Here is a 144,179-nt window from a genome sequence, read left to right as displayed (position 1 = left end):
TTTGGTTAATACAGCATGCTCCAGCAGGAAGAAGGGAATTGTTAAGAATTTCAATGAGCTGACAGCAGAGTACCTGCTGGATACAGAGGCCTGTTACAGCAGTGTGTACATATAACGTTGAAGTAACGATCTCTGATTCCAAAGTGGTCTTGCTGTGACAGTGATTTATGGAGCAGCAGAGAAGCAGCCCTTTCAGAAAGTCTTTGTATTCAGATTCCTGGAAGGATAGGCTATCACTTTTGGTATTTATCGAGAATGACGTGCAGAGGACACATTCTAAAGGACGCCAAAGTCGGAGTAGTTTTTTTTTCATGTACGACGCTCTGAACGAGAAAGTGGAAACCAAGAAATCAGACCGCCATTCCCAAACAAGGGCCGACAAAGCCCTTGCACACATCCTACAGTTTGACATTCCTTCCACACAATTTGTTAACTATTCTCTACAGGTGAATAGTGAAACCTGATATTCCTACTCGCAGCTCAGAAATGCCCAGCCACAATGCAGCCAAGGAAAGCATTAATTAGCATTGCTTAAAGTGTCAAGACCCCTTAATCCCTCTATGCATTCACGCTAGAGCTTTCCTAAATCCCTTCTTTGTTCCCGGAGCTTAGCAGAAACAGATTCTCCTACCTCTGAATGGGGAGATGAATAAGAGACCGGTATTAAAGTATGCCAGAGGGGGCATGCTGCTTTGTTTGCCATCTTTGTAACAGCAGTCACGCGCAAGGGACTAAGCATCAATCCTATATAATTACTAAAAACCTGACTTTTTCCTTCTGAGCCGGATAATATCAACCTAATGTTTGTGTTGACAGTTGAAAAAGAGAATCCTTCACCAAGATCACTTCCCCTTCCACATTTCAAACTAAAACATATACTGATAGCCTACAAAGCAGGAAGACCGATACCTAGCCCTGCAATAAACAGAAACATGCACAAATAGCAGAGTGTGCCATAAGTGACATATACAGGGTCACCAGTGCCATGGGATTTCCATACCAACTGTCCTATTCCTATATGCTGTGACAGGAAAGACTATCGGTGTCGCAGGCATGCCCCGACTTCCAAACAACTATGTGGCAGTGTTGGAGCTCAAAAGGTGAGTTGGGAACTTGTTCTGTCAATGCATAAGTGAGTAGAAAAAATGTGGAATGCAGTGCCACAACTGCGGTAGAACGATCCTGTGGCAACACAAATAGGCGAAGTCATTGAATGTGAACACTGGATTTGCATGCAAACGGATTGTCAATGTATCACCTTGCTCAGTAGATCTTGCGAGTGGGAATTTTAACTTTGTGTTTTTTTTGCAAGCATATGCATTAAGCAAAAAAAAAAAAGCAAACATTTTAAAATTAAAATAAGTAACAAAGTGGTCCGCAGCCCAGCAACACCTGCTCTAGTATTGAAGTACAGTCATTGTTCGGAAGTTGTGCACATGTAATCAAAATTCTATCACTAACAGGTCAAGACAGCAAATATATGAAGTGGGCTGATCCATTGTCACAAGCGGTATACTCTGATAGGTGGTAGCAAAATGTGAAGGGCACTTGAACGAACCAGTGGATGAAGGGACATGATTAAGTCTATGTATGTATACTTGTGTGTACTTTTATTACTTTTTATGGAAAGCATGTGGCTGAAGCGACAATTAAGTTGTCCCAACGCCAGAACTCAAATAAAATTACAACAAAAACATCCACAGAGACACATTCACACTATCAGGGCGTGTGAAATGTTATCTGTGTAGGAAAAATAAACTAGGTAGGTTCTGTGAACATACACAGAGCTCTAAACACATAAAGATATTCACATCATAGTCCCTCATTCAGACATTAAAACACACACACACACACACAAAGGATTTCTGTCTGCAAGTGCATCTGTTTTGATGGATGATATTGGTGTATGCCTAACTGAAAAATCTGGATAAACACTCATACACACAAATGCCTTCATAATATAGTTTCATAATAACCCCTACAATTGAAACAAAACATCAATTAATTAGGTGCAGCTTAAATTTGTGGAAGGCTACATAGTAATTTGTTGTCAGCTTCGCACATACAGTAAATAATACAATTGCACAAAATGACAAACATGTGGTTGTGTGTGTCTGGGTGTATGTAGGAAGAGAATGTACATCACTGCTAATTTTTGATTGAGGCAGATTCAAGCACCTCAAAATATAAAGATGCACATAGTCTGAATCATGCCTTTAAATAAATTATGGTGAGGTGGCTCTTAGGTTCCCACCACCCATAGCTTAACTGACGAATCATACCTAAGCAATAACCCTGCTGAAACTCCTCAATGGCAATGACAGAGGCAGTACTCTGGATATCCAGTTATAATAATCTTGAGGTTCTGGTTCTTACATGGCCGATATCCGATGACACAGACATTGACTGTCCTTTCAGGGCTGTGTGAGAAAGGTGTCTGCCTGCATTCTGAAAGCTGCAGGTGTGTGCGTATTGTGCCCCTGAAACACAATACACAAACACACACAGTCCAACCTATCCAAACAAGGTTAACCGATAACCACACCGCACAGATCTGTTTCAGTGGGCCCATCTTTTTGGGAGACATTTGGGAGAGGTGCTTGTATTTAATTCTCAAATGCACAGGGACATCTTTTATAAACACACGTAATCTGTTCCGTAATAATCAGCTCCTTAAACATTTCCAAAAAATCAACATATTGAGCTACTCTCAAAATAGTAAACAAAAATAAACATGCATGCATGTAGCGACACATATACACACACAAAAAAATGAAGTACTGCAGTACTTTATAGGCAGTAAAGCAGTAATCCGCAAACTTTTTCCCAAATATATATAGTAATAAAAGAACATTTACCAACCTTTACACACATATATAATTTGACCCATCTCTTCCTAGCCACCTATAAAACAATAATACAATGTATTTAGAATTAAAACCCAGAACATATGCTGCCTTGTCAATTGCAAATACTGTGGTAGAATGCGAAATTACCGCAGTATACACAAGCCCAATACATCAGTAAGTTTTTGTACCTTATATTTTTAAAACTACTTTACCAAATTACATACCAATCAATGGTCACCAAAGAAAAAAAAAGGATGGGAGGGTTGAATGTTTCATTCCTCCCGCGGAATTGGAGGAATTTGGTGATTCCGCATTACTCCTGTAATGCAGACTTCCAGTTTTGTTTTTTTCTTGAAATTGGTACTTTATTTGATTAAAAATAATCATAAAAGTAGAACATACATACAATACATATATACTAAACTGAGAGATTAAGATGACCAAAATGTAATAAGACTACAAAATTTAAGAATCACATTGTCTTTCTCCATGTCAAGGCAGATTTTAAAAGGAACTTGCAGCAAAACAAACAACATCCCCTTCAGTAAAGTTAAAAAGCAAAGAACTGTTCTGTGCTAAACAAAGTTGTATCTTTTCCATGTGGGAATTAAAAAGCATTTAAAATAAATACAGTACAATTTGATGAGAGATTCAAAATGTATAAATGCCTGGACAGAGACCCCATCACAGTGACAGACACGCGAAGTGGTGATACCATCTCAATGGGAAACAGATTTAGAAATGAGTAATACCAATCTGACAACAAGTAGGGAGTGTCCTATTCACACACCCAGCCACCTTTGTTGAATCCTTGATAGCAGGTTGATTAAAAGTAACAAGAGAATTGGATCAAACTGGGATCGATTGAAGGTAACAAGAAGATTGGACCGAACAGCGAGCCTGGATGATAATGGGGCTTATTTAATGAAGTCTTTTATTAAGGAAAACGAAGCTCCCCATGGCATATAGAAGTGGAAGACACAACACAAAGATTGGTTATCTTCGAAATGTATAGTGTTTGATGTGAAGTTTCTTCTAATGCAAAATAACCATCACGTACATAAAACCACATGGCAGCATAAAGTCATTAAAAACTGTTAATAATATAAGAAGAAAATAAAGTTGCTGCTAAAAACTACAGATAAGACGCTATGGGGTATATTCACAAGAACGCGTGATAACTACTGCAAGAGAAGCTTAATGCAACTTTCAACATCGCAGCCCATCGCTGGAAAATAACCCTATGTCAACGTGGAATTCACAACATGGCGGTAGCATGCAATAGTCTGAGGCCAATGTCCATGATACAACCACCTCGATGGAGACAAAAATACAAACCACAACACCAAAAAACCTGCGATGGGCAAAAGCGCGATGAGGAAAACAGCGATAAGCAGCGCCAGGCCTGCAACACACACCTGGCAAAAATCACCATAAAAGTAGAAAATACACCCAAACATAAACTGACCAACACCCAAGCACCATGTAGGCTGCCGTAGCAGGCGCAGAGGACAAGCGCAACCCCACAATCACCCCGGACAACCAGCCCGGGACCTCGGGGACAGGGAAGAGCAAGGACAAGAAGAGGAAGACAAAGTTCAGTCCGCAGGCGAATAGTTACGGAGGTGATGGAACACCATTAACAACTGTTTGTCACCTCCAGCTTGTCATTGGGCATCAAAAACGGAATATGGCGGGACATCGCGGACATGGTGAATGCCATCGGGGAGCACAAGAGGACAATGGACGAGGTCAAGAGGTGATGGAATGACATCAAGCGTCGGACCAAGGAGAAACTCTCCGCCAACCGGAAGGCAGCATCGCAGACTGGAGTTGGGGGCACAGCGCTACAGCTCAAGCTGGATGACATGGAGGAGCTGATGTCGACAGTCATCTGTGTGGAGACTGTGGCCACCAGGTATTGTGGGGACGGGTGGATATGGGCGCAATGGCACACATGCACAATCAAGCAGAGCACAGTGCACACCCACAATGACTCTGGGTTCTCGCCCAGATCTACAGACTGTCACAATGCACAATGCCATGCTGTCTGAATGTCAACATGTGCCATGCAGCTACATACATGTGGGCACATTGTAATACACCATCTCCCCTTCACATCGTAGGGGCACCGTCAACACCTCCTGCAGAGCAGTCCCAGCCACTCTTCACTGATGATGAGGAGGAACACACCAGCATTGACACCCAAGCCATCCAAGACATCATGGCCCTCATTCGCACCTCACCTCCAATATCAGGGCAGCCCAGCTGCATCGAGGAGACCCCACCCATTAACCAAAGCACCCAGCAGGAGGCATCCACAGCCCGGCACCCCCTCAAGACTCCCAGGATCAACACATGGCCTTCCAACTCTGCGTGCTTCCGTTGCCTGAGGGAGACCCCTGAACAGGTGCGGTTGGGTTTCGGCAACATGGCAACCAAACCTGACTCTATCCTTGGGTGTGTAGCCTCGCTCCATGGTCTCCACCGAGCCCTGACTGACATCGCTGGAGTCATGACGCGGAGAGAAGAACACCTGTTTTCTCAGAGTGGCTCCAGTGATACCAGCCATGAGCTTGCACTCATGGAGGACATGGTTCAGATGAAGGCAGAAAGGATGGCAGCCTCTGCTGATCATCAGCGGAATGTAGCTGGGATCTACCATGCCCTGCAGATCCTCATCACGGCATTGCCGCCACAAGGCGTGGCGATGTTGAATGCTGCTGCCCCCGCACCATCCACATCTCCACCCCCTGGTGTGGCCATGCCTCCCTGTGCAGCAGGCCTAACCACTCGAGCACCTGAGGTGTCAGTGCCACACAGTCTGGCAGACAGACTACCTCTGGCACCTGAGGTATCAGTGACACACAGTGTGGCAGATAGACCACCTCCGGCACCTGAGATGTCAGTGACACACTGTGTGGCAGATAGTCCACCTCCAGCACCTGAGGTGTCAGTTCCTCCCTGTGCCGCTGCCGGTACAGCATCACCCCCAGATTGGGCAGAACACATATCCGGGGGCGAGGACGTGGATGGGCTTGTGATCAGAAGGGCTCAGTAGCATTCATTCCTGCCACCTGTCCTCTTCCTGGTTGGTCCCGCATGTGGCTTCATGACCTTCCACTGACCCCCGATTCACTCAGATGCACTCACCTTGGACAGCGACATGGACCGCCACATCCTGTTTGATGACCAACGATCCGGCAACCAGACTGCTGACTGCACCCCTCCTCTTCTGCAGTACTTTTCTTCCACGGATGGACTCTGGCTGACCCTCCACGGGCCCAGGTAGTGGGGTGTATTTGGCAGTGCCATGTACCGCTCCAGCTACGGAAAAGCACTGGATGTGCAATAAACATCCAGTAACGCACTGCTGTGTATTGTCTTTCCTCATTCATGTATGTATGTATGGATGAATGTAGGGACAGTGATTTCCCTTGTGTCACTGATGCACATCCTGTTGGATGGCAGTCAGAGGGTGCAACATGGCAATTTGTGTCATTAGTCCCATGGACACCACAACAGGGGCACAGGCATCAGCCACTTTCTTGTCCAGATACGGACTGAACCACGCCTAGTGACCACTAGTCACTTTTTCACTGTTTCGCAGTACAGCAGGACAGACCACTCCACCTATGCTCCCAGGGGGGCCTTGTTGCTGACCGTCGCAGGCGTACTTGCTGGTGGTGTGCAGGTCCCTGGTCTAGTTGTCAGCAAGTCACATCCATATCCTGAGGGCAGGTCTGCACACATACCACACCCACCCGGCACAGGCGTCACTGGCCATGTGACCCCGGAAATATAAGGGGCGACAACGTCACATACCCCTCTGCCGGTGGTGACTGGGTGGCGGGCCTGAGGCCATGAGGCCGGCACAGGCCTGCCACCACGTGGCACTGACTGGGTTTGCACAGGGTTTATGGCAGTCGCTGCATTGCGGCCTGCACAGGCCTACCACCATGTGGCGCAAACTGGGGTTGGACAGGGTTTGTGGCAGGCGCTGCATAGCGGCCTGCACAGGCACTCCGCCACGGGATGCTGATTGGGATTGAACAGAGTTTGTGGCAGACGCTGCATTGCGTCCGGCACAGGCACCCTGCCACGGGACGGTGACTTATGGTGCACTGAGTCATTGGCACCTTGAGCTGCTGAGCGGGTGTGCAGCCTGCGATGATGGCCCGTCCTGGCGGTCCGGACTGCCCAGGATTTGTGTGCCTTGCTGGACCGCAGTGTAGGCTGTGCCGGCGTCCTGCGCGTTCCTACTGCAACGTGGCCCCGCTTCCGGGGTCACAGAGTTAGTGGCACCCATTGGGCTGATCGGCTGTGCAGGCTGCGATGTTGCCAGGTGCCCTGGTTCATACCATGCCATGGTGTAAAATAGTCCCAGCACCACACGAGTTACCTGGTGGCCAGCGCAGCGTGGATGCATGATGCGGAGGGTGCAAAGACTGTGGGTCCCGGCCTTGTGGCTTGCACCGGCACATGGTGGGACCTGAGGTCTACATGCCGGTGGAGGAAGGTGAGCAGTGTGGCCCGGGTGTGCATGGGCAGGCATGCTCCGATGGGTGGAAGAAGGGGCTGGGATACCTCTGCCTGAGTTTGCATGGGCTGGCGGACTCTGTTGTCTTGGGCAAATGTGTGTCCTGTGCCAGTCATGTCTCTGGACTCTGTTCCAGATGATGGCTCTGTCTCAGATGTGGGACCTGGTGTGCTGCTATATGTACTGGCAAGTGGTTGGAGACACACCGGTGGTAGCAGGTGAGCTGTATGACCAGGGTGTGCAGGGTCGGCTCTCTCTCTTTCCCCCTCTCTTCAACACTCTCTCTCCCCCTCTCTTATTCTCTCGCTCTCTCTCTCTCTCCTACTCTCTTCTCTCTCTCTCTATCTCTCTCTCCCCCTCTCTTCTACTCTCTTCCCCTCTTTTCTACTCTCCCTCTCTCCCCCTCTCTTCTTCTCTCTCTCTCTATCCCCCACTCTTCTACTCTCTCAATCTCTCTCCCCCTCTCTGCTACTCTCTTTCTCTCTCCCCCTCTCTTCTAGTGCCTCCCTCTCTCCCCCTCTCGTCTTCTCCCTCTCTCCTTCGCTCTCTCTCTGTTCTTTGATGTGCGCAGGACACTCCTTCTCGTCATGATTTTTGTCTTGCAGGCTGTGACCTACGGAATGTGTTGAGGGGAGCCGCCATGTGTCTTACTTTGATTTCTGTGTTGTTTCAATAAAGTTTAATTGTTTGCTTCGATAGTGAATGTGTGATGGTCATTTCTGTGCCGACACATGCATGTCACCAGTTGTGACTGTGCGACATCAGGCGGAATATTTGGTACATGTTTGGGTGTAGCTGATGTGGCATGTCTTTGACTGGGGGATCCAGAGGGGGTCCCGGGGGTGGTGGCGGTGGGTGTTGTGGCCCTCTTGGGTGTCTGTGCTGCATGTTCAGTTGCTCCATAGCATCTGTTGCCCTTCCGATGATGCCCTGGGCTGGGCTCCCTATTTTGGTGCAGGCTTCTGTTCTACTTTACACCAGGTCAGAACATGTGTAAAATTCCTGCTGCTAATGCGCCTTATCGCATGTTTCCATGTTCTTATTGCCGATCTGTCTGGTCGTTGTTTATGTTTTGGTTTAGTGTTGTCGCGGGTTTTGTCACGGAAACGCCTACTCTGCATCTTATTAGCGATAGTTGCGGGGTTCCTCTGTGGCGAGGTTTTTTCCGGCTGCTATCACCGGAAAAGTGGTGCTAGGGGCTGTTAGCACCTGCTTGTGAATGGTGGGGTACATTTATCATGACTTTGGCTGCGCAGAAGTGCAGTAAATTCGGCGATAGCTTCTTGTGAATATGCCCCTAAGTTGTAAAGTGTCCCAAACAATAGGTACAGTTCGGTGTGGCAGCTGTCAATTGTCGATGGTCGATGGTGGGTCATCAGGGTCGTGTTCCATATTATTGCAAGGGCAGAGTACACAGGTTTTGCTGGAATAGTGTTTCATGGATGTACCGTTGTTTTAGTCACCTTTGAACGTTCCTCGAGGTTGGTACAGGGTCTGGAATTTGCTGGTTAAGCTTGCGATCTGCACGTGAATAAAGATTGTGAAGCTTATATTTAGAGTAGTGCTCTCTGGGTTCAATGCTACGATGGTTGACTGCCTACAAGACTGAACTCCCAATCTGTTCGACTTTGGCATCAGGTTTAGTCTGCGCTGGGCCAGCAAAGCTAAGCAGAGGCATACAACGTGCTCCAAAGACTCCGCAAAGTCCCCGCAGCCCCTGCACTGTAGCTTATCTGATGGGAGACGCCAAAGTGGTAAATGTTTCAGGAAATAACGTTCCCCCAATCTAAGTGCCATAAACCGCAATTTTAAGTACAGAGGATATGTGCAGGGCAGGTATGGTGAAAGAGAAGCCAACTGGTAAGAGTTGATTATTGCCCATGCATGCTTGCGTTTGGCGAAGAGTACTTTGTCAGGGGTATGTGACCACATACGGATGCGCTTCTTGATACTTGTTTTAAAAACTGTATTACTAGGGTTAAGGTTCCAGAGATCGCTTGCTGATAATTGCTGTACGCATTTGTGAAAGAACCGACTGTAGGACCCACCAGGATTACTAAAGCTAATATTAGACCATAACAGTGCATCAAGGGAATCAACTCCTGCTTGTCTTAACTTGTGGCACAGTTTTAAATAGGCACCTGCGCTTAGCATTTCGTGATTTAGAAGGCTCACTTCTAGCCGGATCTGTGAAGCAGATGCGGATTTTGGCATATGAAAGACTCTTTTGTAGATCTTAGTCACATGTTGGTATAATATTGTGCTCAGTTTGCCCCGAGAAAATTCAATGCCATACGACAATGTGGGGCCTATTTTGGCTCTCATGACTTCCAACATTGGGGTTAAACTCAGGCCTGACAATTTTTTGGAAAGTTTTAAAAGATTCACTTGGAGAGCCATAGCTTTCATTGAGATTTTGCTGCCATGTTTGGCAAAGGTGCCCCTAGAGTCGAAGTTAATCCCCAGGTATTTGTAAGATTTTCCTACCATTAGTCCAGAGTTGTTATACGTCCAACCACCACCTGCATAGTGCTTTCTGCCGAATATGACCACTTGGGTTTTCTTTAGGTTTACCTCTAATTTGTTCGTAGCGGTATAACTATGTAGTTTGTTTAACAGTCATTGCAGCCCTACTCGAGTGAGACTGAAGAGGGCAAGATCGTAGGCATACAGAAGGTTGCTTAACTGGACCCCACCAATCATAGGGGGATGGTTGTTTATTGCATCTAGTTCTGCTGAAAGATCGGCGATGAACAAGTTAAAAAGTAATGGAGCTAGCACACATCCCTGTTTAACTCCCCTTGTCATCTTGATTTTTCGAGACAGATGTGAGCCTGTGTCAAGCTTGACTTGTATCCAGGTGTTAGTATGTAGTTGGACTATGGGCTCCAAAAGTTTGACTGGGATTCCCCATTTCGTTAACTTCGCCCAAAGTGCTGTCATACGGACCCAATCAAAGGCAGCTTTAAAGTCAACAAAACAACAATAAATCCCCTTAGATGAAATTAGTGCTTTATCGATGAGTATTGGTAATGCCACTAAGTTGGACATGGTGACAGAGTTTGCAATGAAAACGGTTTGATTTTTTTGGGATCAGACCTTTCAGGTGAGCCTAAGAGCTCAATTCTTTGAGTAGGATACTCGCAAAGTACTTTGCCTCATTGTCCAGTAAGGATATCAACCTATAATTGTTTGGGGACGAGTGGGAGCCAGACTTTTGGATTGGGTGGATTATTGCACCTCACCAGGAGTCAGGTTTGGTTGAGCTCCTCAGTGTAACATTGAAGAGAGTTATTAGTTGTTTTGACCAGAAAGGATTATTTGATTTAAACAAGACCTGTGGCAGGCCATTTCAACCTGGCACTGCTTCTGATCTTGCTTTTGATAGTATTTTAGCCAGCCTTACTTGGGTGATGGAAATTTTCTCGCATTGATATTGTATCGACACATATGAACAGCCTTGGCACTCCATAGGGTCATTTTTAAACAGTGTGGAATTGTTCATTGCTGAGGGGTCCACTCCTCCATTTACCCTAAAGAGGCCAGTCAGAAATATGACCCATTCTGCCTCTGCGATGTTTGCACCTGGCTGGTTTTTCCGTTGATTTGTCTATTTATTAGCACCCAGAATTTTCTTCAGTTCCGGTTTTTGCTTTCTCAGAGAAGCTTAAACCAGAATTGTTCAAGGTGGGATTGTTTGTCCTTTTGGTGGGCCTGTCTGTAATTTGTTTGTGCAGTTTTGTAATCGTACAGTCGATCGTTAGAGTCCGGGTGCTTCCTAATTGCCCGTAGGGAGGTGTTTCTGATCTTCTTTAGCACCATGGTTTGGTTTGAAATAGGGAACTGAGGGCCAGATGTAGGTAGGCAAATACCGGTCGGTAACGGTCGATTTCTGCCAATACCGACCGGTATTTGGAGTTTGAGATGTAGGGGCTTTAAAAATTACAGATTTGGTAAATTTACCGATTCGGTAAATTACCGAATCCGTAAATTTACCGAATCTGTAATTTGAGATGTAGGTGGCACTGTCAACAGTGCCACAGGGCCTTAAGGATTCGTTATTTACCACCAACTATTAGTTGGTGGTAAATAACGAATACCTGTGTATATGGAAATCTGTGCATGTACAACTGTGCCATGTGGCACACATACATGCCCTAAGGGCATGTATGTGTGCCACAAGGCACACAAGCACTAATCAGGGGTGCAACAGAGTGTCAAAGTGACACCCTGCCAGCCTTGACTATTCGGTAATTTTACCGAATCGGTCTTTACGGATTCAGTAATTGCCATTGATTCCTATGGGCCTCAAGGCCCATAGGAATCAATGGCAATTACCGAATCGGTAAATACCGATTCGGTAATTACCGAATCTTAATGATTTGGTGATTTTTACCGAATATTTACCTACATAGCATTTACCGATTTGTAAATACCGAATCGGTAAAATTCGGTATTTACGAATCGGTAAATACCGTTTACCTACATCTAGCCCTGAGTGCTGCGAAAATCCGCATGGTAGTGCGAATGTTATGGAAAGAGGCTAACAATTGAGAACAGAAGTTTGAACAATCAGCGGGGGGAGAGGCTGTCGAGGGGAAACCACCAAATGTGAATAAAAGGCATTCCTTCATGCAGTTAATACTGATGTCACCATTCCATTTTAAACGTTTTAAGTTTTCGGAGTGAACTCCATTGTGAGTAGTTGGAGCAGGATCGTGGTGAGCTGGGTTTAAGGTGACGGTGACGACTTGTGGGCGGTGGTCGCTCTCAGATCGCGCTATGATGCTATAGTTTCCCAGGTATGAGAACAAGGCTGAGTCACAGATGGTGTAGTCTAGGTAAGAGTACTTTCAAACATTTGTCGATGTACAATTTGGGGGGAATGTCCTGTGTGAACCTACCATTCATTACGATGAAACCAGCGCTATAAAATTGCAACACACAGAGCTCCCCTAAACCAAAATGTGGTTGATTTGGGGGTTTAAGCTGATCCTTCCGGGCCGGCGGAAGGAGTGGTGAAAGTCCTGAAAAAGGTTAGTGTTAAAGTTCCCAGTGACCAAATAGTCTGCATGAGGAAAATAACCAGTCAGATCACACATAGTTTTAGGCAGACGGTTTAGGTGAGCCCTTTTTGTTCGTGTACCTGGATTGATATAAACATTAGGAAGCAGCACAAGTTGATTTTACCTCCAAGCAGCCAGTCCTGATCGAAGTTCAATGATTCAATTGAACCCTTTAGACTGCTTGAGATGTAAACGGACAGACCTCCCTTGGGGAGTCCATACCCCTTACAGCTGGTTTCCAATATATGATGAATCCGACATTAGGGCAGTCATGAGTCGCCCATGTTTCCTGAAGGACAGTTAAGCTCTCTCTAAAGATGAAATTTCAGGTCTCCAATGAGGCCATTTTATGATGAAGACCACTAATATTCCACAAACACAGAGATAAGCGAGGCTGGAGTGGGGGGATTGGTGAGGTTTATAGGTTGAAACTGAGATCGCTAGGTTTAACAGCCTCCAGTAATTTCGATTGTAGTGAATGTAGGCCAAGTCGTCAGGCTGACGATTTATGGGACAAAGCTGTGGCAACCACCTCCAGTCTTGTACTTTAGAAAGATTCGAAGGTATGGTCCAAGGACTTTCTGTTGAGGATAAGTCGCCTACAGCATTTTTTAAGACTGAGTACGGCTTATTTCTGTCACCATTCAGGGTCCGATGAGCACTTGTCTGGGTAACTAGTTGCTTGGCTAGCGATATGGGATAGCCTGGTTTATGATGTGGGTCAATTTTGATTCCACATGATCGAAAAATGTCTTTGCAGGCTAGAAGGGTTCCAGACCTAGTAGTAGATTTGAATGTTACCAATGTTTCTTCAGAGGGTTGAGACCCTCTTGGAGGGAGAAATTCGATGTATTCGATGTCTTCAGATGGCAATGTGTCCAATCCGGTGCTCCTTTCAATAGTTTGATGATGTTAGCTCTGTTCAGGACATCATGAAGTCCTTTTGATTTGTATTCAGGGGCAAGGAGAATTTTGGAGTACTGAGGGTCACTGGCAGCACTCTGTTGGCGACAACCCAAGTCAGGTGGTGCGCATTTTTCAGGTGATAAGCCAGAAACTGATCCTAATTTAGGCAGAGGATTTTCTTGAGACTCTTGCTGACCTATCAAAGGATCCTCAGATGACTTTGGTACGTGCTTGAAGGTTGCATTTAAGTAATTATCTCCAGCACTTGGTAGAGCAATCTGAGGGCATAAGTGAGGGGAAGATTGAGTTGGAATGGTCAATTTTGTTGGCAAGTTTATTTTCACTACTTGTAGTGGACCAGTTGCTTTGCCCATGCCAGTTAAAGGCTCTATTGCTTTGTCAACAATTGCAACTTCGCGAGTATTTATTAGAGGTCTTCTTAAGCAAGAGGAGGAAGGGTGTTGAACCTGGTGGTGTACAGAAGTAAGCTGTTGAGCATTTAATGTTAGGTGAGCAGTAATAATCTGTTGATCCTATTTTAGTGGGGTAAAACTTGGAACTTGTTTGTTGTCCAAGGTTTTGAACAATGGGAATAGTTTAAGAGGTTCAACTGTAGATTTGATTGATAACTTATTTCTTTCTTTACTTTGGCGTTTTCTCTCTCTCTCAGAGGGTGGAGTGATTTATCTTTGGGTGAAGTAGGACAGGTATGTGTGCCTTGGGGTCTGGCTCTAAATAAGCAGAGTCAACTGAGGGTGTTGCATCGCTCCCAATTTGAAGGCTCAGCAGCAGGGGCGAAATTGTCTTGGCCGGCGGTGTCAGACCTTGATCATTATGATGCAAATTTAATTCTGCAGAGGGATTTACCTCTGTACTCTCTGGCATCCTGTAAACCACTGATGCCGGAGTGTGTTGTTTATTTTGACGGAGCATATATCTGTACACTTTAAATGGTCTTGGTCCTGCACTTGCTGACACTACCTCCTGACAGTTGTTTGACTACATCTAAGACACAAATTTAAGAAAGCTGGAAGTGCTGAAAGATTATCAATAATGGGTGAACAACAGGAAACTGACTGGACCAAATTTGAAGATGATTGAGTCCTTGTTAATAAGTTATTTAAATTCTCTAACTCGTTTTCAATACCTGTTGTAAACAGGGCTTAGGTGTTCAAAAGATCAAATTAGATGTCCAGTTTATCTGAATGGTGGTTTAATGCTGAGACTGTTGTCTGAAACGTTTGCAGCAGTTGTGGCCATACATTCGAGGTAAGTGTGGGGGTGAAGGCCTGTGTATTGCGTTCCGATATCTTATTGGGTAGTTTATCTTCATCTTTAAGAAAGAAAGATAGATTTAATAGTGATTGGTCATTTGGGTCGGTTTCTGTTTGGCACTTTGGAGGAGCTATGACTGATACTGTGGCTGAGTTCGAAGGGGTTTGAGACAGAAGCGGTTTAATATTTCCCTTCTGTGATCTGTCCCATTGGGCTGCAGAAGGGCTGAATACGTCAAAGCTTGTTGATTGATTTTTTTGTGTGAGTGAGAAACTTGGAGACAAATGTTGGTGTGACGTGATCATAGGGGTATCTATTTGTTGTGGCAGAAGATTACATTTTGGCTCAGTGGTTTTGGTCCAGGAATGATCATTTGAAGCGTGTGATACATGACTTTCCTGGGAGTGAAATTTTAGCAAGCAGGAGAATTCTGGGAAACCGAGAGAGCCCCCAGAGGGTAGGCCAAGGGCATTTTCTGATCGTCCACAGTTGCTCTTACACTGGGGATGTCCACCGGTGCCAATGTTTAATTAGTTGGCAACATGTAGACAATTTCCTTTTTTGTTGTAAATTGCTATAGCCTTAGGCGCCTCCAGAACTTGGAAAGGAGGGGAAAGGTTGCCCCCTCCTGGTGGTTTTGTGTACTAGTCTAGGATAGAAAGAGGGTGCGAGCGCTTAGAGCTAGACAGAGGAAGGCGATCCCTATTACTGTCAGGGTCTGGCCCATGGAAGTGTGGACTCAATAAATCCGGCGGGGACGTGGGCACAGATTGTATAGTAATGTGCGAACATTACTATACAATCTGTGCCCACGTCCCCGCCGGCTCCTTCTGCCACTGCTGCCAGCAGTTATTTTTTTTTTGCTGCAATGGAAACGCCCTCCTTGTTTTCCCAGATCTCATCACTCTGCTTTGTTGGACTGTCTTGCCAACAGAGCACTGCTTTGGCCGAGACCTGGGTTCCCACTCAACAGCTGGTAACTACTGGTGCTGTAGCTTGGACACCCCCCGTTCTTCCCCCTCCTCTTCCCTGCCCACAATAACCTGTCTTTTGACCCTTGAGACCCTGCCACCTCAACCACCTCAGCCAAGTTTGAAATGGGGCTGGGGCAGAGTATGGTATGCTGCGTGGGGTATATTCAAGGGCCTCAACAAGAGGTCAGTATGGTCAGTATGAGAATGTGGGCAGGGGTAACAGAGGAGGGAGAGTGCAAAGGGAGAGCGAAACCAGGCGGGGAACGGCAGGTCGACGCTACAGCTGAACTAGGGTGGGGCTGGAGCTGGCCAGGCCAGCAAAAGCTCAATACAAACTAATGCAGCCGAAAACTGGCCTAGGTGCTGTTTGGTGCAAGCGACACAGTCAAGTGAGAACAGGCACAACCAGCACAACAGGATGTGTGAAGGAGGATGGTATTGTGCTGTCGATTTAAAGCATCAACAGAGCATCAGCAGAGGACTACGCCTGCGGAGAAAGATGTTACGAGGGGATCAGAGGGTCAGGACTAACCTCAGCTCACCTCAGCTGGGGTCTCACCGACCACCGCCCCCCTACACGGGAATCCAGGGGAATCCACAACGTCTCTGCGCCACACTACTCCTCCATACCTCATCATCACAGCCACCGCAAACTGTGATCGCAACTGCAACCGCTACCGGCCGGACCCCCGCTGCTGACTGAGGCTCTGCCCCCACCCCCTACACTCTACGCACAACACTGCTCTCTGCTTCCGGCTCGCGTGTCAGCGACAGACCGTCACAGTGACTCACTTTCATGACTGAACATACAGTGAGAAGGAACAAGTCAAAAAACTCCCATCAAATTCCGCCAATCACCGCATGGTGTAATTTTTTCAGGCAACACTCTAGAAATGTGAACAGGATTTGGTATCTCCCAGTGCCATTTTCTAATGCAGACAGTCGCAAGTGGTAGATTTGCTGATGCTCAGCTATATTTTCTACTCGATCTACAGCAAAATCAACTCGAATTGGAGTGCGATTTTGTGCACCGGATAGTGCTGCTTGTGTTAATTTTTCAGCAGTGCTCCTGCTACAGGTGCAAAATTGCAGTGCGAGCAGGACACCATGCATATTTACACCAATTGGTGGAACTCCACAGAATTCCACAAAGTAAAACTCCATGTGTTCACCCACCACTGTAGAAAAGCTATGCTAAACATGCAACACACTTAATGAGCCCACTCCACTCCCACCCCATCAGACTCACTAGAGAAGTTAGTAATAAGTGGGCAAAGAACCAAATCCAAATCAAAGTGGAGTAAAAGAAAACTATATAATTTTGAAGCTGTCCAATTTGTCCAATAGACTAGTAGATGGCCATGTTTATGTGATGCCACGACAGACATGGCAAGCATCCAATAAGCATGAGTCGAAGGAGAATGTTGTTTACACTGCTGAAGGGTCAAATTAGCCACTGCCATTACTGGGCCTATCCAGCATTTGATGTGATTGGTAATGTCTGGGATGGACTGGGTATCATATAGTCATATAGGATGAGGAGCTCGATCATTAGCTGTTAGTCCAAAGCCATGTGTTGTTCATAGTGCTAAGAACTCTGAGCTAGAAGGAATGCAGAGAAGCACAAGAATAGACAAGGCACTTGATATTGCTGTACTGATGATTGCATCTCCAACAGGCACCCGTTGGGCAAGGTTTGCTATGTATAATTTCTGTGGTGACTAGTGCCAGTCATTTAGAAGTTTCAAAAATTTGAGTTTGAGCAGAGCATCATGGAGTCCCCTGTCATGTGATTCTAGAAGTTTGGTACAATCACAGTTAGAGTATTTTGTTCCTGTCCTGGCGGCCCACTTCTCATTCAAGGAGAGGCCAAGATGGCGGGAGTGAATTTCCTTTAGGAGAGTTTCATAAAGTTCTAAGACCACTGCAACTCTTGGATCTCTAAATGAGGAAGACGCTGCAGCATTGGTCTGAAGTCCTGCAAAATGCAATTGGGTATACTTTCAATATTGTTATTCGTCAAGTCCAAATTCCTCCTGCAGCTGTTCTATGGATTTCATGTCCCGGTCTACTATGATATGATCTAAGGTACATACACCAGTAGATCGTCCCACTATCAATTTGTGGAACTTAGTTATTACAAATCGGGTTATGGTCATGTATTTAGACATCAAAATGTAGTTGTTTATGTGCTTTCTCCCACATCTCTAATGTCATGCAAAGCAGTGGATGATGCTTAGCCTCACCAGAGATAGCGGTTCTGTAAATCAGAACAGAATTGGATGGGCCCCCCTGGAGGGTCTGGTTAATGTGCATCCAGTCTAGTCTCTCCAAGGTAGATGAAACAAAATACACCAAAAGTGCCAAGTTGTAGGTTTGGTAGTAGACTGACTGAGAGGCGGTAGTCACCCGACGTTGTGCCCGCCTGGAGCTTGGATATCTTGAGGCATGGCCGTTGAGAGTCCCAGATAAAATCTTTGAACATTGTGATCGATTTGCTTATCAAGTAGGCCAGGAAGCCTTTCAGGATCATACCAAGCAGATAGATGAAACGGGGAGCTGTAACCATTTTCACAGTTTGGAATCGGCCCCACAGAGAAAGATGCAAATTAGACCATTTCTAAAAGTCCAGTGGCATCCTTGTTGTCAGGATATTCATATTCCTGAGATCCACTGCTTGTATGTCAGAGACTAACAGGATACCCGAGTATTTAATGATAGTTTGTGGTAACTGGTCCTGGGAGACCGTCAGGATGTAGAGTTGGGTTAAACTGTTAAGGGGCATAGCTTCACTTTTCTCACAATTTATTTTGTAGCCAGAACACTGTTCCAATGCTTCTTTTATCTCCAGGGCAGCTGGAAAGGAAATTTACCCGTGAGCCAGGAGCTTTAGAATTTCATCAGTGTACAATAGTCATTTCATTTCCTCAGCAGTTGTAGGGATACCAGTCATGCCCTCAGTGAACCTGATCTTAACAGTTAACGGTTCCAGAGTGAAAAGGAAAAGTAAGGGTTAGTCGACTGCACCCTTTGCATGTTCCTGTGTAATGATGACTTGGTCAGAGAGAAAGCTGTTGCTGTCATTGACTGCTGTAGGGGATCTGTACAGCAGTTTAACCAGAGGCCATTCTAAACAGTCGAATGGCTTTTCAACCCGAAGTGAGAGTGCCACTTCGCATTTTTGGTTTTTGTTCATTGCCATCGGGAAGGTGCCAGAAGTACACTTGTCAGGCTTGTAACATGGTTGACAGACAGCATCAGCAGGTCAACTGTTCCCAGTGTCCCAAATAGGAAAATTACTCTGTGAAAGATGGAATAAACACTGTAGGTAAGATCTTGTTGATGTCTCCTTCCTCAAGTCCTATCATGTGCTCATCAATGTAAGCTCTTGGGTCACCTTGCAGAGATGCATGTTTGCTTTCTCTTGTCTCACAATGACCTTTGGAGACAATGTTGTATAAATTGCTAGTACCAAGAGAGGTCTGAATTTCATAAGTGTGACAAAAAAATTCAGAACCCAAGGATAATCTCCAGTGTTTACACATAACAGTGACTAATACAGAGTTCAACAACGCAGATACTAAAGATCACAGGATTATGATCAATGGGAACATATTTATCCTTGTTTTTTTAACTTGTTTCTATTAGGAGAAATGCACTAGGTAGTCTGAAGTGAAGAACTGGATAATACAGTAAACATTATATTAAATTAATATAAGGTCCTGTCCGAAGTGATAATAAAACAAATTGGTAGCTAACATTCATCAAATGTTTTGAAGACAGTTGGTAAAAGAAAGCTAGTAGGTGGTAGAGTAAATGGTTTTGCATTGCTTACAGCCAAGGGAATGTTAAAGTAATACCCATTCACTATTGATAAAAGTATGAATTAGAAAAATACATCTTGCCAAGCTAATTTTAGATTCAGATTACATAGATCGAAAGCAGCATTTATTTTGCACTCTATTTAGGAACACTTTTCTATGTACCCTTATGGCCTCTGTCTAGAGTTTGGCGAATGCATGATATCCGCAAAGGATGTCTCGCTTGTGGTATGAAGCATGGATAAATGTCAATGGCATTCTAGATGCGGCATATCAGTATCAGTAATTTTGACCAACTTAGGGCATTGAAATTTAACCTTTAAATAATGATCTAATAGCTTGCCAACTTTTGTTACGACCACCGTCGAATTTAGAATTAATCTTAAGTAAGGTGCCAGAAACTTCCTCTGTCGATTTTTTATTGAAGGACATCTTAGCTTGAATTAGTTTTTGTAGGTTGTCCTCATTATTAGATGTGAAGTAGGCATGGTCTATACGCTTGATAGAGGCTAATCGAGAAGCAGAATCTTTGATGCACTGCTTCATTTTAGTCGCAACATTGTCAATAATGATACCTCTGGCGCAGCCTTAAAGGCATTCCAAATAGTGGAAAAGGGAATATCCAGAGAGGCGTACTTCAGGAAGAAATTTGGCAAGAACTCTTTGAATCGTTCCAGGAATTTAGGGTCCTTGAGTAAGTAATTATTAAAGCGCCATCTACGTGATTTGGGGGATTCAGAGGGGGAGATCTAGATTGATCCACACTGGAGTGTGATCGGAAATAAGAATGGTCCAATATCCACATGAGTTAAATTAGGAAGGAGAGGAGCGCTCAAAACATAAAATCTATTCTAGAGGAAGATTTATGAGTAGGGGAGTAAAAAGAGTATTCTAATGTGTCCGGGTGAGATATTCTCCAAGCGTCAACCAAACCCCTCGATTCAATTGTAGTCATAAGGGATTTTTGCATTTTGTTGGGAATGTATGTAGCATTAGATTACCTATCTGTAAAGGGATCCATGACTTGATTACAGTCCCCACCTACTAGAGGATTGAGATCAGGACCGGAGTGGAAGGTATATGACATATTCTTCCAAAATTGTGCGTCAACACCAGTAGGGCCATAGATATTAAGAAGGGAAATGGGGGAACTGTTTAGAATGAGGTGTAAAAGAAGACATCTACCATCTACACCCCTCTCTTCCTTTTCCACAGCAAGGGAAAGTGAGTTATGAATCAAAGTAATCACTCCATTTTTTCTATCCTTGGACAGGGTACAAAAGACATATCCAACCCATTGTTTTTTAAGAGAGTTAATCTCATTGTCTGTAAGATGAGTCTCTTGAAGCGTTGCTATTTTACACCGCAACCTAGACAAACGGGGGGAGAACCCTCTGTTCTTTACCCGGATTGCATAATCCCTTAACATTCCATGAAACAATAGGAACATTATAAGTCATGATAACAAGAAAAAAGCTAAATTAATCCACAGGATAAGCAATATATAGCATTTAGAGATAACATTTGATAAAACTGAAAAAAAGAGTAAACCTACGATTAAAAACAGAAATGCATGTATTACATAACATCAAGGAATACATTTGAAGAGCAGGGAGAACATGTATAGTTAAATACAGAAGAGGAAAGTGAATAGAATGGAGATAAATAAGCGTAACAGGTAAGGAAGAAATGTTGTCAGAGGACAGTAGGAAGAGAGTAAGGAGGTAGAAAAGTTAGAAAAGGTAAATGATTGACAATGAAAAGCTGACAAGAAGCCCAAAGACTTCAGTCAAGAAAAACAGGATAAATAACCAGAATAAAGAAAATAATATGTGGGAGCGGGAAGCCGCAAAGGAAAGAAAGACGGCCACACGAATTAGGATAACTGAGAGCAACTAGAGCCAAATACAAGCGAAATAGATCAGAAAATACGGAACCAAGTGTGACAACAAAATAATGAAAGAGATTAAGTACATATCAGACCTGAATCAATAAATGTTAAGCAGGCATACAATAATAACCAGAATATGAGAAGAAATACTCAACACTTACCATATGTGAGGGTATTCAAGAACATTAAGATTAAAATGGAGAGGCAGGGAAGAGGGAAACATCTGGGGAATTGGTCTGAACATGAGGAAAGAACATCTGTGGAAAAAGACAGAAACAAAACAATAACAGTTAAAACCGACCAACATAACAAACAAACTACCATAAACTATAAAAAGAACTGGAAAAATCTGAGACCAACAACATTGGGAGAATTGCAACGATAAGACATAATATAGACAGCAAGTTGATCAGGACCCTCCAAAGTCCATCTCATCCCCTTCATGACGTGAAATAAAGTGTCTTAGATCTTCAGATGGTTGAAAGAGTAGGACCTCTCTTTGTAAGTGACTTTAAAGTAGCAAGGATGTACCAAATTGTATCTGGCATTCATGGAACGAAGCGCTGGGCGGAGAGAGAGAAATTCCTTGGGACGAATTGCAGCAGCACGGGCAACATCTTGAGAGAAGAACACCTTCTGACCAGACCATAACATCTGTTTTTTTTGTTTGGCCGCTGAGAGCATCATTAACAGTTCAGTATATTACAGAAATAAAACGATTATTCCTCTGGGACAATTGGATGACATTGAAAAAGAAGGAAAAGCTCCATATTTAGGACCAATGCAATGAGCACGCTGCAGATTGAGATCAATACCTTCCTTGAGAACAACAATTTTGGGAATATGTACCTTTAAGAAGGCTATCATATCCGACCCTTCCTCCCCCTCAGGAATGCCATAAATTCGAAGAATATTATGCCTATTGCGGTTTTCTAAATCCTCCATTTGCATTCTGAGAAGGGTAATCTCTTTAGCCATGGCAGCAACCTGAGGGATCACTAATTCTCTGATCCATCTCCGATACGCTAGATTCTAGATTAGACCATTTCTCATCCAACCTCTGAAAGGTAGAGTTGGTTCAATCACAAAGAGTTTAATCAGCTTAATCTCCTCCGTGAGATCTTCCAGAGTGATGGGTAGTGGAGACTTGGTAGGCGAACTAGGTTCTTTATTGTGTCGTTTGGGAGGGGCAGCAAGGTTGGAGTCCTTGCGGAGAGAAGACATAGGAGATGCAGTGTTTTCCTGACCAAAAGAAGAAGATGAATCCATATGGCAAGGAGTAAAAATGCAAAAACATGTTCGGGGGATGAGCAAAGAGAAGTAAAAGCAGAATAAGACACTTGAAAAAGGCAGCAAAAGGCAATAATGAAGATAGCTACTCTGAAAATCACCTCACACAGCAGTGGCACAACATCAAAAAACAATAATGGCCAAACAAAAGCCAAAGTCAATAACTGTGACCAGTTGTAATGATGATGACAAGCAAACAATTGAAAGTGACTGTTGGCTGACATAACAGGCTCAGTTTAGTTTAATACAACTCAATATATACCTCAGGAAGGTAGCCAGACATGAGAGCTTTAATGCTCATAAAGGGCATTGTGCAGAGTATTCCGGTGATTGCATACAACATGTTAATCATGAGGAAAAGGACCAGAGAAAACAAGTCTTAAGAGGACGAAATGAAGTATGCAGGGTCCCTTCCTTAAACTGTTGGTTGTCCCCAGCACAGAAAAGAAGAAAATTCACCTGTTTTTTATAAGAGGAGCTAGTTTCAGAAAACCCACGCCACGCTTGCAGCAACACAGGATAATTATTGTTGATGAGAAATAGTGGCAGTGACCCGCCGCAAACAAAATGGCGGGAGCCGCCGGCAGTTATGAGGGAAGCTAGGCGCATGGAGCTAAATGCAAAAGGAAGCACAGAAAATGTCTAGAAACGCAGCTACCTAACCTCCGGCACCTGCTCCCCTAATGCGGCATGTTCGTGAGCCAGAGATAACGATGAAGCGGCTCCAAAAAGCAAAACTGCTTCGGTCACGGAGCGGAGCCTCAGCCGGATGCGGCCATCTTAGAAGCGGCCCAAGCCACACCTCCTTCCAGGAGACGTTAATTTCTGAATTGACTTCTGCCCCTAAGTTAGGAAAGCCTGCAAACAAAGAAGCTAGAGGCTTTCCCTTATTCTCAGGTCCGGGACTTTGTGTTGCAGAGAAAAGGTTTCCATGTGCACTCAGGTAACATGACTTCTCAGCCTACATGTACCATGACAATATCGAATTTGCGCTTTTGATTAAAATGATGTCCCAATTTACAAACAAAAAACATAGAACTATGTGTCGGCTGTCACTGTTTCAAAAAGTCCTCTCTGTACAGGTGTGAAAGGTTTCTCATCTTAATCAGAAACATGGGAGACAAGTCAAAATGTAAGACTCAGTGCTCGAAGTAAACAAAAACGTGTTTTGGGGCAAATCAAACCTCTAGGCTTCCCGTAACTTTGTGGGATTGTTGCACATATAATTCGGAGATCTCTGTAAAGGATGTCTCTTAAAGCAATCGGTTGATGGCAAAATTGGACCCCAAAATATATTTGAAGCAGAATTAAGTGATAGCGCTAGAATGCCAAGTGTATTTTTGGACTGGCCAGTAAAGGCTTATAGAGCAAGCTTTGGCAAAGCCAATAGGTTTTGCTTAGGCAATATCTATCGGCTTTGTCAATGTCAGATGGGTGAACAGTAAGAGACAGAGGACAGGGGCAAGACACAGAGGGGATCAGAAAAGAAAGATTCATGGGAGCAAGATGCAGACTTGTTGGCGGACAGGAGAGAGGGGCCTGGGAGTGGGAGGTAGAGGGTAAGAGACAGAGGAGTAGAATAGGGCGCAAGAGAGATGCAGATGGAGGGAGCAAGAGACAGAAGGGCAGGGAACAGGAGAGATGGTAGAAACAGAGCTAGACTTGACAGAGATGGGGATGAGACCCATGAGTGAGAGAGAACTGTTAGACATGGAAGTGGAGCACCAGGGGACAGAAAGAATGTGGAGGAAGCACAATGGGTTAGAGTGGGGGAATTGGAGGAATTGTTTTGAGGGTGAGTGCAGTATCAGGGACAGCACTAAGCACACAGTGGGCAGAGGAACTCCTCGAAAGAGCACCCGGCACATGTGGATTCCACACAGATGTCCAAGGTGCTGGTGTACTCCTGGGGGGTGGCACATACATGCCTACCGGAGTACCCTGTGCAGAAAGGCTGCTTTACTAAAATCTGGTGTGCACCTGAATGGTGGCGTGAGCATGCGAAGAGAGCAAAAAGAGTTCCTACAGGATCCTGCAGTGGAAGGACACTGGCAACAGGAAACACTACTTGATCCAGTCTCCACTGCATCACAGAGACTTGAAGGCCAGGTGGAAGGATGAGGCGGGTGGGAGGCACTGCCATGAGAGCCACGTGGGAGCCAGCCAACAGTAAGAAAAGGTGATGCTGAGCCAGGCAATGGAAAGTAATGTAAGTAATGGGCATGCTCTGAACCCCTTTTAACATTATTTTTTTTAGGTGAAACCTTAAAAAGCTGGTCACAAAGGAAGCATGAGGAAGTGTTACTAGGCTCTGCATCAAAAGAATAGTAAATCCTTTAGTATGTGGTGTGGTTGAGTGGATAAGGTAAAGATTTTAGTCCTAAAGTAGAATCCCCTACAACTGGAGCATTCATTTAGTTAGTTTATTAGTTTATACTATAGGACTAAAGAGTACAATTCAGCAGCTGTGGCCCATCCTAACGGGGTAACGTGGCCACTATATAGAAAGACTGTCAGGCAGAGCAAATGTCAGCCTGACAGACATTCTTTTTTAGGCCAGGGAGCCAGGAGTTCGACATTCGCTAAATGTACAGGCACCTGGCTGCCTGAGCTGAACTTTGCCGAGCTGAAGAAGTCACAGCTCCTGTCTGTGTGACATCTTTAGCCTGGCAAAGCACTTCAAGGCCCGCCCCCTCATGACGACGGGGAGTGTCACTGATTGCCTTGGATCTGGGCCCTTCATTTCTAAGCTCTGAGGTGTCAAGGGCTGAGTGTCAGTCCCTGACACCTCCCCACAGAGTGGGATGGGGTCAGCAGTTTCACTGACCCTATTCCACTCTGTGATGAGTGAGGGACTGCTGCATTCCCTCATTGGCTGATCTAAGACCAGCCAGTGAGGGAAGGCAGCAGTCCCAACCCTTCTGGGACCTCTAAGGCTTGAGGCTGCTAACTTCCCTCATTGGCTGACGAGAGAAAGCAGCAATCTCTACCCTCATGGGATCTCTGAGTTAGAGCTCCGCAGGTATGTATGATTGTATTTTTTGTGTTTCGAGGTGCATGAATATATGGTAGTGAGTGTTGTGAATGGATGTGTGTGTTAGCATTCTTTTGTGTATGCAGCTGTACGCCCCCCTGCTAATACTACAGGCTGCCACTGCAAACCTGAACAAAAGCAGTATTCACAATGTGTGCACCAATACTGTAAAATACTGTAAAAAACTCACCAGTGCCAACTTAGATGATAGTATTTTTTCAAAACATGCAACTGGTGCCAAAATATCCTTACATAATCAAAAAGTAACTTAAAGCAGAGGCGGGATATTATCGAACTCTTTCTCTGCTAGAACGCGATTGCACATTTAAGATTGTGCTGAAATTAGTTTTAAATGGAATCTAAGATTGGACATAGGAAAACTAGATTCTTTCTGCCCGCAGGCTGGGTTAGGAGTTAAGACAGGCGCGGCAGAACTCTACATTAGGCTTCCAAAGACGGCTATAAAGTTTGTCAAGGTCTATAAAATGGCCTTATAGCTTTCATTTGCCGAACTAGAAACAGATTTTAGACTCGGTGAACATGAATACATTATATAAAGCACAAAATAAAGAAGGGCTGGATTTAGCAAATGCAAATGCTTTATTGGGATTGCGCTAAAAGAAGCGTGACATGGACTAAAAAGATAAGAAAATATATGAAATTGAAATGAATAAAGAGTAAGGGGGATGTAATGCAATGCACCTTTCTAATCTACCAATGAATAAGAAGAGACCGGTTTATCAATGCATACTTTGTATGCCCCGAAGGGGGGTAGAATGCAAACGCTCACGTTATACTGTATTGCTATCAACTACAGAGCAGGATACTCAAAAATGTGTATTTTCATGAAATACTGCAGGAGAAACAACGTACCTAAGCAAGCATTGGCTAAGCCAATGGGGCTCGCATATGGTTGAGCTGTTCGTTTTGTCTGTCCAGTAGGAGTGGTGAATGTGAAGGCGGCTAAAACGGTGGAGAGCAGGACAGTAAAAAATAAAGTGCTATGAAGCAGTCAACGGTGGCCGCACCATAATACTTTTTTGGTGTGCTGTGAAAGGGGAGAAGAAAATGGAGGCGGATGGGGGTTTGGTGAAACAGGGACTGGGTGGGTGGTGGTTAGGTGAAACAGGGACTGGGTGGGTGGGCGCTAGAAGAAAGAGGTACAGGCAGATGGCGGAGAAGCAACTGGAAAGGAGGCGAATGGGAGAATGAAAAACAGGGACTTCCTCTGTTATCTCTGCTTTGGGCATTTCAAAAGCCGCCCAGTTGTGAACTGTGATTTACTGAAAGCTGGCAAGTAAACAGGCTTTAAGAGAGTGTCTGTCCTCTTAGAAAATCTCTGGCAATGGGACATACGTGGATTAAGTTGAAAGAAGGAGTTAATAGCTGAATTAGACCATTGCTTCCTTGTTATCAGTGTAATCAGAGCACTGGTCCTAAAAAAAGAAGTGGGGGAACTCTCCAAGTTAGGTGGTGTCGCAGGAAGTGACATCACAACATGAAGTGACATCACAACAGTAACTGACATCACAGAAGGAAGTGACATCACACCAGGAAGTGCCATCACAACAGGAAGAGACATCATGGCAGGGAGTGACATCGCATGTGTAGCAGATCTATCATTTGCACATATTGCAAGATTTAACAATTGAAGCTGCTCAGTACTTAAGCCTGTGACTTAAGGTCCCTGTATGGAGGAATTAACCACCCAAATGTGGAAAAAGTTTGGCGTACAACTACATTAGTCAAGCCATTAAGTGCTGTAAGCGAGGCATACTCCTTCTCGCCCTCTTCCTTTTGTGGTCCCCAAAACTTCAGGGCAAAAATGATGGGAACAAGAGCTAGGAATGACCCTGACACACAAAAGATGGGAAGAGATCTACTACATAGATATACAGCACATAACATCGCAAGCATAGAAACAGCTGTTAAGCTTACAACATATTAGCACCCAACTCCTGCTAGACTTCACAGAGGCAGACATCGTGCGGACTGCTGTATTTGATGTGCATGCTAATAAAATGCACTTGGATGGTGAAGCGCTGAGAGGAAACATACACATTTGCTTGGGTTGTGAAGAATGTGTTGGATTTTTTTTGTATAGTTGGACAATGAAGATTTGGAGCGTAAACAATTGATTGCTAAGATCACCATGTTGCTTTATTTGTTCTCCTGCCATAAAGTGTTGAATGTGCATGTGTTGGACTTGGATAGAAGATCCTTCAACCTGGCCAGGGTGATGGTTACTGCTTCCAGCACCGCAAAGGCCATTAAGCATGTCATTTCATACCCAGCTTGCTCTGAACATCACAGGCTAAGAGGGGTACAATGTCTTCGAGTGAGAACGTGATCAGTGCAATGATAACTAGAGCAGCTTCATGAAAGCTATTTTTGGTAGTCTATTCAACAACCTTATCAAGATGGACGATGCAGGAGGCAGCCCTCCTCAATCGCTTTTGCCACATTGATCGAGGGGAGTGATGGCTGCCTAAGGCTTCTTCTTTATGTGTTCCACAGGAGGACCTTTTAAGGACAACACACTGGTCACTAGAGTCTAGTTTTAAAAAGTTTTATTTTTTGCCGGTGTCAAATTTCACCTCTGTGGCAATTAGTAAGCTTTGAACAATCGCAAATACAGTTCTGCCAAGAAATTTAAAATTCCCTAGCTATTAGAAAAGAAGTTATGATTTACTAGGAACACAGAGGTGAGGATTATTCTAGCTAACATAAATAAAAGTTCATCTTTTTATTGCCGCCTCCGTGGCTGATACAACACTGCATTGTCCAAATGTATTTTATTAATGATGAAGGATTTGAATCTTAAAGCTTGTTCTCAGCTTTGGAGCAGAACAGTCCTAAATGTACACAATGACATATAATCAGAGTTGGATTATGAGATCAGACTTCACGCAAGGCAGATGCATCAGATAAATAAACAACAGCTATGGCTTCGTAGATGCATGAGATGTGGGTATGCAGCGCGATGGACAGAAGTGTGTAGGGAGGTGAAAGAAAGGGGTATGTAGGTGAGAGAGCAGAGCGAAGAGGGCAGAGATGGAGAGAGAAGAGACAGAGAAGAGAACAGTGAAGGGAGGATGGATATTAAACGGGCGTGTGGCTTTAAACAGTGGAAAAGTGAGGGTTGTAAAGGAGAAAGTGAGAGATAACTGGAGGAGGGGGAGATAGGCAACGAGGGACAGGGGAGGGAGACAGGAGGATGCTGATATGGGTATAAGGATGAGGGACAGCGAGGACAGGAGTGTGTCAGTAGGTTCTTTTGATGTAGCGGCAGGTAGCGCGGCTCTCTGCACCCATATGCCAGTGGCCGCATGTTCCCCAGTGTTGGCACTCTGGTGCGTTCAGCATCACGCCGGTGCCAGTGGCTGCATGTGCCCCAGTGTTGCAATTCAGGCAGGTTCCAAGGCGCATTTCCTGGAGAAACTCTAACATAGAGGAGGCACAGCAAGAGATCCATCTCATCACACTTAAATTACAGAGCTCTAGCTGCAGCTGAAACCATCAGTCATGTTGCTAGAATGTAGTATTGAGAATGTGTCCATGTTGCGAAATCATACAAGAAGCTGAAATCTTTCTTCCATGAAAATATAGAACATAGTAAATATGTTTGGGAATAATGTAGACTACTGAACAGAATCCTCAGCTAAACTTGTCTCCTTGGTCGTACCACTGCGTCTGCCCCACTGGGCCTCCACCTGGCACTGAGAAGCATGGCTGTATGTAAGCGTGACACAGGGTGCTGCTGGCGGCCCCGGGCCGTTTGCACCAGGTCCAGTTCTACCTGCCCAAGGACATGGCAAGGCATGATGCATCAAATAAATAAACAGTGGAAATGCTTCAGCACACACGCACCACTATTACTACACTTACCTTGAAAAAGGTCGCCAAGTGTAAAAGGTTTTCCTGGAAGGGAAGTAGAGTTTCGAGCAGATGGCAGGTCAGGCAGCAAGCGAGGCCAGGAAGGGAAGTCTCGAACGGGAGGCAGTTCAGGCAGCAGGCAAGGCCAGGAAGGGAGGGCGAGCCGCGAAACACATCAATATCCGGATCCGGTCACTTCCAGAAAGGAAAGGAGCCAGAGCAGACAAGCACGAAAAACAAGCATTTGCAATGCAATAGGTCTCGCAGTAGGAAAGTTTGAGGTATTGGTATTGTAAATGACCCATATTTTATTTATGTGTTGGTTTTGAAAATAGCGAAATTAATAGTTTTGTCATTTACAATGCCAATAGTTTTAACTTTTCGCAAACGTGACACCTATAGCATTTGTAATGTAATATGTGTTGTATTTACATGACTTAGATGTATTAATATTACAAATAACAATGGCTTTTATTTTTGTTAAATAATGAATACTTAATTAAAACTTTTTGTAATTTATAATGGCAATAGCTTAAACTTTTGTAAATAACTTTTGGGAAGATTATATTCAGTGTATTTTATTGTGATGAAAATCCAAGAACAGAAGTGAAATATTAACATCTTTTTGTGACATTTGAAATAAAGCTTGAAACATTGAGAGAACATATGAGAACCAGTTGTAAACAGGCTTGTAAATACAAACGTTTCGTTTTGTGAAAATGCACTGCCATGCGACATGTGAACACATTTCATGCTGGCTAATTATTCTAATTTGTTTAAATATTTACAACACTTAATTCACCCTAGTAGCCTAACAAAGTCAGTACATGACGAGCCATTTTAGATGATTTCATAGAAGGACAGGGAAGAACTGTAAGATTGCATAATGCGCTGCACTGATGTACACCATAACATAAGTGTTTTTTTGACCTGGTGCATACAACGCGCACGCAGTCACTTTGCATTACGCTTCAATTGGGCATAGGATGCTAAAAGGAATGAAGAAGAAAAAAAACAGGACGACAGAAAGTCTGGTAGAGTGTGAAATGTCAGCTTGAAATGCCAGCTGAGAAACGAAACAGGCAAGATAATTAAGCGTTTGACGATCGCCACTAAAGATAGTAATCTCTTCCTTCCCAGCATCAATGAGATGCAAATAAGTAAACAACTGACGGGAAAGGTCTTTGTTTCATTCGATTTTTTACAAAAAGAAAAGGTGTACGTAAAAGTGAAAACAAAAATCTACAATCACGTTTAAATCACTATAACACAAGCCAAAGTTCCACAGAGAATGCTTTTTTTTAGCAAATGCAAAAAACAGCCTAAAAGGATAATAAAAACAAGTCAGAACAAGGGCATAGTGATAGAATTGTTTTTAGGCACTATTGCAATATGTTACACACGGGACCATGAATGCAGGATGAAGGGACTGCTGGAGGCGGGGTGCTAATAAAGGAGGGCACGACACCACTGGCTCTGCAGCACCGTGGCTTACGTTGCCCGGAAGCGTTGTACTAAAGTACTCCAACCCCAAACCAATTATATATGCGGCGAGCGCCTTCACAGTAATGCTCGTTTTCATAAACGTTGGACAGAGTAGTGGATTGCCTCGTTGACAAAGGCCACATCAATTAGGCAAACGGAAATGCAGGTAAGCACACACGAACACGGGAACTGAACAGAAGAAGAGCTGCTGAGGAAAATGGCGACCATGGAAACACGGGAATAGTATGAGAAACAAGGGAGGAGACAGCGAGGGAAATCCAACTACTGACTGCTGATGAGACAGGGGGAGAAGGTAGAACTGATGAAAAGCGGAGCCTGCCGGGGCGGCGGTGGGGTGAAAATTCGGAGTGCAAAAAAACTGCAGAGGGGTAAAAGCGACGGGTGTCCTAAAGAATTAGGAAGAGCAGAGGATGCCGGCTTTAAGGAAGCTAGATAGGGAAATGGAGGGAGAGAATGAAATACAGAAGTAAAATAGGGACACAGCAAGGCTGAGAACATGCACTTTTAAGAAATGGAGGATGTACAGGGAAAATTGTGAAAGAGCTGAAACTGCAGATGAGAAGGAGCGCAGAGACAGACAGAAGCTGAACAGAGACTGAGGAGAAAGCAAAGAGTAAACAAGGGAAAGCTATACAGAGAGCAACAGGGAGTGCAGGGTTGGGGAGAGAAACACACGAGAGAGAGAAAAGAAAGAGGGAAGAGGAAGGAGGAAGGGGGTGGGGAGGGGGGGGGAGGCCGAAAACGAGAGAATTGGCATTGCTGTGGGGAGGGGGGAGGAGAAATGCGACACGGCCTGTCGAAATTAAAGCCTTTGATGCAGCAGGGGGCGGAGCGGATCCCAAGTGAAGCTGCTGGAGGCAGATGGCTGGCTTTCATGTGCACGCGCTTTTAGGTCAATGCACTTGCGCATTGAGCTTGCTTTTCGCGGGCACAGCATGAAATCGCCAGTTTGGTTAAGCTGTGGATAAGCCCCTATATTCTCGCAAACTCAATGCGCACGCGCATTGACAGGCGAGACCTAATAAAGGGCATGGAGCACGAGGGCGGGACTGCCGAGTTGCAGACACACCCATCCAGTGACGTATGTTACGACCACTGATTGATCGCCGATAACAGTGTCTACTGGTAGGTGCCCCGGTAAGGTTATGATGTGATGGGGGCAGGTTCACAGACTCTCACTTACGCAAGTAGGTGCAGGGGCGTGGTTACCAGAAGTGAGGGAAATTTCTGGATTCAACCTCAATCACCCAGAAATGCGTGGTTGGTCCGCGCTCTTATCACGCTTTTGATGAGCAGGGCAGGGTGAACGGGGTTTTGGTGAGCAGGGTGGACAGCGTCCACCCTGAAAAATAAAAGGGGATGCCGGCCACCCGCATGGTGCCCTGACTCGTGCCCTGAGTGTAAATACACAAAGTAACTGTTGAACACCTCCACCACGACTGCCCTGTTGTGTACCCTTCCTGCACCATGTATGCCCTGTGGTGTACGCAGTCTAGTTCCTGCAAACTTTGCTAGTGAAGAGATTAGATGGGCAGTTTCGATAAACTCTTGTTACAGATTTATAGTAGAGAAAGTAGGTTCTGCTTCACAAAACCCAAAAAACTTGGGGGCAGATTTATGTTGGGAATGCGCCACGTTTGCGTCACGCAACTGTGGCGTAAACGTGGCGCATCCCTACGACCCATTTACAACGTGACGCATCTAGGCAGATGCATCACGTTGTAAAGCCCTGCGCCACTTGTGGGCGTTCCGGCGCAGGGTGGGCGTTCCGGGGCAGGTGCGCCTCGCAAAAGTGGCTGAGTGAAATCTATAAGATTTCACTCAGTCACTTTCAGGCCAATGCTGCGTCAAAACCCTGCGCCTGCTTGAAGCAGGCGTAGGTCTTGACGCAGCATTGTAAAGATGGGGCACCCCCGAGCCTTGCTGGAGCTGCGTCGCGCTTGCGACGCAACTCCAGCAATGCGCCACCTTTACAGCACAGATGCGTCACGCATCTGTGCCGTTTTTGCCCCATGGTGCGCCGCATTGTAAATGCGGCGCACCATGGGTGGCGGAGCAGCGGCGCAAAATAACTGGCGCATCCCTGGGGATCCGCCAGTTATCATAAATCTGCCCCTTGGACTTTTCCTCTCCTGGGAGAGATGTAATTTGCTACCTTTCTGCTTTAATCATTTTGTAATGTTTGATATCTCTAGTATCCGTTTTTCATTGTGCACTTAAAAGAACGTTCTCTGCGGCGTGTAAATGATTGCCGAGGTATAACATAAAAAAAATTATGTTGCAATGCTCCTGTCTCTTCTATGCCAAACAGCTGTCTGGCAAATGTTGCTTTCACCATGGCAAAGGGTAATAAACACAAGAAAACATGCACCCAGACGTAATTCTGGAAATTAGGACAAAGCTTCTCAACACAGCAGAAAATTATTGTTTTTGTATGTGCCATATTGGTGCAGCTCAAACGAATGAAAGCACACCAAGCGTATGCCAAAGGACACAGTAAAGTTCCACAAAAAAAATACAATAAATGGTTCTGTGTCAAGGTCACATTGTTTTTATTTAGTTAGAAATGCCAGTTTCTAACTAAATGCCAGTTTATGCAAAGTCGACACAAATTATTTGGTACATCATCATCTACATGTATGCCACCCTAATCGATACACATGCACAGTGACATAAATGGTATGCTGCTCTCATGAAGTGTGTCTGATTTGGTCTGTTTTTTCTTCTAATTTCTAGTTTGTTTTGGAGTTCCTGATGGCGTGTGTTGAATGTATTAAAAGGAAGTACTGCCAATTTGTACTTTCAGATTAAAAGGCTATGCAGAGTGAAACAATTAAAAAGGCTCTTGAAGCAGAAATGCTGCAGCAGCTGCACGTTCGCTGGGGACAAGGTGTAATTCAAGCGTCTACATCTGGCCCCAGATGTTCTTCCCACAGCAAGCACCAACGCCAATAAGAAGGATAAGGCCAGTGCACAAGTCTTAAAAAAAAAAGTTAGGTGACTAACCAAGTTAGGCAGTAGGCAAGTGACATCATAACGTGTGACATCGTGGCTCGTGACTACACGTGGCTTCACAGGACGTGTCCTCACAGGAAGTGACATCTCAAGAAGAGAAATCAGATATTACGACCTTACGCATTTTTAGCAGGTCTATCATGAATTTAAACGCATTATGAGATTTAACAAATTAGATTTTGCGATGAGGTTGTGCCAAAGAAATGGTGCTACCCTGATGCAGAATCTGGGCCTCAACTAATATAAATGTATGTTTTTTTTTAAGTCTACCACAAAGAAATTGCCAACAAGGAGACATGTTTTGCTTAATTTGTTGCAAAGTTCGCATTTTAAAATATTTTATGGGCTTAAAGCACCTGTTGCAGAGATCTTTGTGTGACCAGTAAATCTCAGGGAATAATAATAATGGTTTATTAAGTCTGGAGGTAACACATTTGCTGGAGAGATTTGTGTTTTGTCTGGTCCCAGATTTTAATGAAAGTAGTATAGAAGGTTAATGCATCTCCTGCAAAGCACATAATGTAACATGCGGTGACATATTTTTAATTTATGTTAATAGGTGACTGGGATATTGCTTTTCACACAAAGTTCCTTTTGTTAGTTGCAGTTCATTAATTGTAATCCTTTTTTAACATAGTACAGTGAGCTATGAAGGGCATGTGACTACTACACCTTGTAACCCTTACTGTCTTATGCAACACATCTTGTACACTGATTTACACACTGATACTATTTATTATTAATGTATTATGTGTATGTTACGTACATCGATCTGACACCTGCATTGGGATGAGTAGCGCTATAATAGAAATAAAATAGTGGTATTTAAATTGATATGTGTGTAAATACTGGGACAGGCAACACATCTAACATTCTTAAAGTGCATGCATATTTCATATATACAGAAACTAAGCAAAGTAAAAGCCATGCCTCTCTTAAGTACCTGTGAAGTAATAAGCCATGAGACTTTGTTTCCACTCCATTGCATTTGCGTGTAAGTGTGAGGCTCCAGACCTCACCGAGGCAGGATCAAATTGGAGTAAACTGAGGCCTGATGGCCCCCTAACTTCGGCCTTTATCTTTGGTCAGCTGGAGATGAAATGAAAAAGCCCCCTTCCCTCCTGCATGTTGCTGCTCGGAATGAAAGAAGTCAATGTGCAGGCTGAACGTGTCCCAGTTTCCTGAAAATTACACCGAGACCAGTTCAGCATATTTCAGTGGGACCCAACTTTTTGGCAGGGTGGACGGCGTCTACCCAGTGAAAATAGTGGGTGGATGCTGTCTACTTGTGTGTACACCCAACTTGTGCCGTGGATGTGACGCTGTAGGCATTGTAAGCAGACGGGATGCCAGTTTCGGCACTGAGGAACCAGGCTCTAGTCTCAGCCTTTCCTCAACATCCTGTGATTTTGAGCAAATCACTTATGTGCTCATTATGATGTCAGGTGGAATTACTTCTGCCCGACACCGATAAGGTCCTGGGACCGACGCACACCCGGTCGGCGGTCCCAACCGCCTCATTAGCATGTGAGCAAACACTGTTCAGTCACACTCCTATATTTCACTAATGGAGCATGCATTATGGCTGTAAACCGGCCGTAATGCATGCTCCCATTGTGAAATGGGAGGTGCGGTTCATCCCTGCACCCCGTGGCAGGCACCTCAAGTAGCCTGACACAAGGTGCATGGATCAACAGGGGGGCATCCTAGGTGCCCCCTCTGCATCTAATCAGAGGCTGTGCACCAAAGGGGGGCCTGCTGTGGGCTCCAAAATACACTATCTAACATGGTTTCAAAGTCGAACAGACAGGCATGGAAACCATGTCAAAAACCATGATCGTTATCTCAAGGGTGGAAAGACTCGCCCGTGAGATTACTTGCTGGCTTCCGAATGGCGCATGGGCTCTCAAAGCCCATTGAGAACCAGCTAGAATGGCCAGTCAGTTTCCTTTCTAACCGCTACCAACATAATGAGGTGGTCGGAAAGGAAACCATCGTCCCTAAAGGCTCAGACAACAGGTCAGAGCCTTAAAGGGCCATATCGTAATCAGCCCCATATTCTCCAATGATTTAAAATAAAAATTCATCTGAACTTGATTAGTGTAACTGGTACTGATATGTAAATTGCTTCAACAAACTAAAGGAGGAAATATCTTGAATGTCATAAATTGCATGTATATGGTCTATCCGAGACCGGTGAGTAACGGCACCCAGGTAAATCAGTGCTCACCTTACATTTGTCTCGGACTTGTGGGAGATTAAAGAAGAGTTTTTATGAATACATACCTGGGCGTATGTATATATATATATATATTAACTATATATATATGTCATTTGAGATGTCATCAGTGATGTCACTGACCATGTCATGAATTATCTAATATGTGACATCATCAGCAGTGGATTGCGCGTGCGCAAAATATAGTTAGTACAACTAACTATATAGGAGCAATTTCATTGGTTTTGTATGAGTAAAATGTCCAGCTAACTATACCACTAAAACTTATAGTTTTTTGAGTGAATTTCAAAGGTTTTTTAAAAACTAATTCCTAACTATATAACTCCTGAAACCTATGGTTTTTTCAGTGAATTTCAAAGGTTTTTTTAAATGCTAATTCCTAACTATATACGGCCTGAAACCTATGGTTTTTTTCAGTGAATTTCAAAGGTTTTTTAAATGCGGATTCCTAACTATATAAGGCCTGAAACCTATGGTTTTTTCAGTGAATTTCAAAGGTTTTTTAAATGCTAATTCCTAACTATATAAGGCCTGAAACCTATGGTTTTTTCAGTGAATTTCAAAGGTTTTTTAAATGCTAATTCCTAACTATATAAGGCCTGAAACCTATGGTTTTTTTTAGTGCTTTTTAAAAAAAAATTGATTGGTTAACTGGCTTATTAAGTGTATCTTAGTGAATACATATATTAGCGAGTAATGTTTAAATATTTAAATATATGCATGAGTGATGTAATATGTGACGTCATCAGCAGTGCATTGCAGACGTGCAAGTTATAGTGAGTCCAACTAACTATAACGTGGGAATATCAATGGTTTTATGCGTGTAAAATTTCCAGCTAACTATAACTGGTGTGAAACCTATGGTTTTTTCAGTGAATTTCAAAGGTTTTTTAAATGCTAATTCCTAACTATAACTGGTGTGTAACCTATGGTTTTTTCAGTGAATATATATATATTACCTACTGGCGGTCGCCAGTAGGTATATATAGTTAGGATTTTTTCTCTATGGGATTTTTGAAAATTCTATGTCTAATAACTTTGCCGTTTGTGGACGGAATTGGCTGAAATTTTCAGGAAAATGGCACATTTTGTTTCTGAGCAGCCTTTGAAAATTTGGGGGGGGTTCGTCAAGGGGGGGCCGAGAAAAAAGGGGGGTCCCAAAACGCGTTTTTCCCATGTTAATTTCCATAGGGCGGTTGGCCTCACTTTTAGCCCGAACGGCTGAATGGATTTGCACGAAACTTGGCAAAATTGTAGGGACTGGTAGCCCGATGTGCCTTTTGTAGGTCTCAATATATGTGCTCCAGTGGATTTTGAGAAATTAACGTTTAAAAAAAGATATATATCTGTAAGCGCGGACCGGGCAGCGGCCTAGGACGCGTACTTTTCGCGCAACGGAGCTTTGTGAAGCGAAGCTGATTGGTTCTCCGGCGTCTGTCAACATTCCAAACAGTCCGTAGTGGCCGCAAACAGTCCGTAGTGGCCGCCATCTTGTCTCTCGGTAGGATCGAGAGACAAGAGGAGGCCAAAGCGAAGGGGTAAATGACCATAAGGGGGAATAGTAGATCCTCGCTGACCCCCTAGGTTTGATGTGGAGGTTTTAAAAGGGCCCCGCGGGGCAAAAAAAAAAAATTATAATAATAATCTTACGGCTGAATGGATTTGCACGAAACTTGGCAAAATTGTAGGGACTGGTAGCCCGATGTGCCTTTGCTAGGTCTCAATATATGTGCTTCAGTGGATTTTGAGAAATTAACATTCAAAAAAAGATATATATCTGTAACAGCGCACCGCTTCGCGTACTTTTCGCGTTACGGAGCTTTGCGAAGCGAAGCTGATTGGCTCTCCGGTGTCTGTAAACATTCCAAACAGTCCGTAGCGGCCGCCATCTTGTCTCTCGGTATAATAATAATCTTACGGCTGAATGGATTTGCACGAAACTTGGCAAAATTGTAGGGACTGGTAGCCCGATGTGCCTTTGCTAGGTCTCAATATATGTGCTTCAGTGGATTTTGAGAAATTAACGTTCAAAAAAAGATATATATCTGTAACAGCGCACCGCTTCGCGTACTTTTCGCGTTACGGAGCTTTGCGAAGCGAAGCTGATTGGCTCTCCGGTGTCTGTAAACATTCCAAACAGTCCGTAGCGGCCGCCATCTTGTCTCTCGGTAGGATCGAGAGACAAGAGGAGGCCAAAGCGAAGGGGCAAATGACCATAAGGGGGCATAGTAGATCCTCGCTGATCCCCTAGGTTTGATGTGGAGGTTTTAAAAGGGCCCCGCGGGGCAAAAAAAATAAATAATAATAATAATCGAACGGCTGAATGGATTTGCACGAAACTTGGTAAAATATTAGGGACTGGTAGCCCGATGTGCCTTTGCTAGGTCTCAATATATGTGCTTCAGTGCATTTTGAGAAATTAACGTTCAAAAACAAGATATATATCTGTAACAGCGCTCCGCTTCGCGGAGATAAAATTATATCTGTATTACCTAGCTGTTGCTAACACCAGTTAGCGACGGCTAGTAGGAGATAGCGACCATCTTGGGCCCCACTTTGCATGTGAGTGATATTTATCACTAATGACATGCAAAGTGGGCATGCCAAGATGTTAGCGACTGGAAACAGTCGCTAACATCGCTATCTCCTATTATCAACTTTTGGAAATATTCGAGATAAGCGCGAATATCTCCAAAAAGTAACAGCTGCCCTGAGCAGTTCTTAGCCATGTTATCCTATGGGAGGTGGATAACATGGCTAAGAGGATTAGCTCGGTAATGCATGAATATCGCTGAGTTTTCAGCGATATTAATGCATTGCGGTCGGTTTTTATCGTATTTGCGATAAACTTTGATAATAGTAAGGTTTATCTGCGATAATTTCTGACGGTAAAAAAATCTTTGCAATGCATCGTTAGGGATAAATATCGCTTAACTTTGGTAATATGCCCCAACGTCTGTTAACGTTCGATTCGAAGGAAATCAGGAAGTGTTGAAAAACATTGTCTGCGCCATCTTGTCTTTTTTCAAATGCCACACTTTTGTCGTGCACGGCAGCCATTTTAGATGCCTTGACCAGACCCACTCTGTGCACGCTGTCGATCCTTAGCATGGCTCCCCACCCTCGCAAGCATCTCCCCCAGGCAGTGGTCACCCCCGCTCTCTGTCTTATGCATGGGTAATAAACCTCCCCCCATCTGCGCTGCTCTTTCCTGAGAATCACACCCTGTGCCCGCCCGACACCTCCCTTTCGCCCTATTCACTACTGCACCCTCTGACACTCCTTTTCCTCTGTGTCCGATTGTCCAGGCTGGTCCTAGGGTATCAGCTAGCCCTGCAGATGTAGTTTATGGCCACAGCTGTAAAGATTCACCCCTCTTCAAAGGAGTTATAGTAGATCAAGGCCCACACTCGATGAGATCCGTCACAGCAGAAGCGTTGCTATTATCTGAAAACCATCCTGTATTGTGATTGGGGAGGGGACCGAGCGTGAAGCGGAAGATTCCAGGGATGACTCTTTGTACATCAAAGTTTTTACAATTATGTGTCACATTAAAAATATATAGCACTCCGACAAAGTAGTAAGATTATAAAACTTTAATAATTTATAAATATATACAAGAAAACAAAAATAGTAATAACATATAAACATTTTTAGGGAAAAACAACGAAGTAGCGGTCGGCTGTGCGAATAGTCCCAACGCAGCACAACGTCCAGATTTCCGGCGTGGGGCGGGTCATCAGTAGCAAACTGTTGTGCGAATAGTTCCAAGGCAGCAGAACGCGCTGAAATCTAGATGACACGAAAGTGATGTCTAGTAAGTTGCCACCCAGCAAATAACGGCGTGGGGCGTCGCGGGGGGTGGGTCTTCAGTAGCAAACTGTTGTGCGAATAGTTCCAAGGCAGCAGAACGATGGCACCAAGGTGATGTCCAGTAAGTTGCCGCACTGGTTTTGGTATCCTACAATGCTGCTCCGAATAACGGCGTGGGGCGCCCCGGGGGAGGCGGCGTGAACGGGCCTCTCCAGGTGGAGTGTCATCTGTTGTAGTGGGGCGCCCCTTTACCGTTTCAGTTGCCATTCCGTCCGTTTTTGGTCCACTGTGTCAAAAGCCGCAATTCAGCTGAGTTGCGCCCACTCTTGCGGTGCAGCGATAGGCGGCTGTCACAGGACTCTCAAAATGGCGGCAGGCTCTTTCCTTTTTGGGCCTGGTCCACTGAAATGGCCCTGGGACACCTTGGAAATCGGACGCTTGTCTGCTAGGTCTTGGACCCCATTCTCGAAAGCGTCCCCTCCGCCTTGAGAATTCATCAAAAGTTTTGGGGGCCCCGACTCCTGCAGGCTTCTGGTGGGGAGCGGCTGCCATGATTGCTCGCGGAATGACTACGACGGAGCTACGAGATGGTGGTGCTCTCATGCTGACGCCAGCTTCAGTCTGAAACATCCAGAAACAAGGTGGGGCTTTCATCGTTTGGAAAAAAAAAAAGTTTTCATCCAATGAAAAGTGTTGTTTTTAGGTCATATGATCAAGCCTTCCATCATTAGGAAACCAAAAGTAAAATGAACCAATGAAAAGTTTTATAAACAAGTCACATGACCTGTTATGCGGCATAGGGTATAAAATGCGGAGAAAATACGTTGGCACGTGAGGCGGCGTCAGTAGCGGACCGATGTGCGAATAGGCCGAAGGCAGCACAACGCGCCAAGATCCGGATGGCACCGAGGTGGTGTCCAGCAAGTTGCAGCACTGGTGTGGCCATCCTACAATGTTGAAAGTCGGCGTGGGGCGCCCCGTTGGCCTGTGAGTTTGCGTCAGTAGCGGACCGATGTGCGAATAGGCCGAAGGCAGCACAACGCGCCAAGATCCGGATGGCACCGAGGTGGTGTCTAGTAAGTTGCCGCACTGGTGTGGCCATCCTACAATGCTGAAAGTCGGCGTGGGGCGCCCTGTTGGCCTGTGAGATGGTGTCAGTAGCGGACTGATGTGCGAATGGGGCCAAAGGCAGCGCAACAATATTTTCTGACGAGAAGACACCACAAGGCGCTGAGATGCCAAGATCCGGATGGCACCGAGGTGATGTCTAAGTTGCGGACTGATGTGCGAATGGGGCCAAAGGTAGCGTAACAATATTTTCTGTATGGAAGATACCACTAGGCGTTGAGATGCCAAGATTCGGATGGCACCGAGGTGATGTCTAGCAAGTTGGTGTGGTCATCCTACAATGCTGAAACTCGGCGTGGGTCGCCCCATTAGCCTGTGAGATGGCGTCAGTAGCGGACCGATGTGCGAATAGGCCGAAGGCAGCACAACGCGCCAAGATCCGGATGTCACAGTGGTGGTTTCATAGTTGAGAGGCACTTCATCTGCAGTGGGGCGCCGAGATCCGGATGGCACCGAGGTGATGTCTAGCAAGTTGCTGTACTGGTGTGGTCATCCTACAATGCTGAAAGTCGGCGTGGGGCGCCCCATTAGCCTGTGAGATGGCGTCAGTAGCGGACTGATGTGCGAATGGGGCCAAAGGCAGCACAACGCGCCAAGATCCGGATGGCACCGAGGTGGTGTCCAGCAACTTGCCGCACTGGTGTGGCCATCCTACAATGCTGCGCCGAAAGTCGGCGTGGGGCGCCCCGTTGGCCTGTGAGTTCGCGTCAGTCAGTGGGGGCTGTTTGAGGATCTGACTGCATTGGAAAGCAATGTGATGCTGTGCGTCGCCCCCAAGATGGAGGTTCCTCGGCTGCAGTGGGGCGCCCCTTGGTGTTTCACTCGCTATGCAGCTGAGTTGCGTGCGCACTTGTGGCGAATAGGCCGAAGGCAGCACAACGCGCCGAGATCTGGATGGCACCGAGGTGGTGTCCAGCAATTTGCCGCACTGGTGTGGCCATCCTACAATGCTGCGCCGAAAGTCGGCGTGGGGTGCCCCGTTGGCCTGTGAGGTGGCGTCAGTAGCGGACCGATGTGTGAATAGGCCGGAACCAGCACAAGGCGCCAAGATCCGGATGGCCCCGAGGTGGTGTCATAGTTGAGAGTTCTGAGCAGCGCTTGTAACACTGTCTGAAGCTTATTTGCACCTGCTGCAGCTTCACTATTGCCCTGGTGTGGCCTAAGATCGCCCATGACATAGGCGGCCACCTCCCGGGGTCCGGCGGAACTTTTTTCCTTTTCCTTTCTGCATCTTGTCCCAAATTCGTTTGACCTGAAGACACGACCAGGTCCCTGAATGTGTGCAGGGGGACGCTATTGATTGAATCAAAATGGCGGCTTCACACAAAGCTGACTCAAGCGTTTTCTGGTGGTTTCATAGTTGAGAGGCACTTCATCTGCAGTGGGGCGCCGAGATCCGGATGGCACCGAGGTGATGTCTAGCAAGTTGCTGTACTTGTGTGGTCATCCTACAATGCTGAAACTCGGCGTGGGTCGCCCCATTAGCCTGTGAGATAGCTGTTCTTTGGATTTGGGCCTGGTCCACTAAAATGGCCCTGGGACACCTAAGAACTCGAACGCTCGATTTTTTTTTCCTTTCCTGTACATGCAAAAAAAGGTAAATGCCCGGTATGTTACACGCTTCATCTGCCACGATGAACTCTCCAGAGGAACCGAAAAAATATATAGTTGTGGTAACTATACCATGCATCGTCATATGGAGAGGTGGCACCAATTAATTATAGTGCTGCATAAAAGAGAGATTTGGAGGAGAACCCCTGACCTGCTAGTACATTCATCAAAGAAGTGGCACTGAGAGCTTCAGAGGCAAGGGAAACGGTCCCAAATATTTAGAAGAACTTTGGAAAGATTAAAATGACATGTTTAGATTGTGGTAAATTAATTTCATGTGGGCAGATGAGTGTTACTCTAATAAATACAGCATATGAACATCATCATAGTCGATGGTTGGTAGAGACATTTTGACTATATCCTGGACCTGCCCGTCCTCGCCCAAAATGGCGCCGGAATAAATGGGACTCGTAACTCCTTGTTGTGTACTGGTTGCAGAACCTTGAAATCACGAGATACGTATGCAGTTTTGAAGCACATGGCGGGCGGGGACGAGAATTGATTGAATATTTCGACATCCCTATTGATATTAAGTTCTGATGTGTTATTGATTACTGTACTGTTGAAAGTTCGAATTAACGTCACCCATGGTACTTGCCCGCAAATGTATATCTAGATAATTTTATTGTAACTGGCCCTGTCGTATTTTAATTATAAAATGTACGTCCACCGATTCCGTAACTGTTAGACACCTTAGTTCTTGCAACCTAATGGCCCGCCCGTTACGTTCCTCTACAGTGTAAATGTCTACTCATCACATACGATTACAGTTTGCTCCGTGGCCGGCCCACGTGGTTATAGGCTCGTATTTGTATAATGAAATTTTTACAATAAAGGTTTTTAAAAGAAAACATGGTAGTAGTATATACATTGGTAAAGTTTGTAATAATAGTCACTGTTTTAGAATCATTAAAAGGCAAGTGAAATAAAGCAGACCAATTACATGAAGGGTAAAAGGTATAATACGAAGGAACGCAGTAAAGATAAATGGTCAAGGGCTGTTGTGTTTTCTATTCCTGCAACATAAAGTGATCGATAAGAATCTCATATTCAGGCGTATCGGCGACTAAGACAGCAGGTCGACCCTCTTTTGCTCAACGGCTCCATCATGGGACGAAGAAACGCTCTTTTTCTCGAAAAAAGAATATATTTTACTTGCAGGACAGTTGTAAAATTTCCGGGAAAGTACATTAGCCTGGAACATTATAACATATATTTAAGAAAAAATAATGTTCGGAAGTAATGAAAAGCGTAATTTTTAGGTCATATGAGCAAGCCTTTCATCATTACAATAAGAAAAGTAAAATGAACCAATGAAAAGTTTTATTAACAAGTCACATGACTTGTTATGCTTACGTTACGCGCTGCGCGCCCCGGATGACTTCCGGATGCGCTAACGCGGCGCGTCATATGACGCATTACGCGACAACGCAGGTCCAGAATATAGTCAAAATGTCTCCACCAACCAGCGGTCGGAACACAACCCCTTTCAGCAGGCTAAATAGTTCTGTTAAATGAGAACAGAAGGGACAGGCAACAAGAACCATCAGTGAAAGAGGGGAGGGCTAGTTCTTCTCTACCGGGTTACATTGGGGCGCTACCGGAACTGATCGAATTGGTAGTCTACAGTGTTTCTGGATGTTTCAGACTGAAGCTGGGGTTAGCATGAGAGCAGCATCATTTCGTAGCTCCGTCGTGGCCATTCCGCAACCAATCATGGCAGCCGCTCTTTATCGTTATTTTGGGCGGGGTGGGTGGCGGAGCCGAGCTGTTTTGCAGCCATCATTGTGTGGAGTTCAGTTCATCTCACTAGTTTTGTATTTGTCATGAGGTGTTGTTCCTAATGTTTCTATTTTAGCGAGGTCAAAAAGAGATCCCATTAGTGGCCTACTGATTTTGCTCGATTCCTTTTCTTTTTTTTTACACGATTTTTCGTTATCTGCAAAGACTAAACAGAGTATTGCGACTCTGTGTTTGTTTGTAAATAGAGAATGAACCAAAGAGAACTAATTCTAAAACAGTAAATACTTGGATAACAATCAATCAAATGGAGAGAGAAGCAGGCACGACGGATTACAACGGGGGCAAAGGCCTGCGTTAACTACCTTTCACTATCTGCAAAGAGAGAGTACTCCTAATAGAAATGAGGGGGGGGGCACCATTCAAAGCAGATCAGTGTGCATAAACACGAAAATGTTTTCACTTACCACGTACTTGACATTCGACAGCTTATGATATTTGCTATTAAAAAACCATTGAAATTCACTGAAAAAACCATAGGTTATAGACCATATATAGTTAGGAATTAGCATTTACAAAACCTTGAAAATTCACTGAAAAAACCATAGGTTATAGACCATATATAGTTAGGAATTAGCATTTAAAAAACCTTATTTTACTCACACAAAACCATTGAAATTCCATATATAGTTAGTTGCACTAACTATATATCGCGCACCTGCAATCCACTGCTGATCATGTCACATATTACATCATTCATGACATGGTCAGTGACATCACTGATGACATCACTGATGACATCTCAAATGACATCACTGATGACATCACTGATGACAACATCCAGTGACTGTATGTTTCTGTAAAGTTAAAATATATCTTACATATTGAAGAATGAGTGGATGTATAAGTGTCTGGATGAAGGATTTAGTAGGTGCGTGACTGACTGTATGAGTGAGTGATTAAATGTGTCTCACTGAATGCATGGGTTAGTGACTAAACTGTCTTAATTTGTGCATCATTATGTCTGTTGTTCTGTAAACTGCTGCATGTGTTGATCATTAGCTATACGAGAGGCTATATGTGTTATTAATTGCTTGCCCAAGTATTTCTATGGGAGATTGAGTTTGTGTGGGGGTGGCTGGAAGGTGTGTGACTCTATGCATAGATGTGTGAACAGTTTATTCACTAGGTGTATGAGTTCAAGAGTGCATGTGGAAACAGCTACATGGGCAGTTGACTGTGTGCATGAGTGTATTGATGAGTGAATGGATATCTCAATGCTACATGTCATAGTAAGTACATATGTAAAACACAGTACATGTGAGAGTTGGCATATATAAATAACTGTGCATGAGAGCCACCGAATGAGTGAGTGGTTGTATCGATCATTGTGAACTTGTATCAGGGATTGTATAAGAGAGTAAATATGTGTTAGTATATGTTTCAATAAGTAAGGTGTGTTTAACTGTATAGTTGAAGAAATGGAGATGAGATTGTTTCTTTGCATGACTGACTGGGTGTGTGAGTAACTCCATGGATGAGTGGAAGTGTGTGAGTGTCTGTATACACTGAGTGTATCTAAGGTTATATTAGAGTCTGAAGAGGTTTATCGTATTAGCACAAGAATGATGTCAAATGAGATGTCATCAGTGATGTCATCAGTGATGTCATTTGAGATGTCATCAGTGATGTCATCAGTGATGTCACTGACCATGTCATGAATGATGTAATATGTGACATGATCAGCAGTGGATTGCAGGTGCGCGATATATAGTTAGTGCAACTAACTATATATGGAATTTCAATGGTTTTGTGTGAGTAAAATAAGGTTTTTTAAATGCTAATTCCTAACTATATATGGTCTATAACCTATGGTTTTTTCAGTGAATATATATATATATAAAATTTCTATGGCAAAGTGAAACCCCTCATTTTGTTCCTTTTCAAATTAAATGTATTAAGTGTTACCACTTTATTCCAATCAAGATGACTTCTGGAGTGCCATACTTTTGTCATAAGTAAGACTGTTAGCGTTCTAGTTGTTCTTTAGAACACTCTGGGACATTCTGTCATTGGGCTATAGTTGGGCTACATCTGGCTGATATTTGGGCTACATTTGGGCTCTTTTGTCTCTGGTGGCCATCTTGGGAGACTGCATATCAGAATTTTTTTAATGAAATATAAGAGGATTTGAGAAGTCACTCAAAATGTGCCCTAATTTTTCTTTCTTCAGCACTAATCATAATTTCTGTGGCAAAATGAACCCCCTCATTTTGTTCCTTTGCAAATTAAATGTTTTAAGTGTTAACACTTTATTCCAATCAAGATGACTTCAGGTGTGCCATACTTTTGTCATAAGTAAGACTGTTAGCGCTCTAGTTGTTCTTTAGAACACTCTGGGACATTCGGTCATTGGGCTATAGTTGGGCTACATCTGGCTGATATTTGGGCTACATTTGTTTTTTTTTGTCTCTGGTGGCCATCTTTGGGCTATATTGGGCTACATTGGGCTACATTTGGGCTCTAACATATATATAGCCCAATGTAGCCCAATATATATTTTTTCAAAGTTAATTTTCGTAAAAACCACTGGAGCACATATCTTGAGACATAGCAAAGGCACATCGGGCTACCAGTCCCTACAATTTTGCCAAGTTTGGTGGAAAACCATTCAGCCGTTCGGGCTAAAAGTGAGTCCAACCGCCCTATGGAAATTAACATGGGGAAAACACGTTTTGGGACCCCCCTTTTATCTCGGCCCCCGCTTGACAAACCCCCCCCCACACTTTCAGGGAAGGAGCGGAGCGCCGTGAGGCAAATTTAAGGAAAATTTCAGGAAGATTCCTCAACCGGTGCCAAAGTTATTCCCAATAGAATGTTGCGATTTCCCTATGGAAAACAATCCTAACTATCCTAACTATATATACCTACTGGCTATCGCCAGTAGGTAATATATATATACACAGAGTGAGAAAGGCAACAAATCCTGGCTAACAACACCTGGCTTCTGGAAATGCTCTAAATGTAAAGCCTGTGAGCACGGCAAAAACACACTCTCATATGAACTACAAAACAGAAATATAGAAAAAATCACTGATCACATAACGTGTGAATCCAAATTTGCAGTTTATGTCCTACAATGTCCATGCCAAAAACTATACGTGGGAAGTACAATAAATAAATTGAAGCTACGTATAATACAACACCTCAGGGCGATCAAGAATAAGGATCTCGCTTATCCAATGGCCAAACACTTTCAGGAGAAACACTCCAGCAATAACCAAGAACTTAAATTTTTGGGTGCAAAATTGGTAAAGCAGAATGAAAGAGGAGGAGATAGAACCTTAGACCTAAGAAGAGCAGAATCAAGGTTCACCCTGGCATTGGGGACAGAGAATCCCTTTGGACATAACGTGGATGCAGAACTATATGTGCATTTACAAAAAAATAAAAAAATAACATTTCTGGATAACACATATAGATATTGTTGGTCGAATGGGAAGAGAGAGAAAACAATCCAAGGTTTAAGATGAAAAATGAAAAAAGTTTTATATAACTATCCAAAAATTCATCAAGCATATAATGAAATTGACCATATGAGTACTATATAGGTGTTTATATTTAATAACCTAATGTTAGGGTATGGTATATTGAATTATTGAACGAGGTGGATTTACTTTGTTGCTCACTATGCTCTGTTTGTGTAAGTCTACTTTAGCTTGATCAAAACACAGAGAGTGGGTTACTTGGCACCTCCTCGGTTCCTTAATGCATACAGACAGATAGGATAGACCTTAACGAGAAAGGATAAGGGAAAGGTCAAGGATAGGAATGCGACCTTGCACATAAATGCTATTTTGCACATAATATGTTTACATATGATAATTTGCACATTGCACTTGGTACTTTAATGGTAGTATTACTGATTGACCGTCCCAATAGATAACTGTTACCTTTCCCCTCACTTCGTCTATCCTTCTCCTTTACTTTCCCTAATTTTGCTATTGACTACTACTTTGTTCAATTTTGCTATGAATTTTTGAAATTATTTGAGATAGTTATAAGGAATACATTGTACCCCATACCCACACTTCCCTTATTTTATGCAATTCTTGAAAATGTGTTTCTTAATTATGAAGTCATGATGGGAGTGGTGTTGCTCAAATGAGAATTGATTGACCTTTTTTGCTATAGGGTACTTCACCAATATGTTTCTTTGTTCATAGAACTGTGAATATAAATGTAAATTTAAAAATGGCCACTGAAAAACAAGATATTAGCAGGGTTAACAGTCTAGTCTGTTTTTTAAATGAAATGAAGAAGGGACTTTAAGCACTTTTCACTTTAAATGGATTGTTTGGACTGCGGGAATCTATGGTCCAGTCGAAGGCAATCGCCGTAACGCGTTGACCGTCCTCCTTGTCTGCACGATGGTGTTGAAAGAACAATAAAAAAACTTACCTGAAATCGAGTGTTGGACCCTGTTTGTGCTGTGGTGCTTCTGACCTTCTGGCTGCGAACTGGAGCTGGCTGGGTCCGTTCTTCGTTGAAGAATATATATATATATATATATATATCACACATTTCCAGACCCCAAATTGGAAAGACCACTGGGAAGTTAAATAAACACCATGTTTATTTGCAGCATGCTGATGGCAACATAAACCAAGAAACCTCCTCTAATTGTTCAAATCGCCAGACGCGTTTCTGGAAACACAAAATCCCTTCTTCTGTGGCGTGTTGTGTAAAAGAATGGGCTCGCTGCAGTCTCTATTTAATGCTGAACACCTGCCCCTTCAGGGGCGTGGCCGCAAGCACGGCCTCCTGGGCGTTGTAGTGCCTCGGTGATAAATCCCATGTGGGTGCGCCTGAAGGGGCAGGTGTTTATTTAACTTCCCAGTGGTCTTTCCAATTTGGGGTCTGGAAATGTGTGATATATATATATATATAAATATATATATATATATTCACTGAAAAAACCATAGGTTATAGACCATATATAGTTAGGAATTAGCATTTACAAAACCTTGAAAATTCACTGAAAAAACCATAGGTTATAGACCATATATAGTTAGGAATTAGCATTTAAAAAACCTTATTTTACTCACACAAAACCATTGAAATTCCATATATAGTTAGTTGCACTAACTATATATCGCGCACCCGCAATCCACTGCTGATCATGTCACATATTACATCATTCATGACATGGTCAGTGACATCACTGATGACATCACTGATGACATCTCAAATGACATCAATGATGACATCACTGATGACAACATCCAGTGACTGTATGTTTCTGTAAAGTTAAAATATGTCTTACATATTGAAGAGTGAGTGGATGTATAAGTGTCTGGATGAAGGATTTAGTAGGTGCGTGACTGACTGTATGAGTGAGTGATTAAATGTGTCTCACTGAATGCATGGGTTAGTGACTAAACTGTCTTAATTTGTGCATCATTATGTCTGTTGTTCTGTAAACTGCTGCATGTGTTGATCATTAGCTATACGAGAGGCTATATGTGTTATTAATTGGTTGCCCAAGTATTTCTATGGGAGATTGAGTTTGTGTGGGGGTGGCTGGAAGGTGTGTGACTCTATGCATAGATGTGTGAGCAGTTTATTCACTAGGTGTATGAGTTCAAGAGTGCATGTGGAAACAGCTACATGGGCAGTTGACTGTGTGCATGAGTCTATTGATGAGTGAATGGATATCTCAATGCTACATGTCATAGTAAGTACATATGTAAAACACAGTACATGTGAGAGTTGGCATATATAAATAACTGTGCATGAGAGCCACTGAATGAGTGAGTGGTTGTATCGATCATTGTGAACTTGTATCAGGGATTGTATAAGAGAGTAAATATGTGCTAGTATATGTTTCAATAAGTAAGGTGTGTTTAACTGTATAGTTGAAGAAATGGAGGTGAGATTGTTTCTTTGCATGACTGACTGGGTGTGTGAGTAACTCCATGGATGAGTGGCAGTGTGTGAGTGTCTGTATACACTGAGTGTATCTAAGGTTATATTAGAGTCTGAAGAGGTTTATCGTATTAGCACAAGAATGATGTCAAATGAGATGTCATCAGTGATGTCATCAGTGATGTCATTTGAGATGTCATCAGTGATGTCACTGACCATGTCATGAATGATGTAATATGTGACATGATCAGCAGTGGATTGCGGGTGCACAATATATAGTTAGTGCAACTAACTATATATGGAATTTCAATGGTTTTGTGTGAGTAAAATAAGGTTTTTTAAATGCTAATTCCTAACTATATATGGTCTATAACCTATGGTTTTTTCAGTGAATTTTCAAGGTTTTGTAAATGCTAATTCCTAACTATATATGGTCTATAACCTATGGTTTTTTCAGTGAATTTCAATGGTTTTTTAATAGCAAATATCATAAGCTGTCGAATGTCAAGTAGGTGGTAAGTGAAAACATTTTCGTGTTTATGCACACTGATCTGCTTTGAATGGTGCCCCCCCCCCCTCATTTCTATTAGGAGTACTCTCTCTTTGCAGATAGTGAAAGGTAGTTAACGCAGGCCTTTGCCCCCGTTGTAATCCGTCGTGCCTGCTTCTCTCTCCATTTGATTGATTGTTATCCAAGTATTTACTGTTTTAGAATGAGTTCTCTTTGGTTCATTCTCTATTTACAAACAAACGCAGAGTCGCAATACTCTGTTTAGTCTTTGCAGATAACGAAAAATCGTGTAAAAAAAAAGAAAAGGAATCGAGCAAAATGAGTAGGCCACTAATGGGATCTCTTTTTGACCTCGCTAAAATAGAAACATTAGGAACAACCCCTCATGACAAATACAAAACTAGTGAGATGAACTGAACTCCACACAATGATGGCTGCAAAACAGCTCGGCTCCGCCACCCACCCCGCCCAAAATAACGATAAAGAACGGCTGCCATGATTGGTTGCGGAATGACCACGACGGAGCTACGAAATGGTGCTGCTCTCATGCTAACCCCAGCTTCAGTCTGAAACATCCAGAAACACTGTAGACTACCAATTCGATCAGTTCCGGTAGCGCCACAATGTAACCCGGTAGAGAAGAACTAGCCCTCCCCTCTTTGACTGATGGTTCTTGTTGCCTGTCCCTTCTGTTGTCATTTAACAGAACTATTGAGCCTGCTGAAAGGGGTTGTGTTCCGACCGCTGGTTGGTGGAGACATTTTGACTATATTCTGTACCTGCGTTGTCGCGTAATGCGTCATATAACGCGCCGCGTTAGCGCATCCGGAAGTCATCCGGGGCGCGCAGCGCGTAACGTAAGCATAACAAGTCATGTGACTTGTTAATAAAACTTTTCATTGGTTCATTTTACTTTTCTTATTGTAATGATGAAAGGCTTGGTCATATGACCTAAAAATTACGCTTTTCATTACTTCCGAACATTATTTTTTCTTAAATATATGTTATAATGTTCCAGGCTAATGTACTTTCCCGGAAATTTTACAACTGTCCTGCAAGTAAAATATATTCTTTTTTCGAGAAAAAGAGCGTTTCTTCGTCCCATGACGGAGCCGTTGAGCAAAAGAGGGTCGACCTGCTGTCTTAGTCGCCGATACGCCTGAATATGAGATTCTTATCGATCACTTTATGTTGCAGGAATAGAAAACACAACAGCCCTTGACCATTTATCTTTACTGCGTTCCTTCGTATTATACCTTTTACCCTTCATGTAATTGGTCTGCTTTATTTCACTTGCCTTTTAATGATTCTAAAACAGTCACTATTATTAAAAACTTTACCAATGTATATACTACTACCATGTTTTCTTTTAAAAACCTTTATTGTGAAAATTTCATTATACAAATACGAGCCTATAAGCACGTGGGCCTGCCACAGAGCAAACTGTAATTGTATATGATGAATAGACATTTACACTGTAGAGGAACGTAACGGGCGGGCCATTAGGTTGCAAGAACTAAGGTGTCTAACAGTTACGGAATCGGTGGACGTACATTTTATAATTAAAATACGACAGGGCCAGTTACAATAAAATTATCTAGATATACATTTGCGGGCAAGTACCATGGGTGACGTTAATTCGAACTTTCAACAGTACAGTAATCAATAACACATCAGAACTTAATATCAATAGGGATGTCGAAATAGTCAATCAATTCTCGTCCCCGCCCGCCATGTGCTTCAAAACTGCATACGTATCTCGTGATTTCAAGGTTCTGCAACCAGTACACAACAAGGAGTTACGAGTCCCATTTATTCCGGCGCCATTTTGGGCGAGGACGGGCAGGTCCAGGATATAGTCAAAATGTCTCTACCAACCATCGACTATGATGATGTTCATATGCTGTATTTATTAGAGTAACACTCATCTGTCCACATGAAATTAATTTGCCACAATCTAAACATGTCATTTTAATCTTTCCAAAGTTCTTCTAAATATTTGGGACCGTTTCCCTTGCCTCTGAAGCTCTCAGTGCCACTTCTTTGATGAATGTACTAGCAGGTCAGGGGTTCTCCTCCAAATCTCTCTTTTATGCAGCACTATAATTAATTGGTGCCACCTCTCCATATGACGATGCATGGTATAGTTACCACAACTATATTTTTTTTCGGTTCCTCTGGAGAGTTCATCGTGGCAGATGAAGCGTGTAACGTACCGGGCATTTACCTTTTTTTGCATGTACAGGAAAGGAAAAAAAATCGAGCGTCCGAGTTCTAAGGTGTCCCAGGGCCATTTTAGTGGACCAGGCCCAAATCCAAAGAACAGGCCGCCATTTTGAGAGTCCTCTTGCAGCCGCCTGTCGCTGTAGCATCAAGAGCAGCCGAAACTCAGCTGAATGGCAACTGAAACGGTAAAGGGGCGCCCCACTACAGCAGACGAGCCTCCACCTAGGAAGGCCCATTCACGCCGGCTCCCCCCCCCCTTCGGGCACCCCACGCCGTTATTCGGAGCAGTATTGTAGGATGGCCACACCAGTGCGGCAACTTGCTAGACATCACCTCGGTGGTAACCGAATCTCAACGCCTTGTGGTGTCTTCTATTCAAAAAACATTGTTATGCTGCCTTCGACCTATTCGCCGCAAGTGCGCACACAACTCAACTGCATAGCTTGCTAGACACCACCTCGGTGCCATCCGGATCTTGGAATGTCAGCACCTTTTGGTGTCTTCTCTTCAGAAAATATTGTTGCGCTGCCTTTGACCCCATTCGCACATCAGTCCGCTACTGACGCCATCTCACAGGCTAATGGGGCGCCCCACGCCGACTTTCAGCATTGTAGAATGACCACACCAGTACAGCAACTTGCTAGACATCACCTCGGTGCCATCCGGATCTCGGCGCCCCACTGCAGATGAAGTGCCTCTCAACTATGAAACCACCACGGTGACATCCGGATCTTGGCGCGTTGTGCTGCCTTCGGCCTATTCGCACATCGGTCCGCTACTGACGCAAACTCACAGGCCAACGGGGCGCCCCACGCCGACTTTCAGCATTGTAGGATGGCCACACCAGTGCTGCAACTTGCTGGACACCACCTCGGTGCCATCCGGATCTTGGCGCGTTGTATTGCCTTCGGCCTATTCGCACATCGGTCCGCTACTGACGCCGCCTCACGTACCAACGTATTTTCTCCGCATTTTATACCCTATGCCGCATAACAGGTCATGTGACTTGTTTATAAAACCTTTCATTGGTTCATTTTACTTTTGGTTTCCTAATGATGGAAGGCTTGATCATATGACCTAAAAACAACACTTTTCATTGGATGAAAACTTTTTTTTTTTTCCCAAACGATGAAAGCCCCACCTTGTTTCTGGATGTTTCAGACTAAACTGGCGTCAGCATGAGAGCACCACCATCTCGTAGCTCCGTCGTGGTCATTCCGCGAGCAATCATGGCAGCCGCTCCCCACCAGAAGCCTGCAGGAGTCGGGGCCCCCAAAACTTTTGATGAATTCTCAAGGCGGAGGGGACGCTTTCGAGAATGGGGTCCAAGACCTAGCTGACAAGCGTCCGATTTCCAAGGTGTCCCAGGGCCATTTCAGTGGACCAGGCCCAAAAAGGAAAGAGCCTGCCGCCATTTTGAGAGTCCTGTGACAGCCGCCTATCGCTGCACCGCAAGAGTGGGCGCAACTCAGCTGAATTGCGGCTTTTGACACAGTGGACCAAAAACGGACGGAATGGCAACTGAAACGGTAAAGGGGCGCCCCACTACAACAGATGACACTCCTCCTGGAGAGGCCCGTTCACGCCGCCTCCCCCGGGGCGCCCCACGCCGTTATTCGGAGCAGCATTGTAGGATACCAAAACCAGTGCGGCAACTTACTGGACATCACCTTGGTGCCATCGTTCTGCTGCCTTGGAACTATTCGCACAACAGTTTGCTACTGATGACCCACCCCCCGCGACGCCCCACGCCGTTATTTGCTGGGTGGCAACTTACTAGACATCACTTTCGTGTCATCTAGATTTCGGCGCGTTCTGCTGCCTTGGAACTATTCGCACAACAGTTTGCTACTGATGACCCACCCCCCGCGACGCCCCACGCCGGAAATCTGGACGTTGTGCTGCGTTGGGACTATTCGCACAGCCGACCGCTACTTCGTTGTTTTTCCCTAAAAATGTTTATATGTTATTACTATTTTTGTTTTCTTGTATATATTTATAAATTATTAAAGTTTTATAATCTTACTACTTTGTCGGAGTGCTATATATTTTTAATGTGACACATAATTGTAAAAACTTTGATGTACAAAGAGTCATCCCTGGAATCTTCCGCTTCACGCTCGGTCCCCTCCCCAATCACAATACAGGATGGTTTTCAGATAATAGCAACGCTTCTGCTGTGACGGATCTCATCGAGTGTGGGCCTTGATCTACTATAACTCCTTTGAAGAGGGGTGATTCTTTACAGCTGTGGCCATAAACTACATCTGCAGGGCTAGCTGATAGCCTAGGACCGGCCTGGACAATCGGACACAGAGGAAAAGGAGTGTCAGAGGGTGCGGTAGTGAATAGGGCGAAAGGGAGGTGTCGGGCGGGCACAGGGTGTGATTCTCAGGGAAGAGCAGCGCAGATGGGGGGAGGTTTATTACCCATGCATAAGACAGAGAGCGGGGGTGACCACTGCCTGGGTGAGATGCTTGCGAGGGTGGGGAGCCATGCTAAGGATCGACAGCGTGCACAGAGTGGGTCTGGTCAAGGCATCTAAAATGGCTGCCGTGCACGACAAAAGTGTGGCATTTGAAAAAAGACAAGATGGCGCAGACAATGTTTTTCAACACTTCCTGATTTCCTTCGAATCGAACGTTAACAGACGTTGGGGCATGTTACCAAAGTTAAGCGATATTTATCGCTAACGATGCATTGCAAAGATTTTTTTACCGTCAGAAATTATCGCAGATAAACCTTGCTATTATCAAGGTTTATCGCAAATACGATAAAAAACGACCGCAATGCATTAATATCGCTGAAAACTCAGCGATATTCATGCATTACCGAGCTAATGCTCTTAGCCATGTTATCCACCTCCCATTGGATAACATGGCTAAGAACTGCTCAGGGCAGCTGTTACTTTTTGGAGATATTCGCGCTTATCTCGAATATTTCCAAAAGTTGATAATAGGAGATAGCGATGTTAGCGACTGTTTCCAGTCGCTAACATCTTGGCATGCCCACTTTGCATGTCATTAGTGATAAATATCACTCACATGCAAAGTGGGGCCCAAGATGGTCGCTATCTCCTACTAGCCGTCGCTAACTGGTGTTAGCAACAGCTAGGTAATACAGATATAATTTTATCTCCGCGAAGCGGAGCGCTGTTACAGATATATATCTTGTTTTTGAACGTTAATTTCTCAAAATGCACTGAAGCACATATATTGAGACCTAGCAAAGGCACATCGGGCTACCAGTCCCTAATATTTTACCAAGTTTCGTGCAAATCCATTCAGCCGTTCGATTATTATTATTATTTTTTTTTTTTGCCCCGCGGGGCCCTTTTAAAACCTCCACATCAAACCTAGGGGGTCAGCGAGGATCTACTATGCCCCCTTATGGTCATTTGCCCCTTCGCTTTGGCCTCCTCTTGTCTCTCGATCCTACCGAGAGACAAGATGGCGGCCGCTACGTACTGTTTGGAATGTTTACAGACACCGGAGAGCCAATCAGCTTCGCTTCGCAAAGCTCCGTAACGCGAAAAGTACGCGAAGCGGTGCGCTGTTACAGATATATATCTTTTTTTGAACGTTAATTTCTCAAAATCCACTGAAGCACATATATTGAGACCTAGCAAAGGCACATCGGGCTACCAGTCCCTACAATTTTGCCAAGTTTCGTGCAAATCCATTCAGCCGTTCGATTATTATTATTATTTTTTTTTTTTGCCCCGCGGGGCCCTTTTAAAACCTCCACATCAAACCTAGGGGGTCAGCGAGGATCTACTATTCCCCCTTACGGTCATTTGCCCCTTCGCTTTGGCCTCCTCTTGTCTCTCGATCCTACCGAGAGACAAGATGGCGGCCGCTACGGACTGTTTGGAATGTTGACAGACGCCGGAGAACCAATCAGCTTCGCTTTACAAAGCTCCGTTGCGCGAAAAGTACGCGTCCTGGAGCGCTGCCCGGTCCGCTGTTACAGATATATATCATTTTTTAAACGTTAATTTCTCAAAATCCACTGTAGCACATATATTGAGACCTACAAAAGGCACATCGGGCTACCAGTCCCTACAATTTTGCCAAGTTTCGTGCAAATCCATTCAGCCGTTCGGGCTAAAAGTGAGGCCAACCGCCCTATGGAAAACTCAATGTTAAAAACACGTTTTGGGACCCCCCTTTTTTCTCGACCCCCCCTGGACGAACTCCCCCCCCAATTTTCAGGGGCTGCTCAGAAACAAAATGTGCCATTTTCCTGAAAATTTCAGCCAATTCCGTCCACAAACGCCAAAGTTATTAGACATAGAATTTTCAAAAAACCCATAGAGAAAAAATCCTAACTATATATACCTACTGGCGACCGCCAGTAGGTAATATATATATTTATATATGTATATATCTATATATATATATTTATTACGGTCCTCACCGACAGGTACCACCTGTGGCTTACTTCATCATTGGACCCTCACTCACACACATAAGGTGTGCGATTGGATAACTGTGAGTGAAGGCAGGAGATCTTGGTGAGTTTATAATAACCCCCGAAACCTAAAAAGTAGCACTGAGACACAAGAAAACAGTAAAAGAAAGTTGAAAAGTAAGGAAAAGGGGCAGGGTAGAAACATGTTGATCCTCTAGGCCTGCTCAGGGGGTCCCACATGGATGTTTAGGCGCAAACATTTATTTTATCTAAAAAATAAAAAAACACATGATACGCATATTGTACTCGTACGCTGTGGAAAAGGGAAAAAAAACTAAGTTCCTCACGTGTCGCTTTATATTTGGCTTATCCATGGTATCATAATGTTACTTTTTAGACTGTTTAAGTTTGAGGTGTACATGAAATAGTATGCTATAGGCAGACATGGATCTTTAGGCATCGCTTATCTCCATGAAGGTTGGTTATTATCATTTACATATAGGTGCATGAGGGAGGAAAAAGAAGTCTATCTGAATGGCTAGGATTGCACAATAGCACCAGTTTACTCCTTAATTTGTAGACACATACTATTGACTGGCTCTTGTAAACAAGATGCGCCTAATTTGGCCTGAGTTTTGAAAGGCACTCCGACACCTGCTATCATACCAACGTTCAGTTTACTGGAAACGTGAGTTATTTAATTTGAAATAGTGCAGATTGTTGTGCAATTTTAGCAGGCATCGGTTACATGATTACGGTAACTGAGCGTGTGGTTTGCTATAAAAAAGTTGTATTTACTCCTCTGCATGGGAAGCTGGATGTTTCTATCTGGCTGTAGATTCCGACCATGAAAGCAGAGTCAACCAAATGACTCGTATAAGAGGGCTATTGTCTCAAAAAGAGTTCGCTCTTACATCTGGTAGAGAAACATTTGTCCTTCACTTGGCAAATACCCGCACTGAAGTGCATGCATTATTAAATACTGACCTGTCCTTGTATTTTGGGGAGTTAATTTAGACTATCTTTAATGCGTCCTTGACTACGGAGTTACTTTTTTAAAGTTATAAGCAGTGGCATTGTGACTTCTTTTCAAACTATATTTAGTGTCTTGTCGGCATTTTTCCATTCGATTTTTTCCAGCATCATTAGTGGATTCCCCTTAATACTGGCATTAGTTGCCAGTGTGCTTCTATTAATTTGTTTACTTAAATATGGATGCACATCCTGCAGCACACGATATTTCTTGGTTGTTGCTGGTGCGCAACCGAATGCTTACTTATTACGGAGCGCTGCCTCTGGCTACATTGAGTGCAGCTTATGGATTATCGTTTCGATTTTCCTTTTTCACATGCGTTCAACCTGTCTTTCATTGCCTGAGCTGCGATTTTCGACAGGGCCCTGGATTTGTGTCTCTGTAGTACGGTGTCTCCCAACGTGGATTATGACCAGCTGATGAGCCCCTAAGTGGTTCTTGACTTGCTCTGTTCTGGCGGCGGGATTATGGCCTTAGCAGCAATACATGGAATAATGGGACGTTGGAATGTTTTTGCAGCGGCGCATGACTTCTTGGCACGCAGTTACATTGAAGATGACCCGAGTTTTCCTCCGATGGTGATAGAGGCTCCGGTTGTTGAGGAACATGTATGTTCGGATGTGACGTCATCATCAGCAGTGCATTGCGGGTGCGCGAGTTATAGTTAGCTGAACTAACTATAACGGGGGAATTTCAAAGGTTTTGTATGAGTGAAATGTCGAGCTAACTATAACATGTGAGAAACCTATGTTTTTTTAAGTGAATATATATATATATATATCTATATCTATACTATACCCCTGAACTCTACAATATTTTGGAATATACAGGATAACCTATATATACCCAATTGATGGACAATCTTCATGTTTTTTAAGTATTTTACTGTATTTTACAGTGATTTTGTTTCCTGGATGCAATTGTAATGTATAATAACATACACACATTTTTAATTATGAATTTGGCATTTAAGCTGTTATTTACGTGATAACTATGAAACGTCTAGTGTGTTGTATATGTTTATTGCTGCTGCACACTTTTTTGCACTTTATAAGGAGGTAATGCCGCCCATATGCTGTCATGTGTCTCGTCTGGCCGAAACGCGTCATGGCGACATGGTGATTGTCAAATAAATCACTAGAACGAATTGGGTCTTCTCTTGCCTTCTTTTCCACGGACATAAAGATATAAGGACAAGCGTGCTTTATATATATATATTTGGGTGACAAGGGGTCAATAAACCACCTTTGCATTTATCTTAAGCGCTTTTTTGTGGTCTGTACCTGTGTTGAAGTCGGAATTCAGGTCTTTGATTTTCGCGCTTCCTGCCCACTAGGGCACTAACCAAGCGAAAAACAAGAAAACAAAACAGAATTGAATATCTTTATTTACACTGTTACCACTGCAACAGTGTGCGGAAACGTTAACCTGGTTGAACAAGAAAATTTACTTGGAATTCAAGTAATTATTGTTTTTTTCCCGTATAAAAAAAAAATTTGATTAATGGGTTTAATTAACATGCAGAATAAAATTGTAAAAAAACTGTAGTGACACACTCTGACTACCTAGCACAATGTAAGCTCTAAAGGTAGTCTGTTGTTTTTGTTTATGCTTTGCACTTCGATCACATGTTTTGTTTATTTAAGCCAATTAAACATTCACAACTTGACTCGTGACCAAGGGTGTTTCCCGAAACGCGTCGAGTTATTATTTTGTTGCCTTGAAGTCCGCCAAATAAACTTTTCTGGATGCAAATTTGGAGTTCGTGCTTCTCATTCTTACCTTGTGATACAAGGAATTGGAGTGTGGATTGGAGTTTGATATATATATATATATATGCACCAGAGCCGTACTTGAACACAATGTGCCTCAGCACGGCAATCACGGACACAAGTCGGTTTAGAGTGCAGCAGTCGTGGATTTATTTATCAGAAGATGGTCTCTGGCAAAAGAAACACTCACTCGACGCGTTTCGGGATTTTCTCCCTTGGTCACGAGTGTTTGACCATATGTTTTATTGGTTAATATAAACAACATGTGACATAGGTGTAAGTGAAAACAGACTCCTGAAACAAACTGTCGTGTTCAAAACGAACAGAACGTTAGGTTATGTGAGTCTAAAAAATAATCAATGAAATAAAATAAAACAGATGCTTGCATGCTTGAAGGGAAAAGCATAATAAATGCACAAGTGCGCTTTTCTATTGGTGTTTTCTCATCATGTATTCTGAGAAATCTCAGATCATTGTTCTAATCATGTTCACCATAAGGGTGCTGTAACGATTCCATGTTTGCATATACAAAACAATCACTTCTTGCCCAAGTGGGCAATTAAAAGCTCTGGACAATAAACCAAAATTATTTCAGGATTCAAACCCTTTCCTGCCCAAATGGGCAATTGTGACTTGATTCATAAACGATGAAGAACAAATGCGCTAATAATGACTGTAGTAATGCCCAAGTGGGCTTTCACAGTGTTGTGACTTATCCAATATAAATCATTGTGCCAATCTTAATCTGAACCATATCCCTTCTTCAATTTGACATGCATCATCTGAAAAACAATAAACAAAACAAAATATGTGTCACCTAAATGAAAAAATAAAAATAACATACAGTCAAAAACAGTTAAAATCACATACAGCTCTGCGACAATTCAAAGTTGCGGACATCTTATTCAGGACTTACAATTAGAACAGGCTTCACCCCAAATGAACGGCTAGCTCTTCATCATGGTTATGACCTAAAGGGGTGAGGGTCCTGTACTGTATGATGAGCTTTGATTCCAATCTGCGTAGTTCTTTCAATCTGTTCCCCCCTCGCATGTCTGCCTTCACAAAATCCAATACTGCAAAACTCAACAAATTTGTGTTCTGCTCGTGGTGGGTTTGAAAGTGGCGGGCTATGGGGTACGCTTTGTCTAGATTTTTGATCGCACGTAAGTGCTCAAGAATCCGTATTTTGGCTTTATGGATGGTACTGCCAATGTAGGCTAGGCCACAGGGACAGAATAATGCATAAATAGCATACTCTGTATTACATGACGTGTGCTTCTTTATCACATAAGGTTGGCTCTCTACAGATAGAATGCAGTTCTTTCTATTTTTGCTGTTTTTGCAAGCTTTACAGCTTCTGCATGTAAAGAATCCTTCAATTCCTTCTATTCCTGTTTTGGAGGTTTCCACTGCTTTGCAAAGAGTGTCCCTGAGTGATCTTGCTCGTTTAAATGTAATCTGTGGGCTGAGCCAAATGCACTCTATCAGATCTTTATCAGTGCTCAATACCGGCCAGAATTTTTTAAGACATTTGCGTACTGCTTGTGTTTGTTTACTATATGTGGTAACAAATCTTAAAGTTTGATTGTCTTCTTTGCTCAATCTTTCCACCTCCCGCCTCTCTTTGCTCAACAGTGACTCTCTCCAACGTAGACGTACCTCTTTAAGTGCCTTGTTAACAGTTTTATTGTGGTACCCTCATTGCAAAAAACGTTCGGTCATGACTTTACATTCCGCTTCAAAAGTGATTTTAGTGCTACAGTTGCGCTTCGCTCTAAGGAACTCACCGAGTGGTATACTCTGTATGATTGCGGTAGAGTGGCAACTGTCAGCGTGTAGCAGGCTATTTCCTGCTGTACTCTTACGGTAAAGACAGCTCTCAATTTGCTGATTTTCAATGAACACTTTGAGGTCAAGAAATTCTACTGTAGTTTTAGACCAATTAAAAGTGAGATGGAGATTAAAACTGTTGTCATTGAGTATATCAACGAATTCTTTAGCCTCATCTTCTGTCCCCCTCCATATGCAAAAGATATCATCTATGTATCTAGTGTACATGGGAATTTAAACGAGCAAGATCACTCAGGGACACTCTTTGCAAAGCAGTGGAAACCTCCAAAACAGGAATAGAAGGAATTGAAGGATTGTTTACATGCAGAAGCTGTAAAGCTTGCAAAAACAGCAAAAATAGAAAGAACTGCATTCTATCTGTAGAGAGCCAACCTTATGTGATAAAGAAGCACACGTCATGTAATACAGAGTATGCTATTTATGCATTATTCTGTCCCTGCGGCCTAGCCTACATTGGCAGTACCATCCATAAAGCCAAAATACGGATTCTTGAGCACTTACGTGCGATCAAAAATCTAGACAAAGTGTACCCCATAGCCCGCCACTTTCAAACCCACCACGAGCAGAACACAAATTTGTTGAGTTTTGCAGTATTGGATTTTGTGAAGGCAGACATGCGAGGGGGGAACAGATTGAAAGAACTTCGCAGATTGAAATCAAAGCTCATCATACAGTACAGGACCCTCACCCCTTTAGGTCATAACCATGATGAAGAGCTAGCCGTTCATTTGGGGTGAAGCCTGTTCTAATTGTAAGTCCTGAATAAGATGTCCGCAACTTTGAATTGTCGCAGAGCTGTATGTGATCTTAACTGTTTTTGACTGTATGTTATTTTTATTCTTTCATTTAGGTGACACATATTTTGTTTTGTTTATTGTTTTTCAGATGATGCATGTCAAATTGAAGAAGGGATATGGTTCAGATTAAGATTGGCACAATGATTTATATTGGATAAGTCACAACACTGTGAAAGCCCACTTGGGCATTACTACAGTCATTATTAGTGCATTTGTTCTTCATCGTTTATGAATCAAGTCACAATTGCCCATTTGGGCAGGAAAGGGTTTGAATCCTGAAATAATTTTGGTTTATTGTCCAGAGCTTTTAATTGCCCACTTGGGCAAGAAGTGATTGTTTTGTAAATGCAAACATGGAATCGTTACAGCACCCTTATGGTGAACATGATTAGAACAATGATCCGAGATTTCTCAGAATACATGATGAGAAAACGCCAATAGAAAAGCACACTTGTGCATTTATTATGCTTTTCCCTTCAAGCATGCAAGCATCTGTTTTATTTTATTTCATTGATTATTTTTTAGACTCACATAATCTAACGTTCTGTTCGTTTTGAACACAACAGTTTGTTTCAGGAGTCTGTTTTCACTTACACCTATGTCACATGTTGTTTATATTAACCAATGAAACGTATGGTCAAACACTCGTGACCAAGGGAGAAAATCCCGAAACGCGTCGAGTGAGTGTTTCTTTTGCCAGAGACCATCTTCTGATAAATAAATCCACGACTGCTGCACTCTAAACCGACTTGTGTCCGTGATTGCCGTGCTGAGGCACATTGTGTTCAAGCACGGCTCTGGTGCATTTTCGTAGAGGCTGCCTGCCTCATGACGGACCGCCTTCAATAAGAGGCTCGGAGAGGCGCTGCAAACATTTTGTTTGTGATTGGGATTTGTTATATATATATATATATATATATATATATTCCATATGCAAACACTCCAAATTTAAAACGCCACTCTCTGCATGTTGTAATTCTTTTAATTGGCAGACTGCAGATTCACATTTACGGCAGTGTCAGCAAGTTTAAAGCCATAGTGGAAGCCCTATCTCGCCTCTCAAAAGTTTTTTTTACCACAGTGGGCTGCCAAACACTCTGCTGAGAATGTTCTCTGCCTTCTGTATATCTGCCAACACAATGCGCTGCTCCTTCTGCACCACCTTCGTCATCGGTGTAATGGACCCGCTTGGTCCGCGGTGGGGCGTTTCCACGGCCAGAGCTGGCCGCTAAATACTCCATATGCAAACACTCCAAATTGGAAACGCCACACGCTGCATGTTGTAATTCTTTTAATTGGCAGACTGCAGATTCACATTCACGGCAGTGTCAGCAATAAATCCGCTCAATAATGCCATACGCGTTTCTGGGCTGACGTCCCTTGTTCACTGGCTTGGCTGGAAGCGGCTATCAGGTAGGCAATCAGTAGTGCTGCACTCGCAGCGCGTTTTTTAAGTCCTGCCTTTGTGGGCGTGTTCAATTAGTGCATTCTGGTAGTAGAAGTCACCAAGTTTAAAGCCATAGTGGAAGCCCCCATCTCGCCTCTCAAAAGTTTTTTTACCACAGTGGACTGCCGAACACTCTGCTGAGAATGTTCTCTGCCTTCTGTATATCTGCCAACACAACATGCTGCTCAATCTGCACCACCTTCGTCATCGGTGTAATAGACCCGCTTGGTCCGCGGTGGGGCGTTTCCATGACCAGAGCCGGCCGCTAAATACTCCATATGCATGATCCTGATTGTACGTGATCTGCATCGCGTCAGGATTCCTGTTTTCATATATATATATATATATATATATACATATATATATATATATATATTCACTGAAAAAAACATAGGTTATAGACCATATATAGTTAGGAATTAACATTTACAAAACCTTGAAAATTCACAGAAAAAACCATAGGTTATAGACCATATATAGTTAGGAATTAGCATTTACAAAACCTTATTTTACTCACACAAAAGCATTGAAATTCGCATATATAGTTAGTTGCACTAACTATATATCGCGCACCCGCAATCCACTGCTGATCATGTCACATATTACATCATTCATGACATGGTCAGTGACATCACTGATGACATCACTGATGACATCTCAAATGACATCACTGATGACATCACTGATGACATCTCAAATTACATCACTGATGACATCTCAAATGACATCACTGATGACATCACTGATGACATCACTGATGACATCACTGATGACATCTCACATGACATCACTGATGACATCACTGATGACATCTCAAATGACATCACTGATGACATCACGGATGACATCTCATTTGACATTACTGATCACATCACTGATGTCATCATTCATGTGATAATACGATAAACCTCTTCAGACTCTAATATAACCTTAGATACACTCAGTGTAAACAGACACTCACAGACTGTTACTCATCCATGGAGTTACTCACACACCTAGTCAGTCATGCAAAGAATCAATCACACCTCCATTTCCTCAACTATACAGTTATACACACCTTACTTATTCAAACATATACTAACACATATTTACTCTCTTACACAATCCCTGATACAAGTTCACAATGATCCATACAGCCACTCACACATTCACTGGCTCTTATGCACAGTTATTTATATATGTCAACTCTCACATGTACTGTGTTTTACATATGTACTTACTTTGACATGTAGCACTGAGATATCCATTCACTCACCAATACACTCATGCACACAGTCAACCGCCCATACAGCTGTTTCCACATGCACTTTTGAACCCATACATCTAGTGAATCAACTGCTCACACATCTATGCACAGAGTCATACACCTCCCAGCCACCCACACACACACTCAGTCTCCCATACAAATACTTGGGCAACCAATCAATAACCCATATAGTTACTCATATAGCTACTGATCAACACATGCAGCAGTTTACAGAACAACAGACACAATGATGCACAAATTAAGACAGTTTAGTCACTAACCCATGCACTCAGTGAGACACATTTAATCACTCACTCATACAGTCAGTCATGCACCTACTAAATCCTTCATCCAGACACTTATACATCCACTCATTCTTCAATATGTAAGACATATTTTAACTTTACAGAAACATACAGTCACTGGATGTTGTCATCAGTGATGTCATCAGTGATGTCATTTGAGATGTCATCAGTGATGTCACTGACCATGTCATGAATGATGTAATATGTGACATGATCAGCAGTGGATTGCGGGTGCGCGATATATAGTTAGTGCAACTAACTATATATGCAAATTTCAATGGTTTTGTGTGAGTAAAATAAGGTTTTGTAAATGCTAATTCCTAACTATATATGGTCTATAACCTATGGTTTTTTCAGTGAATTTCAATGGTTTTTTAATAGCAAATATCAAAAGCTGTAAAATGTATTCTTCTTTTAAAGGAAAAATATATTTTATATGTATTTAATATAATTTTTTTATGTATATAAATTTTTTGAGGAAACGAATTTATCAACTATCATGCTGAAGAAGAGTGTGGGGGAAAAAAAACAAAGAGGAAAGAACAATCAGTTCAAAAATACAATTGCTTTAAAGCATGAAGTGCTTTTCCACACATTTACATTTAAATAACCCATATTAGAACATACAAAATATCTACAGAGGAGACGGTGTACATTGAATTTTAGACTCTTCATTCGTACCTACATGTTGGTACTTACATCACCCACACAACACAACAACCGGGACGCTGTCACAGATATATATTTTTTTTTGAACGTTAATTTCTCAAAATCCACTGGAGCACATATCTTGAGACCTAGCAAAGGCACATCGGGCAAACAGTCTCTACAATTTTGCCAAGTTTCATAGAAATCCATTCAGCCGTTCGAGCTAAAAGTGAGTCCAACCGCCCTATGGAAAACTCAATGTTAAAAACACGTTTTGGGACCCCCCTTTTTTCTCAGCCCCCGCTTGACGAAACCCCCCCAAACTTTCAGGGGACGCTCAGAAACAAAATGTGCCATTTTCCTGAAAATTTCAGCCAATTCCGTCCATCAACGCCAATGTTATTCAACATAGAATTTTCAGAAATCCCTATTCAAAAAAATCCTAACTCTATATACCTACTGGCGACCGCCAGTAGGTAATATATATATATATATATATATATATATATATATATATATATATATATATATAACCTACTGGCGGTCGCCAGTAGGTATATAGAGTTAGGATTTTTTCTCTATGGGATTTTTGAAAATTCTATGTCTAATAACTTTGGCGTTTGTGGACGGAATTGGCTGAAATTTTCAGGAAAATGGAACATTTTGTTTCTGAGCAGCCACTGAAAATTTGGGGGGGGGTTTGTCAAGGGGGGGCCGAGAAAAAAGGGGGGTCCCAAAACGCGTTTTTCCCTTGTTAATTTCCATAGGGCGGTTGGCCTCACTTTTAGCCCGAACGGCTGAATGGATTTGCACGAAACTTGGCCAAATTGTAGGGACTGTTAGCCCGATGTGCCTTTGCTAGGTCTCAATATATGTGCTCCAGTGGATTTTGAGAAATTAACGTTCAAAAAAAGATATATATCTGTGACAGCGCTCCGGGTAGCGCTCCGGTTCGCGTACTTGACGCGTAACGGAACTTCGCGAAGCGAAGCTGATTGGCTCTCCGGTGTCTGTCAACATTCTAAACAGTCCGGAGCGGCCGCCATCTTGTCTCTCGGTAGGATCGAGAGACAAGAGGAGGCCAAAACAAAGGGGGAAATGACCATAAGGGGGTATAGTAGATCCTCCCTGACCCCCTAGGTTTGATGTGGAGGCTTTAAAAGGGCCCCGCGGGGCAAAACAAAAAAAAAAAAATCGTTTTTTTTCGTGGGGTGCGCCCGGTACGCGTAACGAAAAGCGGACTGGGGAGCGTACTGCAAGGAAACAAGAATGATTGACTTTTAACTTATTGTATGTTTATAGACTTTTTTTTTTTTCTTTTTTTTTTCTGCTGAGTGACGTCTCGGCCTATCTCCACGGGATGCAGTCCCTACCATCTCGGCGTTTAAGCCCAGGGGGACCGGTAGTGTGGGAGAGATAACGTCTGTTAACGTTCGATTCGAAGGAAATCAGGAAGTGTTGATAAACATTGTCTGCGCCATCTTGCCTTTTTTCAAATGCCACACTTTTGTCGTGCACGGCAGCCATTTTAGATTTCTTGACCAGACCCACTCTCTGCACGCTGTCGATCCTTAGCATGGCTCCCCACCCTCGCAAGCATCTCCCCCAGGCACTGGTCACCCCCGCTCTCTGTCTTATGCATGGGCAATAAACCTCCCCCCATCTGCGCTGCTCTTCCTTGAGAATCACACCCTGTGCCCGCCCGACACCTCCCTTTCGCCCTATTCACTACCGCACCTTCTGACACTCCTCTTCCTCTGTGTCCGATTGTCCAGGCCGGTCCCAGGCTATCACCTAGCCCTGCAGATGTAGTTTATGGCCCCAGCTGTAAAGAATCACCCCTCTTCAAAGGAGTTACAGTAGATCAAGGCCCCCACCCGATGAGATCCGTCACACCACACGCGTTCCTACTATCTGAAAACCATCCTGTATTGTGATTGGGGAGGGGACCGAGCCTGAAGCGGAAGATTCCAGGGATGCCTCTTTGTACATCAAAGTTTTTACATTTATGTATCACATTAAAAATATATAGCACTCCAACAAAGTAGTAGGATTATAAAACTTTAATAACTTATAAATATATACAACGCAACAAAAACAGTAAATACATTTAAAAAAAAAAATTTGAAAAAAGAAGCAACAATGGTCAGTAGCTGTGTTTTGTGCGAATAGTCCCAAGGCAGCACAACGTGCTGAGTTCTGAACGGCACCCAGGTGATGTTACCTGGGTGCCGCACTGGTTTTTGGTATCCTACAATGCAGCTCCGAAAAACGGCGTGGGGCGTCCCGGGGGGTGCGGGGGGAGGCCTCGTCAGTAGCGGTCTGTTGTGCGAATAGTCCCAAGGCAGCAGAACGCGCTGAGATGTGGATGGCACCCAGGTGATGTCCAGTAAGTTGCCGCACTGGTTTTGGTATCCTACAATGCTGCTCCGAATAACGGCGTGGGGCGCCCCGGGGGGGGGTGAGGCGGTGTGAACGGGCCTCCCCAGGTGGAGGCTCGTCTGCTGTAGTGGGGCGCCCCTTTGTCCGAAAAACGGCGTGGGGCATCCCAGGGGGTGCGGGGGGAGGCCTCGTCAGTAGCGGTCTGTTGTGCGAATAGTCCCAAGGCAGCAGAACGCTCTGAGATGTGGATGGCACCCAGGTGATGTCCAGTAAGTTGCCGCACTGGTTTTGGTATCCTACAATGCTGCTCCGAATAACGGCGTGGGGCACCCCGGGGGGGGGTGAGGCGGCGTGAACGGGCCTCCCCAGGTGGAGGCTCGTCTGCTGTAGTGGGGCGCCCCTTTACCGTTTCAGTTGCCATTCCGCCCGCTTTTGGTACACTGTGCCAAAATCCGCCATTCAGCTGAGTTGTGCCCACTCTTGCGGTGCAGCGATAGGCGGCTGCCACAGGACTCTCAAAATGGCGGCAGGCTCTTTCCTTTTTGGGCCTGGTCCACTGAAATGGCCCTGGGACACATTTGAACTCGGACGCTTGTCTGCTAGTTCTTGGACCCCATTCTCGAAAGCGTCCCCTCAGCCTTGAAGATTCTACAAAAGTCTTGGGGGCCCCCGACTCCTGCAGGCTTCCGGTGGGGAGCGGCTGCCATGATTGCTCGCGGAATGACCACGACGGAGCCACGAGATGGTGGTGCTTTCATGCTGACGCCAGCTTCAGTCTGAAACATCCAGAAACAAGGTGGGGCTTTCATCGTTTGGGAAAAAACTATGTTCTAATCCAATGAAAAGTGTTATTTTTAGGTCATATGATCAAGCCTTCCATCATTAGGAAACCAAAAGTAAAATGAACCAATGAAAAGTTTTATAAACAAGTCACATGACCTGTTATGCGGTATAGGGCTATAAAAAGCGTAGAAAATCCGTTGGCACGTGAGGCGGCGTCAGTAGCGGACCGATGTGCGAATAGGCCGAAGGCAGCACAACGCGCCAAGATCCGGATGGCACCGAGGTGGTGTCCAGCAAGTTGCCGCAATGGTGTGGCCATCCTACAATGCTGCGCCGAAAGTCGGCGTGGGGCGCCCCGTTGGCCTGTGAGTTCGCGTCAGTCAGTGGGGGCTGTTTGAGGATCTGACTGCATTGGAAAGCAATGTGATGCTGTGCATCGCCCCCAAGATGGAGGTTCCTCGGCTGCAGTGGGGCGCCCCTTGGTGTTTCACTCGCTATGCAGCTGAGTTGCGTGTGAGGCGGCGTTAGTAGCGGACCGATGTGCGAATAGGCCGAAGGCAGCACAACGCGCCAAGATCCGGATGGCACCGAGGTGGTGTCCAGCAAGTTGCCGCACTGGTGTGGCCATCCTACAATGCTGCGCCGAAAGTCGGCATGGGGCGCCCCGTTGGCCTGTGAGTTCGCGTCAGTCAGTGGGGGCTGTTTGAGGATCTGACTGCATTGGAAAGCAATGTGATGCTGTGCGTCGTCCCCAAGATGGAGGTTCCTCGGCTGCAGTGGGGCGCCCCTTGGTGTTTCACTCGCTATGCAGCTGAGTTGCGTGCGCACTTGTGGCGAATAGGCCGAAGGCAGCACAACGCGCCGAGATCTGGATGGCACCGAGGTGGTGTCCAGCAAGTTGCCGCACTGGTGTGGCCATCCTACAATGCTGCGCCGAAAGTCGGCGTGGGGCGCCCCGTTGGCCTGTGAGTTCGCGTCAGTCAGTGGGGGCTGTTTGAGGATCTGACTGGATTGGAAAGCAATGTGATGCTGTGCGTCGCCCCCAAGATGGAGGTTCCTCGGCTGCAGTGGGGCGCCCCTTGGTGTTTCACTCGCTATGCAGCTGAGTTGCGTGCGCACTTGTGGCGAATAGGCCGAAGGCAGCACAACGCGCCGAGATCTGGATGGCACCGAGGTGGTGTCCAGCAAGTTGCCGCACTGGTGTGGCCATCCTACAATGCTGCGCCGAATGTCGGCGTGGGGTGCCCCGTTGGCCTGTGAGGTGGCATCAGTAGCGGACCGATGTGTGAATAGGCCGGAACCAGCACAAGGCGCCAAGATCCGGATGGCACCGAGGTGGTGTCATAGTTGAGAGTTCTGAGCAGCGCTTGTAACACTGTCTGAAGCTTATTTGCACCTGCTGCAGCTTCACTATTGCCCTGGTGTGGCCTAAGATCGCCCATGACATAGGCGGCCGCCTCCCGGGGTCCGGAGGAACTTTTTTCCTTTTCCTCTGTGCATCTTGTCCCACAATCCGTTTGACCTGAAGACACGACCAGGTCCCTGAATGTGTGCAGGGGGACGCTATTGATTGAATCCAAATGGCGGCTTCACACAAAGCTGACTCAAGCGTTGCTGCTGATGCTATACAGACAAAAACTGGTTTTCAGTTTGTACATTCTTCAGGATTTTTCCATACAAGGCTGGTTGAGAGTTTGTAGAACAATGGCTTCAGATTTTCAACATACTACTCTTCAACATTCTTCCTAAATGTAACAATGTGAGACTCACTAGGAGAACGGTGTAGTGAGGGCCACAAACGTCTGTTTATCTTTCCTTTCAAAATGCTGCCAACAATATTTTCGGAATGGAAGACACCACAAGGCGCTGAGATTCGGTTGGCACCGAGGTGGTGTCCAGCAAGTTGCCGCACTGGTGTGGCCATCCTACAAAGCTGCGCCGAAAGTCTGCATGGGGTGCCCGAAGGGGGGGGGGGAGGCGGCGCAAACGAGCCTCTCCCGCTTCTCCATGTGGAGGCACTTCATCTGCAGTGGGGCGCCGAGATCCGGATGGCACCGAGGTGTTGTCTAGCAAGTTGCCGCACTGGTGTGGCCATCCTACAATGCTGCGCCGAAAGACGGCGTGGGGTGCCCGAAGGGGGGGGGGGGAGGCGGCACAAACGAGCCTCTCCCGCCTCTCCAGGTTGAGGCACTTCATCTGCAGTGGAGCGCCGTCTAGCTGAGTTTCGCCCGCTCTTGCTGCTACAGCGACAGGCGGCTGCAACAGGACTCTCAAAATGGCGGCCTGTTCTTTGGATTTGGGCCTGGTCCACTAAAATGGCCCTGGGACACCTTAGAACTCGGACGCTCGAATTTTTCCTTTCCTCTACATGCAAAAAAGGTAAATGCCCGGTACGTTACCTGCCTCATCTGCCACGATGTACTCTCCAGAGGAACCGAAAAAATATATAGTTATGGTAATTATACCATGCATCGTCATATGGAGAGGTGGCACCGATTAATTATAGTGCTGCACAAAAGAGAGATTTGGAGGACAACCCCCGACCTGCCAGTACATTCACCAAAGAAGTGGCACTGGCAGCATCAGAGGCAAGGGAAACGGTCCCAAATATTCAGAAGAACTTTGGAAAGATTAAAATGACATGTTTAGATTGTGGCAAATTAATTTCATGTGGACAGATGAGTGTTACTCTAATAAATACAGCATATGAACATCATCATAGTCGATGGTTGGTGGAGACATTTTGACTATATCCTGGACCTGCCCGTCCTCGCCCAAAATGGCGCCGGAATAAATGGGACTCGTAACTCCTTGTTGTGTACTGGTTGCAGAACCTTGAAATCACGAGATACGTATGCAGTTTTGAAGCACATGGCGGGCGGGGACGAGAATTGATTGAATATTTCGACATCCCTATTGATATTAAGTTCTGATGTGTTATTGATTACTGTACTATTGAAAGTTCGAATTAACGTCACCCATGGTACTTGCCCGCAAATGTATATCTAGATTATTTTATTGTAACTGGCCCTGTCGTATTTTAATTATAAAATGTACGTCCACCGATTCCGCAACTGTTAGACACCTTACTTCTTGCAACCTAATGGCCCGCCCGTTACGTTCCTCTACAGTGTAAATGTCTCCTCATCATATACGATTACAGTTTGCTCCGTGGCCGGCCCACGTGGTTATAGGCCCGTATTTGTATACTGACATTTTCACAATAAAGGTTTTTAAAAGAAAACATGGTAGTAGTATTTACATTGGTAAAGTTTTTAATAATAGTCACTGTTTTCGAATCAGTAAAAGGCAAGTGAAATAAAGCAGTCCAATTACATGAAGGGTAAAAGGTATAATACGCAGGAACGCAGTAAAGATAAATGGTCAAGGGCTGTTGTGTTTTCTACTCCTGCAACATAAAGTGATCGATAAGAATCTGATATTCAGGCGTATCGGCGACTAAGACAGCAGGCCGAGCCTCTTTTGCTCAACGGCTCCGTCATGGGACGAAGAAACGCCCTTTTTCTCGAAAAAGGAATATATTTTACTTGCAGGACAGTTGTAAATTTACCGGGAAAGTACATTAGCCTGGAACATTATAACATATATGTTTAAGAAAAAAATAATGTTCGAAAGTAATAAAAAGTGTAATTTTTAGGTCATATGACCAAGCCTTTCATCATTAGAATAAGAAAAGTAAAATGAACCAATGAAAAGTTTTATTAACAAGTCACATGACCTGTTATGCTTACGTTACGCGCTGCGCGCCGCGCCCCGGATCGCTTCCGGGAAGCTGCGCTTCGCGCACCGGAGCACTTCCGGATGCGCTAACGCGGCGCGTCATATGACGCATTACGCGACAACGCAGGTCCAGAATATAGTCAAAATGTCTCCACCAACCAGCGGTCGGAACACAACCCCTTTCAGCAGGCTAAATAGTTCTGTTAAATGACAACAGAAGGGACAGGCAACAAGAAGCATCAGTCAAAGAGGGGAGGGCAAGTTCTTCTCTACCGGGTCACGTTGGGGCGCTACCGGAACTGATCGAATTGGTAGTCTACAGTGTTTCTGGATGTTTCAGACTGAAGCTGGCGTCAGCATGAGAGCACCACCATCTCGTAGCTCCGTCGTGGCCATTCCACGAGCAATCATGGCAGCCGCTCCCCACCAGAAGCCTGCGGGAGTCGGGGGCCCCCAAGACTTTTGTAGAATCTTCAAGGCTGAGGGGACGCTTTCGAGAATGGAGCCCAAGCCCTAGCAGACAAGCGTCCGAGTTCCAAGGTGTCGCAGGGCCATTTTAGTGGACCACGCCCAAATCTGAAGAGGCGGCCGCCATTTTGAGAGTCCTGTGGCAGCCGCCTATCGCTGCACCGCAAGAGCGGGAGCAACTCAACTACATGGTGAGCGAGACGCTGTAGTCGCAAGAGCGGGCGGTAAACAGCTGAATAGCGGAAGAGGCACAGTGTAGCAAAAGCGGGCGGAATGGCAACTGAAACGGTAAAGGGGCGCCCCACTACAGCGTGTCTTTAGGTCAAACGGATTGTGGGACAAGGTCAAGAATGGAAGAGTCACCAAAAGGCAAAAAGTTCCGCTTACCCCGGGAGCCGGCCACCTATGTCGGGGGCGATCTCAGGCCACACCAGGGCAACACGACTTGGGGAGGGGGCCGGAGCCAAGCGCCCCCTCCGAGTCCGCGCCATCACACCGTCCCTCGGGGGCCTCCGTAAAGCGGTTCAGGGAGGTACCGCATCACATTGTTTTCAAATGCAGTCACGTCCTCAAGCAGCCCCCACTTACATTGAGAATAGTGAAGCTGTAGCAGGTGCAAATAAGCTTCAGACAGTCTAACAAGCACTCCTCAAAACTTTGAACTATCAGAGTGCATGAGTTTCATGCTCGATCGATTGAGCTAGCCGGATCGGGCAACAAAAAGTATAAAATAGTTATGTAAATAGTTATTTAATAAAATGTTTTACCCTGTTACTTTGCTGGTGTGTTGTATATATTTGTAATATTTGCATAGAGTTTATCGTTATTTTGGGCGGGGTGGGTGGCGGAGCCGAGCTGTCTTGCAGCCATCATGGTGTGGAGCTCAGTTCATCTCACTAGTTTCGTATTTCTCATGAGGGGTTGTTCCTAATATTTCTATTTTAGCGAGGTCAAAAAGAGATCCCATTAGTGGCCTACTGATTTTGCTCGATTCCTTTTGTTTTTTTACACGATTTTTCACTATCTGCAAAGACTAAACAGAGTATTGCGACTCTGTGCTTGTTTGTAAATAGAGAATGAACCAAAGAGAACCAATTCTAAAACAGTAAATGCTTGGATAATAATCAATCAAATGGAGGGAGGATCAGGCACGACGGATTACAACGGGGGCAAAGGCCTGCGTTAACTACCCTTCACTATCTGCAAAGAGAGAGTACTCCTAATAGAAATGAGGGGGGGGGGGCAGCATTCAAAGCAGATCAGTGTGCATAAACACGAAAATGTTTTTACTTACCACGTACTTGACATTCGACAGCTTATGATATTTGCTATTAAAAAAACATTGAAATTCACTGAAAAAACCATAGGTTAGAGACCATATATAGTTAGGAATTAGCATTTACAAAACCTTGAAAATTCACTGAAAAAACCATAGGTTATAGACCATATATAGTTAGGAATTAGCATTTAAAAAACCTTTTTTTACTGACACAAAACATTGAAATTCCATATATAGTTAGTTGTACTAACTATATATCGCGCACCCGCAATCCACTGCTGATCATGTCACATATTACATCATTCATGACATGGTCAGTGACATCACTAATGACATCACTGATGACATCTCAAATGACATCACTGATGACATCACTGATGACATCTCATTTGACATTACTGATCACATCACTGATGACATCATTCATGTGATAATACGATGAACCTCTTCAGACTCTAATATAACCTTAGAAACACTCAGTGTAAACAGACACTCACAGACTGTCACTCATCCATGGAGTTACTCACACACCTAGTCAGTCATGCAAAGAATCAATCACACCTCCATTTCCTCAACTATACAGTTATACACACCTTACTTATTCAAACATATACTAACACATATTTACTCTCTTATACAATCCCTGATACAAGTTCACAATGATCAATACAGCCACTCACACATTCACTGGCTCTTATGCACAGTTATTTATATATGTCAACTCTCACATGTACTGTGTTTTACATATGTACTTACTTTGACATGTAGCACTTAGATATCCATTCACTCACCAATACACTCATGCACACAGTCAACCGCCCATACAGGTGTTTCCACATGCACTTTTGAACCCATACATCTAGTGAATCAACTGCTCACACATCTATGCACAGAGTTATACACCTCCCAGCCACCCACACACACACTCAGTCTCCCATACAAATACTTAGGCAATCAACCAATAACCCATATAGTTACTCATATAGCTACTGATCAACACATGCAGCAGTTTACAGAACAACAGACATAATGACGCACAAATTAAGACAGTTTAGTCACTAACCCATGCACTCAGTGAGACACATTTAATCAGTCACTCATACAGTCAGTCATGCACCTAATAAATCCTTCATCCAGACACTTATAAATCCACTCATTCTTCAATATGTAAGACATATTTTAACTTTACAGAAACATACAGTCACTGGATGTTGTCATCAGTGATGTCATCAGTGATGTCATTTGAGATGTCATCAGTGATGTCATCAGTGATGTCACTGACCATGTCATGAATGATGTAATATGTGACATGATCAGCAGTGGATTGCGGGTGCGCGATATATAGTTAGTACAACTAACTATATATGGAATTTCAATGGTTTTGTGTCAGTAAAAAAAGGTTTTTTAAATGCTAATTCCTAACTATATATGGTCTATAACCTATGGTTTTTTCAGTGAATATATATATATATATATATATATATATATATAACTTTTCTATGGCAAAATGAAACCCCTCATTTTGTTCCTTTTCAAATTAAATGTATTAAGTGTTACCACTTTATTCCAATCAAGATGACTTCAGGTATGCCATACTTTTGTCATAAGTAAGACTGTTAGCGTTCTAGTTGTTCTTTAGAACACTCTGGGACATTCTGTCATTGGGCTATAGTTGGGCTACATCTGGCTGATATTTGGGCTACATTTGTTTTTTTTTGTCTCTGGTGGCCATCTTTGGGCTACATTGGGCTACATTGGGCTACATTGGGCTACATTTGGGCTCTAACATATATATATAGCCCAATGTAGCCCAATATATATTTTTCAAAGTTAATTTTCGTAAAAACCACTGGAGCATATATCTTGAGACATAGCAAAGGCACATCGGGCTACCAGTCCCTACAATTTTGCCAAGTGTTGTGGAAATCCATTCAGCCGTTCGAGCTAAAAGTGAGTCCGACCGCCCTATGGAAAACTCAATGTTAAAAACACGTTTTGGGACCCCCCTTTTTTCTCGGCCCCCACTTGACGAAACCCCCCCCAAACTTTAAGGGAACGCTCAGAAACAAAATGTGCCATTTTCCTGAAAATTTCAGCCAATTCCGTCCATCAACGCCAAAGTTATTCAACATAGAATTTTCAGAAATCCCTATTCAAAAAAATCCTAACTATATATACCTACTGGCGACTGCCAGTAGGTAATATATATAAGCCCAGGTATATATCCATAAAAACTCTTCTTTAATCTCACACAAGTCAGAGACAAATGTAAGGTGAGCACTGATTTAGCTGGGTGCTGTTACTTACCAGTTTCGGATACACCATATACATTCGCTTTATGATATTCAAGATATTTCCTCCTTTAGTTTGTTGAAGCATTTTGTTTAGGAAGATGAGGATATATCTTCAGTAAAGACTTCTCACTCCTTCTTAAGTTTTGGTGCTGATGTAAAGTGACCCATAACTTGCAGTCAGGTCGGGTTCCCACTGTATAAAAAAAAAAACACTAAGGACTAGTACCTCAATCGCAGAGGCAGACTGATTAAGTTATAATTATCTACTTGGGCCATGCTCCATATGGAGACAATGAAGTGACGATATTTAATGGGCTGCTGAATTAGAAGTCAGCAAACAAGAGTGATAATGGTGCCAAAAAATGATAAGTAATGAGCTGGCGAAAAGCCAGTTTTTAGAGAGATACAACAGATCATCTGCATATCGACAGGGCATGCACGCTGCCTGCAAGCGCAACCTAAAAGGTATGTAATAAATGTTATCTGAACATTTAAAAAAGAGATTTTTTCCAAAATAAGATATTCAAAAATCCCTGCTTAAACACTTTAACTTAAACCAGTCGGTCATATAAATATCAATCGAAAAGGCATTGATAATGGAACTTTGCAGTACAATAGTCATACCTAAAGAAACAACATTTCTCTATTCACATATATTCCTCCCAAGGAAAATGGAAGGGTTGAAGTAAAGTTGTAATTAGGGTCACCTCCTTAGCAGAGCATATGTTTATCATATTAGTAGTAATGAAACACTAACTCAATTTTCTCAAGTACTATATATTATATAAAGAAAGTAGTTTATACAGATTATCAAGATAATGTATCATCAGCTGCTGCACAGTCAAAAATATTTCAGCTGTTTGGAAAACAAAGACACAATAAGGTGTCATTAATAAAAAATGATCAGAAATGATACAATATGACTGCATGTCATAGATAGGACTTGGCGTAGTTTTGTTTCCAGTGACAATCTTGCAGAATTTCCAATGTTTCGTGTTACAGTTGTTTCATGAGAATATGCCATTAAACCAATTCACATAATTGAGATTTTGTGCAAGTAAAAATCTTATCACTGGAGCACAGAAACACATTTGAGTGGTCAGCTTTCTTCACATCAGAGGAACATTATCAGTTCAAGGTCATGCCCTTCGGTTTAAAGAATGCCAATGCCACCTTTTAATGGTTGATGAACAGGGTCTTGTCTGGGTTGGGGCAGTTCAGTGTAGCTTATCTGGATGATATAGCTGTATACTGTTCTACTTGGGGGTATCACTTAAGTCACCTGATAGAAGTGCTTCAGGCCATGCAGCAAGCAAGCCTGACTATTAAAGCAAGTAAGTGCCAAATAAGGCAGAGTTCTGTGGTGTACCTGGGCCACCTGGTAGGTGGAGGCCAAGTACAGCCTCCCCACGCCAAGATGCAAACTATTTTGGACTGGACAGCTCTTGTTACCCAGACTCAGGTCAGGGTATTCCGTGGACTGACTGGGCACAGTAGAAGGTGTGTTCAAAGTAATGGGACCATTGTGGGGCCCCTAATAGAACTGACTTCTAAGAAGAGGCCCAAGACGGTAGATTGAACCCCAGAGTGTCAGAAGGCTCTTGAAACTCTGATAACTGCCATGTGTTCGGCACCAGTGTTACTGGCCCCTGAATACACAAAGGAATTTGTTGTTGAAGCAGATACTTCAGAACAAGGGATTGGGGCAGTATTATCACAGTTAAAAAAAGAGGGCCTTGATCAGTTGCCTTTATTAGCAGGCAACTACTTTCCAGAGGTAGAGTTGGAGTGCCATTGATAGATGAGCTTTTGCTGTCGTTTGGTCCCTAAAAAAGTTGAGCTCATTTTTGTTTGGGACTCCGTTTTGTGTTCAAACCGACCACCGGCCTCTCAGATGACTCATTTAGATGAGAGGAGAGAATCCCAGCTGTTAAGATGGTCCATTTCCCTACAGGGAATTAACTTTATAGTGGAACACAGACCTGGGTTTGCCCATGGGAATGTTGATGGACCTTCCAGGTTTTTCCACTTAGCTGTTGAGGACTACCAGGGTATAGATTAGTAACCCATCACCCTTCGTTAGTGGGTTGGGGGACGGTGCTGTGTTGCAAAGTCATCCTGTGCCTTGGGCACCCCAATTTTCTTGCTGACTGGCACTGATGGTAACTGACTCTGGCGATCCCTGGGCTCTGCCTAACCAGGTCCAGTGCTATGCAGAAAACACATTTAGAATACAGTGTAATCACCTATATACACTAGGGTACACTATGAGTTAGGATACCCCTATGATTGGCATGACCTCCCCCATAAGACCCTTGTACATAATAAGGCAAGGGGATCAACACTACCTTTAACTGGTTGACCGGGGCATAAGTTCCGCCGCGGTGCAGGTGAATTAATGAGTGGGTGTGTTTCGGAAGGCCCCTGGCCGTCCTCCGCACACGCCCACTGTGACGTCGGACGGCCGGGAGGCGTCTAACACACCCAATGGGTTAAGTCCCTGGTATGAAATGGGACATGGCAATTTAGAGGCCCTCAACCCTTTCTGCACTTGCATGTTTGCACTGTTGAGGACTGAGGTCAGTTTGTAAGCGGCCCTTTGTTGTAGGACTGCTTTTAACATATACATTGTGCCCAAACTCAGCTATGGTATTTGGGGTACTTAAAGATTAAATACAATATTTTGGTATATTAGGTACCCCCAGGGTCTCTCCTTGGTGTTCCAGTGGTGGGGGTCAGGTATTTATAAGGAAGACCCTTATAAAATAGGTTTTACATGCCTTGGGTGTAGTGAAATTGCACATTTCACTGCACATATGGTACTAAAGTGCTTCACAAAATCAAAGTTTGTGCTAGGAGCACTGTGGAGCAAGGATCTGCAATATGTTTGCATCTTCAGAAACCCTAAAGTCTCCCCTAGGTGCTCCAAGGTTGGGTCCTGTAAATATAGGCAGGGTCCTTATAGAAGATGTTTTATGCCCAATGTACCTCAACCACCGCCTCGCATTCTACGCACCAACCAGAGAACTCCGCTCTGCCTAACTGGACTTAGCTACCGTCCCACGTATCCAGAAGCCCACAGCTGGAGGAAAGTCCTTCTCCTACCTCGCAACAGACCTGGAACACCCTGCCTCTCAACCTCAGGCAATCACCATCACTGCCTCAATTCAGGAAGGACCTCAAGACCTGGCTCTTCGGATGAATCACAGTGCCTCGATGGACATGCAGCTCTCCCCCCGCATCCTGAAATTCTTATTGGTGATTAGTCACACTGCACAATCCTGTGATTGATTGATTGATTTTATAAGCCCTGGTGCTGGAGAATATTGCTCTTTTCATTTTCGCCGTTACAGATCCACAGCCATATAGGTTAACATGGCAAGAAATAAAAAAATTATAAATCCCACCAGGAAACCCCCAAAAATATAATTCAATAACTTACTAGAATGGTATTGATAAGTCCAACAAAATACTGTTGTTGAATTAATACTACAATGTAGAGAAAAGAAGTTAAACCTGCTGCTTGAAACTAAAGGAAGGAGACGCAGCCATGCTGAGAAGTTTGATTTGCACCAACCAGGCCCTGCACAATCTGGAACTACAAACCTGTGCATCAAACCTGCTTCAAACGGACTAAAGAGTGGACTCCCTGCAAGCTACAGGTTAACAGAACCCACCTGGTCTATCACCACCAACAATCCCCAGTCTGGAGTAAATCCAGTGGATTTGTAAGGGTTTTGTCCAAGTGGATTGTGGGAATTGAAGTCCCAAACTTTCAAGGGCCATTATGGAGCATTCAGACCCTTGATGTAAGTTTTGGACACTTTGGGACACTCAAAGGAACTTTAGGAAGAAGTTTCAGAAGTTTGGACAACTTTGAACAAATAGCTCTAGAAGTGGAACGAAGCGACCTGGCCAGCCAAACCAGTGACCCTCAACCACAAGCCGGCCTGCCTTCCAGGTTCGTCCCACTGAAACTCAACAGAGGTCCAACTTCCAGAGTTTGAACTGGAGTTGGTCAAAACCCAAGCCTGCAAACAGTCACCGAATCCAGCCTGGTGAAAAGCATTGAGGGACCCCAGGAGAAAAAGCTCTGTAAAGATTTATAAGCCAGAACATAGAAAAGGTGACCAGGACTAGAAGCGAGTGTCAAGCTGCCCACCTTCAACCGTGAGCCAGCTGACTGGATCTCAATCAATCAATCAATGAAAGTACTTGTAAAGTGCGCTACTTACTTATGAGGGTCTCAAGGCGCTGAGGGGAGGGGACTCCCTGCAAGCTACAGGTTAACAGAACCCACCTGGTCTATCACCACCAACAATCCCCAGTCTGGAGTAAATCCAGTGGATTTGTAAGGGTTTTATCCAAGTGGATTGTGGGAATTGAAGTCCCAAACGTTCAAGGGCCATTATGGAGCTTTCAGACTCTTGATGTAAGTTTTGGACACTTTGGGACACTCAAAGGAACTTTAGGAAGAAGTTTCAGAAGTTTGGACAACTTTAGTTATTATTATTAGTTTAGTTTTGTAAAGCGCAAACAGCTGCCCCCGCAACGGGGCGTCCCGGCGCTGGATAGCTCTAGAAGTGGAACGAAGCGACCGGGCCAGCCAAACCAGTGACCCTTAACCACAAGCCGGCCTGCCTTCCAGGTTCGTCCCACTGAAATGCAACACAGGTCCAACTTCCAGAGTTGAACTGGAGTTGGTCGAAACCCAAGCCTGCAAACAGTCACCGAATCCAGCCTGGTGAAAAGCATTGAGGGACCCCAGGAGAAAAAGCTCTGTAAAGGTTTATAAGCCAGAACATAGAAAAGGTGACCAGGACAGAAGCGAGTGTCAAGCTGCCCACCTTCAACCGTAAGCCAGCTGACTGGATCTCAATCAATCAATCAAAGTACTTGTAAAGCGTGCTACTTACCCATGAGGGTCTCAAGACGCTGAGGGGAGGGGTTGCCGCTACTGCTCGAAGAGTCAGGTCTTGAGGAGTCTTTTGAAGGCAAGCAGGTCCTGGGTCTGCCATAGGTGGGTAGGGAGGGTGTTCCAGGTCTTGGTGGTGAGGTAGGAGAAGGATCTGCCACTGGAGGTTGTTTGTGGTATGCGGGGGACAGCGGCGAGGGCGACGCTGGCGGAGTGGAGCTGGCGGGTATGGGTGTAGAAGCTGAGTCTGCTGTTAAGGTAGGCTGGTCCGGCGTTGTGGAGTGCTTTGTGTGTGTGGGTGAGGAGCTTGAAGGTGATCCTCTTGTCGACGGGGAGCCAGTGTAGGTCTCTCAGGTGGGGGGTGATGTGGCTGTGGCAAGGGACGTTGACAATCAGTCGGGCGGAGGCGTTTTGGATGCGTTTTAGTATTCATAGGTGTTTGGCTGGGATTCCTGCGTAGAGTGCGTTGGCATAGTCCAGTCTGCTGCTGACGTGGGCCTGTGTCACCGTTCTTCTTGTTTCAGTCGGGATCCACTTTTAGATCCTGCGGAGCATGCAGAGGGTGTTGTAGCAGGAGGAGGTGACGGTGCCGACCTGTTAGACATGGAGAGGGAGGAGTCGAGGATGAATCCCAGGTTGCGTGCATGGTCGGTGGGTGTCGGTGCTGTTCCCAGTGTGGTCGGCCACCAGGAGTCGTCCCAGGCTGAGAGGGTGGGTCCGAGGATGAGTACCTACATCTTGTCCGAGTTCAGCTTCAGATGGCTGTTCCTCATCCAGTCGGCGACGGCCTTCATTCCCTCGTGAAGGCTGGTTTTGGTGGTGTGATGGTCCTTGGTGAGGGAGAGGATGAGCTGGGTGTCAACGGCATAGGAGATTATGTTGAGGTTGTGCTGCCCGGCCACTTGTGCGAGGGGGGCCATGTAGACATTGAACAGCGTTGGGCTGAGGGATGATCCCTGGAAAGCTTTGGAGTTCTGACTTCCAGGTTTGGCCTGGAGCTCATCGCAAGGCAAGTCGATGAACCCTCACTGAATCTGGACTGGCTAAGAGCTTCGAGGGACGCCTGGAAGAAAAGCTCCAGAAACGTTTCTAAGGCAGAATGTAAAAACTTTGACCGAGACCTACCGAGAGTGGTAGCCATGCAGGGCTCCATCGCGATCACCCTGAAACTTTGACTTTGTCCCAGTCTAGCGCAACCAGATGTCCCAATAGGATCTAGAGGTTTCTATGTGCTATATAGTGCTAATTTCTTTTGAATTCATATCTACGGTTTCCTACATTGTTTTTTTTTCGTTTTGGTGTTATGTTAAAGATAAGAATATGTCCTAGTTTTCTAAATTGATGTTGGATTTTATTGTGTGTTTTGCTTTAATTATTTAGTGAATTGGTGTTTTTAGATTGCTTTACATACATGTTTTTTAGGTTAATCCTGCCTGCTCACAGTCAAGCTACCAAGTGTTCAGCATGGAAATCATTTTCTGAGACCTATTCTGAGCCCTATCTTGTGTTAGAGGATTTTTTGTCAGTGCTACATGCATGTTTTCCTCTACTAATAATCCACTTTCCAACAAAAACATACTGATATCCTATTTAAGATTGCAGTAATACAAATATAGGCAAAAAATTATGGCAATGGAAGTAGTAATGCCTTCGACAATGCAGGTGGTTAAGAATATTTTAGTTTGCATGTTCTAATTGCCCAGGAGGGGAACTTCATTGGTACCCAAAAAAATTCACCGACAGTACAGCATATCAATGACTGCTGTGGCCTGATACTTAAAAGATGATGCAATGTCAATGCTTCAGTTGGGAACTCTGGCCTACAATAATTGCCATAAGGAATTTAGCACAAAGTCATATGCAGATAAATAAAAAATCTCTTTTACTGTTGGAAATGAACAGCAACAGTTGCAACGTTATTAGCAGTGGGCTGCATGTTAGCGCATGTGTCAGACAGTCAGTCAATAATACTTTATTTGGTCATTTAAAACCAAATAAACTCAACAACCATTTAAACCGAGTATGTTAAAAGTAAAAGAAAAAATATAAATTCTATTACAAGCCAACCATAAAAATATAATCTCACAGTACAATTATTGAGACAGCAAAAGTAACAGCTCATTAATTAAGTAGCCCCCTGATCATTAAATAGCTTTTTCCTAAGTCTAAGGGCACCAGAAAAGAAACATGCAACCCCAAAACAGACCAAGGAGGAAGGGAGCATTTGTAAACACAGCAAAGCTGGCTTCATTTGTGCAAATTGATTGTGTCAAAACAAGGGACTAATAAATCTGTGCCTTAGTGTACAATACAAATCACAGAAGAATGTAAAATACATGTTGTCTTGCTCCGAAAAACTGCTGCAAGGACACAGTTTCAAATCTCTTAACCTGTAAAACCCTTTTGAAATAGCTAGGAACTAATGTATTATGTTAAAACTGAACCTTGTAAAAACAAACCAATGAAGTTAATTTTCCTCCGTTTCGCACTGCAACCTAGACAGAAACATATTTTTTAGGTCCAGCAACTCCCTTGGCCATAATGGTCTGGGATTGGTAAATAATTCTGTATGGCCCACACTCTCTTCCATAACCTCAACATAACCAAGCCAAGGGATACGGAGCGCTCCCTCAAGTGATCTACAATCCTCATTCACAAGTTGGTTAGGTGAGAGAATGGGGTGAGACCAGACTCTAAGGCACTGCAGAACGGGGGCTAGGGCAATAAGATCAGTGATGTACCCCAGTCCTACCTCCTTATGATCCATAAATGACTAGGAGCTTGAGGGGGCCGCTAGAAGCCTACACAAAACATTGCATTTCAACCAGCTGGAGCTCTCTGACATCTTTATATTACCACACAACATTCCCATAGCTTGCCATTAGGATGCACTTATCTTGATATACCTTAACTAGGACCTACAATGATTTAGCCCCTTGTCATTTGTTAATATCCATTGTTGCACCTACTGCTCTTAATAACATGTTCTTTTTAAGGGTTTTTTGCTGGATCCAAGAATCTCTATCATTAAAAGTACCCCCAAATTAGGGAAAGAAGATACTTTAGCTAATTCTACCCCTTTAACAAAGAATTTATTCCCAGCAACCTTCTGCTGGGCAATTGTCATTGTGTGTGATTTGGTGAAATTAGTTGAAAGATCTAATGAATCCATAACACCCATGAAAGCATCCAGGAGACGTTGAAGACCCACAGGGTCCATCTGATGAAAGCCGAGTTCACCATGTTAACAAAGTTGGAATTAATTTAGAACTTGCCCTGGGAATGTCCCTGCAGGCAACTGTCAAAACATCCCCCAGGTTATTAATGTATAGGGTGAACAGCAGGGGTGCCAAAATGCACCCCTTCCTTACCCCCTCTCCTGGACCCACAAGAAATAGACAAACTGCCATCCTCATCATACCTCACAAAGGCAGAGAGGTTGGAATGAAGATTATGTAAAAAAGCCACTAACTCAGCCTCTATGCCCGGATCCAGGAGAAGGGGCCAGAGCTTGCTCTATTAACCCGGTCGAAAGCCGAGGTAAGATATGTAAAGGACATATGTAAGCAATCCCCCTTGCTTATCATGTATTTAGTGCATGTGATTTAAACCACACTGATCATTTTGTCAAACTGGGTTAGTGTTTCTGGCCTACTTATTAAGTAGTGATATGTTTGGGGGCATAATTGCCATTTTTAGTTGTTGCAGGACTACCTTATATCTGGTGGATTTACTTCATAGACTATGACTCTAAGAACCTCTTTTCGAGTTGCCTGTAATTATGCTCAGTAATATTGCACAGGGTAAATACTCTTGCAGTAGGGCACTGGGTTTACCAGGAGTAGCATTACTGTATCATTCCAAGTTCCTGTGCTTGTTATAGGGTATTTGCCATTGCTAGATACAAGACTTGGAATAATGTGGATTTTCCTGTTTGAAATTCTCCAGGTTTTACTTATCCAAAATCATGAAGGAAACCAAACTGGTGTGGAAATTACAAGAATGTTATAATCCAAATTCAGAGGCAAAAACTGATTTTCACATGATTTATGAACCAGATCACCCTTATATTGCTTAATAATGACAAACTTGAGTATGTGAATATCATAATTTCTCTTGACTCTTACTATAATGCCAAATTCTGGAATAACAACCATGCTCACCCTGACAACAATGCTTTTTACATTTTGTACATACTGATTTTGCATATGCACCTAACCAAGTGACGTCATAGCAAAGTGGTGTACCTGTTCAAATATACATTCTTCGAAAAGTAAAATATTTCAAAAAAGCATGGTTGGAATGCTTAAATCAATCTCAGCCACTCGTAATTACTTGGTACCAAATCCCAGTCCATTGTTCTTTTGTACACCATTCCACCTCAGTTTGTACCTAAATCAGACTTGACCCTGCTCCAATGGGGAAAGTCCAGCTCAGGCCCTCCCCTAACCAGAATACATGCAACCTAGAACCGGTTTTGCCCTGATTATGGCTCATCTTAATTCCAGTGACACAGTGTGCATGGGACACACGTATGGGCATGCTCGTACCACTTAGGGCGACACACTAAAGTGTACAAAAAAGTGATGGAAGTAGTGCTTGATTAATCCCACCCCTGGTAATTTCTCGAGACCACATCCCAGTCCATCGTTATTTTGGCATCGTTCTTTTTGATCATGTTAAAACGAAATCAATTAGATTATCTTTTGTGCGGCACTTGAAAGTGGCAAGAAAATCTCACGACTGGTTCATTCCCTGGTAATTGCTTACATCAGGAATGGGTACCATTAAGTGATTGAGCAGTGTCAATTCGTGACATCACCCGCAGTTTGCAATCTTGTAACGAAACTCTTACAGCATTGTTCACTGGAACAATGGCACATCTAAGCTGTTTAAGAATTCAGCCTTTGTAGAACATTCCTCCTCCTGTTTAAGAATAACAAGTTTTTTCTCATGAATATATCTGCAAGCATTTTTCACTCAAAGGAAATCAGCTCTGATCATTTTTATCTGAATTGTGAAAACACTGAGGCCACTCTACCTCCACAGGGACCCATCTCTAGTAATTAATTCCTCAAGCACTGTACATTTTCTTAAACCTGCATAGAACAGGTATTATTCTGCAGTCATAAATTACTTTGTATCTCAGATTCAAGCTCAACTTGTATGAAAGTCATTTACAGGGCAAGTTTTCAACTACTTTGTAGAAACTTTGCTCAATCTAACAAACGACTGAAACACAAGGGGCCTCATTTATGAAAAGTGACGCATCGCTGCGTGAAAACAGCGATGCGTCACTTTTCACTGCGCTATCCCTGCGACATGATTGATGCGTCATATTTATAATATGACACATCATGTCGCAAGGAGTAACAGATACGTCAGTATTTCTGACGTATCTGTAGGCGCAAAAGTGACGCATTGCTGGAGTGTGTCGCAAAAGTGACGCAACTCCAGCAATGCTTCCTTTCACATGGGGAAGGCCCCATGTGAAAGGGCTTGCGTCAGTCTTACGCCTGCTGTGAGGCAGGCGCAAGATTTTCACGCAACAGCATACTAAAAGTGACGCAGTGAAATCTCATAGATTTCACTGCGTCACTATTAGGAGGCTTTTTGCGGGTGAACGCCCCCTCTGCATACATTATACCTGACGCAGGTATAATGTAGCGCAGGGGTTTACAAAGTGACGCATCTGCTTAGATGCGTCACTTTGTAAATAGTGCGCATCCGGAGGCATGTTTTACGCCGCCGATGCGTCACAAAAAGTGACGCATCGGAAGCGCAAAACTCACGCAAGGCCTCATAAATGAGGCCCAAGGTTTTCAAAGATCTACTCAGTTCGCAAGCAAAAACATAGCTTTCAACTAATACTAGTCATCTATTTTCTATTTATTGTCTTATGTATTTAGCATGTTGTCTATTTATGCATCTGAACACAATAGAAGACTTTCCCATTGTGGCTAGGTCAGTGCAAGGCAAAATGATGGAGGGCCCCAGCAGAATGTGGTGAGAGGCCACTGAACATTACATAAACCACAGATATTCATACACCTTAGACAGAACTGGGCTTCCCCTAAATGGCGCCCACTGCAAACCATGGGCTGCAGGGGCCTGTATTACGCCCCTGGATCTCAGCCTTCTTTGAACTTTGCAGTTCACGTGCTATGGCAGATATTGTTATTGTATGCTCGGCTATTCCACCATCATGGGTAAGAGAGAATTGTGAGAGCCTTGGACAGTGACCTGGTGTGATAATACAGTAATTCTGAGTCATTTCATTTTCATTCTGTTTGTTGGTATATGTAGCTTTGGAGCTGTGCAGCACGTATTGTTAAATGCTGAGCTATGTGCACCTGTTGGTGGGAGGAGCTGAGGTATGCCGGGAACCCTACAGTCCACTTTGAAACTTGGTAGTTATTTGTATGTGAATGTTCTGCATGCATCTTCATGCTAGGTACTGATGAGCTGCATGCATACCCGCACAAGGATGGGAAGCAAATGAGGAGCCAGTCAAGTGTGTTTGTACTTTGTGTATAGAAAACATAAATGACCCGATTTTTAAACAGGTTTGGATCTCTGTTCTCAGAGGTTACTGGGCCCTGCCGCTGTGCGAATATCTGAATTCTTGCAATTTACCAATGATGGGATGGGAATGTCTCCTGTATGGTAAACAGGTGCTTATCCCTGTCCTGAGTGCCCGACTGCAAGTGAAACTGATAACCTGCCTCTTTGTTTGTCCAGTGCACCTTGCTAATAAACCATGTGAGCATAGGCCTAGGCCTCTTAATAGCAATGCAAGGTCCATAACCTGTTCTGTGACCTGGAAAAGTGCACAAAGCTTTCCCTCATACTGGGCATAGAATTCTATGGCAAGACCGGAGGCTCCTATTATGATTTCTCTTATCTTGCTTTATTCCACCAGCAGCCAAGATAAGTGAGAAACTACAGTTCCTAGGGGCCCAGGCGAACAAACTGGCCAATGGGAACAGAGAAAAAACTATATCAAATGACCAATCACAACAAAGTACAGTAATAAGAGTCACCTCTGACTGTGCAGCTTCCTCTTTTCTTGCTGCTCGCAGTCAGATAAGTGGCTCTTATCTTTTGCTCTCATATAAATGTTATTGTTATTTGCATTTTATTGCCTTATGTTTCCTATTATGTGGTTTTGCCTTATATTGCCTCGTGCTCTGCTTTAAGCGTTTCCCGTCGCTCGCTGCTGCCCGCTCTTCTGCCGCTCGGCGTTTCGCTCTGTATTGTGCCCCTCCCCCCCCGCGGTCTCCGCTTCGGTGGTTCCTTCCTGCAGCGCCCAGCTTGTGCTGCCGTGTTTACCGCTCCGTGCTCACCTTCGACTTCTTTGGTGACGCGAGTGCTTCCTCTGCTGTTTCTGGGTTCTCCATGGCCCGTTTCTATTCGGCAGACTGTATTCTTTCACCAAACGCTCCCGCAGCTCGTTCGTTCAGCCTTCTTCTGTCCCTGGGCTCCGTCTGGCTTCCGGAGCATTGCCTTCCCCGGGACACGCCCCTGGGAGTGGTTTGGCCTGTTTGTTACTCCCTCTGAGCCCTCATTAACCCTTGGTTGCCTTCCTCTTTTGAGTGGGTTTGAGTATGGAAATAGACAGCTCTCCAGAACTGTTACAGGCTAATTAAGAAGGGGAAACCTTCAAAAATGACCTTAATAAATGTATCAATTCTTCTGTGGAAAATGCAGTTAAAATGTCCATGAGAGGCATGTCCAAGAGCATGGAAAATTCAATGTTAAGCCTAGTGTCCAAGACTCTGGCCCAGTCTTCGGGGGAAAGCAGAAAAAGAAAGGTGATTTCCTCTGCTTTGGTACGTGCTTTAAAAACTACGTCTGCAATGACTCGCGAGGTTCCCTTCGTCTGATTGAGGACCAAGTGCCTCCCAGGCCTCCTGTGCTGTAGGTGTTTGTTGGTACAGAGGGCAAACGTAAACAAAAAGTGAAGCATGCAGAGTCGCCAAAAAAGAAATTGGTTATTTCCACCGTCTTGAACACGGATGATGATATGCCTGACGCAGATGACTTATTTGATGTTTTTGATATTTCTGACCACCCCCCTTACAAAAAAGCCAAGTCAGATTCTTTCTCCTTCGAGCCTGTTTTTGACTCTGAAGTGCTCCCAATGTTTGACCCCTCGTCTATTCGGCATCCAAATTCTACTGAATGGTTGCCCACTCATCATGTGGGAGAGTATATTTCTGCCAGACTTCGCCTGCCTTTAGAGGCCGCCGTTAGGTCAAGGCTTAAATCCAAATACCCCAAACCTTCTTTGCCTGATAAAATGTATCTCGTCCCTTCTATTGATCAGCCGCTTCTCACTTTCTTTTCAAAGTTCGGTAAAGACCCTCGTAGAGGTCTATGTGCCAGGGAAAGTTAGTGGATGTGGTGTGTCCACTAGCACGCATTTTTGATATGGCCGAGTCGGCCCGCCTAGATGGTTCTGATCTCTCAGCAGAGGATGTGTCAGTGTGGGCTCAACGTGCCTTTTGCTTACTAGGGAATGCCAACGCTGCTATCAAGCACGAAAGGCGCAAAGACCTTCTCATTAAACTGGATCCCAAACTAGTCAATCTTGCTCCTTTGGACCCAGGCTCCAAGGATAATGGTCTCCTTTTCGGTGACAATCTTGTCCGTGACCTCAGTTCGTTTGTTTCCACTTTTGCTTCATTAGACAAGGCTCAGCAATCTATCAAGAAAGTCTTCGCCCCTTGGGTTTTTGGACGGGCCGGCAGAGGCAGGGGTCGCTCTTCCGGCCGTCCCTACAGCAACCAAGGCTCCAGAGGTTCCTACAACAATTCCCAGCACTACAAACCCCAATTCTACCATCAGTGGTGTAGAGGTTTCAGAGGTAGAGGACAGAAGAACTACCATAACATCAACTCCAATCATCAAGGTAAGCCTTTCTTTTCCTCCTCCTGTAGGGGGACGGTTAAAATTGTTCTTGACAAAATTGCAAACCATCAGCTCAGACCCATGGCTTTTAGACACAGTTCAGGGTTATCTTATAGAGCTCTATTTGCCGCCTTTCCAGACTTCTTTCCCCCTCCTCTAGTTTTCTCCTCAGACATGGCTCTTCCAATCTCAAGCGAGATCCAATCCCTTCTCCAAAAACAAGCCATTCAGATTTCTCCCTTCGACTCCTCAGGCTTTCTCAGCTCCATTTTCTGGTTCAAAAGTAAAACAAAAAACTACGCCCGGTTATAAATTTAAAATGGTTCAATCAATTTGTGGTGTATCGCCACTTCAAAATGGAGACTATTCTCCACTTAAGAGATACTCTTCGTCCCAACGATTGGATGGTTCGGCTGGACTTACAAGATGCTTACCTTACTGTTCCCATCCACCCCTCCCATACGACGTTCCTGGAATTCCAGTGGTCGGGCGTGACTTACAGATTCACTTCTCTTCCTTTCGGTCTTTCTTCAGCACCTTGGTGCTTCACAAAGCACTTGAAACCAGTTGTCACATTTCTCTGTTCCCTCGGAATCAGACTCATCATCTATCTGGACGACATTCTGATCATGAACGCAGACAAACAGCTTCTGTTGTCCGAACTGCACACCACCCAGACTCTCCTTTTGGATCTAGGTTTCCGCATCAATTTCGAGAAATCATCTCTAATCCCGTCCCAGAACATGGAATTCTTGGGTGTTCTTGTGGATTCCGTCGCAGCCTCTTTCTGCCTCCCTCAGGCAAAGGTCTCCATGATCAAAGCGGAGATTGCGACCGTCCTTCGAGCATCTCTTTTATCTCTACGGTCGTTGGCAAGAATCTTCGTCCTTCTCTCTGCTTTGATCCAGGCCATCCTCCCGGGTCCTCTACATTATCGAGCCCTTCAACGCCTAAAAATCAATCATCTGCGCCAAGGCCTGGACTACACCGATCTTATCGCATTGGATCAAGAATCACGCGACGAGCTTCAATGGTAGACAGACCATTTAGATGTGTGGAACGGACGCACTATCTTTGCTTCGGCCCCAGATCTTGTGTTAGAATCAGATGCCAGCCTGTCGGGTTGGGGCGCCCGTTGTGGTCCAATATCGAAAGGAGGTACATGGTCTCTCGAGGAGTCCAATTGCACATCAATTGTTTAGAGATGCTTGCAGGTTCCTTTGCAATCCAAAGCCTCTCAAAGAACAGGGTCCGCTGTTCCATTCCGCTTCGCATGGACAATGTTTCTGCGGTCCGCTACATCAACCACCTCCGCGGTGCCAAATCCAAACCCCTGGCAGAGCTGGCGAAAAGTCTTTGGGAGTTTTGTCTGTCACACCAACTTTCCTTGACAGCGTAGTATCTTCCAGGAGACCTCAACTCAGTGGCGGACTTGCATTCGAGGTTCCTCCGAGACTCCATCGACTGGAAGCTGCTTCCATCCGTTTTCCTTTCTCTTTCTCAAAAATGGGGTCCTTTTTCCATAGATCTCTTTGCATCCCGTCTCAACTCTCAGTTGCCCAGTTTCTTCAGTTGGCAGCCGGATCCTTCCGCTTTGGCAACAGACGCTTTCCTCCAGGACTGGTCTCTCCATCTCAATTACGCTTTTCCTCCTTTTCTCATAATCAGCAGAGTGCTTTCCCAGGTTAGTCGGCAGTCTACTTCCTTGGTTCTGGTAGCTCCTTATTGGCAGTCTCAGATTTGGTTCCCCTCTCTGCTGGAGATGGCAGTAGATTTTCCCGTCCTGCTCCCGTCTTGCGACGATCTGCTTCTGAATCCTCAGGGTGTCCGTCACGACCTCATTCTGGAGAATTCTCTGATCCTGTCGGCTTGGAAAGTTTCCGGACTGTCTCTTCTGACGTCCTCATTTCACAGGAGGCTGCTCTCTTTATCAGCCAAGCCTGGGCACCTGGGACTTCCAAAGCGTACAAATCCGCCTGGTCTCTTTGGGCAGGCTGGTGTCTGGAAAGAAATATCGATCCCTTTTCAGCCACTCTGAATTTTGTGGTCAACTTTTTGGCTTCTGAGGCACGTTCAGGTAAGTCTTACCATACTATCAATCTCTATCGTTCAGCGATTCCGCTCAATCATGCCCCCATTGAATGCAAACCAGCAGGCGTCCATCCTTTGATTTGCCGTCTTCTGAAAGGAGTTTGTTGTTCCAAACCTCCGTTGGCTAAGTATTCCTCTTTATGGGATGTCTCTGTTGTTCTCAAGATGTTTTCTGATTGGCCAGATAATTCTGTTCTTTCTCTGAAAATGTTATCTGCTAAACTTACAATGTTGTTATGTTTAAATTCCATTAAACGTGTCTCTGATGTTAGAGCATTAGATATTTCTTCTCGCCAGTTTCCCCCTACAGGTGTAGTGTTCCAGATCCACAGAAGAACTAAAACTCATTTAGATTTTTACCCTGATTTTCCTTCACACCCCAAGTTATGTGTTGATCAATGTTTGAAAGTGTACGAACATAGGACTTCTGATCTCAGAGCGCCCTCTCATTCCCAACTCCTTATCTCCTTCCGAAAGCCCCACCTTCCTGTCTCCTCCCCTACCCTTACCCATTGGGTTCGTTGGGTTATGTTCCTTGCAGGCATCGATGTCTCCGTTTTCGGAGCCCATTCCACCAGAGGAGCTATGGCCTCTAAGGCCTTTTGGGCAGGCTCCCGTCTGGAGGACATTCTGAGATCAGCAGACTGGACCAATGAGAATTGTTTTTCGTATGTTCTATTGCAAACCAATTAATACTGTGGCTTCTGTTGTAGTTGATATGCTTTAAACAAGCATAATAGGAGCCTCTGGTCTTGCGATAAAATATAGATTTTGCTAGTTGTTATGACGGAAAGTCTTAATTTTATTAAAAACATGGAGGCGAGTATTATCCCACCACTACACTTCTAACTTGTGTTCTCCCTCCCTTCAGCGAATCCGGCCCTGCCGCTTGCTTGTTCGTAGGAAGACCTCTCTCTACCATCTTCGACCTTCACCTCAATGGATCATCCCTCCTGTCCATCTGGATCCATCTCATAGGACTGATGTTGGTCTTCTCTCCTGGATTCCACTGATTCAAGAAGTTTGTTCCTGGACTTTGGCGCCCTCTATTGTTGTTGCAATGGTTCCTTTATTTTCTGACTTTATCTGACCTGCCCGTCAGCAAAAAGAGGAAGCTGCGCAGTCAGAGGTGACTCTTTATTACTCTACTTTGCTGTGATTGGTCATTTGATATAGTTTTTTCTCTGTTCCCATTGGCCAGTTTGTTCGCCTGGGCCCCTGGGAACTGTAGTTTCTCACTTATCTTGGCTGCTGCTGGAATAAAGCAAGATAAGAGAAAGCATAATACTCGCCTCTGTGTCTTTAATAAAATTAAGACTTTCCGTCATAACAACTAGGAAAATCTACATTATTGTCCATGTCCTCATTAGGTCACATAAAGCGGTGGTGTCAGCATACTGAGATTCTGTAAATTAGTGTTACAAGAGCTTTTTCTTTGGGTCAAGGATAGTGAAGTCTACTGAACCTTGTCATGTGAAGTTCTGTCAATTGCATGTATGCACAGTGAGTGCCTAGCACAGGTATTTTAGTAGGGCTCTGTGTGGTGGGAGAATCTGAGTATTGGGATCAGTGGTATTCATTTTGGATGGCCGTTGGTTAAGCATTGTACAAGATTGAAGGAGGATACCACTTCCCCCTGATAATGGCAGTATAGTGACTGCATTCCTGTGGCTGGAGGGAAGAGACCAAGACACTGAATTGATGGAAGATGGAGACAGAACTACCTTTACAAATTAACTGAGGTCCTTGGTAACAAAGAGCTGGTAATTAGTTCTCTACGAATACTGTCATGTGGTAGGTAGTGGGGTAAGCAGTGGGGCTGCAGTTTCTATTGTGCAAAGCAGGGAACATTTTAGGCAGGAGCTGCCCTTCTGTTATTCTCTGAATATTGACCTTATTCTGGATACTCCTTTTTGGAGCACCATCATCACCACCTGCTGTCAGAGCCATCACCTTACACAAAGGTTGTGTCGGAGGAGAAGCCAAAGAATATCAATAGAAAGAGAACCAACCAGAACAGGTTCTGGAACCCTAGACAGTGAATCTATATCCTCTGTCTGCATAATAAAAATAAAAGGGAGATTCAAACTACCCCATTTTTCAGTTTTAAGTTCTCCATGTCGAATTAAGGGAGTGCTGCACCGAGTAGATGTAGGACTGCAATGTGACTAGAACAGTTGTCTGCATTACAGCCTCCAAGAGGTGAGGGAATATCACCTGAAGTCTTCACTTTCTGCTGTTGGAGCTGAGAGTCTTCCTAGAGTTTAAAAGCAAGCCTTTGTGCTAAGAGAGGGAAGAAATGAGCTTGGCACTGAAAGAGGAGAGACTGGCCAGGAGAAGTAGCGCAGTGTGTTCCTGGCATAAGAAATAATCATGGGAAGCAGACGACTAAAAGAGAAAAAACCTGGAGCACCCTTGTTGTGGAGGGGTTGTCCGGTCTCCATAAGTGGTTCTGTTGTGAACTACACCAACACTGTGAATTGTCAAGACTTGTTGTTTCGTTTGGCTTCCTTAGGTTTGCCCGAGAGACTAGCCCAGTTTGTAATGCTGTAGTAGGATGGTGCCCTGGACACTGTGGCAAATGACCTCAAACACCACCGTCTGGGTCCAGTACACCCTGCCTGCCCTGTGGTTCCCTAGATGGGGTCTATTAAGTATTATTATCCAGAGTACCCCTAACATAGACAAAAGTCACATTCGTTTTTTGAGTTCTGGCATCTAAATTCTGACATACTACAAATCCAAAGCATTTCTGGATGCAAAATGTCATATTGTGTACAATAACACGTGTAGAAATGCTTTCCCAGATACACCATATACATTTTTTCTGTATATTTCTCCAAAGAAGTACCAACTCCACTGCATCCTGTAGCCCCAGTTTTCGGCTTATTTCCTTCTCATTCTCAAACTGAAAATGGATTTATTTTGTCCTTGACAGGAATACATCTCTGATCATTTCCATACTGGAAATGCCTCAAGAGCAAACTTGTAAACACCCACACTCAAGCATATTTGTTGATGGACAGGCATTTCAGTGCATTCCTGCTAAGGAACACCCACAGCCTTCCTCCTGGGTAGATTTAAGCAGAGTAAATCTGATGAACTTCAGAAGTGGTAAAAATGCTATTTGTGACATATGTAACCATACAGACAACTTACTGAAACAGCATCTCAGTGCTTTTGCAAATACTGCTTCTGACCCAGGAGTGACCTGTTACCCCGTATCTCCATACCCTCCCCTCCCTGATCACACACAGGAGGATGGTCTTGTCAAATGTTAGTTCACAGAAGAGCGGCAACATACACTGCATGTTCAGAGGAAAGCTTAACGGACAACCACATAAACTTCCCAAAGGACGAAGCCACCTGGCCTGGAAGAGACTCCAGCTTAGCTTAGAGGCCGCACTAGGCAATAAGATAAACACAAGTCCTGTAGACAACTAAGAAGCATTGTTCGCGAATTGTGGCTTTTTGCAAGAGACTGCTCCACAAATTTTACAATTCCTGCATTGCCTGGCCTTTGCCGAAGCTTCTCCCTACCACTAATATGAAAGGAAACAGAGGAAAAAACGGTTTCCCCACACCACCCTTCCTGGTCCTGAACCATTTTGCCTTACGTCTATCAGTAATAGGGGCTCAGTTGGATGCACCCACGGTGTAGTCCAATCAGGGCAGTTTAATTTTGCTCAACAAAGGGGCCTATCATTCCAGCCCTGCCTACCACCTTCATCCTACAAGGACATTCATTCCAAATATGCGAAACACTGTTGTAAGTGAAAAACACCTAACTTTAAAGGTAGTAGAGTACGCCTCAGAGAGAATTGAACAGGGCAAGGTAATTATATCTGGGGCATTACATGGCCTGTAATGAATACAGCTAATATAAAATCCCTTTTTCCTAGGAAATCAGAAAAGTGTTTTTGAGTTGTCCAATATAGGGGAGTGTGATGAACTAACATTAGTAGTGTGCCAATGACACATTGTCCCACATTGGTCCTCATTCCAGAAGGCTCATAAAACTCAATTTAGGTAGAAACAGTATCTCTACATATGTGGGCTCTAAGGCGACAGTAATACTGCCTCATCAAGATGGATTTTCTGTTGACATATTTCAAAAGATAAAACCTAGCAGAGTATGTTTCTGAAAAACATCCGACACTACAGGAAAAACTTAAAGGAAGCTAGCGTGGAAATAGATTTAACTGTAATTTTCGATTCTAAAGTGGAATCTTAAAATTATACACAGTCTGTGTTGTGTAGGATACTACAACACTGATAATCAATATCACTGTGACCTTTCTCATGCATGCACTCAAATTCCATTTAAGAATACATGTATTGAGAGACCACACAAGTAGAAGCGCCAAACAATTCCAAAGATATTTACAACACATTTATTGGTAAACTCAATGATTATAGGCTGTGCTCGAAAAAGGAAAAGGGTGGGGAGTGGTGGTGGAAGGTTGTGAGAGTATAAGTCAAAGGAATAAGAAAAAACACAATGTGATGCTTTTCAAATGACTGGTAGTCCCCAACTGAACGCCTTTCATGGCTGGCTCAACACCAATTCATGCGACATACAATTCTCCTTGGATTACAGTATAGATGAAATACACCTTCTAGATATCACCATCAAAGCTGAGGAAGGCAAACTCCATACCACACTTTACAGGAAATCAAGTGAACTTAAAACACTACTAAGATACTCTAGACATCACCCGCGCAGCCTTAAAGAAAATCTACCGTATGGCCAATTTTTGTGGGTCAGGTGGAACTGCTCAAATACAGGCTGACACACTTGCTGTTGTTTTTATCTGTTTCTTAGGGCAGTGATGCATATCACACTATTCGTTTTTGGATGTTAATTGTGTAAGGTGTGGAAGTCACTACACACCCCAACTTGCTGTACCTCTGGTGCTATTGGGCCATTGGGTTTTCGTGTTTGGAGCACATACTTGAGTAGCCAGGCCTGGCACCGGGATTAGGTCAGTGACCCTGCACTTGACCGTACATAGTTTTTTGATCACACTCCTAGCGCCTCAGCTATTTCGCTTTTTTACTCGTAGGTTGCCATTCCCTGTCCTGATGAAGACTCACAGCTGAGGCTCAAAAATCCCTCCTTGCATCAGCCGAGTCGAAATGTCGACGCCCTACATTATTCAAGACCTGTACTTGCATCCTATCTGATATGCCTTTGAAGTTGCATTGAGAGCACTTTGTGAATATACAGAATTACATGTAAATGAATTTTATGAATAGGACAGGTCTCCTGTAACTGGTTATGATTACCAGTCATTTGAAAAGCATCAAATTGTATTTTTTCTTATTCCTTTGACTTATACTCTCACAACCTTCCACCACCACTCCCCACCCTTTTTCTTTTTCGCGCGCAACCTATAATCATTGAGTTTATCAATAAATGTGTTGTAAATATCTTTGGAATTGTTTGGCGCTTCTACTTGTGTGGTCTCTCAATACATGTATTTTTAAATGGAATTTGAGTGCATGCATGAGAAAGGTAGCGGTTATATTGATTATCAGTGTTGTAGTATCCTACACAACACAGACTGTGTATAATTGAAATTCAATTCATGTTTAATTGGTCACGGACCACCTTTGTATTCCCGTACTGTACCCAGGTCCGGTTGACTTATTGGGTTACCCTATCATCTATGAGGATCAAAGGTAGGACAGACAACTACTCTGTTACAGTTACATGTCATATATATTCACCTACAAATGCGCTTGACGATATACACACACAGGAACAAGAAGCGACACTCACTGACGAAGGGAAATATATTCATTGAGATGGAGTGACAACACAGGGTATGAGACACTGACACTACCACACTCGTTCACAGAATGGAGAGACATTGGATGTATTACCACACCCAGGAAATATTGATTCCTTGCTTTGGGGAATTTACTAGGTCCAGGCAAGTACCTCTCATTACAGCTTGACAAAGGAAGGTGAAGACTGGCATGCAGAAAGAGGTGTTTACAGCACCTATTTCCTTATGTATCAGAGGTTTTCAACACATATGGCATCTGGAAATTTGTCAGGGTACAATTTCACGAGTGAGGTGTTTAAAATGAAAGTGGAATACTCGAGTTTCCTCCAAATTGGTTTTGCACAGTGATTGGAACTCACTTGCCCATCTGAAATTGGGCTTTTGTGAGAGACAAGGAGGCACTGGCACAGCCACTGGGTCACAGAGACAGACCAGCTCTTGAGTAGGGAGAGTCTGGCACCTGGTCAAGCACTCATTTCAGGAGCTGGAAGAAGGTACCCCTCTAACATGTTGCTTTGCAGAAATCACCAGATCCACACAGTACCATGTGGTGCCCAAGAGCCCCAAAAAGGCCATTCTAATTCAGAAGTAGGCCATGCAAACACCAAGCAGCAAAACAAAAGAGGAACACAGGACTGGGGAATTTGATTGAAACAAAGAAACACAACAGCATTCTGAGGCTGGGAGACGGTGGGAAATGGAGAGACATCTCACCCTTCAACAAGTAGATGCTTGTAGCTGCTCCCCTTTTAGCAGTGGCAGCATAGTGTGGTGTATGTTCAGTGCATGCATCTCCACTAAGATCAGAACTTGCTCACCTTTGATTGACCAACACCCCATGCTGCTCTCTCTTACCTCCAAAATCCAGCAGTCTGTTGTGTTCACAGCTGGCGTCACTCCTGGCTAGGGGCCAGGGTAGGGCGGTATCTCGGAGGCCGCAGGTCTTCCACTGGTGTCCTGCTGCCTCTGATGTCCTATGACTGTCCTGCCATGCAGCACTGCAGCCGCTCTTAAGTTTGGCTCTGAGGAAGGTGCTGGGCCTCAGAAAACACTGCCCCAGCAACAGTCCTGGGATGGGAGCAGTGCCACTGCAGGCCACCACCTGGGAGGAGGAGTGTACCAAGGCCATAGATGGGCACAGGGGGTGAGGTCAATATAGGCAGGCCCACTGCAGGTCTTGTCACTTTTCCAGCTACTACAGTCTCTCACTCGGACTATTTTCACCTTCCACCATGGCAAAGAAAAAGAGAGGATCAGGAGGCTAGTGAAAGACTCCACGCAGGGAGCACCTTTCACCCATGTCAGCCTCCTCCACATTTTTCTATCATGAAACAGTCTGTGTGTCCATGCTGCTAATTTCATTGAGCCCGAACACTAGTCTTAGAGGAAGAAAGGAGGCCCTACAGAGAAGCAGCTGCAGGTGAGCCTCAAGTACGGCGAGCTGTGGTACTTTTTCAAAGAGGTGACGAATAAAATGATTGTCACCGAGAACGGCAGGTGAGTGCACACAAGGTCATGCATGCATGCATTGCTTTTTAAAATGGCTTCAGACTCAGAGCACATCTCCTGATTTAGTGCTTTACCCCAATGCCGTACACGTGAATACTTTTGGGTGAGCACGCTGGTGAACTCCGCTCCGTGGTGGTTGGCAGAGTTTTGCTGTTTTCTGCATTCCAAGTGGAGGGCGGAGTGGGGAAAACTTTGCAAACTCCGCTGGCAGAGCAGAGTTTACCACCCACCCCTAGTGATTTTGCACATTTGCATGCTTCCTGTAATTTCGCAATACGCCTCCATCAAGGGTTTCAGATTGTTTTTAAGTCTTGGCTAGACAGAGCATGCGCTGTGTTGAAGACATATGTTGTGTTTAATCTGAGGGCTTCAGCCCACCCACAAGCTTCCTATTTGCTTACTCCATCATGTGTCTCATATTCTATGCCACCATGTGTTCCTGGCATGCTTTGTGATGCCTTTTTTTGTATTTAGCTCTCCTCCCCAAGGGCATGGACTAAGTCCTTGTAAACATTTACTGCTCAACTTCTTATGACCATTTTAGGACCTACCTGTTTCTTTCTTTTTCAGCACTCTACACAGTGTGAGTGCTTTTTCCATCTCTGTCTCCTCCCACCCTTATGCCAAGTCCACAGATCACCCCGTCCCAGTCACTGCTTTTATCTTTGCCACTTTCAATTTCCCCCACCTCCTCCCTCTCATCTCTGCTTGCTCCCTCACACCTCCCAGTGCTTGCCCCATCCACAAATCACTCCTTCCCCCGACACTGCTTTAAACTCCCATTGTAGACTGTTTAGTTCTTATGAGTGGTGGTGTTCTGCCTTTTAATGTCCTGTTAGCGTATACGTGACATGCTGATTGAAGCATGTGTACACATTTGCTATTACTTGGCACGCCTTTAGTGTCTGTTTATTTTCTGCGAGTGTGGGTTCAGGTTGTGTGTGCTTGTTCAGCAATGGTGTTTATAGCTGGTAAATAAGATCTCAAGTGAATCAGGAATGTGTTATCACAGGGCACATCAGAGCTTCTAAAGTTCCAGTGTCTTCTGCTGCAATTGCATAGCTACATTTCTACTGTTTGAAATGATTGAAATGTTCATGTCTCATCTTGTTGCTGCTCATTTCATAGGGTGGGACTCAATTTCTCAACATTTCTCCTGTCTGGAAATGTTCTTACTTTTTCTCCATTCACTGGTGGTTTTTCCGTGTGTCATTGCTTAACTTGAATTCTCTTCAACGGGGCCTGGCTGAGTCTTGAGCTCATCAAGGTCTGCCTGCTCCTGGTTGTCCATGGCAAAAGTAGTCCTTTTAATGTGGATGCAAAGTACTTCCTCATGTTCGCTACTGTAAACCAGCCTAACACTGTGATTCTTTCTGGTTTTTTTGTGTGCAGTTTTATATAGTGCAACACCACCCAAAGGTATTGAAGCACTTTACATTAACACCAGCTACTTTTCACAAGGACATTGTAAACGTAGGCAAATCATTAAATCTCCCCATGGCTGCCCAAATTTCTTGTTGGTTGCCCATCAACCTCCGGTCCATTGCTCGGACTCCCTCTTGCCCCAGATACTCTCCTCCCCGACTCTGCTTTTCAAATTTGTTTTTTTGTGCAGTTGTATGTAGCAGTAACACCACCCGAAGGTATTGGAGTGCTTAGCACAAGCACCAGTTATTTTTTTGTGTGCAATTTTATATAGCACTAAACACCACCCAAAGGTATTGCAATGCTTTACATTAGCACCAGTTACTTTACACAAGGACACATTCATTTTTGTATTTACAACACGGGGTGGTGATGGACAGAGTCTCTGAATTAAGCAGAATACTCTCACCCAGTCAAGAGATCAGGGCTAGATCCAACACCGTTTTTTAGCTCATTGCACCATCCCAGTTTCAGAACCTGGCTGTATGCAAATTAGTCTGTCCCTGGCCCAGTGCATCATGGGAACAGGGCAGACCAGACTACAAAAGCCAATTCTTACACTGGGAAGGAAACAAGCTTCCGGGGACCGGTTTCTGGCATTACAGCCGTCTTCGGCCCGGCTTGCTTGAATCCTGATGGTGCAATGAGCAAGGGACTCACATCTGAGTATACCCTTCCACGCTTAGGGTGGACAAAAATATTTACAACACGGGGTGGTGATGGACAGAGTCTCTGAATTAAGCAGAATACTCTCACCCAGTCAAGAGATCAGGGCTAGATCCAACACCGTTTTTTAGCTCATTGCACCATCCCAGTTTCAGAACCTGGCTGTATGCAAATTAGTCTGTCCCTGGCCCAGTGCATCATGGGAACAGGGCAGACCAGACTACAAAAGCCAATTCTTACACTGGGAAGGAAACAAGCTTCCGGGGACCGGTTTCTGGCATTACAGCCGTCTTCGGCCCGGCTTGCTTGAATCCTGATGGTGCAATGAGCAAGGGACTCACATCTGAGTATACCCTTCCACGCTTAGGGTGGACAAAAATATTTACAACACGGGGTGGTGATGGACAGAGTCTCTGAATTAAGCAGAATACTCTCACCCAGTCAAGAGATCAGGGCTAGATCCAACACCGTTTTTTAGCTCATTGCACCATCCCAGTTTCAGAACCTGGCTGTATGCAAATTAGTCTGTCCCTGGCCCAGTGCATCATGGGAACAGGGCAGACCAGACTACAAAAGCCAATTCTTACACTGGGAAGGAAACAAGCTTCCGGGGACCGGTTTCTGGCATTACAGCCGTCTTCGGCCCGGCTTGCTTGAATCCTGATGGTGCAATGAGCAAGGGACTCACATCTGAGTATACCCTTCCACGCTTAGGGTGGACAAAAATATTTACAACACGGAGTCCCTTTCTCACTGCTCCATCAGGATTCAAGCAAGCCGGGCCGAAGAGGCTGAAATGCCAGAAACCGGTCCCCGGTAGCTTGTCTCCTTTCTGGTGAAGAATTGGCTTGGTAGTTTGGTCTGCCCTGTTCCCATGATGCACTGGGCCAGGGACAGATTAATTTGCATATAGCCAGGTTCTGAGCTGGGATGGGGCAGTGAGATAAATAACGGTGATGGATCAAGCCCTGATCTTTGGACTGGGTAAGAGTGGTCTGCTTAATTCAGACACTCTGTTCATCACCACCCCCTTTTCTGAATCGTTTTTGGCCACTATAGGTGTGGCAGGGTATACTCAGACATGAGTCCCTTTCTCACTGCTCCATCAGGATTCAAGCAAGCCGGGCCGAAGAGGCTGAAATGCCAGAAACCGGTCCCCGGTAGCTTGTCTCCTTTCTGGTGAAGAATTGGCTTGGTAGTTTGGTCTGCCCTGTTCCCATGATGCACTGGGCCAGGGACAGATTAATTTGCATATAGCCAGGTTCTGAGCTGGGATGGGGCAGTGAGATAAATAACGGTGATGGATCAAGCCCTGATCTTTGGACTGGGTAAGAGTGGTCTGCTTAATTCAGACACTCTGTTCATCACCACCCCCTTTTCTGAATCGTTTTTGGCCACTATAGGTGTGGCAGGGTATACTCAGACATGAGTCCCTTTCTCACTGCTCCATCAGGATTCAAGCAAGCCGGGCCGAAGAGGCTGAAATGCCAGAAACCGGTCCCCGGTAGCTTGTCTCCTTTCTGGTGAAGAATTGGCTTGGTAGTTTGGTCTGCCCTGTTCCCATGATGCACTGGGCCAGGGACAGATTAATTTGCATATAGCCAGGTTCTGAGCTGGGATGGGGCAGTGAGATAAATAACGGTGATGGATCAAGCCCTGATCTTTGGACTGGGTAAGAGTGGTCTGCTTAATTCAGACACTCTGTTCATCACCACCCCCTTTTCTGAATCGTTTTTGGCCACTATAGGTGTGGCAGGGTATACTCAGACATGAGTCCCTTTCTCACTGCTCCATCAGGATTCAAGCAAGCCGGGCCGAAGAGGCTGAAATGCCAGAAACCGGTCCCCGGTAGCTTGTCTCCTTTCTGGTGAAGAATTGGCTTGGTAGTTTGGTCTGCCCTGTTCCCATGATGCACTGGGCCAGGGACAGATTAATTTGCATATAGCCAGGTTCTGAGCTGGGATGGGGCAGTGAGATAAATAACGGTGATGGATCAAGCCCTGATCTTTGGACTGGGTAAGAGTGGTCTGCTTAATTCAGACACTCTGTTCATCACCACCCCCTTTTCTGAATCGTTTTTGGCCACTATAGGTGTGGCAGGGTATACTCAGACATGAGTCCCTTTCTCACTGCTCCATCAGGATTCAAGCAAGCCGGGCCGAAGAGGCTGAAATGCCAGAAACCGGTCCCCGGTAGCTTGTCTCCTTTCTGGTGAAGAATTGGCTTGGTAGTTTGGTCTGCCCTGTTCCCATGATGCACTGGGCCAGGGACAGATTAATTTGCATATAGCCAGGTTCTGAGCTGGGATGGGGCAGTGAGATAAATAACGGTGATGGATCAAGCCCTGATCTTTGGACTGGGTAAGAGTGGTCTGCTTAATTCAGACACTCTGTTCATCACCACCCCCTTTTCTGAATCGTTTTTGGCCACTATAGGTGTGGCAGGGTATACTCAGACATGAGTCCCTTTCTCACTGCTCCATCAGGATTCAAGCAAGCCGGGCCGAAGAGGCTGAAATGCCAGAAACCGGTCCCCGGTAGCTTGTCTCCTTTCTGGTGAAGAATTGGCTTGGTAGTTTGGTCTGCCCTGTTCCCATGATGCACTGGGCCAGGGACAGATTAATTTGCATATAGCCAGGTTCTGAGCTGGGATGGGGCAGTGAGATAAATAACGGTGATGGATCAAGCCCTGATCTTTGGACTGGGTAAGAGTGGTCTGCTTAATTCAGACACTCTGTTCATCACCACCCCCTTTTCTGAAACATTCATTTTTGTAGGCACGGGGAGAGTAAGTGATTTGGCCAGAATCGAGTATGTTAAGCCGACTTAAAACTCAAACCCAGTTTCCCTGCTCCATATTCGGGAGCTCTGGCCCTTACGCTACATCCTCTACCAAGAGGACGCCACAGCCTCTCCCTAGTCTTCTGCCTCGTTTCTACATTTGTGATTACAGGCAAATACTTAATCTCCCCATGGCTGCCTGCATTTGCTATTGGTTATTCATCCACCTCCTGCTCGTCGCTGCTTGCCCCCTGAACTCTGTTGCCCAGATCAGATCCTCCCCCGGCTCTGTTTTCCACATTTGTTGGTGTAGTTTTATGTCTGGGGGTGAGTGTTTGAAAAGTTTCAGCACTCCATCCATCATCTCTTTGTGTTTGCTTTGTTCGCCCTAAGTTGGCTGGGTATGCCCAGACGTGGATCCCTTCCCCACTTTGCCACTGGATACAAGCTAGCCTGGCTGATGATGGCTGTTAGCACGAAACCGGTCCCAGGATGCTTGTTTCCGGTTCAGGGAAGACATGGCTTGGCAGTTCGGGCTGGACTGTTCCCATGAGGCACAGGGTCAAGACTGATTTGCATAATGCTGTGTCTGCACTGGGGTGCAAAGTGAGCTAAAGAATGATGATGGATTCAACCCAGATCTGTGACTGGGGGTGAGTGTTTGAAAAGTTTCAGCACTCTGTCCATCATCTCCGTGTGTTTAGTTAGTTTTATGTACCGCCAACACCACCTGAAGGTAGTCAGCCGGCCCCCAGGGTGTGGTGGTCCCTGGGGCCGAAATCGTCCTGTGGACGAGCACCACGTGCGCCCCAATTATAATCACAATTAAACCCTCTGGGACTTGGCCCACAAAGGAGGCATAAAGAAAACAAGTACGTATTACAAAAAGAGAGACAGGGAGAGTATGGGGACACTCTTGTTCCCCGGTCAGTATTTCATAAACAAAAGAAGAGTGTCCATGTAGAAAGGACTGAGCCAATCACGGGAGCATCAGAACACCCTCACTGGGATGTTAAAGAAGGCCCTCACTCACCACCTAGTGATGACATGCTTCATCATCGGGCCCCACCAAAGAGACCGAATGTCTCTTTGGTGTGCTACAACGCCAGAATTACTGCGGAGCGGGATGGTGAGTAGAGGGCGTGTTGCATGCAAAATTAAACTAGTGAGTGATGGAAGATAAAAATGTCAGTAGTGTATCAAAGAAAAAACTTTATTAAATGATCACTAAAGACAAAGAAGTTAAAAATATGTGAGTGACCAGTCCACTTTAATTGAGTGGTGGGTTCCTACAATGTTGTCGACATGTTTCTTGCCATTGAAACGGTGTTAATTTACCCGGCAATTCTTCAGGACTGGGTGTGTAATAAACCCCGGCGGTATGGGCACGCTAAGGCCCACCCTAACCTAGGGACGTGAAAGTGAAAAAAATTAAATCAAATGGTGTCAAAAAGTGCAAAAAAATTAGGAATAGAGACTTATCCCTAATTACTCCTGGTTTAGGAGGCTTCTACTGATCGTTTCTGCACCTAGAGGGAAAAAGGACAGAGACAAACAGATAGAACAAGACAGACACTTAGAATAGCTTATGACTGTCATAGGTTCAGTGGTGACAAGCGTGCTCCAAAACGTGAAGGCATTCTAGCTGTGGTCGAATAGCGCTATGGTTAACACCACCTGATAGCCCCGGGTTCGTAAGAACTAGGAGAAGTGGGGTGTACTATTCGTGGTACGAACTAGAGGTGACTAAGGATTAAAATAAGTGAAAACCTTCATAGAAGATCGTCAATATCGCGATCAATACATAAATCTATAAAGATCGCCATCAGTTTAAAAATTGTCTCACTTTCTGGGTGTTATGAATAAACACCATGGGTCTCAGGAGGGGGGTGGAAGCGTATTCGGCACACCCTAGAACATGGCAAGGTAAAGGGAAACAAAGAAGGAGTTAATGCATTGCCCCTTAGAAAACGGAGCGCATGGTGTACTTAGCTCGATTTTCAGCAGGGGGCTTCCACTTACGCCCTCGACGCTCGGCACCCGTGGTCCACCTACGTCGCCCTCAGACTGGACCCCGACGAGGTTAGCGCGGGCTCAGATCTGGTCTTAAAAGCGAACAGGCAAAGTGGCGATCATTTCCGGGTGGGCGTTGCAGAGTGACACGCTGGAAGACTAAGCAATCGATTGGCTTAGAACGGCGGTCACGAGGGTGTCGTAACTAGGCGCCCGATGCAAACAAGGAAGTGATTCCCCGAGGAGCGTCACAGCTCCCAAGGTGGGCGTTGCAATTAGGGCGTTGGCAGCCGGAGCAATCAATTGGATGAGACCAGCGGTCACGGGTGCGCCGTTACTAGGCGCTCAATGTAAACACGGAAGCGACTCTCAGGGGAGCGTCATAGGTCACGTGGTTACACGTCGCCTAGCGACCCAGTTATCTCAGAGGGTAGTATGTTTCTAGGTAAGACTTGGCGCAAAACTGCTGTGCTTGCCCTGACATTAACGTTGCAGTAATGGATTAAAGGGCCAGCGCAAGGTAAAGCTATCAATGTTGGGGTTACCGTATGAGAGTGAAATGCTCACAAAGCATTTGGACACACTAGTAACCTAGGTCTTAAGGTTGTCATTGAAGCGGCTTGCTCACGCCACGGCCTCTAGCTCTGAGGTTAGAGTTCTACATTATAATGTCCAGAAATATGTACTTATTTATGAATTCTATCCATTGGTTGTGATACAGTTCACTTCATTACAGTATTCCACAGGATATCATCATTGAGTCCTCTGAGGTGGGTCCCCAATCTGTACACCCACCTTTGTTCCTTTTGAAAGAGGAGATTAGAAAGGTTTTGGGTGCCAGTCACATGTTCGATGACAGTCCAGTGTAGATCGTTGGGGGTGTGGTTGTGCTCCAAAAAGTGGTGACTCATTTTAGTAGTCAGTTTTTTACACCTAATGTTGGACCGGTGTTCCCCTATCCTTTGTTTAATTCTTCGTGTTGTCATGCCTACGTAGCGTAGGTTGCATGAGCAAGTGATCAGATAGACAACATTTTGCGTATTGCAGTTTGTGTGGTGTTTCTGTGTCCATACCTTCCCTGGTTCAAGGTCAAGGGTTTTAGTGTGTGTCGTCAAGTGACAGACACTGCAATTCGCACAGGGGAAGTGTCCAGTTACTTGCGGCAGACCCCACATTTCTGTGATTGATCTGACTGTTGGTGGTGTTTCAGTTCTGGGTCTAGTATGAACGAGGGAATCTTTTAGGCTCCGCCCTCTCTTGAACGAGAACAAAGGTTTCTCCCAGTCTGTTTTGACACTTGACACGATGCGCCAGTTTTTATTAATGGATTTCTTCAAGAAATTCGACATTGTACTGTAAGTTGTCACACAGGTCAGTGGTATAGTCTGAGTGTGAGTCAGCCTGTCCTCAAGGAGAGCCTCCCGTGGTTGGTTGCGAGCTCTCTTGTAGCCCTTGTTCAGTATATGGCTAGGGTAACCTCTGGACTCCAACTTCTCTGTTAAATCAGCGGCTTGAGTCTTGAAATCTTGGAGCTCAGAACAGTTGCGTCTGATCCGGAGGTATTGGCCATAAGGGAGGTTTTCTCTTAATGGTCTCGGGTGGAAACTGGTGAATTGTAATAAGTTATTTCGTGCTGATGGTTTTTGGTAAGTTTTGGTCGTGAGTCTGGTGCCACATACCTGTATCTTTACATCCAAAAATGTCACTTCTGTCTTACTCAATTCAGAGGTGAACTTCAGATTCACATCTAGTGTGTTAATCCAAAGTAAAAATGCCTGTAGTTGGTCATCATCGCCTGTCCAAATGATAAGGACATCATCGATGTAACGTCTCCATATTTTTATCGAAGACGTGTAGGGGCTATTGGGTTGCATGATATGTTTAGCTTCGAAGTCAGCAACGTAAAGCCCCGCCACGCTGGGAGCAAAGGTACTACCCATCGAGGTTCCAGTCGTTTGTAGATAGAGGGTGTCCTTGTAGGCGAAAAAATTCTCCTTCAGGGCCAAGGTGGCGCAGTCTAGGATGAAGGTTTTTGAGGCTTGATAATCCCAGTTAATGGAGTCTAAAGCTGTTCCTAGGACCCTGATAGTATCGTCCTGGGGAATGCAGGTGTACAGACTCTCAATGTCTAATGTCACCAGAGTGACTGTATTCTGTGGGAGGTCAATATTTTGGAGTAGTTGAAGTAGGCTCTTGGTATCCTTCAGATAGGAAGGTGTGCTTTGTATTAAGGGTTTTAAATAGTAGTCGCAAAATCGCGAGAGTGGTTCCAAAAGGGAGCCGATCCCTGAGACTATCGGTCTGCCCGGAGGGGGTGACCTATTCTTGTGTGTCTTCGGGAGGGTGTAAAAGTAAGGTGTCCTGCCCTCACTTGTGCTCAGGTAACCCGCCTCATTCTTAGAGATCTCACCATTCTCTTCAGCTCTATTGACCAGATCGGTAATCCGAACACTCAGCTCGTGTGTCGGGTCTTGTGATAGGGGGGTATAGTTCCTCCTGTCTGCTAAGAGGACTTCACACGCCTTCTCATAGTCAGTGGTGTTTTGGATTACCAAACTACCTCCCTTGTCTGCTGGTTTTATGGTAATCTTGGGATCATTTTGTAGGGATCTCAGTGCCTGGTATTCCTCAGTACTGAAATTGCCGAAGGTGGGATTGGTTTGGCATGTTTCGAGGTCTTTAAATACAGCTTGTTCAAAAGCTGTGATGGCTGCAGGTACTGCCTGGGTTGGAGGATTGAAAGTAGAGTTCAATCTCAACCCGGTATCACCTTTACGTTGTGCTTCGTTTGGGTCTTCTTTTCTTTCGAAGAAAGCTTTGAGTTTTAACTTCCTAAAAAATGCTGAAAGCTCACAGTGAAGTTTGAATTTGTCAGGGCGGGCAGTTGGGACAAAGCCCAGACCTCTCTCTAGAACTGTGGTTTCGATAGGAGTTAACACCTTATCAGATAGATTGTTTATGAGACTTAAACTCCGCTCGTGCCTGGTTGTTGTTGTTGTTGTTCCCTGTTGCGGGTGTGGCTGCTCACTGCATCGTCGGTTTCCCAAGACACATGGTTCACTGGTTGGCCTGTTCCTCTTCTCTTTCCCCTTCCTCTCCTGCCCTGGCCTAAAAAAGGCTGGCGTTGATTGGATTGGAAGTTTGGAGGCGGAAAAAATCCTGGGTTCCAGCCCATCATGGGATACGGTGGTTGGTGAAAGGGGAATTGGGGGCCCATTGTTGGTATTTGTGGTGGGCCTGGCCATCTGGGCGGCTGGTTATAGTAGCCTTGTTGGCCACGATTGTTACGATTGCCCCTGTTTCCTCTTTTCTTTCTTTGCTTAGCGGACCCCGTACTTGATCCACTGCTGTTAGATGTATTGTCATCTGACAGATTTTCATTGGACTGATTACTTGAGGATGGTGTATAAGTTGTCGCTGAGTACGGATACACTTTCTCATATTCAAATTTCTTTAAATCTTTCTGAAATTTGTTAACCTTGGCTTGTGTCAGGTTATCTTTATACTCATTTAACTCTTTATTAATCTCGTCCAACTTTTTCTTGTAACCAGTTATGGTAGTTTTGAATTTAGACTCGGTTTCCTGTATTTCAATTTGTAGAGCATCCGAGAGTCTCAAAGCGGTTTTAATAATCAGAACAAGCCAGTCGCGGGTACAATGCCACGCGATCATGGCCCATTCTTTCCTAAATGTGGCATCATTTAGAAAGATTCGGGGGGCATTAGTGACCAGTAGTCCTCGAGGTGCCATATTTTTCAGAAGGTATTGTTTCAATATAGTGCCGTGCAGGATAGTGCGAATCCTGTCTCTTTTAATTTCAGTGAGTTTGTCCCACTCTGATGTGTGAGCGATAACCTGGGCAATCGCTGGATCTGCGAACTGATCGGAATCAGATAGGATACTGGCTATTTCGGACTCTGTAAATGTTAAACCCAAGTTTGCCATAGTGACCCAAGATGTAAGTGGGTTGAGACAATGAACAATAAAAAGAGCCACAGAATGTGCTCTGATTTAACAAGCTCTCACAGCTATGCGCTGCTAAGTACGTATTACAAAAAGAGAGACAGGGAGAGTATGGGGACACTCTTGTTCCCCGGTCAGTATTTCATAAACAAAAGAAGAGTGTCCATGTAGAAAGGACTGAGCCAATCACGGGAGCATCAGAACACCCTCACTGGGATGTTAAAGAAGGCCCTCACTCACCACCTAGTGATGACATGCTTCATCATCGGGCCCCACCAAAGAGACCGAATGTCTCTTTGGTGTGCTACAACGCCAGAATTACTGCGGAGCGGGATGGTGAGTAGAGGGCGTGTTGCGTGCAAAATTAAACTAGTGAGTGATGGAAGATAAAAATGTCAGTAGTGTATCAAAGAAAAAACTTTATTAAATGATCACTAAAGACAAAGAAGTTAAAAATATGTGAGGGACCAGTCCACTTTAATTGAGTGGTGGGTTCCTACAATGTTGTCGACATGTTTCTTGCCATTGAAACGGTGTTAATTTACCCGGCAATTCTTCAGGACTGGGTGTGTAATAAACCCCGGCGGTATGGGCACGCTAAGGCCCACCCTAACCTAGGGACGTGAAAGTGAAAAAAATTAAATCAAATGGTGTCAAAAAGTGCAAAAAAATTAGGAATAGAGACTTATCCCTAATTACTCCTGGTTTAGGAGGCTTCTACTGATCGTTTCTGCACCTAGAGGGAAAAAGGACAGAAACAAACAGATAGAACAAGACAGACACTTAGAATAGCTTATGACTGTCATAGGTTCAGTGGTGACAAGCGTGCTCCAAAACGTGAAGGCATTCTAGCTGTGGTCGAATAGCGCTATGGTTAACACCACCTGATAGCCCCGGGTTCGTAAGAACTAGGAGAAGTGGGGTGTACTATTCGTGGTACGAACTAGAGGTGACTAAGGATTAAAATAAGTGAAAACCTTCATAGAAGATCGTCAATATCGCGATCAATACATAAATCTATAAAGATCGCCATCAGTTTAAAAATTGTCTCACTTTCTGGGTGTTATGAATAAACACCATGGGTCTCAGGAGGGGGGTGGAAGCGTATTCGGCACACCCTAGAACATGGCAAGGTAAAGGGAAACAAAGAAGGAGTTAATGCATTGCCCCTTAGAAAACGGAGCGCATGGTGTACTTAGCTCGATTTTCAGCAGGGGGCTTCCACTTACGCCCTCGACGCTCGGCACCCGTGGTCCACCTACGTCGCCCTCAGACTGGACCCCGACGATGTTAGCGCGGGCTCAGATCTGGTCTTAAAAGCGAACAGGCAAAGTGGCGATCATTTCCGGGTGGGCGTTGCAGAGTGACACGCTGGAAGACTAAGCAATCGATTGGCTTAGAACGGCGGTCACGAGGGTGTCGTAACTAGGCGCCCGATGCAAACAAGGAAGTGATTCCCCGAGGAGCGTCACAGCTCCCAAGGTGGGCGTTGCAATTAGGGCGTTGGCAGCCGGAGCAATCAATTGGATGAGACCAGCGGTCACGGGTGCGCCGTTACTAGGCGCTCAATGTAAACACGGAAGCGACTCTCAGGGGAGCGTCATAGGTCACGTGGTTACACGTCGCCTAGCGACCCAGTTATCTCAGAGGGTAGTATGTTTCTAGGTAAGACTTGGCGCAAAACTGCTGTGCTTGCCCTGACATTAACGTTGCAGTAATGGATTAAAGGGCCAGCGCAAGGTAAAGCTATCAATGTTGGGGTTACCGTATGAGAGTGAAATGCTCACAAAGCATTTGGACACACTAGTAACCTAGGTCTTAAGGTTGTCATTGAAGCGGCTTGCTCACGCCACGGCCTCTAGCTCTGAGGTTAGAGTTCTACATTATAATGTCCAGAAATGTGTACTTATTTATGAATTCTATCCATTGGTTGTGATACAGTTCACTTCATTACAGTATTCCACGGGATATCATCATTGAGTCCTCTGAGGTGGGTCCCCAATCTGTACACCCACCTTTGTTCCTTTTGAAAGAGGAGATTAGAAAGGTTTTGGGTGCCAGTCACATGTTCGATGACAGTCCAGTGTAGATCGTTGGGGGTGTGGTTGTGCTCCAAAAAGTGGCGACTCATTTTAGTAGTCAGTTTTTTACACCTAATGTTGGACCGGTGTTCCCCTATCCTTTGTTTAATTCTTCTTGTTGTCATGCCTACGTAGCGTAGGTTGCATGAGCAAGTGATCAGATAGACAACATTTTGCGTATTGCAGTTTGTGTGGTGTTTCTGTGTCCATACCTTCCCTGGTTCAAGGTCAAGGGTTTTAGTGTGTGTCGTCAAGTGACAGACACTGCAATTCGCACAGGGGAAGTGTCCAGTTACTTGCGGCAGACCCCACATTTCCGTGATTGATCTGACTGTTGGTGGTGTTTCAGTTCTGGGTCTAGTATGAACGAGGGAATCTTTTAGGCTCCGCCCTCTCTTGAACGAGAACAAAGGTTTCTCCCAGTCTGTTTTGACACTTGACACGATGCGCCAGTTTTTATTAATGGATTTCTTCAAGAAATTCGACATTGTACTGTAAGTTGTCACACAGGTCAGTGGTATAGTCTGAGTGTGAGTCAGCCTGTCCTCAAGGAGAGCCTCCCATGGTTGGTTGCGAGCTCTCTTGTAGCCCTTGTTCAGTATATGGCTAGGGTAACCTCTGGACTCCAACTTCTCTGTTAAATCAGCGGCTTGAGTCTTGAAATCTTGGAGCTCAGAACAGTTGCGTCTGATCCGGAGGTATTGGCCATAAGGGAGGTTTTCTCTTAATGGTCTCGGGTGGAAACTGGTGAATTGTAATAAGTTATTTCGTGCTGATGGTTTTTGGTAAGTTTTGGTCGTGAGTCTGGTGCCACATACCTGTATCTTTACATCCAAAAATGTCACTTCTGTCTTACTCAATTCAGAGGTGAACTTCAGATTCACATCTAGTGTGTTAATCCAAAGTAAAAATGCCTGTAGTTGGTCATCATCGCCTGTCCAAATGATAAGGACATCATCGATGTAACGTCTCCATATTTTTATCGAAGACGTGTAGGGGCTATTGGGTTGCATGATATGTTTAGCTTCGAAGTCAGCAACGTAAAGCCCCGCCACGCTGGGAGCAAAGGTACTACCCATCGAGGTTCCAGTCGTTTGTAGATAGAGGGTGTCCTTGTAGGCGTAAAAATTCTCCTTTAGGGCCAAGGTGGCGCAGTCTAGGATGAAGGTTTTTGAGGCTTGATAATCCCAGTTAATGGAGTCTAAAGCTGTTCCTAGGACCCTGATAGTATCGTCCTGGGGAATGCAGGTGTACAGACTCTCAATGTCTAATGTCACCAGAGTGACTGTAAAGAAAACAAGTGCAGGAGACTGTGCTTGTTGATTTTTTCATTGTTGGCACAGATTTGTAGTCCCCTGCGGTTTTGAGGTGGGTGGTGGTGGGGTCCAACAGAGGTCCAGGTGGGGCCTCTGTTGGACCCCACCACCAGGTCTAGGTGGACCAGGTATTCCTACCCTGCCCCTTATGATTTCTCTTTGCCTTTTTTTCTTGGAACCCATATGAGTCTGAGTCCCAAGATGGCTTCCTGGTTGAAGTGTTGGAAGCCAAAAATATCTCAGCATGAGATCTGTTGAATCTGCTGATGATTCACGTCCCTAGATATCCATATATTTTTTTTAAATAACTCCAAAGCTACAGAAAGGATTTACACCACATTACAAAAAGGGCTCTTTCCGGACCAAGAGCTACCTTCCTTGCAACTTTGGAGTAATTCTGTCCAGTTGTTCGGGCTGTGTCGTGTTTAAAATCCGTATCGGAAATTACATGGAGAAAATGCATTTTGAGACCCCCTTTTTCTTGACCCCTGGTTGATGGTTCACCTTAAAACTTTCCACACAGCAGCTGAACTAATTTTTAACAATTTTGTGAAGATTGTGACACAAAAAAAATTGTTTGACACTCTTTATGGAAAATCTTATGCAGATTGGTCAAACAACGCCAAAAAGTTATAGGCAAGTCAAAAAATGATTTTCCTTTAGAAACTAGAGGCCAGATGTAGGTAATCCAGATTTCCTGATTCTAAAATACCGAATTTTACCGATTCGGTTTTTCAGAATCGGAATCGGATAGAGATTTACTGAGAGGCTGCTAGTTGAGCGCTCAGTCGTTTTTAGCTTTTAAAATTATTGCTCTTGATTTTTCCTTTGTGTCCGATCCCCCCCTGCATTTGCACCACATTTAGGATTCAGGCTAAGAAATTTTTAAAATTCTTTTTAATTGAACGCTCCTACCCTCATTTGGGCTTAGACTTGATCGAGGCATTTCCCTCGGTACCCGATCCCTGGGTGGTGCATTTCTACCAGGTCCCGGGCTCGATCCGGTTTTGACGGCCATCTTAGGTGGGGTCACATTCGCCGAGCGGTCTAGTCGCCCTATAAAAGGAGGGCTTAGCGACCAGACCGGGAGATAGAGATTTACTGAGAGGCTGCTAGTTGAGCGCTCAGTCGTTTTTAGCTTTTAAAATTATTGCTCTTGATTTTTCCTTTGTGTCCGACCCCCCCCTGCATTTGCACCACATTTAGGATTCAGGCTAAGAAATTTTTAAAATTCTTTTTAATTGAACGCTCCTACCCTCATTTGGGCTTAGACTTGATCGAGGCATTTCCCTCGGTCCCCGATCCCTGGGTGGTGCATTTCTACCATGTCCCGGTCTCGATCCGGTTTTGGCGGCCATCTTAGGTGGGGTCACATTCGCCGAGCGGTCTAGTCGCCCTATAAAAGGAGGGCTTAGCGACCAGACCGGGAGATAGAGATTTACTGAGAGGCTGCTAGTTGAGCGCTCAGTCGTTTTTAGCTTTTAAAATTATTGCTCTTGATTTTTCCTTTGTGTCCGATCCCCCCCTGCATTTGCACCACATTTAGGATTCAGGCTAAGACATTTTTAGAATTCTTTTTAATTGAACGCTCCTACCCTCATTTGGGCTTAGACTTGATCGAGGCATTTCCCTCGGTCCCCGATCCCTGGGTGGTGCATTTCTACCAGGTCCCGGGCTCGATCCGGTTTTGGCGGCCATCTTAGGTGGGGTCAGATTCGCCGAGCGGTCTAGTCGCCCTATATAAACGGTCCCTTATGGCTCCGCGCAGCGGATGCGTTCAGCGGACGCGCCGGATTTGCGCCGGAGTTTCGCCAGAGTTAAGCCCGTCTGTGCCCATCCGGGCACAGACGGGACTAGGGCCAGCTGCTATGCCTGATGCGAGCCCCCAACAAGTCACTAGGATCAGGTACACGAAGAATGATCTTTTATCTTATAGACTATCTAAGTTTGACACGTGCTGCTATATTGCAAAAGGGGGAAAGCGCTTTAGGGGATGTAGAGTCTGTCAACCAGGAATAGGAGAAACTACCCCTACCATCTTGCGTCGTCTCGCCCTGCTGAATTGTAGGTCTCTCCCCTGCCATGCTACGGAGATTAACTCCCTAGTCCTGGACCACAAGGTTGATGCCTTGTTTCTTACTGAGACCTGGCTATCTGACACCTCGGGTCCGGACGTAGTTACAGCGTTGGCCCCGGGATATTTGATCTACCATCTTGACAGAGGCGTAGGGAGGGGGGGGTTCTGGCCATTATCTACAGGGATTCACTGGGTTGTAAGGCACGGGAGGCAGGGGTGAAAGACTGTGAGAGCTGCCAATTCTCCCTTCAATTCTCCCCTACTAGCACGCTGACAGGCCTTCTAGTCTACCGGCCACCTGGGAGTGCGGGTGATTTTATATCTTCACTAATGGAAACTACCACGCTCCTGGCTTCGGCCTCGTCCAACTTCATCCTGCTGGGAGACCTCAATTGCCACTTTGATGAGGCAACTGACCCAATGGCAACTAATCTGATGAGCGAGCTGAGCGCCCTGCAGATTAAATTAATGAACAAAGGGGGCCACACATGTTAAGGGTCACCTTCTGGACCCTTTCATCGCGAATATGGTGGGTATATCAGCTATGCCCCCCCTCGCTCTTCCCTGGTCCGATCACTCATTGATTATGGCTAGTTGGGAAGTAAAGTGTGACGACACTCTCCCATCCAGGAAATTTAGAATAGACAGGGCATGGTCAAGGCTCCCTGTAGAGGCCTGGAATGCCCGCTTGGAGGTCACCCTGCCTAAGAAGGTGACTGCAGATGTCACTGTGAGGAACTGGCTGACCAACGCAGTGGACCATGTGCTTCCACTCAAAAAGATGCTCATCAGGGATAGGAGAGTGGGGTCCGCCCCATGGTATACCCTAGAGCTCAGAACCCTGAGAAAGAACTGTAAACGGGCTGAGAGGACATGGAGGAGGAATTTGGGGATAGATAGCAGGGAAAAATATCGCATGGAACTAAGGACATATAAACTTGCAATACGTGCTGCAAAGGCCTCCTTTTATGGGGAGAGAGTTAAGCACGCTGCGTCCTCATCCAGGGAAGCTTTTCTAGTGGTGAAGGAGCTTCTTAAACCGCCTGATCCCCCACTTGTCCACGAGAGACCACAGGAAAAATGTCTGGAATTGGCCACTTATTTTAAGAATAAAATTGACACCATCATAAGCTCTCTTCCCCCGGTTATGGGGGCTCCGGCCTCTTCTGGGGACTCGAGCATCTCGGAAAAGCGACTAACATCATTTGGCCCTGTAACTTCAGGCGAAGTATTGAAGGTCCTCGGGAGCCTGAAAAGTGGCTCACCCCGGGACCCCGTCCCAATGCGGTATTTAAAGCAGGCCGCCTTGTCGATAGGAGAGCCCTTGACCGATTTGGTCAATCTCTCCTTCGCCCATGGGACGATGCCGCCTGATTGGAAAAGTGCGGTCGTCAAAGCGCTTTTGAAGAAGCCCGGCTTGGACCCGCTGAATCTGGCCAACTTCAGGCCCATTTCCTTGTTACCAGGGGTCAGTAAGGTCGCCGAGAGGTTGGTAAACCGACAGCTATCCAACTTTCTCGAGGAGAATGGCCGGTTGAGGGACTCCCAGACGGGATTCCGACCGGGTCATGGAACAGACACGGCTCTGCTAGCAGTGGTAGAGGAGGCCAGAAGCACTTTGGACGCAGGGGGGTCAGTGGCAGTGATCCTCCTGGACCTTAGTGCGGCCTTCGATACGGTCAATCATGGAGTGCTGGTACAACGTCTAGCAGAGTCAGGTGTCAAAGGAGTGGCCCTGGAATGGTTGGCCTCCTTTCTGGAGGGGCGTACCTTCGAGGTTTGGGAAGGAAACGCAAAATCTCCTCCCCTCCCACTTCATTGCGGGGTGCCCCAGGGCTCATCCCTGAGCCCCACGTTATTTAACGTGTATATGGCACCCCTGGAGGGTGTGCTTCAAGACCATAAGCTATGCGGATGACACCCAGCTAGTAGTGGGTCTGACACAGCTGGAGAAACAGCCTGAGATGCTCCACTCATGCTTGGGAGAGGTGTTTGATTGGATGTCCAGGTCATCGCTCAAACTGAATGGCTCAAAAACTGAGCTGATGATCTTGGGCCAGTCAAGCTTCGCCCTCTCGCCGAGCAGCTGGCCCAACTGTATGGGCACCCCGCCTGACCCAAAGAAGGAGATCAAGAGCCTGGGGGTCTGGCTGGAGCCGGATTTGTCCTTTAGGACACACGCCAAGAAGACCGCTGGCGTGTGTTATGGAATGCTCCGGTCGGCCCGTAAGGTTCTTCCCCTGTTACCAGAACTCTCTCGGAAACTGTTAGTCCAAGGTCTAATCATCTCGCGCCTGGACTACAGTAATGTGCTCTTTCTCGGAGCGCCGGAGTCAACGTTCAAGATCCTGCAACAAGTGCAGAATGCAGCAGCAAGGTTGCTGCTGAACATTCCGGCCAGGCAGTCAGCCAGGCCCGCTTTAAAAGCACTTCACTGGCTCCCTATCCGAGAGAGAGTCACCTTTAAGGCCCTCTGTATTGCCCATAAGAGCATACAGGGGACAGGACCAGCCATCCTGAAGGATATGATCCGGCCTTACAAGCCTACAAGAGCCCTACGCTCTGACAACAAACACCTCCTTCAGACGAAGAGAGTTAGGAGAGCTCGTTCAGGCGGCAGGAGCTTTTCCATCCATACAGCGCGGGCCTGGAACTCCCTCCCACTCTCATTACGTACTGAACCAAATCTTCTCAGGTTCCGGAAACATTTAAAAACCTATCTATTCCCGGTATAACTTTAGCTCTCTTGCTCTGCATGTGCAGCTCGCTTTAGGTCTCTATAAGCGCTGGGATGCCCCTGGGTAACCGTGCGCGGTACAAAATTCGTTAATAATAATAATAATAATAATAATAATTATGGGATGTTGGTAAAAAAAAATTAATTTTTACCGAATCGGTAAAATTCGGTATCAGTCATTCGGTATTTACCGAATCGGTAATTCCAATTCATTCCTATGGGCCTCCAGGCCTCCAGGCCCATAGGAATGAATGGGAATTACCAATTCGGTAAATACCGATTCGGTAAATACCAAATCGGTAAATACCGAATCAGCTATTGAAAAAAAGAAAAACTAAGGAGTCAGCCAATCAGGTGCAACCACCTCCCTCCCAACCAGGAAGTGGCTACACCCAGGCAGTTGGAAGCAATTAAAAGCTTCTGGAGAGGCTGTGAGAGCAGAGCTGAGTCCCTGAGCCACAGGAAAACTTTTGTGCTTTTAAAGTTTGAAAATGGCAAGCAGCAGCGTAAAGGAACTTCCAGAGAGGAAGAGAAAAATAAAATTCAGCACCGTGGAGCTGCAGGTCCTCGTGGAGGAGGTGGTGAAAGAACACCAAGAATTGTTTGGGAAGCAGTCCCTGACGGTGGCAGAATCTGCCAAAAGAAAGATTTGGCTGGAAATACAGTCTAAGGTGAATGCTGTAGGAGTGACTCCAAGGGAGATAGATGATCTGAAAAAGAGGTGGTAAGACCTCAGGAGCTTAACTAAGAAAAAAATTGCAGAGCTCCACAAAGAGGCAAACCGTACTGGAGGAGGGAGGAACCGTGCACCTGCCCTGACTGAGCTGGAGGAGCTGGTGGAGTCCACCATAGAACCAGAGAGCGTCTGTGGACTGGGAGATGCAGGCAGCTCAGCCAGACCTGCCACCAGAAAAGGTAAGAAGCATGCACAACAATCACCACCACCCCATCACCTTCCCTTTCCCCTATGTGGCAGTGTTAACCCCACTCCAGCAGAGGTAGCAACATACGCCAGCAATGCATTATGGGAGATGTAGTCATTGAAACACCTACCATGTCATACAGCACACAAAGCAACAAGTTATGCAACACACATCAGTGATGAGCAAGTTGAGGCAATAACTACAGTGTTTCAGTGATAAGAATTTAATTGTATAAGCAGTGCTGCAGGAGCACAGAGCTAATGTACGCTTTTATGTCCACAGGCGAGACATCTCGCAGGCGTACCAGGGAGAAGGAAGGCAGTGCACCACAGAGGGACGACACCCAGGAGGCTGGCCCAAGTACAGGAAATGACACAGAGGACACTGGTACACCAACAACACATCCAGCCTCCCAAGACCTTGAAATGCCTCCACAGCTGCAGGCCTCCCCAGAGCGTTCTGGATCCCCTCTGCTACTGTCCTCACCTGAACTGCCTGCGTCACTGCCTGAAACAACACCTGCAGCTCAAAAGAGCAAGAGGCATGTAGTTGCCCCACTACTCCAAATGGAGACATCAGCAGGTGACAAAGAGGGGGGTGAAACACCAACCTTGGCTGGGGAAGGAAGCACAGCCATACAGCAGTCCAGCGCAGAGGGTGCCCACACAGGTACCAGACGCTGCAGGCCCGAGACAGCAGTGATGCACAACATGTGGAGGGTCCAGTGTATTCAGTGGGCTGGAGGGTAGCATGGTGAAGATACAATGTATGCAGGGGAAGGCCATTCAGTCGGTGCAACGCCAGATGAGGCACCAGAATGCAAACATGGAAAACATAGGGAAGGGCGTCAGTGCATTGGTGGATGAGAACAAAGAGATGGCACCAGGAATGAGGGAGATGGCTGCAGGGAAGCGGGACATGTCTCAATCCGTGCTTCTCTTGTGCACAAAACTGGATCAGGACAGAACAACAAGGAGGAAGGACAGGCAGGAAGCACAGCGACAGTCTAAGGCTGTTAACCGTCTGGCCACAGCAACTTCCCTTCTTTGCAGGCGATGCGTCAACATGCAAGAAGGACTAGCAAACAGTGGCAATGAGGTGTCCAGGGGCCTTGCAAGGGTGATGAGTGTTGTAGAGGTGCTGATTAATACTCAGTCAGCACATACTGCTGCTCTGGATGTACCTGAACGCGAAGAAAGCACCAGTAGGAGCAGCATGACAAGCCACCCTGTTGCTGAGACACAGAGGAGCAGCAGGCACCATTGTGCTACATCTGCCCACACACCTAGTGTGGACAGCCAGGCAGTTTCATCTGGCACCGGTAGGCGTGGCCAAAAATGACTAATGCTGACAACACTCCATGACCTTTAATGGGGAAGTGAGCCAGAACTCCCATTATTAATGGATACCATTTGTGTTGCACATTTGTGCCTTTGAGTACCTGCCTAGTGCCAATAATTAAACTACATTGGGTACATATTCCTCCTGTCTGTGTCTCTTTACTTACACAAAAATAGTTGCGCGTGATCTCTGCCCCTCTCTGTCTGCCATCTGTTGCTGGCGCTACTCCTGCTGTGTTGGGTTCAGGCAGTGTATGTTCATCATTATGATCCTGATAATCGCACAATTCCACCTCTGTGCCCTTCTTTGTAGCAAGGTTGTGCAACATTGCGCATGTTGCAATGATCTTACAGCAGATGAGTGGTGAGTACTGCCGTGCGCCTCCACTTTTGTGGATGCAGCGGAACCTGCTTTTTAACAGCCCAAAGGTGCGCTCCACAACGTTCCTAGTGGATTTGTGTGCCACGTTGTATTGTTTCTGGCCTGGCGTGGATGGGTTCAGGTAGGGTGTCAGGATGAAGGAGAGGACAGCATATGCGCTGTCACCAGTTTGAAAATAATAGAGCCATTGATCACATGCGCAACAACACATCTGAAATATCTATCAGGGTGTGTCACAGTGTTTTACCTAGCAGGTATCCTTCTCCGAATTCCCCCATTGTCAGGCATGTGTAGATCCCACTGTTCTGAAAGATGTAGGAGTCTTGGTTGCTTCCCGGTAATTTGGCCACAATGTCTGTGATGATGTTGTTGGCATCACAGATTACCTGCACATTGATAGAGTGGGTTGACTTCCTGTTTCTGTAAATGTACTCTGTGGCAGCAGGTTGGCAGATTGGGATGTGGGTGCCATCAATACAGCCGATGACATGTGGGAACTGTGCCAGTTAATAGAAGTCAGTCTTGGCCTTTAGCAGTTCTACATGTGTGTCAGGGAAGCTGATGTCATCATGCATTCTCTGCATCATGGCCTCTAGGAACTTCCGGAAGAAACAGGATAGGCAGCTCTGAGACACCCCACCTGCTGCAGCAATCACTCCCTGGTAACTCCCAGATGCAAGCAGGTGTAGGCTACAGAGCACCTGCACATGGGGTGGGATGGTGTGCACCCTTGGTGTTGGGTGCTCCGGGAGTGGGTGCAGGTCCCTAATCAAGTCCAGGATGGTTTGGGGGTGTAGCCTGTACCTTTGCAAGATCTCTGCCTCAGTGAGTTGGAAGAGCGTTATCTGCTGTCTGTAGACTTGCTCCTTCCGTCTCCAGACCCTCTCTCCTGCTGCCTGTAGCCGTGGCCGCCTTGCTATCACGTAGAATGCCGCCATTCTGGTCACATTGTTGCATTTGGGGACTTTTTTATAGCCTGCACCTGGTTGCCACCTGCTTTCAATCCATGGTAAATACTGACTCTTAATTACCGCATTTCATGAAATTCGGTATTTTAGAAGTTACCTACATCTCGATTGTCATTTTTTGCCATTTCCTATTTACTGAATCAGAAAATTTAGATTCGGTAAATTCCGATTTGGTAAATTCCGAATCGGTAAATACCAAATCGGTAAATTACCGATTCGTATTTACCGATTCGGTCTTTTTTGATGTCTTACATCTCAATTGCCCAATACCGGTCGGTAACGGCCGAAATTCAGTATTTTTGGCCATTACTGACCGGTATTGGGCTACCTACGTCTGGCCCTAGGTCCTAACTATAACTACCTACTGGTGACTGCCAGTAGGTAATGTGAATATATATATATATGTGCAAAGAAAAGACTCCACAAGCCACCTCCAATCGATCTGATCTGCGAAGCAAAGAGAGAGACGGACCACCAGATCTGGCTTTCGGTGATTTTAATAGTGCAGGTGATCCAGCAACAGCACAACGCGTTTCGGGCCCGTGGGCCCATGATCACATGCAAAGTTGTTACATTTTTCTAAGATTTTTAAATGCTTGTGAGTAATTAACACTCCCCCTGGTTGCTCAAGTCTTTAGAATCACATGACCATAGACATAAAAGGTGAACTTTCCTTTATGACAACTGATCATTACTACTCATTTTCAATATAAAGTGCACAAATGCAAAAAACAAAAATTAAAGTAGATAAAGTGTAGAGTGATACTTATAATAGCATAAATGCTTTTTGTAAATGTAGCAGCACATCAGCCGACACATAAAGCTGAAGCTGTCAGATCCCAGACATTATAGGGTGCCGTGGTCTTCCAGGATAAATCCCTACTGGCTCCCATTGTTCCTGTAATGCATCACAAAACACTATCTTAATTTCAACTAAAGACAAGAATAACATATCAGGCGAATTAAATAAATATCAAGTTACAAAAAGCAATTTACAAAAATGTATGTCTAAAACAACAAGTGTACCCATTATAATATCAGGTAACAACTCGACAATCAGTGCAAACATAGCTGTACAATTAGAAAGTGCAAAATGATTATTGTGTTGTAAAGTGCCACGTGCATGATGAAAAAGGTCATTAAAACACTATGTACAAATATGCAATAAAAATAAAAAATCGGTTGTAGACAAAAATTCATTGCTAAAATCATATAAATAACACATTTGTTAAAAATATCCTATCACATCATATTTCATTAAAAGTGAACACCAAATACAAAAGTGAGCAGTTCTAGAGGTGTTAAATATTAAATATTTACATAGAAATGAAGCAACTATAGAGGCAACAGGGAACCTGACTACCTCTATACAGATCACAAATTTAGGAGTATCAAAGCCCAAAGGAAGCGACAATGATGGTGTGCAGTAAATACTAGGTAACAGGGAACCTGACTACCTGCCATTGTGCGCCCCATGTCACTTAGAGCATGGAACAAAGACGCTACTTAGTCCACCTAGATAGCGCCTCAACCTTACAGAAAGAGAAACAACTTACAACTCATCTAGAGGTGAGTATACATATCCTCAGGATTGTTGAGCCCATGTGGCCATTTGCTATCAAATTGTAAAATCATAGTTGTCTCTAACTGCCTGAGTAGTTGTTCTCTATTACCACCCCGGCGAAGTTTCGATATGGATCCCACCACATAGTACGACAGGCAAGCTACGTCATTGTTATGTTTGTCTTTAAAATGACGTGCTACCGGGTAGGTGAGGTCACTATGCAAAATAGCCCTTAGGTGCTGTAAAATCCTGATGTGCACCTGTAGTTTAGTACTGCCTATATAATTAAGGCCACAGGTGCACGTCAGGACATAAACTGCAAACTCAATTTTACAATTAAAACTGCCAGAGATGGGAAACTCTTTCTGTCCAAAGGGTGTTTGAAAATGTGTCTTATTAATCCCGAACTTACATGCCCTACACGAGGAGCATTTCCGAAAACCAGTTGCGGATTTTAGCCACATACTTTTTTGTCTGGTTTCAGGACTACTGGTGTCAAGCACAGACCCCATATTTCTTGCCCTACAGAAAGTTACCAACAGTCTATCTGGTAGCTGGACACCTAATACTGAATCAGTAAGTAAAATAGGCCATTTTGTTTTTAACAATGGTTCTGATTTTGTTTTCCTCGTTGCTGAAAGCCGTGATCAGTCTAGGGCAGTCATTCACTATGGGGATAGGGATAGACCTTGCACAATCATCTACTTCATTGTCCAAAAAATTAGATTTGAACAGGCTTTCTCTCAGGCGCATTTCTGCTTTAGCTAATGCTTGCTTTAATAAAGCGTCTGAATAGCCATGTGCTCTAAATCTTTCATTCATTTGTGTTAGACATAAATCAAAATCATCAGAAGTGCTGCAAATTCGTTTCAAACGCAGAATCTCACCAAGCGGGATGCTACTGATGGTGTGTTTAGGATGCAGGCTGGTAGCATGCAGTGTTGTATTCCCAGCCGTGGGCTTTCTGAAGAGTGTAGTCTCAATTCTATTGTCTTTGATGTACACTTTTACTCATTTTGGACGTGAAATTTAAATTAAGGGAATTCACATTAATCTCTTGTACAAACAACGAGGCTTCCTGTTCATCTCCCTGCCATAAAATAAACACATCATCTATGTAGCGTAGATATTTGACTATCTTCTCATTTACCCAAGTGCGATGTTGGATTTTCAGGACCTGTTCCTCCCATCAGCCCACGTGTAAACACGCGTAGCTGGGGGAGAAACAGAATCCCATCGCTACGCCCCTTAGCTGTCTCCACACATCCTTTCCATACAAGAAAAAGTTATTGTGGAGACACCAATCAATAAGGCTGATGATAACCTTATTGTGCTCATAGTATTCTGCCGGGCGTTTACTAAGAAAATATTCAATGGCTTGAAGGCCAATGTTGTGGGCAATACTCGTGTAGAGAGACTCTACATCTAAGGCAATCAATAACATTTCATTATTCCACTCCAGGTCCCCAATTTTTTGCAGAAAGTCACTAGGCAACACCTTCACCATATCCTGAAGGAAAAAAATCTATGTACCGTCCTACCTGTTCACTAGCACTTTTAATGTCCGAGATGATAGGTCTCCCGGGGGTAGGGGTTGTACATTTATGCACTTTGGGAATTAAATAAAACACAGGGAGTACAGGGAAATCATTAGGCATGAATTTAAATTCCTCCATAGATATTAAACCCTCTCTGCGCCATTTATAGAGCAATTTAAGGAGAGTCTCTTTTGCCTTATCATACTGTTTATTAGTAGTCTTCTCATAACAAGTCTCATCATGTAACTGTCTGCAGGCTTCCATGTTATAGCCCTTATAGCATAGCTTCCATCATTATTTCAAATTGTAAAACACACTTCTATTGGTCCGGTACTACTGATGCACTCATAGAATGGCCCAAACATTATCCTTACACTCATATTTTCTCGTAGGTGCCTCCCATACACTCATACAATCATCCAGTTGCTACCACTGCAGTCATAGAATCACTCATACACTCTTGTATTTACGCATGTGTTAGGCTTGCACTCATGGTTTGTCTAAGGTATTTCCCTGCACTGCTTTAATCAATCCTTCAGTACTGCTGCTCTCATGCAGTCAGCCAGGCAGTACTCCTGCACTGAACGTTTTACTCAGGCACGACCCATACAGTCATCCATTCTCTCAGGCACTACACACTACCCATCCATTTGGACGTTTCTTTGATATATGAAGCAACTTTTAAAAGGTACAGACACATGCATGCAAGTCCTCTGGAATATGGGGAGACGTTTAACAGACACATTGAACAAGTTGCTGCCTTGTATTTGGCTAGGCCTAACACTCTAAGTAGTTGCTGAATAGCGGAGTTGCAGTCCAAAAGTGAGGTTTAAGACATGTTGGCAGAGGTGATTAGGTTACCTTGTATTGGCCTATGGAGACGCACACTTCAAATATTTTGCATAATTTTAGGTGTCTCTTTAAAATGGGAAGTGCAGTCTGTCAATTTTAAGGGACTTTTTAGTCTTACAACTGAGGTATGTGTCTGCATGCTCATGTATTCTCACACGTGTTATGCCTAAACAGATAGTAGAGGTATAGAACTCTGGTATACATGTATCTGTATGTTTCTTTTATATATGATTTCACTAGGAAAAGGTAAAGACCAATGTATGCCATGTAATCCTCAGACATTATCTATAGATTTGTGCAATCACCAAGGCACTACTATCCCAGTCAAACATTCAGTCAGGCACTACCCATGCTCTCATCTACTCAGTCAGGTACTACTGATGCACTCATAGAATGGTTTAGCATATTTTCATATTTTCTCTTAGGTACTTCCAACACACTCATTCAATCATCCAGTTACTACCACTGCGGTCAAAGAATTACTCAGGCAGTACCCATGTACTTTTTAATTCTTTCAAGCACTACTCATACACTCTTGTATTCAGGTATGCGTTAGCCTTGCACTCATGGTTTGTCTAAGGTATTTTCCCTGCACTTACCCATTCAGTTCTGCTGCTCTCATGCAATCAACCAGGCACTCCTCTTGCTCTGAACTTTTCACTCAGGTGGTACCCATTTAGTTATCCATTCTCTCAGTCCCTATGTACGACCTATCTGTTTGTATGTTTCTTTGATATATGTTGTCACTGTTAAAAGGTACAGACACATGCATGCATGCTTTCTGGAATATTTTGACACTTTCAACAGATAAAAAAGGTTGCTGCTATGTATTTGCTTAGGCCCAAGAATCTGACTAGTTGGTGAATAGTGATTAGATTTGCTTGTAATGGTCTATTTAGAAGTACACTTCAAGTATGCTGCAGCATTTAATGTGTCTCGTTAAAATGAGAAGTGTAGTCTGTCAAGTTTAAGAGAATTGTTTGTCTTATGACTGAGGTATGTGTCTGTGTGCTAATGTATTCTCTCATGTGTTATGTTGCAGTGATGGTAGAGGTGTAAAATTCTGATACACATGTATCTGTATGTTTCTTTTACATATGATGGCAGTAGGAAAAGGCACAGAGACATGCATGCCATGTAATCCCTCAGATATTGACCATAGATTTGTGCAATCAAGCAGGCACTACAATCCCACTCATGCTCCCATCTACTCACTCAGGTACTATTGATTTACTAATAGCCTGTCTCTAACATTACAGTTACAGTTTCAGTTTCTCTTGGGTGCTTTCTATACAGTCATATACTCATCTAGTTGCTACCACTGCTGTCATAGAATCACTGAAGCAGTACCTCTGCAGTTTTTTCTTTCAAGCAATACTCATACACTCATGTCTTCAACCATGTGTTAGCCTTGCGCACATGGTTTGTTTTATGTATTATTCCTGCACTAATGTAATCACTCATTTACTACTGCTGCTGTCAAGCAATCACCCAGGCAGTACTGTTGTAGTGAACTATTCTCTCAGGCACTACTCATCTAGTCATCTATTTACTCACGCACTGCCCACCAGCAAACTATTTGCATGTGTCTTTAAAATATGATGGCACTTTTAAAAGGTACAGATACATGTATGCATGCTTTCTGGAATATTGTGAATCTTTTAACAGACATGTTGAAAAACTTGCTGCTTTGTATTTGGTAGGTCTAACACTCTGAGTAGCTGTTGAATGGTGAAGTTTTAGCCCAAAAGTGCTTCTTTTTGTACCTCTCTTGCTTCTTTCTGCACTCTTCTTTCTTCTTTCTTCACCCCTGTTTCCTCTTTCTGCACCTTTGTTTCTTGTTTGTGTACCTCTTGGCTCTTTCTATACTTCTCTACCCTGTTTCTGTATTTTTCTTGTCTTTTCCTGCACCCCTCTTGTTTCTTTGTGTGCCACAGTTGCCTGTTTCTGGAATTCTCTTGCCTCTTTCTGCAGTTCTTTTGCTTAGATTTCCTTTTCTGTTGTTTTTGTCTGCATTTGTCTTGCCTCTTTTTCCAACCATTTTCACTTTTTCTGCACTCCTCTTGCTTCTTTCTGTACCCCTGTTCTCGTTTGCCTGTTTCTATAACTCTTTTGCATCATTCTTTACTTTTCTTGTCTCTTTCTGCACCTTTGTTGCTTTCATCTGTACTTCTCTTGCTTCTTTCTGCAATTTCTTTGCTTCTTTATGCACCTCTGTTGCCTCTTTTTGCACCACTGTTGTCTCCATGTTTGTTGCTTCTGTCTGCAATTCTCTTACTTCTTTCTGCACTTCACTTGCTTCTTTTTACACACCTCTTGTCTCCTTTGTACCCATCTTTGTTGTTTCTGCAGCCCTCTTTTCTGTTTCTGTATCTCTGTTCCCTCTTTTTACACCCCTATTGCCTGTTTCTGCACTTCTCTAGCCTCTTTCTGCACCTGTCTTGCCACTTTCTGTACCTCTGTTGCTTCTTTCTGCATTTCTTACATTTTTCAGTAGGAGTGTTGTTTGACTATTTCATTTAGTTGTTCATAAACCTTTTTATTTTGTTTCCTTTCTACTTTTGTCTGTATAACCACCTATTCTTGTGTTTTTGTAGATGTTTTGCTCATTTTTATACTTTCTTTTTTTATGAGATTTCTAATTGTAATTTTGAGAACAAAGGAAACAGAAGTAAGTAATGAAAACTAAAAAGAGCAGAGTAGAAAAGCACAAAAAGAATGCTGAAGAAAAAGTGGCTTATTTTAAGAGAACTAAACATTGTATTAAAAATGTTGTGAAGAAATTGAACAATAAAAATATGAAGCAACGTAGGAAAGAAATGTTTCAAACAAAGGAGAAGCAAACAAAGAAACATAATGGAAAAGAAACACATGTCACAAAAAAGACAAAAACTATTTAAGGACCTACGTGTACATATGTTTTATAACAGAGTAATTCAAAATGTATTAGAAGATTGTAAACAGTATAAAAAAAGATCTGTAGCTTATACGCAGAGCAACAAACTGAAAGTGTAGTAGACACTGCTTTTGAATTGAAATGGAAATTATGTATATTGTTATTGAAGAGCATGAAAACATTGAATAAAACAATGCACTTTATGAAGGAGAAAAGAAAAAGAAAAGGACTGGTTGATATAAGTAACTTTTACAAAACCTTTACTGGTGAATTGAAGCACACTTCTAGTACTGAGCCTTTCCTTAATGAAGAGAGCTATAACAAAATTAATTTGTTCATGCCATTGATACCAGTGGTCGTTGTTATGAGGTTAAAAACAGTTGTGCAATAGAAAAAGTAAAGATGGTTCCTTCAAAATGTGGAAGATGTATTAAGTGAAGAAGTTAAAGGGAGACGTACACAAGCTCCAGTGTATAAGTGGGACTGTAATAGTATTTGTAGTATTCAACAGGAATCCATTGCTATATTACACATTTTCTTATGAGAATATGCCAAAAAAAGTGTTAAACAGAAGATTAAGATTTTGCAAGGACTAGATCTTTGTAAAGTGAGAAAATATAGTAAGTTGCAGGGTCATTGTTGGCTTTCTGGAAAAGTCTGTCAAAGTTATTTTCATCATTTAAGAATGTTAGCAGTACATCACTCAGAAATGGCGTAAAAAAGTCCTGCATTATCTTTAAGTAAAATTAACACAGCTCTTTTGCATGGTTCAGTTTCGGATGTAAAAAAAGTTTGTGATGATATACAGTTTTGCTTCTTTAGTTCACAAGAGGAGAGTAGAGAAAGAGTGAGAGCTTGATAACAGTAGGTGTTGAAGAACAGCTGGAAGATATTGGTACTGAGAAGTTTGCAGAAGAAATTACAACGTTTAAGATACTTTCACGTGACAATCAAAACTATGTGGCCGATTATGATGGCGGACGGACCTGAGTCCGTCCGCCACCATAGAGTTGGAGGGACCGTCCGCAGGGGCAGCGGCGGTCCCTCCATGCAGATTAGGATGTGACCAAAATGTGTGTATCAAACCTAGGCATATTGTAACAAGATTAAGGGAATCAGGATTACAATGAGAGAGAACAACAAAGGCAAAAAAAGTTAAAAAAAAATTGTATTGTCTTTAATTTAAACATATATAAAAAAAGTAAGGAAAGTTTGTTTTATATGGATTCAACAAATTCAATGATACACAATTAATTAATTTCATATGGATTCAACAAATTCAATGATACACAATTAATCACATAAAATCATATACAGCTTAATAAAAACAATCAGTTTAAAATCAAATAGTGGCATTTATAAGTGTCTACGCGCGTTTCGGCGTTGGAAAAACGCCTTCTTCAGGAGCCACGGATATTTCTGAAAAGAAGCATAAAAATATAACTATTTTTCTATTTACAATAAAACAATTTCATAGGTTGCAGAACAATTATATATCTCTTTATTTAAATAGCCGTTCTCCTCTCTTAACAATACAACCTAATTCCCTCATAGTATTACACTTCTACCGTATAAACTTTACAATTTACACATAGGGTTACGAGCATTTGCATTTGGTGATTCCAAGGGGATATATATTCGAACATTACAGATTATTGCCATTGTAAACTTATAGAATATGTAGGCAATGTATCGATATGATGTATAGAAAGGGTTACGGTGGAGGCTCTCTGCCCTCGTACTCTCCATCCATTAGTTGCCAAATAACTCGGCATCTAGATAACCGATGATTAACTAGACACTACATCTCTCTTTTGTGGAGCCTTTATTACTGTAGAGTACAAAAATCAAACTTGTTACGTCCTATTAGTCTGGCTTAAGGGAAGATGTTCATCACTCTTATGGAGAACTTACTTTCAAGTGTCATATATTGCCTTCAGTTGCCAATAATTGATATTTATGTAGCGAGGATCTGAACTGGGCAGCCTTAGTATCGATATTCCGGTCTGCACCTAATTATGTTTGAAGTAGAAACAAGAATAATTGTAATATTTCTTTATGAGTATTGGTGTCATCGTCACGGCGAACTTAAGTATATGTTAAGAAACCTAGGTACTCCAATCTGGTTTCTAACACTTAGCTGTGCGGAATATGCTTGGAACGATTTACTTGAATTTATTCATCAAGCTAATTCAAATGTCAAGAATATTGAATTGAAGACAGCTGGACAATTGTGTTCTTTAGATCCTGTGAATGTGTGCAGATATTTTTATCATAGGTTTCAAGCTATGATGTCTTTTATCTGCAATAAAAATAATCCACCTATTGAGAAGTGACTGATTTATTTTGGAGAAAGGAGTACCAAACCAGAGGTGCCCCTCCTAATACACATGTTATTATGGATCAAGGATGCACCTAAAATTGGATCCAATTCTAATGAAACTGTTTTGCCTTTTACCTGTGCTATTCCAAAAAAAGGAGCAGAAGAGAGCTTAGGAGAGCATGTTTTACATTTTCAAAATCATCCATGCGGAAAATATTGTCAATGAAAATACAAGTCAAAGGGAGAACTTTATACAAAATGTCGTTTTGGATTCCCATGTCCAGTAATTTCAAAAGGAAGAGTCATTACTTTTATGTCAGCAGTAAGACATACTATATAACAGGAAAATCTCCGAAGAGTACATACAACATAAAAAGAACTGAAGATTCAAAGTATATTAATGACTACAATCTAGTGATTTAGACAATGTGCAATGCAAACATGGCTATCCAGTATGTTGCAGATAATTCAATTGCTGTTGCTCGCTACGTTATGTCATATATAACGAAATCTGAAAAGATAGAGTTAAAGGAAATGTGGGAAGAAATTTCACAGGAGAAGAGTCTTAGTAACAAATTGTACAGTTTTAGAGATTGGATCCTATGAATGCCAAGAGGAATCATTTGGGTCAGTCTAGGTCTTGCGGCTACGCAAAATAGAGTTTTGAAATCTCTACTAGAAATTGACTACTTAGCGTTAAATGAACCAGAAAGTATAGATATTGTTAAAACTAATACGTTGGATACATACAATCCCAAAGGGAGTCCACATCTGGAAACCTTATGTCTCTATGAAGTACTACAGCATTACAGCTTTAAGAGAAATGTTACTGAAAATATAAATGAAGACAAATATGCAGGAATTGGATGTGGTGGATGTTTGGTAAAACATGCCAACGGAAATCTAATTAACCACAAAAACTCAAATGTGAAACTCCTGAAAAAAGGGAATTTTTCTATTTAGCGCTAATGCAACTCTTCAAGTCTTGGCATAGTGAAATAGAATTACTTAGAGATTTCGATTGCTATGAAGATTCTTTTAATGCATGTAAAGATAACATTTAATGCACAATTTTCCCTACTTATCTACAAATGTTAAATGAAGAGGATGAACAAGAAACTAAAATTGCATCTGGAATAGCTAAAGACAGTTCTCAAGATAGTCAGAGTTCCGCTCCACTAAGTCAAGCTCCAATTGGACAACCAATTATTGAAAATGAAGTAGCAATAGCAATGAATGAAGTTGATATGACAATGCAACAAGTACAACAGGATATTATTGATTTGAGAAAGTTGGTAAGAACAACTAAATATTGAACAAAAAGAAATATATGAGAATGTGACACTACAGATAGAGCATGCCAATGCACATCATTTAAACTAATTTGAATGTACATTAGTGGTCAAGCTGGAACAGAAAAAAGTTTCTTTAAATACAATTTTCACCAGTTATCTACAGAAAACAACTGGATGCCATTTATCTTGTGTTGTAACAGCTCCAACTGGATTAGCAGCTCACAACATGGATTAGCAGCACTCAACATTAAAGGGTTTACTTTACATAGATTACTTATGCTTCCAGTTGAACATGAAAATAAATTTGAATATCACAAGCTATCTGGAGAAGCTTGTTATGAAGTGTCAAGAGTACTGAAGAAAATGAAACTTCTAATCATTGATGAAGTGAGCATGGTCTCGAACGTAATGCTTGCCTTTGTGCATTTAAGAATGCATTTAAGAAAGCAACAGATTTTCAACCAGATTATGATGTTCTATTTGGAGGGAAAACCTGTTTTTAAAACACTTGTCCGTGAAGAAACTAGGAAATCTTTGGGAAGTATTGGAAAGGTCAACATTTGGTCTCATTTTGAATATAAGGAACCTATTAAGAATATGTGACAAGCAAGTGATGAACATTATGGAAAAAGTATTCAAGATATAACAATTGGTGTTTTAACAAAACATGGAAAAGAAGCTTTACAAAGTCGTCTTTTAACTGCAAATGAAAACATAGCACTTTTGAAATTAGAAATTAGAATAACAACCAATAGTGAAAAAGGAAGCTATTGATAAAATAAAACACAAAAGAGTTACTATTCTTCTCTAAGAGAAATTACAGTCAAAATTGGATTCTTAGGAACATTCAGTGTCTAAGACTGCAGGTTTAGAAAAGTTTTTATATGTATGTGTAAACAGACTGGACGTAATGCTGTTGGTTTTTTGCTTATAAAAGACTTCTATGTTTGTAGAAAACAGTTTTCTCTTTCTTTAGCATATGCAGTAACCATTCACAAATCTCAAGGTTTAAGTGTGGAACAGTGCTTTCATAAATATTGGAAGTACAGTTTTTAAAGAGGGTATGACATACGTTGCATTGTCTCGAGTAAGAACATTATCTGGTTTGTATTTAATTGATTTTGATGAGAAAAAATTAGTACTGATGTAAATTGTATAAAAGTGTCCAATTGGTTAAGAAGACTTTATGCTCCTAATTCAGGTGTATATCCCGTCTATGAGAAACATGTAGTATGTGCAAAATAAAAATATTACAAATATTCCAGTAAGAAACTGCAAAGAAAATGAAAATGGACACAGTTTATGATATTGTGGGATACCAGTTAGAAAACAGTTCAGGTATCAACTACTATGCTAATGTAACTGTAAATTTTGTCTTTTATCTAGAGGATCCTCATCATGAAATTATGGAAAATCGAGAAAAAAGGTTTTGTTCAGTTGGTAACTGATAGAACTAAAATCCATACTGCTTCTGCCATTCGACATCTTTTGGATATATACTGCTTCATTGAAATTTACATTGACTATACAACAAGATGCACAAGAATTTCTTATGTTTATGCTTCTAGTATTGGAAGTAAAGGAATAGTAATTCAAAATGTATTTGGACTAAGTTACAGATGGGATCATGAATAGGAATAGTGTTCATTGTCTTCTACTAATGAAATAGACACTGAACAATTCATATACTTGACGATACCAGATTGCAAATCAGTGTCTTTTAACAAATTAGTAAATACAGCTAATCTAGATATGAAATGTTCTTGTTGTAATTCAGAAATGTTATCAACATTAAATATAGAAATTTATGTAAAATATGTCATTTTAGAGCTACAACGTTGTAGAGCAAATGGAACAAAATTGGAAACCAAAATTGAAAAATCCTGTGGCAAGTCAAGTATCAATTTCAGGAAGAACTTTTAAAGCAGCGGCTATTATTTTCCATGATAGATCTACTACAACATTTGGACACTACACTGTGTATTTAAAGTAGGGGTGGCGGAATTTGCGTAGTCATGCTACGCAAAGTTACGCAAAACGGCAACAAACTCCGCGAGCATGCGGAGCTCGCGGAATTGCTGCGCCGCCAGAAGAATTTTTGTCTACAGCAGTAACCATGTGTGTCTGCAACTTTGCCACCGCACCGAAAGGCGCCGGGCCCCTTGAGTGAGCTGTCCATTGTAGAGGGCAAAGGGTAGGAAGATGTTGCATACCGCTAGTTTGTGTGGGGCGGGGTTTCTATGCGAGTTCACATGCCTCTTGTTTATAAAAGGTCAGAGACCGATCTGAGCAGCTGATGAGGAGAAAGAACCTCCTGGTCACACGAGGACCTACACGGGGATTGTGCTCGAGAAAGTCAGGAATGCAAAGACAGACCGTCATATTAATATAGAGGCCAGAGAGCAGCCCAAAGGCTGCCAAAGTGCGACAGCAGTGAGTCTTAGTCCAAGAAGTCACTCAATCTTCGACCAGATTCATTGTGTGACTGCCACGGAGAGTCCGGTTTACAGGTACAGAAGAGTGCCAGCTGCACACTTACTTTGTTTTTTTTTTTTTAATAGATATGATTTTCATACTTCACCAACGTGTGAATTGTTGTCTAGTTATCCTTTGGTGCCCCCCGCTCCCCAACAACAGCAGTCGTCTGTCTGCCTCTTACGTTTTCCGCTTTCTAAGGCAGGCAGTGATGTTATTTCAGGTACGCTGACATATGCTCCAGCTGTCTGGAAGTGACACTGCCCCTTGCAGAAAGCACTGCTCGCAGCTGCCACCTGTGGATGACAGCCAAACATAAAGCCCCCTTGGCACAATAGATGCCCTTCTCATTCAGCTGTAGGGCAGAGATGTCAGAGGACAGCGGGTCTATTGGCGAAGCCAGCATGTACGAGCTTCGCGGCTGTTTTCGAAGGCTCGAATGTCGTCATCGGGACCATGAACTTTATACAAAGAAGCACTTGAGACAGAAATGGGATGTGTTTTTTCTATGCAGTCACCATTGAAGTTCATCTCTCCCCTGCATCACTAGCTCTCACCCTGCAGGACATTATTGTTAAATTGCATCTTGCAGTCTGGTTTTTCCTGTATGGCAGCTGATGTCGCTGCAGGCGTACGCTGAAATTGTTGAACACCTATAGCTTCAGTGGTTTTAAATATTCAGATAATTTCAACACCACTCTTTGCGCTGCACCCGGCACTCACACATTTTCTGTCTGCATGTGTGACAGTCAGATACAACCATATTGATCCAAAGAAGATGCCACCACTGTGTGCAATAACTCTACTCAAGTAAATATACACCATGCCCACGAATTCCGTTCCGCCGCGTATCGCAGAATTTTCAGCAATTCCGCGTTCCATGCGGAATTGTCGAAATTTCGCAAATTCCGTGAGCGGAACGGAATTTGCCACTCACTCTAAATTTAAAATGCAGTAAAGGATGGACACATTGCAATAATGCTAATTTAGAATTCAAATGTAGGCTGCCTTATGAATTACCTAATCCATATATCATATTGTTGATGCCAAATTGTTGAAAACATCATTCGGCCTATTGGGAAGATGTGAACACGAATTATCAATTTTATTTTTGATATTTTCAATTCAAATCAATTTGGAAACATAATTCGGCCTATTGGGAAGATGTGAACAATTAGTGTTTGGATTATTGTTTGTGCTAATTGATATTGCATTTGGAAAATTGTGTTTGCAAGAAGCAGTTTATATATTTGATCTTTATATTATTCGCAATGTAAATGAGAGTGTATATTTTACAAAATGTATTTGAGAGAAATAAAAGGCTTAATGTGGTTGGAGAATGTAATTTAGAAACTGTAGATAGGTAAACAGATAGTAATACTGGTTGTAAATAATGCTCAACGTTGATTTGTTTAATTTTTTACTATCTCATTGATTATTTTTTTCCCCCGCTGTTGCATGATAGTCTACATTGAAATGACTGTGTATGGTGAAATTCAGTAGAATCTGAGAACAGAGAAAAAGGGAAACTGAAAATGTTATGTAATTCAAAAATGATGTTGTGATCTTAAAACTATAATATATTCAAGAACAGTTTTCCTTCTTCTTTTTCACAGAACGTAAGGGTGAAGTTGGAAAATATTTTTAATTCAGTTTACAACAAAACTACTGTAAAATAGTTCCATCGAGTTTTGTATTTACATTACTAAAAAAGGTAAAATGAAATAATGTAATAAGCATGATAATATGAAATAATGTTTACAGCTGCTTTTATTGTATTCATCTATTCCTTTGAACACTACTCCTGCACTCATGTATACAGTAAGGCACCATTACCACACTCCTCCAATCACCCAGGCAAATCCACGCATTTCTCCAATCACCCACTCAGTAAATATACACTTATAATATCACTCAGATATTACCTGTGCACTAATACAATAATCCATGCATTAGCCATGCACTCTTCCAATCACTAAGGCACTACCCTTGCACTCCTTCAATCATCCAGGCAGTATTTATGTACTCCTCCAATCACCAAGACATTACTTCTGCACAGATGAAATAACAAAGGATTAATCATGCACTTCTTCAAACTTTCAGGCAGTACCGATGCATTCGTGCAGTCACGCATACAACATCTCAGCACTCTTGCAATCACCGAGGCATTATCTATGCATTCCTTCAATAACCCAGCCACTACCCATACACTTATATAATCACTGAAGCACTATGCTTGCTGTCCTCCAATCACCCAGGCACTACCACTATACTCATGCAATCACCCAGTCAGTACTTGTGCACTTATAAAATCACCCACACAGTACTTATGCACTGCTACAATCAGCTAGGCACTCAGGCTATACCCATGCAACCACCCAAACATTACCCCTACACTCATGCAATTACCCAACAATATCTTTCATGTCATGCAATCCCCAAGGCATTACCCATGCTCTCCTTCAATCACCCAGGCACTATTCTTGCACTTATGTAATCAATCAGGCAGTACCCTTCCACTCCTACAATCACCCAGGCACTACTCTTGTACTCATGCAATCACTCAGACACTACCTATGCAGTCATGCAATAACCCAGACAGTACTCTTGCACTCCTACAATCACCTAAGCACTATCAATGCACTTCTCCAATCACCCAGAGATTACCCCAGTACTTATGCAATCACCCAAACATTACTCAAGCACTCCTTCAATCACCCACACATTACCTTTCAACTCATGCAATAATCTATGCATTACGTATGCACTCCTTCAATCACCCAGGCACTACTCTTGTACTCATGCAATCACTCGGATACTACCTATGCACTCTTGCAATAACGAAGATAATACTCTTGCACTCCTACAGTCACCTAAGCACTATCAATGCACTATTCCAATCACCCAGAGATTAACCCTGTACTCATGCAATCATCCAAACATTACTCAAGCAATCCTGCAATCACCCACACATTACCTTTCAACTCATGCAATCATCTATGCACTCCTTCAATCAGCCAGCCACTATTTCTGCACTTATATAATCAATCAAGCAGTACATTTGCACTCCTCCAATCACCCAGGCACTACTCTTGTACTTATGTAATCAGTCAGGCACTAGCTATGCTATGCTGCTTCCCTGGATGAGGTAGAGTACCTTATTGCCCAAATTAAGAGTGGGTCACCATCAGACCTTATCCCGGCTAGAACCTTGGCATTGGTTGGAAAGGCACTCAGTCCTACAATCCAGTCTCTTCTCAACATCTCTTTGTCCGAGGGCCGGGTCCCACAAGAGTGGAAGACAGCAATGGTGAGACCCATCCGGAATAACTCTTCTATCCCATGGACAGAGCTGTCCAACCTCAGGCCCATATCGGTACTCCCGTATCTGAGCAAATTAACAGAAAAACACGTTAATACCTATCTGTCAAGCTTTATTGAACGAACAGGAAGGCTGGACTACTCTCAGTCCGTCTTCAGGCCACGCCATAGCACCGAATCAGCTCTCCTTTCAGTGGTAGATGACATCCGAGTGTCACAGGACAAAGGGCATTCAGTGATTCTGGTGCTATTGGATTTATCGGCAGCGTTCGATACTATATCTCATGACATCTTGCTCAGGCGGCTGACAGAGGTTGGGCTTGGGGGTTCAGCACTGGACTGGTTGAGGAGCTTCCTAACTAGCCGCACACAGAGTGTCACTATGGACAAATTTCGATCTGCCTCCACAGAACTCACAAAGGGGATGCCACAGGGGTCTTGTTTAAGCCCTACTCTTTTTAACATCTATGTGGCACCCCTTGCCAGTATTATGATATTTTATGGATTTACCCCAGTGTCATACACTGATGACACTCAGCTCCTCTTCCCATTTAAGTCACCAAGCACCATAGTCCAACAGTCCTTTTCAGAAGGCATGAAGGCGGTCTCTCAGGGGATGGCCCAGAACTTCCTGCAGTGCAATGTAGGTAAAACGGAGGTCATGCTCTTCGGGGAAGCCACAATGCTGTGGGCCCCAGACTGGTGGCCTCCAGAGTTAGGCCCCGTCCCTAGCCCTAAACAGGTGCTAAGGAATGTGGGTGTGTGGCTGGACCGTGACCTATCTTTAAAAGACCACATAAACCAGACAGTTGGGTCCATCTTTCACGTAATTGGGCTTCTACGTAAAGTGTTCCCTCTACTTCCAGACACGGCTAGGAAAACACTGGTCCAGGCTTTGGTGCTCAGTCGTTTGGACTACTGCAATGGGCTGCTGGTATCAGCAAACGATGGTCCACTGAGTAGGCTTCAGGTGGTGCAAAATACTGCTGCAAGGTTGGTCCTGAATGCCCCACCCAGATCTCCATCCCGCCATCTGCTAGATAAGCTTCACTGGTTACCGATTCGCCAGCATATTAAGTTCAAGACCTGCTATGTAGTCCATAAGGGTATCCATGGCCTGGGTCCCTCATATTTAGCGAAAAAGTTTATCCTTTATAAACCAGCACGCATCCTGCGCTCTAGCAATCAATCTCTGCTCCAAGTCCCAATTGTTAAAAAGGCAAGACAGGGCGGTAAAGCTCTATCCTACCTTGGACCGTGCCTCTGGAACAAACTTCCTGATTCTCTTAGGCTATGTATGGACCATATGATGTTCAGGAAACGGTTAAAAACCTTTCTGTTCCAGGCTCAGTAATTCCATCGATTCCCTAGCTCTTCCATCCGGTATACTCACTTGCGTTGGGCGCAGAGATTCTCCTCCGGGAGTCGATTCTAGCGCGGTACAAATCCATAAATAAATAAATAAATACAATAACCCAGGCAGTTGTCTGTAAGCTTCCTTATCTGTAAGCCCCCGAGTCAGCCAGGTCCGGGGGTCAATATTTATTATGTACAAGGAGAGAGCTCCTCTCATTACACAGACACCTGTGGAATACGTGAAGTAAAGAGTGAAGGGAGGTCATCTTATCTCCAAACCGGAAGATGCTTCAGAGTGGGGCTTAATCAACCAACCTGGGGAAGTGATCATTGAATGGGCGTTTCTAACTATGCAGCAATGTAAGTATTAGTGCCACTCTGAATTCAAGATGTGAGAGACCGAGCATCAGAGTGCATCCGAGCAAACTGCAAACCCACGGCCATTCCACAGAAAGTTTTTAACAATACATAGACCAACTCCGTCTAAGGAAAGCATGACAGGTGTAAGAGGGGGTCTGACGGACATCCCTTCATACACAGTCACCAAAAACAAACTCTGAGCAGCGCCGCCCACAGGTCATATACAATTAACCACGTGCTGCTGCGTAATATCCAGCAATGAGGGAGGGGTGATTAGTGAACGCCACTGATCCCGGCCAGAGACCCTGCTGGCCGCACATTCATTCTTGTGAGGTTAGTGTGAAATTGTAGTGTAGTTCCTATCATCCCAATAGGCTCTGCGCATTGGAATAATATCTTCAATAGTATAGACGTAGGACAGAGGTTAACTAGGTCTTCTACTGTCGATATTAGACTTAAAGTTATGTGTGTGCCAGCTAGCTCAGAGTTCACTAGAAACCTTCTCGAATAGACAAGGAGGAGTTTAACCTCCCTGGATAGACAAGAAGGGATTTCGTTTTTGACAACCATAGAACATGACAACTTTGCTCTCCCCTAACCAAGAGTGTATCTCTAGAGTCGTGTGAAAACAAAAGACAACTTATTTCACTCAGTCAGTTCAGTGCATTCTTAGTTTCACCAGATTGTAGAGAAAAGGAAGAGACGGGCGTGTTCAATAAAAAGATGTTATTTATTGATCAGTCCCTTTTCTCATACAAGAGAAATGAATCGCTATTATTGCAATACTTATTGTTAAGTAAAGTGCATACAGTAATAACAGAATTATAAAATAATACTGTAAAAGCATTGATATGGTTTCTTAGCCATATGATACTTAAAATGGATAAAATAGATACATACATATATACATTGACTAATCGTACTCAACTGGTGCTTCTAACTACGCGTACCCCAATGTACCTGACCTAAGCCTAATACGTGGCGGGAGTAGATAAGTAGCAGTTTAAGTTAAGTTTGTTTTGCCAAGGGTCTGCTTCAAGAATTCTCTACAAAGGATGATTCAGTTCAGTACCTGGGAGTTTAGAAGGCTGGAGGGCTGGTATCTCTATCTCAGGTCTTGATATTCCAGCTGCCTGCGAGGGCTGCTTGGAAGCGCCGGAGCTGGATTTCTCGGCAGGAGAAAAGGCAGCGTCTCTCTCTCTCAGCGCGTCAGAAAGGAGGGGCAGCGTCTGTGGGCTTCGCTGTCTGCTGGGCTCCTCGGCAAGTCTCGCTGCTCCAATCTTGTCACCACCTCGTGTGTTTGCTTAAGGCAATGTCGGTATTATTTATACCTGAAAGGTGCCGGGATTGACGTAAGGATGGACATAAATACGTCAATAAGGATGTCATACGAACTTGATCGTTTGCACATTCTTTACTGAAGTTCTCGGCTAAATCAAAACAATGGCTGTGGGGATTTCCCAGATCGTGATAGGTTTGATTTGTTTTGAGAACACCGTATGCCTATTAGGGGGCTGGAGGAATAGTGCTTGCCTAATGAGATGGCATGCGCTATGACCTAATCAGATAACGGGCTTCTGTGCCGTTGTGTGGCTAATCAGATAACGGATTTCTGTGCAGTTGAATGGCTGCTAGTTAATTATTAACCAGACAAGGGTCAGAAACAGGGGGATCGATAAAGTACCAATAATAAATACACCACACCCACTCCACGTAGTCTATGTCCATATTTACAAGTCTAGGCATAGTAAACATACTAGTAGTGCATGTGTATACCGAATCACCCCAAAATACAATCATTTGCATATTGAAATTTGGAAATGCGAAATACACGAAAAGTTGAGTATAGTTACTATATGCACTTCAAGCAGTATAATAAATGCTAAATCTAAACGCATATTTCGAAATCAGCATGAATGAAATGCGGAAATTACACATGAAATGGCTCTTAATACAGAAGAAAAAGTCGAGACCATCTCATCACAAAATCATAATACTTGTGAACATGCTAGAGGGTAGCTAATGTGTCTTGAGTAGCTAAATATAGAAATTTTGTTCTCTAAGAATAGTCTTACTTTAAGCAGAAGATAAGTGTCCCAAAAAATTCGTAAATATTTTGGAATGGAAGGGGAAAAAATGTCTCGCTCTCTGTAAAAACTGGTGAGAAAATTTCTTTTTGCTGTTGAAGGCCAAATACAGGGTGTAGGGAACGCCATGTGCTAGTTTGCTCAAAGTCATTCTTTCTGCTCTGGTGAAAACATCATATTGTTGAGACTTTTGAAAAAACTGTCAACTGCTTCTTGTGAAAGTTCCACTAACTCGGATAAATTTAGTAACATGCATTCATGAGCATGATTGCCTTCATTGATGTTTCGATCAGCATAGCTGACAGAAGGTTGTACCTGATCGATGCTGCTTTCATCTTGTACTTCACAACTCTTCAATCGTAGTGGTGAAGACTCCCCAAATGCCGTCATCAGGATTGGTAGCCGCTGGGGACAGCACAATGCATGAGCCGTTACCGGACCCAACAAAGTCTCTGCGTCCATTGGCACATCCGATTGTAGTGTCAGACAGGTGTCCAACACGCATTCTTCGCCGCA

Source organism: Lissotriton helveticus, chromosome 3_1, assembly GCF_964261635.1.
Source record: "Lissotriton helveticus chromosome 3_1, aLisHel1.1, whole genome shotgun sequence".
Taxonomy (NCBI): Eukaryota; Metazoa; Chordata; class Amphibia; order Caudata; family Salamandridae; genus Lissotriton; species Lissotriton helveticus.
Note: the sequence above shows the minus strand (reverse complement) of the source record.